Raw genomic sequence first — 144,179 nt, 5'->3', positions numbered from 1 at the left:
TTGCTAGATCCAATCCCATCCTGACTTTATCCCATTACAGTATAATGTCCAACTTGACAGTGTCTTTGCTAAATCCAATCCCATCCTGACTTTATCCTGTTACAGTATGTCCATGCTTTTAACTTGACAATATCTTTGCTAAATCCAATCCCATCCTGACTTTATCCCATTACAGTATAATGTCCAACTTGACAGTGTCTTTGCTAAATCCAATTATCCCATCCTGACTTTATCCCATTACAGTATGTCCAATTTGACAGTGTCTTTGCTAAATCCAATCCCATCCTGACTTTATCCCATTACAGTATAATGTCCAACTTGACAGTGTCTTTGCTAAATCCAATCCCATCCTGACTTTGTCCCATTACAGTATGTCCAACTTGACAGTGTCTTTGCTAAATCCAATCCCATCCTGACTTTATCCTGTTACAGTATGTCCATGCTTTTAACTTGACAGTGTCTTTGCTAAATCCAATCCCATCCTGACTTTATCCCATTACAGTATGTCCAACCTGACAGTGTCTTTGCTAAATCCATTCCTATCCTGACTTTATCCCATTACAGTATGTCCAACCTGACAGTGTCTTTGCTAAATCCATTCCTATCCTGACTTTATCCCATTACAGTATGTCCAACCTGACAGTGTCTTTGCTAAATCCAATCGCATCCTGACTTTATCCCATTACAGTATAATGTCCAACTTGACAGTGTCTTTGCTAAATCCAATCCCATCCTGCCTTTATCCCGTTACAGTATGTCCATGCTTTTAACTTGACAATGTCTTTGCTAAATCCAATCCCGTCCTGACTTTATCCCATTACAGTATGTCCAACTTGACAGTGTCTTTGCTAAATCCAATCCTATCCTGACTTTATCGCATTACAGTATAATGTCCAACTTGACAGTGTCTTTGCTAAATCCAATCCCATCCTGACTTTATCCCATTACAGTATGTCCATGCTTTTAACTTGACAATGTCCTTGCTAAATCCAATCCCATCCTGACTTTATCCCATTACAGTATAATGTCCAACTTGACAGTGTCTTTACTAAATCCAATCCTATCCTGACTTTATCCCATTACAGTATGTCCAAATTGACAGTGTCTTTGCTAAATCCAATCCTATCCTGACTTTATCCCATTACAGTATAATGTCCAACTTGACAGTGTCTTTGCTAAATCTAATCCTATCCTGACTTTATCCCAGTACAGTATGTCCATGCTTTTAACTTGACAATGTCCTTGCTAAATCCAATCCCATCCTGACTTTATCCCATTACAGTATAATGTCCAACTTGACAGTGACTTTGCTAAATCCAATCCTATCCTGACTTTATCCCATTACAGTATGTCCAACTTGACAGTGTCTTTGCTAAATCCAATCCCTACCTGACTTTATCCCATTACAGTATGTCCAACTTGACAGTGTCTTTGCTAAATCCAATCCCATCCTGACTTTATCCCATTACAGTATAATGTCCAACTTGACAGTGTCTTTGCTAAATCCAATCCTATCCTGACTTTATCCCGTTACAGTATGTCCATGCTTTTAACTTCACAATGTCTTTGCTAAATCCAATCCCATCCTGACTTTGTCCCATTACAGTATGTCCAACTTGACTGTCTTTGCTAAATCCAATCCCATCCTGACTTTATCCTGTTACAGTATGTCCATGCTTTTAACTTGACAGTGTCTTTGCTAAATCCAATCCCATCCTGACTTTATCCCATTATAGTATGTCCAACTTGTCAGTGTCTTTGCTAAATCCAATCCTATCCTAACTTTATCCCATTACAGTATGTCCAACTTGACAGAGTCTTTGCTAGATCCAATCCTATCCTGACTTTATCCCATTACAGTATAATGTCCAACTTGACAGTGTCTTTGCTAAATCCAATCCCATCCTGACTTTATCCCATTACAGTATGTCCATGCTTTTAACTTGACAATGTCCTTGCTAAATCCAATCCCATCCTGACTTTATCCCATTACAGTATAATGTCCAACTTGACAATGTCTTTACTAAATCCAATCCTATCCTGACTTTATCCCATTACAGTATGTCCAAATTGACAGTGTCTTTGCTAAATCCAATCCTATCCTGACTTTATCCCATTACAGTATAATGTCCAACTTGACAGTGTCTTTGCTAAATCTAATCCTATCCTGACTTTATCCCAATACAGTATGTCCATGCTTTTAACTTGACAATGTCCTTGCTAAATCCAATCCCATCCTGACTTTATCCCATTACAGTATAATGTCCAACTTGACAGTGACTTTGCTAAATCTAATCCTATCCTGACTTTATCCCGTTACAGTATGTCCATGCTTTTAACTTCACAATGTCTTTGCTAAATCCAATCCCATCCTGACTTTGTCCCATTACAGTATGTCCAACTTGACAGTGTCTTTGCTAAATCCAATCCCATCCTGACTTTATCCTGTTACAGTATGTCCATGCTTTTAACTTGACAGTGTCTTTGCTAAATCCAATCCCATCCTGACTTTATCCCATTATAGTATGTCCAACTTGTCAGTGTCTTTGCTAAATCCAATCCTATCCTAACTTTATCCCATTACAGTATGTCCAACTTGACAGAGTCTTTGCTAGATCCAATCCTATCCTGACTTTATCCCATTACAGTATAATGTCCAACTTGACAGTGTCTTTGCTAAATCCAATCCTATCCTGACTTTATCCCATTACAGTATGTCCAACTTGACAGAGTCTTTGCTAAATCCAATCCTATCCTGACTTTATCCCATTATAGTATGTCCAACTTGACAGAGTCTTTGCTAAATCCAGTCCCATCCTGACTTTATCCTGTTACAGTATGTCCATGCTTCTAACTTGACAGTGTCTTTGCTAAATCCAATCCCATCCTGGCTTTATCCCATTACAGTATAATGTCCAACTTGACAGTGTCTTTGCTAAATCCAATTATCCCATCCTGACTTTATCCCATTATAGTATGTCCAACTTGATAGTGTCTTTGCTAAATCCAATCCCATCCTGACTTTATCCCATTACAGTATAATGTCCAACCTGACAGTGTCTTTGCTAAATCAATCCCATCCTGACTTGATCCCATTACAGTATAATGTCCAACTTGACAGTGTCTTTGCTAAATCCAATCCGATCCTGACTTTATCCCATTACAGTATGTCCAACCTGACATTGTCTTTGCTAAATCCAATCCCATCCTGACTTTATCCTGTTACAGTATGTCCATGCTTTTAACTTGACAGTGTCTTTGCTAAATCCAATCCTATCCTGACTTTATCCCATTACAGTATAATGTCCAACTTGACAGTGTCTTTGCTAAATCCAATCCTATCCTGACTTTATCCCATTACAGTATAATGTCCAACTTGACAGTGTCTTTGCTAGATCCAATCCCATCCTGACTTTATCCCATTACAGTATAATGTCCAACTTGACAGTGTCTTTGCTAAATCCAATCCCATCCTGACTTTATCCTGTTACAGTATGTCCATGCTTTTAACTTGACAATATCTTTGCTAAATCCAATCCCATCCTGACTTTATCCCATTACAGTATAATGTCCAACTTGACAGTGTCTTTGCTAAATCCAATTATCCCATCCTGACTTTATCCCATTACAGTATGTCCAATTTGACAGTGTCTTTGCTAAATCCAATCCCATCCTGACTTTATCCCATTACAGTATAATGTCCAACTTGACAGTGTCTTTGCTAAATCCAATCCCATCCTGACTTTGTCCCATTACAGTATGTCCAACTTGACAGTGTCTTTGCTAAATCCAATCCCATCCTGACTTTATCCTGTTACAGTATGTCCATGCTTTTAACTTGACAGTGTCTTTGCTAAATCCAATCCCATCCTGACTTTATCCCATTATAGTATGTCCAACTTGTCAGTGTCTTTGCTAAATCCAATCCTATCCTAACTTTATCCCATTACAGTATGTCCAACTTGACAGAGTCTTTGCTAGATCCAATCCTATCCTGACTTTATCCCATTACAGTATAATGTCCAACTTGACAGTGTCTTTGCTAAATCCAATCCTATCCTGACTTTATCCCATTACAGTATGTCCAACTTGACAGAGTCTTTGCTAAATCCAATCCTATCCTGACTTTATCCCATTATAGTATGTCCAACTTGACAGAGTCTTTGCTAAATCCAGTCCCATCCTGACTTTATCCTGTTACAGTATGTCCATGCTTCTAACTTGACAGTGTCTTTGCTAAATCCAATCCCATCCTGGCTTTATCCCATTACAGTATAATGTCCAACTTGACAGTGTCTTTGCTAAATCCAATTATCCCATCCTGACTTTATCCCATTATAGTATGTCCAACTTGATAGTGTCTTTGCTAAATCCAATCCCATCCTGACTTTATCCCATTACAGTATAATGTCCAACCTGACATTGTCTTTTCTAAATCCAATCCCATCCTGACTTTATCCTGTTACAGTATGTCCATGCTTTTAACTTGACAGTGTCTTTGCTAAATCCAATCCTATCCTGACTTTATCCCATTACAGTATAATGTCCAACTTGACAGTGTCTTTGCTAAATCCAATCCTATCCTGACTTTATCCCATTACAGTATAATGTCCAACTTGACAGTGTCTTTGCTAGATCCAATCCCATCCTGACTTTATCCCATTACAGTATAATGTCCAACTTGACAGTGTCTTTGCTAAATCCAATCCCATCCTGACTTTATCCCATTACAGTATGTCCATGCTTTTAACTTGACAGTGTTTTTGCTAAATCCATGCCCATCCTGACTTTATCCCATTACAGTATGTCCAACTTGACAGAGTCTTTGCTAAATCCAATCCCATCCTGACTTTATCCTGTTACAGTATGTCCATGCTTTTAACTTGACAATGTCTTTGCTAAATCCAATCCCATCCTGACTTTATCCCATTACAGTATAATGTCCAACTTGACAGTGTCTTTGCTAAATCCAATTATCCCATCCTGACTTTATCCCATTACAGTATGTCCAATTTGACAGTGTCTTTGCTAAATCCAATCCCATCCTGACTTTATCCCATTACAGTATAATGTCCAACTTGACAGTGTCTTTGCTAAATCCAATCCCATCCTGACTTTATCCCATTACAGTATAATGTCCAACTTGACAGTGTCTTTGCTAAATCCAATCCCATCCTGACTTTATCCCGTTACAGTATGTCCATGCTTTTAACTTGACAGTGTCTTTGCTAAATACATGCCCATCCTGACTTTATCCCATTACAGTATAATGTCCAACTTGACAGTGTCTTTGCTAAATCCAATCCCATCCTGACTTTATCCCATTACACTATGTCCAACTTAACAGTGTCTTTGCTAAATCCAATCCTATCCTGACTTTATCCCATTACAGTATAATGTCCAACTTGACAGTGTCTTTGCTAAATCCAATCCTATCCTGACTTTATCCCATTACAGTATGTCCATGCTTTTAACTTGACAGTGTCTTTGCTAAATCCAATCCCATCCTGACTTTATCCCATCACAGTATGTCCATGAAATTGCTTTTAACTTGACAGTGTCTTTACTATATCCAATCCCTACCTGACTTTATCCCATTATAGTGTGTACATGAGCTTACCTGTACCAAAAGTTTTTTTTAAAACTTATATAATGCAAGACCTGGACCTCTTACATATATATATATATATATATATTGTACCTGAGATTTTCATTGTTACATACAAACCCTGCATATGAGTAAGAATAAATTATTGCATGTAATAATTGAAGGGTATTTGTTTGCAGGTTCTCATGTTATCAAATATCAAACATTGCAATATTCAAAAAAGTGCAGTGTTCTTTTCAGGTTTTTATACATGTATGGCATTTGACTCAAAAAATCCCCCCAAAACTTGTGGTAAGCAACAATTATGTTTGTGTGACAATTCAAATCTCCAGTTAATTGCATCCTGGGCAGTGCAGTACATGGTCTTTTTATTGGATACATGCAGTTAGTCTGATTAAAACAACATATATGCAGGGACAATAACTGATAGCTAAAAAGGTGAATGATCACTTTTGGTTGCTGATGAGGAGGCACGAAATATTGGCTACAAAAAGTGGCTATTAACCTATTTTGTTTTGCTTGGGTTAGTTCTTTCTTTCCTAATCAAATAGTGTCTTTGATGATCAGAAACACATTGGAAATAATAAACAAGTTTTTTTTATAATAAGAAACTGAAATATACAGAATGGTTTTTAATGGAAGAGTTTTGAGTCTTCTACATTGTAAATTTTACTATAATAATAATAATAATAATGATATATTTTTTAAAACACATACGCCAGCTAAGATATAATCTATTGTTGTCAGGCTGAGTTGCCATGGATACATGTAAATTTCCCTATTCCTTTATCTGTTCCATATCTACCATTGGAGATTCTCAATCCAGTCTTTTGGCATAGTTGTAGAAGTTTTTCTCCATAGTGATTTATCTCCCTTATGTCCTGATTAGCCCGATCACACATTGCTTCATCTTCTGTATAATTAAAGTCTTGAAGTAGGTCAATAATACAATCATATTTGATAAAATCTACCTCTGTACTAGTAAAGGCATTAAATCACCTGTAATTACTATTTGATAGTCAGAATATTTCATTGTTAGGGGAGTTAACTCATTTTCTACCACTGCATATATTTTCTTCTGAATGAACAGTGGAGTATTCAGGTGACAAAACCAAAAGTTAAGTTGTACTTAAGTATGTTAGCCTTAGATGAAACAACTAACCAAATAATATTTCTTGAGGCACTTTTTTTCTCTAGATATATTAAAATGCTTGAAGAGGGGCTCATGAACGAAAACCTAGATCTCCCTGAATTTCTTTTAGCTGATTTTGATTTTATTCTTATGATATCAAAGTTTTTGTAACCATTAATATGAAACTGATTGATAGTTTCTGTCAATGTTTCAACAAAGCCTAGTATATCAAATTTTTCAGCATATTTAATAAAATCAGACCTCTTCTCTAGAATGTTTCTCATTTAAGCCAGATATATTCCATACCAAACAACCCAACACAGAAGTAGAACTGCTCTCCTCGCACACATTTTACAGCTGGCCTCAGCCAGAGTCCTATCTTTTGTCTACAAGAACATCATCATTCTAAACTCATCAAATACATATGTGTAGCCATCCATTATCAAATACATACTTGTAACCATCTATTATTAGCATTATTTCAAACCTCATAAAATACATACGTGTAACCATCTATTATTAGCATAATTTCTAACCTCATCAAATACATACGTGTAACCATCTATTATCAGCATCATTTCTAACCTCGTCAAATATATGCATGTAACCATCTTTTATTAGCTTGTCATATTTGTAGAAAGCTATTTTTCTTTGTTCTATGCCATTTTCCAATGTCAGAGGTTGGCACAAGCTTTTCACACTCTGAACGGAAAATCTTCAGCTACACATATGTTAACTGACCTTCTAGCTGCGGCTGTATCTTCATTATTCAGATGTGGTCCTCATGGCTGCTTCATGGGTTTCTTTCCTTGTTTGTCAATAACATTTCAACACTTTCCCTTTGTCATTATAATTTGAAAATTTTACAATGACGGGTCTTAGTTTTTTTTAAATCTCAACTGATGGGCTCTTTCAGTGTCTATCCTCTCTGAATCTAAACCCAGTGCATCCCTCATATACACTTTAATCAATTTTTGTTGTATCCTCCCAGTTCTCTTCACGGATTTCAGTAACACCACAAAACACTAGATTCTTTTGAGGGGAATACACCTCTTGTTGCTCAAGCTTTTATTCTTTGGCCTGCAATCAATAGTTTCAAATTCAATATATTTCTGCATCAGATTCTCAATCTTCTTGCATAAGGCCATATTTTGGTTTGTCAGCAATTCATTTTTATTTTTCAGCTCATCTAGGGAACATCTAGTAGTTATAAATCTTTCATTAGTTTCCTTACTTCATTCCTTATCTCTAGCATTAAATTTCTCAAGCTTGAATCCATTTTTTCTGCTGACTTTATACAAATATCATCATTTATATCTTCCCTTTCCTTTTCTGTCATACTATTTGCTGAGGCCTGGGAGTTCTGCTGCATTAGTACAGAAACACTAGTCCGAATTGGACTTGTCAGATTAGGTTCAGAGTTACCCATCCATGTAAATAATGTTTTGTGACCTCGGTAAGATGATGTGGTCTACCGTATTATTGAGAGGGCTAATTATGTCATTTGTGACCCTTGTACATGTGTTCTGCCTCCTTGACTGGTATTTGGGGGTCTCCCTCTAGGCCCAGTACCTGGATTAGTCTCCACTCCATGCACAAAAACAGGAAAATCAATACACATCTCACTGCCAGAGATAAACCACTGATCTCCATTTTTATGGTTGAATTAGATTTCAGAGATCTGGTTGGGTGGATGAAACATCCAATCCTGCACCTCCACTACTCCAAACCAATACCCATCTTAAAATTAAACAAATGGCAAACAGTATACTTCATCTATGTGTAGTGTGAACTGAAGTCACTTCTGCATGGGTTTTTACATGTATCTGACCTTCTTTGTTCACACTTTCCTTCTAAATAGAGTCACTTTTTCAAACAGCCATCTTATTGTCTGTACATATATGATACGATAAAGTTGTTAATATCGCACCTATGAAAACTCACCCATGTGTTATCTGTAAAAATATCATAAAATTTGGGAATTCTTGTGAGAACAATCATCGTGACAGTCACCTCATATGTACTGGAAGTCCAATCCAATGGAATATGAATTCAATTATTGAATGTTTACAATAACCATTAAATATAAATAAAATGGTTTAGTTACATATAGACTGAAATATTGCATATAAATAGTGAATGTTATTGAATATATAAAAAAATATTTAATGTATAAAATATATCTTATGAAACACCAAATGAATTTCATTGGATCTGAGTATATTTGGTTGACCTTGACAATATATGACACCATACCACAGGTCAAAACCTATATGTGCACATGTACAAACCAGTAATTCTTGTCCTAAGAGACCATACCTTTATTTGGCCTTCATGCATGAAAATTATTGTTAGATTTCCTTCAATCTTTTAATTTGCTCACATGAGCATTAGCAAATAGCTGAACCTTTCCTTGTGACCATATGTGAAATAAGCCAACTCTCAGTTGCAACCATGTTCGTTAGTTATGCATCTGTTCAGCAAAAGGCAGAATACATCCCTTTAAATTAGACTACCCACTAATTCATAGCATTTTATCAGTCCAGTTTGTATGAGTTTTTAAACACATACATAGGCAACTTTTATATAAAGTCAGAATTGCTTACCATAATAAAAAATATTAGCTCACTGGAGCTAAGCAGCAGAGAGGGCGAACAGACCATAAAATTCCGACAAACAAATAAAACAAACAAAATAAAATCATCTCGTAGAAAGGTCCAGATTTTCACAAATAAACGTTTCCTTGAGATGATTTTATTTTTTGTTGAAACCAACCCCATCAATAAAACCTTAGTTCGAAAAGGTAGCTGAAAAATAAAGTACTCTACGTGTTTATTTATTTTTTGTTTAATTTTTTGACGACCAACGTTGGTAGGCGCCCTCTCTGCTGCTATTAATTAAAAGATTGTTTTATCAAAATAATGATACATCCAGAATCTCATACTGCAAAAATAGCACGAGAAAGACTAGAAGCAATTAAAAAATTTCTTCCCGTGCGAGATTCATTTAGAAAAAATCTACAAGCGAAGCAAGAAGCACGAGTTGAATATGAAGAGGACACTAAAAAACTGTTTAAGCCCGTCACTGCAGCTACTGAGAAAGTTACAACAGTCATCAAAGAAGATCTCCTTCCGGTATCAAAACAAACAGCAGAACAAACCGAAAAAATAGCAAGAAGAACTAAACAGACAAAAAAGATTTTACGAGATCTTCCACCTGGCATAGCCAGGGAAATAGCTGCGGCTCAACCTCCACCTGTCGGCGAAGTACTTGAAAGTATCGGAAAACTTTATACTGAAGTCACCGGCGCGAAGAAAGAACATACACCTGAACCCTGGCCAATAAAGGAAAATATAAAATTAATTACAAATTTTAAGGAACGGTTTGTCGAAGATATTAGAAATACTAAAAGAGAAAAATTACCCGAAACAATATTAGATTATATATCTAACAAATCTGCTGTTTTAAACCCCCCTTATGAAAAAACAAAAAATGATAATTTTATTAGATGGATATATCGCATACATGCAAATAAAGGACAAGCTAGAGAGGATGATTCGAAATATAAAGCTCTTTATAAAGAAGTAAACACACTTTATAGAGAGAGACAGAGAGAGGAACAAGAACAACTCTCCCAGTATCAACTTCCTCCACCTCTGCAACGAACAGAACAAAAACAATCTTATTCACCGCTGATGTCGAAAATTAAAGAAATGTTTGGAGCGACATCACCTAAAAAATCAGAAAAAGAAAAAGAAGTATGGGGGATTAGTCTGGGAGATGATTTTGTTTGTCCTGATAACATCATTAATGATGTGTCACAGCAGCAGAGAGACTGGGCCCACCAACTTTTTCGTCCAACAGGACCATCTATCAAAAACATTTCTGATAGAAGGTCTTATTTCGCAAAATAAACCCTTCTAGCCAGAAACTATGATGACTAAATCCTCTTTTCTGGCTAACGGGGTTATTTCGACAGCGATAACTCGCTATAAAAAATAGTTTCTTCACGGGGGGGGGGGTACGACGGCGACGTTGGTGGCGTAGTCTCTCTGCTGCTAATCATTTTAGGATTTCTGTTGTGAATTAAAAATTTAAGTTAACAATAATGGCCAACATCGGAGAAGCACATTCCGCTAGACTAGCTCGAGAACGACTTGAAGCAATCAAAAAATTTATTCCTGTCAGAGATAGTGTCAGAGAAAAATTACAAGTAAGACAGCAAGTAAAGGAAGGTTTCGCAGAGGCCGCGGAGGAATTATTCAAACCTGTAACAGCAGCTAGCAAAGCGGTTACAACGGCTATCGTAGGAAAACCTGATCCTGCTGGTCCTGAACAATCACAGAAAAGTTTGCTTCAGGCGATAGAAGAACTTAAACAAGCTCAACCTAAACCAATTAAGGGATTTTATTACAAAACAGACTTTATTGAAGATTTTGTGGATAAAATAAAAAAAATTCCAATTAATACCAGAGAGGATGCAATCGCTTTTGGTACTGAGGTTACTCGTGCTTATCACTCAAGAGAAAAATTTCTAAAAAATGCCGAACAACAGGTGAAAAAACAACAATTTCTTGATGGAGTGTATAAAATAAAAAGGGGTATCGAACGGTTAGATACAAGTGAGCAATTTTATCGAGAGTATATGTCAGGATCGGATCGATTTGATATCCAAACGAGACAGGATAAACGGCATAAAAAGGGTGCTAAAAAATCAGCAATTACAGCGCCATTAATCATAGAACCGGAAGAAGAACAGCGATCACAAGAGCAAAAGCAAACTCCAAGACAGAAACATCAACCGCCACCTGAACAACAACCGAAACCTAAACAAAAACGTGGAAGATCTAAAAAAGAGAAACTAGTTCCATCTTTCTCTGCTTTAAAAATAGAAGAGGTTCCGGAAGAAAGGGGGGATGTACTTGAAGATCTAGGGATGATATCTTTTGAAGGATCCGAAAAAAACGGAGATGGTCTAAAAACAGGAAGCGGTTTTATTGCTTGTCCTAATAATATCGTCGATGATGTATCTCTGTTAGAAGTGCTCATCGGAGGAAAACGTGCCGGAAATAACTCACCAGAAATAATTAATGAAGCGGCTGATATCTGTCAACGACTATTTCAGCGTGATATCATGGATATCGGCATCTACCGTGAACTTGTTAATGAACTCGCAGATGGTTATTACAGCGACTAGTTAGAGAAAACAACAATTAAATAAAATGATCATACATGACTCTCATCATATGACCCGACGAGAGAGAGTGGTAAATTCGCGATATCCTGTTTACAGTGCATATTATGGAGATGGACTTGGAAATGTTATTCAAGGATTGTTTACAAGAATAGCTCCAAAGGCGGGACCAATTGCAAAACAATTATCGTCAAAAGCTATTGATGTTATCAAAGACAAAGCTTCTGGTGTAATCGGTGATGCTGCCGGCAAAGTGTTCACGGCGATCAAGGACAGACTAGCACGATTAATACGCAGAAAGCCTCCGCCGGTAAAATTACCAAGCACTGCGGATATGCCTGCGAATGTTAGCAAAATAATAAATGAAACTGCGAATCAAAAACTAGCGTCGCTGATACCTTCCAAAGAAATAGAAAAAAATATAGCTTCAAGTTTAGTAGCGGGAAGTGGTCTTCGTTTTAGATAATAATGTATTACAATAAGATGTTTCAGCGCATATCCAACGCAGCACTTGATATGGTTAAACCAGTCAGAAAGGATGAATCCTTGCGCGATTATCAATTTTATTCTTATGATGCAAAAACACCTAACATGAAGGGGAGAACTGAGTTTCAAATTCATGACACAAGTAGATATTTTCTGCCTTGTGAGGCTTTTATTGAAGTCACAGGTAGAATCTTAAAGGGGGACGGTACTGGATACGGAATAGGCGATAGTGTTGGTTTTGTTAATAATGGTGTGATGGCGTTATTTAGCAAAGCCACATACTCGATTGATGGAAAAGATATTGAGTCGTGTTTGGATAATGTTGATGTTGCCACGACAATACTTGGTCTTGCAAGATATTCTGATGATTACACAAGATCAGCTGGTCCAACAATGATGTTTGTAAAGGACACATCTGATCATCCCGAAAATAGAAATGTAACGATGAACGCGGCCGGGAATGCAGTTGAAGCCATGAATGAAAATTTCAACTTGGGTTTTGCCGCGCGTCGAGCAATGCTGAGCGGCGACGAAGAGTTTTCCTGTGCAATTCCGTTATCTCATATTTTTGGATTTTGCAGAAATGTCCGAAAGGTTATATTTGGTGCCAAACACACAGTAACGCTTGTCAGAAAAAACTCTGATAATGATGCAATATGGCGAGCTGGGGGAGTTGATCCTGGTCAAGTAGAGTTAAGAAAACTATCTCTGTGGATGCCAACAATGACTCCATCAATCGCTGAAGAACAAAAATTACTTTCTTTTATGGATCAAGGTGGAAAATCGTTGTTATCATGGTTAGCAATGACAATAGATAGTACTTCAATCAACGCTCCTGGACTGTTTACGTGGCAGTTGGGATCACAGCACGGAGTATCAGCAGCGCGACATATATTTATCGCGTTTCAGGCAAATTCTAGAATAAATAACCAGGAAGCAAGTCCAATGATATTTGACACATTTGGAGTTTCTGAAGTTTCATTGAGAATAAACGGACATCAAGAACCCGCTGAGGATATCAGTCTAAATTTTGAAAGAAATGATGTTACACGGGCATATTATCAATTGATGTCTTATGATGGGCGTGATCAAAACGTTGACACTGGGCTGCAGATATCTCAGCGTGATTTTACAACGTTGTATCCGATCTATTACTTTTCGTTGGAACATTTGGATTTGTTCAGAAAATCTGTCGTCGATATAGTTATTCGGGCTCGCCTGGCTCGAGTACCAGCTGCGGCACCACCACTTCCTGGAGGTGCTAGAGCAATCGCGGTCATACTTTCCGATAAAGCAATGTTACTTGAAGGTGCTGGAGGCCGAATGAGAGTCATTGATGCACCAGTGGAAAACCTGTAGGTTTTCCAAAAGCGCAATTAGATTAACATCATATTAAATAAAATGTCATACAGTCATGTTAATGTCACACTGACTCCTGGTCAGGCGAAGAAATTACAATCGAAGAACGCGAGCACATGTGGGACATCAATAACACTAAAACACGATCAGCTAGCGGGTGGCCCAAACAAGCTGTCGCTGACTAAAACTCAGCTAAAACATTTCAATAGCGCGAAGCAATCAACGACTGGAGTTCGACTTGATCTCTCTCCGGCCGCGGTCAAAGATATGGTTAAAACCGGCAGTATATTTCCTCTTCTCGCCGCGATACCAGCACTGATAGCTGCTGCTGCTCCCGCAGTCGCAAAAGCAGCCTCGTTAGGAGCTGTTGGAACCGCAGCTGGAATGGCACTAAAGAAAGCCACCGGGAAAGGATTCAAAAAAAAGGGATCCGGTCTAAGACTTCCAGGAACTCCGGTGTCATGGTACCCAAAAAGGTTTTGAAAACACTTCCAGCATTGAAGCTTCCAGCTTCTAATTTTGATTTACTTAATGCTGCTAAACAATTACGCATAAAATCCTTCAGAGGTGTATTTATGCGAGATTAATTACCAGCAACACCGAATAATCCAGAAACAGGAATTATTAATCTCGACAACAAGGAAAGCCCTGGAACTCACTGGGTTGCTTACGCGATCGATCCACGCGAATTATCTATTTCGATTCGTACGGGCTAGCACCGCCAGTTGAATTTCTCAGGTACGTCCAAAGATTTTCAATTCCAGTTTGGCAGTCAACGTTACCAACACAAACACTAACCGATCCTCCGATATGTGGTCAGCAGGTATTGAATATTCTTGATGCGATCTCGAGATCAGCGATTCCTCCTCACAAAGTCGTGCACGAATACACGTTGAAAAATCATCAATGATTTCCAAATTTAAACAACCCCATAACAGATAATGGTTGATATTTACGGAAGATCAAGCAGATCCAAGGAGCGCCGCGAAGACGTCGATTTATCGAAGTATGCGACCAAAGATGAAATTGATGATCTTTTAAATCTGACCGGGATAGACCCAGATGAGGTTGTTATTTTTCAGGACAGGCACGGTAAGCTAAGAACCAGTAACATTAAGTGGAATGACATAATTCGCAGGGTTATTGGAGCTGTCACGGACAACATCGTTGTATTCACTGACAGCGGCAGAATCAGAGATTCGTCGATATCAATTGCGATGCTGCGAGATGATGCACAAAAAGTCGCCCGGGAACGTGTAGCGAAGACCGGTGATACAATGACAGGCGAACTCAGCATGAACGGCAACAAAATAACCGTTCTAAAAAATCCGGAAGGTCCCGAAGATGCCGCAAACAAACAATACGTAGACACCGTTGATGGTAAACTAGCCACGTTGCGGGCAGAGTATGATGTTCACGTGACTGCGTTTACAAGATTTCGAAGAAACTTCGCAAAAACTGGTGATACCGTGGATAAGTTCTTTGGGGTTCCCCCAGTCGTCGATGTGAAACTCGCCGATGTAAAGACCGACATTGACACGATCAAACAAACACAGCAAAACATCGTAGCGGGAATTCCTGAGATCGTAAACAAAACCAATCTGATTAAAGTCCCCGTTACAGTTACCCCCGGGCATATCACCAACATCGTATTCACGGTATCATCGGGATTCGCAACATGGTCCCGACAAAATAGCACTATCAAATACACAGCAACAGCCACTGGCGTGTACAGGTTGTCTGTGTTTTCCGCCGCTAAATTTGAAATCTTCACAACATATCCCTGGAAACATTCCACCGATAAGTATTCCGGGGTTGTAACTGTAATACTAAACAGCGGAACCGAAGAAATATTTATACTTGAAGCCGCAGACGAAAAATTAACCGCAACATCTTACTGGTGGTGTTTGGAATTCTTCGCAGAAACACCTCAATTGGTTACCGCGTAATTGAATAATGAAATCAGCATCAACGACGACATTGAAATCCGAAGGATTTCCAGACGCTCAGCAATACCGATATGATCAGGTACGCGAATGGCAATCAACGTTGAAAAACACCATTGACAGATGCGCAACAAAAATAAAAAAATACAAACGCCGCGTAACTGTGCTGGACATAACAGTGTATTCGGTATCCGCGGTAGCTGCATCCACGGGTGTGCTATTGTCTGCGCTGACACCAGTAACTGCTGCAATCGCTATCACAATCACAATTTCTGCCTCAACGACGATTGCAGGAGTTGCCAACATCATCGCCAAAAAAATATCTTCGTGCGCGATAACAAAATTACACGATTACATGTTAATGGCTAACGCGGCCCAACAGCGCCTACTCGAAATTGTCCTCGTTGATATCATCCAGCGTAGACGACAACAACATATCATATTCCGAATTCACGTTGATGTCTGGCATATACCGCGACTACGAACGCGCGGTGAATACTGAAACCGCAAACGGTTTTCATTTGAAAACCAACAATAACAATAGCGATGGAGACACTTCAGCATCGAGCGCTGCTCGACATAGCAGCAAATACAACTCCGGTAAGGACCACAATGATATCAGTGTCCTCGACGTAACCTGAATTCAGCATTAATTTTCCAACTGCAATTCCAGTCACCGAAATAGCACTGACACAATTACGAGTATATCACAGTTGGCCCAATATCAGGTCGACATCATTTCACGGACAGTTGCCGAATAACTCATTTGTTTTTTCGTATCAGAATAACGCTGATGGAACCCCAGATTGGAACGTCATTGCGTTACCCACTGGGAGTTATCAGATAGAAGAAATCAACAAAGAAATACAGCGTCAAATAAAACGTGTCACCGGAAAAGAAGCAAAAATATCAATCACTGCACACGAGCCAACGCTGTCCACGATCATCGAAATCTCAACACCGGGTTACGCCGTTGATATCTATAACAGTTCAATCAGAACAGTATTAGGATGGCCTCGAAATCCACCACCGGCACCACCGATACCACCCGTTGCACACGAAAAATCCGATTATATCACTGACGCGAAGTCATATCACGGAATTACATCTGGTTATAGGCCGCGTCTGGATGATATAAAAGGTGCAACGGTGGATAGGTGGATCCCGCCTCTTAGTGACGGCGGCGATACTGTGTGGACTTTTACTCGTGCAACATATTCAACGGGGTTGGGAGGATTAGGATTTCGTGTTTATCTAAGCGAAATTACTGAATTTTTTAAAACTATTAATGTGGAGCATCGTACGCAACTAGCGCATCTACGGCAACGCTTCCAAGAACATCTTTCTGATGTAACAGGTTCACGTGGAGAAATTATTAAGCAAATCGAAATATTAAATCAGATTGCCGCAGATATGGAATATATTAACCAACGAATGATTCAGGTAGTAACCGACAGTAGCTCCATCATTAAACAACAATTTTTGGATAAGTACTCGCTGACCGAAGCTGAACTGCCGAATTTTAAATTACCAGGATATGTTTCCCCGGTCATCTTGCGAAAATTCGTCACTGATATCGTCGATGAGCACTTCGATGACATACTTGCACAACACAAACGAATACTACCAGAACCCGTTATTTTAGCACACAATAATTCCACAGCGAGCGATGGCCGGCATATTTCTCCGGGCATCGTAGCAATCACTGATGTCGTCGCGGTCAATCTTGTATGTGATGTCATCGATGGCAGTTACAACATAGACACGACAACATCGAATCAAGCCCAGCAAGGGTTTATACTGTATTCATTTACTCCTAGAGAGCCACCTGGATTTTTGATTGTGCAAGAGCCAATCAATCCGGTATCGTTGCGGTGTCATAATCCGACGCTGACAAGGATGAATTTTAAAGTCACTGACCAGCAACATAGACTGTTGGACCTGCGTGGGGAGACTGTTAGTATTAATCTGCTGGTAAAGTCTTAAGGACTTTCATCGTGAAACGATTTCCATCGTAAAAATACAAAGTATTTTTCAAGGACTTTCAATTAGCGATATCATATCATAATAATGTCCAAAAAATCTTCGAATTACCAACAGTATGATGATGATGATGAAAATCTCTCTGACAGTGAAACACAAAGTGTTTCTGACGCTAGCGTGGAAACACAAAGTGTTTGTGAATCACAGCGTGATTCTGACAGTGATTTTGTTGTCAGTGATGAAGATGATGAAACTCAAAGTGTTTCCACTGACAGTGATTTCGCTGACAACGACGACGACGACGATGATAGCACTGTGGGAAACGCTAACGACATCACCATCAGCGACAGCACTGTCATAATAAATTATATTAAATGAATGCGAAAATAATAGTATGTATCAACACGTGAAATGTTCCATCGTTGACAAGCGCGCGCTTGAAGAATTCATCCGAAAAATATTTACCGGAAATCACCCCCCGGGCGTTGTTAAATTAATCATCGATAAGTACGGCAATGATGACTTTTTACTGACAGATTTTCAGCTGAAGCAACTCCGCGAAAACAATATCACGATGATTACTTGTGATGCAGACCAAATCCTCAATGTTGCTCACTCGTGCATTTCACGGGATCATCTCGATAAGATACTTCAGTGAAAATTCTTTAAAAATATTTTTTTACCACTGACCATTTTCCCGATTTCATAACGGTATTTGCTAGTAAAAATCAACGAAATCGTCCATTTCACTGGTTTCATAAGGGTATTTGCTAGTAAAAATCAAAGAAATTGTCCATTTTCCTCGATTTGATAGAGGTTTTGCTATGAAAACCAACGAAATCGGATAGTTGCATAATTTACACAGTAAAAAAAATATTACTTTTTTTACTTTCGATTTCATTTCTAGGTACCCGATTTCACTTCCAGGTAAAATGCAATCAAGGTGAGGTATTTACTTCCTCGTGAATGACTTCGTCATCCGTGACAAAGCTATCATTGCTTTCTAAATTCTCTGGATTTTCACCCTTGACTTCATCAGCAGACATACAATGCTTTAATTTCCGGACCCGATTGTTAATTATCTTTTTAGTTTCATACTCGGCTGCCAGTGCCAGCCTGATCCTTTCGATTGCACGAGACAGTGGAACAAATTCATTTATTTGTGTCTCCGCTACGCTGGCCAGCGATTTATACAAATTATTTTGGATCATCTTTATGAATCGATATTGAGCAGGAAGAATATAACGCCCTGCGCGTTTAGCTTCGTATAATGATTCAAAATCTGACAGAATAGTTTCAACATTTAGTAATATTTTAAATCCTTGTTTTTCTAATTTTTGAATAGCATCAATCACATTATTGATATTTTCTTGATTCATATTTATATATATTTTTAAATATTTAAAATAAAAAAACATCACATCTCCTTTGAATCTCTAGCTTATCATATGATAGGCTACCAAACTCAGGAGGGAGCGGAAACACTACCCCCGATTGAGCTCCTAAACTGCCAAATAACAGTCTAGAAAGCCCAGAGGGTGTGTTTGCGAAACGACGAGACATTCCCCATTTGTGAACCTCCTAGCTTACCATTTGATATGCTAGCAAGGCTCCTTTTTTGATCTCTCCGCGGAAACACTCGAAGGCTCATATGGGGATAACACATAACACATAACTTAATTCTAACTTATCCTAAGGACGGCACAAACATATAGTAGAAGCTATTTACAGCAGCAGTTGTATTTACAGCAGTAGTATTTTACAATTGTATATATAACTTATCTTAAGACGGTACAAACATATAACTTAATTCTAACTTATCCTAAGACGGCACAAACATATATAACTTATCCTATGCGGGGTTATAATTCTACATCCAACAAGTTGCACACGTACCCCTGAAATCAACCCTGTTTCCGGGTAAAAGGTTACCCCGAAACGGGGCGATAACGGAGAAAGTTGTGCAACTTCGTTGGGTTTCGAAACCCCAACATAGTATTAGGACGATATTGTATATAAACCGACTGATACCCGAAAGTTCAGAAATAGCTCAGCGTGATTTGTTTAAAACGTATTTTCTTAAATATGATCATGTGGAAACCACAGATGAGCCATAAACCCGAACAAGTGTAATAAAATAGCGATATTGTCTGTGAAAAAAAAAGATGAATACACGTTTACCTGATAAAATCCGGAAGATAAAATCATTCTTGCGCTGTCACCTTGATAGCGTCAAGGGGAAAAACAAGGGAAGTTATTTACTTCCTTGTGCAGAAAATCGTCTGCTCGCACCTGTAATACTGCGCTCGATAAATTTACCTATTGCACAAGGGGAGGGGACTAATTGCATGAGATATGCCTAACGGAGTTATCTCCGTTAGGAAAATCATCGTGATACCGAAATATAATTTTCTGATCATTATACTTTTTTGCCAACGCGGATTTATGTATTTTTTCTGCGACTTTTCGTACTGAGGGTGCACAAATACCGAAATACTTGCCAGCTGAGGTCATTGAACGAAATATTATTTCTTCTTTTGTATTTAAGTTTATGGATACAACTGCCCTAGACTCTCTCTTGCCCCCCAGTATTACCAGCCTTGCAATTATCGCTCTGCGTCACAGCTCTCAAATTGGATAAATTATTATTAAGTTTATCTCCATCAATATAATCAATTACAAGACCTTTTTTGATCTCTCCGCGGAAACACTCGAACACAAACTTGTGATTAAGATAACGTTTCTTTCCAGCAGTGAACATTAAATAACCAGCATTATTAACAACACCAACTGTTTTTTTCAACCTGCTATTTCTAATTATTCCCTGTCGTGATGCTTCATAATTTTTAATGGTTGGATGTGAGACAAATTCTTGGCTCATTTATATAATAATGTATTTGTCTAATTTATAATTTGTCTGAAAACCTAGTTATATAATCACTTTCGGATTTTAGCGCGTCTCCGTTATTTTGTTTATTGTAATATCGCTTGAGTTCACGGTATCGTTTCCCCCCGCACCCCGCACATAATTGTGTTTTACCTCTGATACCAATGCCACATCGCAGGCAGCGAATAGGTCCTGTACTTCCTTGTTTGATGCTCTGTATATGTTCACCGCAGAATTCCTTCCTACAGGGCTTACCACAGACTGTTACAGATCCAACTTTTAACCATCTGCAGTTGTTCATTGTATATATAATATTTTCTTATTTAAATATTTGTCTTAAATATAACATGGAGGAGTTTTCGAGGTTATCCGCAGTTGGCGGCGGGAGATTCGATCTTGACAGGCTAAACCCGGATCCACGACGACGGCATCTAACTGATCTGTTCGATATTATCAACGAGGGTAAAAAAGAATTCCGCGACGACGGCGCATCTCATGTATGGTCGACATTTAAAATTATCCGCGACGAGGACATCATCGACGCTACAATGACTGATGCCCGAGCAAAAACAATTATTGATTATATTAATTTTCATCAACGCGACAAGAAATATTTTTTCAGAATAAAATTTATTGTCAACGTTGAAGACGATACGTGGATTATCCGTGACAAACTCGACCCTGTTCTTGCTAACGGAAAGACCGCTCTGTTAAGCAGCAATTGTAAATCAGGAATGCTGACCGGGATTGATATACCATATTACGCTCGAGCGTATCCTGTAACCTCAGTCATTTATGGAATATATAATGTAAAAAAAACAAAAATTGATAAACTCGCTCCGATGCGAATGACTGCGTCATTTACTTCGACGGTGTTAAATTGTGTAGCCGAGCGAGTAATGGAACATTTTAAAAACACAAAACGAGGAAACGGTTTAACCGACCTGCGACGTAAAAAAATAACATCATGGGGTGAATCGGTTAAGAATACCGGGGCAACAATAAATGATGTTGCTGCGCTATCAAGTAAATTAAAATACTCAATAGCAGTAAAAACACTAACCGGGGAAATATTATACAGTTCGAAGCATTATAAAAAGTCAGGAACACCGATTGAAATTATTGATCATAATTCGCACGCGTGGACTGATGCGGTTACAATATTTCCACGAGACCGTATTGTCAAGTTTTATCGCGGAAACATATACGAGGTTATTTACGCGCTGAGTAAAACCGACCCTGTGTCGGTGTGGTTATTTAGGAACTCCGAAGATTCCGAGTATGATCAGTTTGTGAGACCCAACGGAGAATTATACAGAACAGAATCGTTGCACCAACAAATGAAAAAACTCGCAAAAATGTATATGAGAGATGCTAGCGATGAGCAGTTATTGGTTAATTGTTTTACAGTTCCAAGTGTTGCCGCTCACGCCGCCAGAGAAAGAAATTCGTGGAGACCAACCCGAAGTCAGTTTCTTTCAGATATACAGTTAAGTTGTGTCGAGTATGGTCATGGCGGGTTGTGGAATACCCGATATGACTACCGGGATATGATTTCCGTAGATATGATTGCCTGCTACCCAGGAAGCTTTCTCGGGAACGGCGAGTGCCGCGAATACTTTGCGCGGTTTGGACACCCCACGAACTCGATGACACGAGTCGCCGTAAACGGCAGTTTACCCGACGCTGACCTGACAGGATTTGCTCGTGTGACTTCGTTTTTGAATTCGCCACGGGACTTCATCCGTGCTGTTATGTTTGGTTTGGCAGACACTTCGTCGAAAAGCGCTGGGTACCCATGGTGTTGCTGCGATACATGATTGACAGCGGCATACTGGTATCGTTGACTGTCAGTGAAGCAATCATATGTTATCGACCGCAGACATCAGTTTGGTTACCAACACCGGAGCGTGTTACCCTCGAAGAAGTTATCGAAGAATGGACACAAGCACGTCCAGAAACTCCTATTGATGCTATCCGCGAAGGAGCTCCTGAAATTCTCAAGATTAGGCTCAAAAACAGTGAAATCACAGCGAAAGATCTTGGACGAAGAATAATCGGTAAATTTACTCAGGGTGCAGCATTTGATCATAAAATGCATCACTCGCGGTTGATTATCGATGAAGCTGAATTGGATTTTATAATCGCCGACGCGGTTGCCAGAGACATATTTTGTAACAGGGAGGATGTGTTCTTGTCCGACGGGAAAAAGTTGGGCACAATTGTAAGTTATATCGACGGAGAATCGCCTCAATACACACATTTGAGATCTTCAATGCTGGCTTATGTTTCTATAAATTTGTTATCGATGGTAAATCGATTTCCTGGTAACGTAGTCAGAGTTGCCACGGATTCATTTTACATCGACAAGAAACATTCAGAATCACTGACCAATATAATGAAATTCTGCGGCGGAGATGAATGGGGTTCGTGGAGAATAAAAGCCGAGATGTTACACGAGTATTGTGAATCCGCTGATGTTACAACAGAGGATAATTATTATAAATCAACCATGCCAGAAATATCTTCCGCACCGTCTGTGGATGATCCAATCACCAGACATAAAACTGTTTATTTGAACGGGCCGGGAGGGCTGGTAAAACAACTCGAGCGATTGAATTATTTCGGAATTCAGATATGATTGTGCTAACACCTACACACAGACTTGCCAGAGAGATGAAACAGCGAGGAGTCAATTCTTGTACTTATCACAGCTTTTTCAAATACAGCGGCGGTACGTGGACGCCAGATCGAATGGGCACAAAATATATCAATGATATAATAATTTGGGATGAGATATGTACGGTACCGCTGGAAACGTTAAAAACATTTCTTGATTGGCTGTTAACGAAAAATACCGCAGTGATTATGTGCGGCGATCACGGTCAACCACCTCCGTTTGTCGGCGCATCTCCGCATGATTTTCTGAGGAATTTTGTTGATTATCACGAATAAGTGTCTGATGATTACCGAGCACTTGATGCAACGCTGAAAGAATTTAAAACACTAATCAGGCTACAACCGAATAAAATTCAATGTGAAATTATGCGCGAGATGATTCCTGAAACTTCGATGAGTGACTTTTTACGCGTGTGGAAACCAAACGATTTGATAGTGGCAAGTAGAAAGATAGTCAGAGACACACTTCAACAACAGCTATTTCGGTTACAAAAAATAAAGTTTCCAATGCTGCCAACGCCGTTATGTTATAGACCAACTGATACGCGGTTACAAAATATAGATGTTGATATTCCAGGAAAGACAGAGAAACAGAATTTAGTATTGAATGATATTGTGCTAGTTGACATCGATGCTGTTGAGGATGCACTGGCGATGAATAAATCCCCGTGGACACTAGGATACGCAATGACCATTCATTGTTCTCAAGGACTGACTATTTCAGATACAACTGTCTGGATCATTGATGATCGAATCGAATGGTCAAACTTAGTCTACTTGGCGGTGTCCAGAGTCAGAAGAATATCTCAGCTGCGAAGAATTGTCTTGGAAAATCCTTCGGATTTTAAATCAAACGCTGATAAAAACAATGAAAACAACAGCATCACCGATGGTGATGTAATAAGAAAAAAACTCGCCGGTTACAAACAGAGTGACAAAAAAAATAATCGCGATTTTGATGTTGATGTTGACTTCGTCGTTGCGCTGAAACAACAGAATAATCACTGCGCGAGCTGTAATTGTATAATGCTATGGCAGTATTCGAATAAAAATTCAAGACAATTTACCGTAGACAGAAAAGATAACAGTCGCGGTCATACACGTGATAATGTCATGTTGACCTGTCTTGAGTGTAATCGACGTCGGGGTGCCAGCGCTAGTTAAGTCACTTCAGTGATTTTGGCGGCAATTGTGTGTCCTCGGGAATTACCTGAAGTTGTTCACGGGTGAATCCGCGTTGAGGAGCAGTTGAATCCAACCTGTAGATTGCTGGTCTGCCAGTGGATCTTGTCACGGTGGATATGCTATGTGTGGTAACACTCCAAATGGGATCAGTCGCTCTTCGTTTACCACCTTCAAGTTCGCCTGGTTCATATAAATATCTTACAGTAACATTACCCAGTATCGGCTGCGCTGAAGAATCACGTCGTACGGGTATATTTTTTTGAAAAACACCTTGTGTTTTTGTGATCGCGATGGAAGGTTTCATGTTGGTTGTTCGAGTTATTTCATTATTTAGTGCAGTTATCACGCTTGGTAATCTTGCAACCCATTCGCGCGATCTCGTATCCTGAATGAATTCCCTCGCGTATTGATATCCAAATAACCGCTCAGCAAGTGTTCTATTGAATCGCTCAACAATTGCCTGATCACGATGAATTTCAGTGTGTCCTCGTCGTATGGTGACGTTATGTTGTTTCATCAACAATGATACTGCACCTTGAAATTCTTTGCCAGGATCAACTTGTAATAAATTTGGCCATCGCAGAGGTCCTCGCCGATAAATTCTTTCAAACGCAGAAGCAACCTCAGATGCTGTTTTAGTCGTTAACGGTTCCGCATCTTTGTATCTACTGGCAACATCAACTATGGTTAACGCGTACCTATATGTGCGTCTTCGGATAGTATCATGTGGCAGAAATAATATATCAGCTTGATGAACCTCATTTGGCACACTAACATCGAAATGCGCGAAGTGAATTTGTTTGGGGCGCGGTAGATAAATTTGCCATATTGCCTGTCGGGATAACCAATTTTTGGCAGTAACCGCCGTAACTTTTGCTGATTTCAGCGTTACCTCTCCAATATCCGCTTGGGGAATAATAAATTGACTCCATTATATACCAGTACCTAACGCTAATTTACCTTTCATTGCAGTTTTTATCAACCAGGATGCTAACCTTTCTTTGAAAGATTTATCAGGGATGGCACTTAACGCATGAATTAATTTCACGTCCGCGCGATGGCGCTGTTGCAAATCCTTGCTTCGGTAAGTTACATCATGAGCATGGCACGCTGCATCGATAGCGTTTATCGGGTACTCACCTGGTTTGGGTTGATCCTGAGCATCAAGTCTGATATCAAGTCGGGTTCCTGGACCACAGTAATTATATCCTTGAAGATGTTTTTCTCCTGGGTATTTAGCCCACGGAGCTCCTGGCAGCGCTGTTAACTTGGCTGCGATATCACCTCCGCTTTTTTTTTAATAAATCTAAATTTTTTTGTGCCACATCGTTCACACTTGCCCGTTAGCGCTTGTCGATTATTTTTTGTTGTAATTGTTGTTGTATCCGTAGTTGGGGTACGTGCTCGGCATTTCACACAATATAAATCCATATTATTTTATGATATATCTAATGGAAATCACTGACTTTTCCGCGACAATGCGACGAGAGCCAATCAAGCATAACTCAGTGCTGCCAAATTCTGTTCGAATGATTATCATAGGTCCATCTGGGTCGGGTAAGACACAGTTGTTACTTAATTTAATAATGAAGTGGATGAAGTGGGATAAATTATATTTGATTGCCCCGTCTGTGGACGATCAGCGATGTTATCAAGTGCTAAAAGATTTTAACGAGAGTGCAAAAACAATCAGTGAGACCGACGAAAACGTAGCTGAATTCATAACTGACATAAATGATGCATCCGGCATTGATGACATCAATGGATCAATTAATAATCTAGTAGTGTACGATGATGTCATGCTGGATAAACAAACAAACCCTGCGAGAATATTTTCCCGTGGGCGTCATAAAAACACTGATGTCTTTTATGTGACTCAACGGTATACACAAATTCCAAAAGTGATCAGAGATAATTGTAACGTTCTTGCAGTGTTTAACGGAGTCGACGCACACACGCTGAGAAATATTCATCAGACTTGGTGCAGTGGTGACATGGACATCAATAAATTCAGAAATTTCTTTAGTCATGCTCAACGAAAACCACACGGGTTTGTGACGATAAATTTACATGATCCTCGGACACGATACGAGTTGGGTTAGATACATTTTTTAACTAAAAATCCTAAAATGATTAGCAGCAGAGAGACTACGCCACCAACGTCGCCGTCGTACCCCCCCCCCCCCGTGAAGAAACTATTTTTTATAGCGAGTTATCGCTGTCGAAATAACCCCGTTAGCCAGAAAAGAGGATTTAGTCATCATAGTTTCTGGCTAGAAGGGTTAATTTTGCGAAATAAGACCTTCTATCAGAAATGTTTTTGATAGATGGTCCTGTTGGACGAAAAAGTTGGTGGGCCCAGTCTCTCTGCTGCTGTCACGGTTAGAAGTTCTCATAGGAGGAAAACGTGCCGGAAATAATTCACCAGAAATAATTAATGAAGCATCTGATATTTGTCGGCGATTATTTCAAGGTGGTATCATGGATATCGGCGTTTACCGAGAACTTATCGATGAACTTGTTGATGACTAGTTGTTAGATAAATAGCAAATTAAATAAGATGATCATACATAATAATCATCGTAAACCAGTACAGATCAGAGCGGTAAACTCACGATTACCAATCTACAGAGCTACTTACGGAGATGGACTTGGTGATGTTATTCAGGGATTATTTACAAGGATAGCTCCAAAAGTAGCACCCGTTGCAAAACAATTATCGATGAAAACCATTGATATTGTTCGTGATAAAGCTCCTAGTGCAATTGTCAATGTTGCTGGTAAGGCGTTCTCGGCGATCAAAGAAAGACTAGCACGATTATTGCGACGAAAACAACAACCGGTAAAATTACCAAGTACTGAAGTTATGCCAGCAGATGTCAGTAAAATAATAAATCAGGCTGCAAATCAAAAACTAGCGGCGATATCTGAAGAAGCAGAAAAAAATATAACAGCAAATTTAATAGCAGGAAGCGGTCTTCGTCGACGATGATTTAGATCATCATTTGGAAAAATGGTAATTATAATAAAAATGTTCAAGCGCGAATCAGACCCACCATTTGACATGGAGGCACCTGTTCTTAAGTATGAATCTGTACGTGATTATCAGTTTTATTCTTATGACGCAATACAACCAAATCAGCGGGGGAGAATCGAATTACAGGTTCATGATACAAGTAGATATTTCTTGCCCGCTGAGGCGTTTATTGAAGTAGAAGGTAGACTTGTAACGACTATTGTAGCTAATACGCCATATGCCGCTAATTTGCGTGTTGGTTTTGTCAACAACGGGATTATGGCGTTGTTTGATACATGATTGATGGAAAAAATCTTGAATCAATTCAGAAGGATGTTGATGTTGCCACAACAATAATTGGTCTAGCGAGATATTCTGACGACTTTACAAGATCAGCTGGTCCAACAATGATGTTTGCTAAAGATATTACTAACCACGCTGATCATGTTCAGTATACTAAAATACGGACACCTCGAGATACTGCATCTGATCCACAACCAGTTGATTTTGAACACGCAGACAGACTAGGTGCTGCTTTTGATATTATAGGAAGTTTTAATGCAACTTACAACTTAGGATTTGCAACACGCCGAGCAGCGTTGTTGGGAGATAATAGAAATTTTTCGTGTGCAATTCCATTATCTCACATCTTTGGATTTTGCAGAAATGTTAGAAAGGTCATCTTTGGAGCTAAACACACAATTGTGCTCGTAAGAAAAGGTGATGATAATGATGCAATCTGGCGAGGTGCTGGTGTTGTTGATGGTAAAGTAAATATATCACAACTTTCATTGTGGATGCCAGTAATGACTCCATCAATTACTGAGGAACAAAAATTACTTTCTTTTATGGATCAGGGTGGTAAATCATTACTATCATGGTTAACAGTAACCACAGATGCTATTCAGAGTTCTGTTGTTGGTTTATTTACATGGCATATAGCATATCAGCAAGGTATTTCTGCACCACGACATATTTTTATTGCGCTGCAAGATAATGCTCGGACTAATAATCAAGAACGTTCACATATGATATTTGACAGCCTTGGAGTTAATGAAGTTTCCTTACGGATAAATGGACATCAAGAACCAGCTGAAGATATATTGTTAAATTTTGATCAAAATCATGTAGCGCGTGCATATCATCGTTTAATGTCATTCATGGGACGTGATCAAAATATAGATACTGGTTTGCAAATATCAAAACTAGATTTTACAGGTCTATATCCGATTTATTATTTTTCACTAGAACATCTTGATTTATCCAAACAATCTGTCGTTGATATACACTTTCGAGCTCGCGTTAATGCCCTGCCAGAAATCGCGGCTGGTCCACCAGTTGTTCATGGTCCTTACAGAGCAATCGCGGTCATACTTAGCGATAAAGCCATGTTACTTGAAGGTGGTAGTGGTAGAATGAGAGTCGTTGATGCACCAGTGGAAAATATTTAATCATGTTATTTAGAAAAATATATTTTATATAAAAATGTCGTATGGTCATGTTAATGTTACTCTGACTCCTGGTCAGGTAAAAAAGCTTCAATCAAAAAACGCCAACAAATGCGGAGCTAAAATATCACTAAAACGAGATCAGATTGGTGGTGGTCCAAACAAATTATCGTTGACAAATAATCAGATTAAACATTTCAATAAAGCTCTAGAATCAAAAACCGGAGTTCAATTTCATCTTTCTCCGAGCGCCATCAAAGACATGGTTAAAACCGGTGGTTTATTTCCACTTCTTGCGGCTATTCAAGCGTTAATAGCTGCTGCTGCTCCAGCCGTAGCAAAAGCATCCGCGTTAGGTGCTGTTGGAACATCTGCTGGAATGGCTCTAAAGAAAGCAACTGGAAATGAATACAAAAAAAAGGGATGCGGTCTAAGATTACCCGGATCTCGCTGGGGAAGAGGTCTGAGGCTTCCACGTTAGACTTTCCAGCATCAAATTTTGATTTACTTGATGTTGCTAAACGATTAAAAATAAAGGCCTTTAGAGGTGTTTTTATGCGAGATCAGTTACCAAAACAACCGAATAAACTTGAAACAGGTATTATTAATCTCGACTCGAATTCAGGACCCGGTACTCATTGGGTATCATACGCGGTTGATCCACGTGGAATCGTTTATTTTGATTCATACGGATTAGCTCCACCCGTTGAATTTATCAAGTATGTCGCGCCACTCCACGCAAGAACCTCTGGTTCAAAAGTTTGGTATTCAACGCTACCCACACAAACAATGACAGATCCGCCAATATGCGGCCGTGAGGTAATTAATGTACTTAACGCTATATCAAAATCATCCAAACCGCCACATAAAGTCGTGCATGATTATACAAGTAACCGATTCGTTGCGCGTAAAGCGTTTTAAACAACAGGTCTTATTATAATGGTTGATATTTACGGAAGATCTTCTTCTACCAGTAAGAAAATAAAATCCGACGTTGATCTGTCGAAGTACGCAACTAAAGATGAACTCGCTGATATCATGAGCCTGGCTGGAGTTGATCCAGATGAGGTTGTTATTTTTCAAGATCGATATGGTAAACTAAAAACGAGCAACATCAGATGGAATGATATAGTTCGACGAGTACTCGGTGCAGTTACGGATAATATTCCCGTGTTTACTGACGGCGGCAGAATCAGAGATTCAAGTATATCATTTACAACTATCAGAGATGAAATTGCAAGAAGCGTTGCTAATCGCGTGAAAAACACCGGCGACACAATGACGGGTGAACTCAGCATGAACGGAAATAAAATAGTAGTTTTAAGAGATCCAACATCCGACGAAGACGCAGCAACAAAAAAATACGTCGACAACGTAGATGGTAAATTATCCACGCTGCGGGCTGAGTATGACGTTCACGTAGGTACATTTTCAAGATTTCGCAGAAACCATCAAAAAACCGCTGAAGATTTTTTTGGTTCTCCGCAAACTGTTGTCATAAAACTTTCTGATATCAAAACTAACCTGGACACGATCAAACAAACACAGCAAGACATCGTAGCGGGGATTCCTGATATCGTTAACAAAACCTGTCTGATTAAAATTTCAGCCGGAATAACTCCCGGACATATCACAAACATCGTATACACAGTATCATCGGGATTTGCAACGTGGTCGCAGCAAAATAAAACTATCAAATATACCGCAACAGTCACTGGCGTGTACAGGTTGTCTGTGTTCAGTGCTGCAAAATTTGAAATATTTTAAACGTATCCATGGCGTCATTCAACGGATAGGTTTTCCGGGTTTGTATCTGTTATATTAAATAGCGGAACCGAAGAAATATTTATTTTGGAAGCAGCTGATAAGAAATTAACCGCAACATCTTACTGGTACTGTTTGGAATTTGTAGCTGAAACACCTCAATTGGTTACTACATAAAAATATATGGATGGTGCACAATACAGATACAATCAAGCGCGTGAATGGCAGGCGGCGCTAAAAGATCAAGTCGAACAACATACAGTAAAAGTAAAAAAATATCGACGACGATTAGTTATCGTTGATGTGATTGTTTATTCAGTATCCGCTGTTGTTGCTGGAACTGGTGTTATATTATCAGCGGTGACAATGATGGCACCAGTAGCCGTAACTATTTGTATTTCAGCAGCAACAACTATTGCAGGTGTGCTTAATATCATCGCAAAAAAAAATATGTATTTGCACGAACGAAAAATTATCCGATTACAAAATAAAATTACACACAGCGACGGTAGCATACTCGAAATTATCCTCGTTGTTATCAGCGAGTCTCAGTGATGGAATTATATCTGATTTCGAGTTTTCAATGATGACTAAAATATATCATGAAGGTATCGGTATTAAAGATACAAGTATTAATAATGACAGAATTACTCCAGCAGATCGTGACTAACACAACTCCGCCAAAGATAACGATGATCTCGGTAAGTTCAACTAATCCTGAATTTAGTATTAATTTTCCTACTGCAATTCCAGTAAAAGAAATAGCGTTAGCTCAATTACGGGTATATTACAGCTGGCCAAATATCAGATCAAAATCATTTAATGGTACACCAGCAAATAATTTGCTTGTATTTGCTAACAAGAACAAACCAGATGGTACTCCTGACTGGATAGATGTTGGAATACCCACTGGTAGTTATGAGATTGAAGATATCAATGAGGAATTTCAACGTAGAATAAAATCAATAACCGGAAAAGAAGAAAAAATATAAATTAACGTTCATGAACCGACGCTATCTTCAACGGTTGAGATACATTCTCCCGATTTCTCCGTTGATATTTATCAATCCACGATAAGATCCGTACTAGGTTGGCCTGAAATATCACCACCACAGATAACACCGATACCACCTGAACCAACTCGGGCTGATTTTATTACACATGAAAGAAAATTTATGACAGTTCCTGAATATCGAGGTAAATATCCGTGGAGCCAGAGGACCGGCGGTATTTCCATTTTTATAAGTGCTCCTGATGGTGAAAACCTTCCTAAAATAATAAGTAATGTACGTACTGTTGATGGAGGTGTTAGAGTATATCCACTCGTTGATGAAGAATTTATTAAATCATATTCTGATCCTGTTAATTTTGAACTTAAACAGTCAATCAACAAACTACGAAATTTATTTTCTGATAGCTACAGCGATGATGTGAAACAACAAATCATTGAGACGATAAAACATCTAAATCAGGTCATATCAGATCTTGTATACGTTAATAAAACTATCATTGTGAATATGATTTACCACGGTGATGAAACTATTGATAATTATAAAGCTAAACCATGGTTTCTCAATCATTACAAAATAACTGAACAACAATTACCAACATTTGTAATACCGGGGATTAATGCTGGAGAACTAGTAAAATTATTAAACGATCTTATCAACGAAAACTTCCCTAAAATACTCGATGCGTGGAAAAAACTAGCACCACCTCCAATTGTTCTCAGATATAATAATGATCCACATGGCGGCGGCAGACACGTATCTCCCGGAGTCGTTAATATAACCAGCACGATCGTGGTCAATCTGGTTTGTGACGTAGTCGATGGCAGCTATCAAATAGATCTCGGAAGATCAAATCAGGCTCAACAAGGATATATTTTATATACATTTACACCACAAGTTTCCCCTGGAAGTTTAATCGTGCAAGAACCAACTAATCCTGTGTATTTGCGGTGTCACAATAATATGTTAACACGAATAAATTTTAAGCTCACAGACCACCTTAATCGCTTAATTGACATACGTGGAGAAGAGCTTGTGATAAATCTGTATGTGAAATCTTAATTAATCAAGTAAATATTGTATAATGTACCAGCACGTGAGGGTTTTTACACATGACAAAGAAGTACTTGAAAACGCCATCAGAACAGCGTTTTCACAAAACATGGAGCAATTTAACGTTAATTTAGTTATTGATGAATACGGAAGTGAGGATTTCTTATTAACACAAGAACAGTTAGATGAGCTCCGTCAAAAACATATTATCGAGATCATTTGCAACAGAGATCAGATTCTAAATTATGCACACTCCTGTATTAAAGTCGATCAACTTAAAAAAATAATATTCCAGAGTAAATAAAATAAGGAGTGGATCAGAAATATTATTTATTTTATTTTATTTTATTTTATCAGAAACATTTTATTTTATTTTATTTTATTTTATCAGAAATATTTTATTTTATTTTATCAGAAATATTTTATTTTATTTTTTTTTTTTATCAGAAATATTTTATTTTATTTTATTTTATTTTATCAGAAATATTTTATTTTATCAGAAATATTTTATTTTTTCTGAATTTCAGTGAAAAATCAACAAATTTCGTGTTTTTTGAGGGGTATTTTACCCATCTTGGGTAATTTTGTCCATTAGATCGTCGGGTAAAGTTGCCTGATTCTCTAATTGATTTTAATTGAATAAAATATCAAAACCAGTAAAAACCAGTAAATCAGTAAAAAATTACATATTTTTTTTAGATAATTTTACTGATATTTGAGTTAATTTTACTGATATTTGAGCTAATTTTACTGATTTTTTGTAATTTTTACTGGTTTTTACTGGTTTTGGTATTTTATTCCATTAAAATCAATTAGAGAATCAGGTAACTTTACCCGACGATCTCATAGGTAATTCACTGAAATTCAGAAAGTAAAATAAAATATTCAGAATAAATAAATCTGAGTACCAACTAACCCATCAAAATTACAAAATTGATTGATTTACATGATTCTGAGTATAAACTAACCCATCAGAGTTATAAATTTAATTGGTTTGTATGATTCTGAGTACCAACTAACCCATCAAAATTACAAAATTGATTGATCTGTATGATTCTGAGTACCAACTAACCCATCAAAATTACAAAATTGATTGATCTGTATGATTCTGAGTACCAACTAACCCATCAATCTCAGAATAAATATATAATAATTCAGAATAAATAATAATAATTCAGAAAAAATATAATAATTCTGAGTATCAACTAACCCATCAGAGTTATAAATTTGATCATTTTACATAAATCTGAGTACCAACTAACCCATCAATTTCAGAAATAAATAATAATTCAGAATAAATAATAATAATTCAGAAAAAATATAATAATTCTGAGTACCAACTAACCCATCAAAATTGCAAATTTGATCATTTTACATAAATCTGAGTACCAACTAACCCATCAATTTCAGAAAAAATAAAATATTTCAGAATAAATAAAATATTTCAGAATAAATATAATCTCAGAATAAATAAAATATTTCAGAATAAATATAATCTCAGAAAAAATAAAATATTTCAGAATAAATATAATCTCAGAATAAATAAAATATTTCAGAATAAATAAAATCTCAGAATAAATATAATATTTCAGAATAAATATAATCTCAGAATAAATAAATAATATTTCAGACAGGGTTGCTTTGGTCGTTACCTGCTGACATAATTTTTCTTAAGTATCTTATGCGGGTACTGATTGTTTTATTCGTTTCGTACTCGCTGGATAATCCCGATCTGACCTTTTCTACTGCGACAGAAAGAGGAACAAATTTATTTACTTGATCATCGCTCACCATGGCTAGTGATTGAAACATAGCTGCCTGAATCCGCTTTATGAACTTATATTGAGATGATAGAACGTACTTATTTTCATTCTTAAGCTCTTCTAACGTTTCAAAATCAGATATTATTTTTTCAGGATTTAGTTCATCAGATATATTAATTCCGTTTTCTTCTAGTTTTTTAATAGCAGAAATAATGTCTTTGATATTTTCATGGTTCATTATATAATATATAAATCTTTAAAATAAAAAAAATTATCCCATAGCGAGTTCGTTGGGACGGCACAACACGTATTTACAGCCTCATTAAACTCGCAGATTGCCACCGCATTCTACTAAGTTTAGAGGATACACAGAACATAATATATATTTACAACCCAGAACTCGTAGAATGCCACGGCATTCTATCAAGTTCAACGGGTATACGAAACACTACCGCCTGTGAGAGCCCCTAACCCGTCAAACAACGGTCTAGAGGCCCAAGAGGGTAAAGATAATCCTCATTAAACTCGTAGATTGCCACCGCATTCTACTAAGTTTAGAGGACACACAGAACATATATTTACAACCCAGAACTCGTAGCTTGCCACCGCATTCTACCAAAGTTCAACGGGCACAAGAAATCCCATAACTCCTAGTCTGCCACCGCATCCTAGCAAGTTCAGGGATACATATAAAGACAGTACAACCTCATAACTCCTAGTCTGCCACCGCGCACTAGCAAGTTTAGAGGCAAAACACAACATTAAACCTCATAACTCCTAGTCTGCCACCGCAGCCTAGCAAGTTTAGAGGCGGTCCCATAACTCCTAGTCTGCCACCGCACACTAGCAAGTTTAGGGGCAAAACATAGCATATGAGGCCAGTATATATAGTGGAGAAACCTGGAAAAACCCATGATTGGGGGATTTTTCTTGGGTTTTCCCCTGCAACGGATCTACTATTACACAATGGACACGGTCAAGGGGAAGTAACTCAGTTACATGGATATGCTCAACGGAGTTATCCCCCCTTCAGGTAAGTAGTCTGCTCGTATACTATAGACCCAAATATTAAATAATGTGGTGATGATAGTTAACAATATTGGAAGGTGATTTTCTGCTTATATTTTTTTGAGAAAGTAGATCTGGTTATATTTTCTGTGATAAATTGTACCAAACGCGGATTAATATTAAAGTATTTCGCAGCCGCGTTCATAGACTGAAATGTAATTTCCTCACCGGTTTCATTGTTTGTAGACTTTACTACCCTCTTTCCGATTGTTTTACATCTTCCAGTATTACCACGTGCAGAGTTCTCGCTTTGTGTGACAACTCGAAGGTTGGATAAACTATTGTTCTGAGGATCCCCGTCAATATGATCGATGACAAGACCGTCTTTGATCAACCCCTTGTGACATTCGAATACGAAACGATGACATAGATAAGGTTTCTTTCCTCCAGCGTTGAACCTTAGGTAGCCAGTATTAGAAACATTACCAACCGGTCTCTTCAACCTGCAGTGTCTGATGACACCATTAATGTTTAATTCATAGTTTGTTATTGTGGGATGTGGGACAAATATATTTTGCTCCATTTATACAATAATATTATTTGTTTAAATCATTGTTTGTCTGAAATCTTGATATATAATCCTCCACAGACTTTATAGCGTTTTCACCATTATTTTTTTTTTTGTCATAATATCTTTTAAGTTCTCTGAACCGTTTTCCACCGCACTTTCCACATAATTCTGTTTTGCCTCGCACCCCAATACCACATCTCAGACACGGTATTGGTCCTAGACTTCCTCATCGTATGCCCTGTAAGTGCATCCAACAAAATTCACCTCTACAGGATTTATTGCATCGATTTACTGAACCGATCATCAACCATCTGCATTGAGACATTGTATATATAATATTTTTTATTTAAATATTTGTTTTAATTATATGAACGAGTTTGAGAAATTATCCCAAACTAGGCCTGTTAAATATAAATTCAACCTCGACAGATTATCTTCTGACTTACCAGTACGAGATTTGGTTGATCCGAAAAATAAAAGTTTGATCTCGAAAACTCACGATGCCAAAACAGAATTTTACACGGATGGTGCATCTCATACATGGTCAACGTTCAAGATTATTCGCAATACTGTCAAGGACGCCACAATGAATGACAAGCGAGCGGCAACTATCATTAACTACATCGCTGAATACGAGGGCAATCAAAAATATTTCTTCAGAGTAAAATTTATTGTATTAACAGAAACAGGTAGTTGGATTATCCGTGACAAATATGATCCTGTCCTTGGTAATAATAAAATTGCCATATTAAGTAAAAATTCCAGACCGGGTCTGTTGACGGGTATTGACAAACCGTATTATGAGCGAGCGTATCCCGTAACAGCAGTTATTTATGGAATCTATGAGATAAATAAAAAAAACCAACGTTGATAAACTGGCACCCATGAAATTTTCAAAAATAAATTGTGTAGCCGAACGAGTAATAGAACACATTACAAACGCGATGCGTGGAAACGGATTAACTGATTTAAGACGTAAAAAAATAAACTCGTGGGCTGATTCAGTTAAGGATACCGGTGCTACAATAAAAGATGTTGCTGAGTTAGGAAAAATATTAAAATTTCCAATAGCAGTATCAACAATAACGGGAGAAGTACTGTACGAATCTAAATATAAATCGAAAGGAGCTTCAATAAATATTATTGATCATAACGCGCATGCATGGACCAGCGCAGTAACAATATTTCCGCGTGATCGAACTGTTAGATTTTACCCCTCAGATAGTATGTTTGATTTTATTAACGAAATAAGTAAAAACGATCCTGTATCGGTATTTATAAGTGATGAGGAAGGTGAATTTGATCAGTTTGTCAGACCAAATGGTGAAATATATCGAGCAGAATTTCTCCATGACGAGATGAAAAATCTTGCGGAGAAGTTTTTAGAGTGCAAACACGCGGAAAATACTGACAAATTACTAACTAATTGCTTTACCGTTCCATCTGTTGCGGCTCATTTTGCCAGAGAAAGAAATTCATGGAAACCAACACGATTTGATTTACTTGAAGATGTACGCGCAAGTTGCGTCGAATACGGACACGGTGGACTATGGAATACCAAATATAATTACAATGATGTTATTTCGGTTGATATGGTTGCATGTTATCCAGGAAGTTTTCTAGGATACGGAGATTATTCTGTGTACTTTAAGAGATTTGGTCACCCTACAAACGAGATGACGCGAGTGGCAATTAATGGACCATTACCTGATTTTGATCTGACTGGATTTGCTTGTGTTGAATCATTCGAGTTTAATGAAAATCTTCACAAGATTTGTTATGTTTGGTTTGGCAGACATTTTTGTGAAAAACGTTGGGTGCCTATAGTTTTATTACGATATATGCTAGATTGTGCGATACTGACATCGTTGGTGGTCAGTGAAGCAATTATATCATATCATGCACAGACCGAAGTTTGGTTGCCCATGCCAGATTCTATCAATCTCGATGAAGTTATTAGCGAGTTTAAGGAAAAATGTCCTGATGTTTCCGAAGATGATATTATCAAAGAAGCTCCTAAAATTCTCGAGATTAAACTTAAAACCGCAAAAGATCTCGGTAGAAAAATTATAGGTAAATTTACTCAGGGTGGTGCATATGATCATAAAAGACATCACGCATGGTTAATTTTAGATGATGCCGAGTACGATTTTATAATTGCTGATACAACAGCGAGAAATATATTTGTAAATCGAGAAAGTGTTTATTTATCCGACGGAACAAAATTAGGTACGATCGTTAGTTACATAAATGACGTCTCCCCACAGTATACTCATCTAAGATCTTCTATGTTGGCTTATGTTTCTATAAATTTATTATCGATGATTAATAGATTTCCTGAGACCGCAGTCAGAGTCGCAACAGATTCGTTTTATATTTCAAGTAAATATTTAGAATCTGTTATGAAATTCACAAGTAATGATGAACGATGGGGTTCGTTGAGAATAAAAAAAGAAATATTACACAATTATACAGAATCAGCAGATGTTCCAATGAGAGATTTTTATCGTAAGGGTAATAAAATATCAGAAATGTCGAAAGCGCCGCCGGTGAGTGATCCAATAACTAGATATAAGACAGTATATCTCAATGGACCTGGTGGATGCGGCAAAACGACTCGAGCAATTAATGTTTTTAGAAATTCAGATATGATCGTGCTGACACCCACACATAGACTTGCACGCGAGATGAAACAACGGCAAGTACAATCGTGCACGTATCATAGTTTCTTTCGATGGCGCGGGGATACATGGACTCCTGAACGAATGGGAGAAAAATACATACCTAAAATAATTATTTGGGACGAGATATGTACGGTGTCATTGGATACATTAAAAATGTTTCTTGATTGGTTGTTGACGAAAAATACCGCTATAATAATGTGTGGCGATCATGGTCAACCGCCGCCTTTTGTTGGACCATCTCCACATGATTGGTTAAAAATTTCGTCGATTATTACGAAGAAATAGATGATGATCATAGAGCTCTCGATGCAAATTTAAAGGAATTAAAAAAATTAATCAGATTACAATCAAACAAAATTCAGTGTGAAATAATACGCGGAGTAATCTCAGAGACCTCAATGAACGATTTTTTAAATTTATGGAGACCCAACGATTTGATAGTAGCAAGCAGAAAAATAATCAGAGACGCTTTACAACAGCAGTTATTTCAACTACATAAAGAAAAATATTCAGAATTACCCGTACCGTTGTGTTATAGACCATCAGATACACGAAAACAGAATATTAATGTTGATATTCCAGGACAGACTGAGAATCAAAATCTCGTATTAAATGATATTGTCGCCGTTGATATCAGTGTGGTCGAAGATGCATTACACGCTGACAAATCTCCATGGGTGTTGGGATACGCTATGACGATCCACTCGTCTCAGGGATTAACTATTTCTGATACACGAGTTTGGATTGTGGACGATCGCATCGAGTGGTCAAATTTAGTCTATTTAGCGGTATCGAGGGTCAGAAATATATCAGTTACGTAGAATCATAATTCCTGAAATCGTTGATAAATTTAACATCATCGATGATGATATAATAAGAAAAAAATTAATCGGATACAAACAATCTGATAAAAAAAATAAACGTGACTTTGATCTTGATGTTGAATTTATTATTGAGTTAAAACAGCAGCAGAATAATCATTCCACAAGTTGCAATTGTATAATGTTATGGCGGTATTCGAGTAATGATTCAAGACAATTTACCGTAGACAGAAAAGATAATAGTCGCGGTCATACACGAGAAAATACCATGTTGACCTGTCTTGAGTGTAATCGACGTCGGGGTGCTGGCACCCTTGGCGCTAGTTAAGTGATCGCGGTGGTAGTTGTGTATCCTCGGGGATTATTTGTAGTTGTTCACGTGTAAATACACGTTGAGGAGCAGCCGAATCTAATCTGTAGATTGCAGGTCTACCTGAGGATCTTGTCACGGTGGATATTTTGTGTGTGGTAACACTCCAAATAGGATCAGTCGCTCTTTTTTTTACCACCTTCAAGTTCACCCGGTTCATATAAATATCTGACTGTAACATCACCCAATATTTTTTGTTTTACAACATCTTTTCGTTGTGTTGGTATATTTTTTTTGTAATTGCATTAATGGGTTTCATGTTGGTTGTTCGTGTAATCTCATTATTTAATGCAGCTATCACGCTTGATAATCTTGCATACCCATTCGCGAGATCTTTTATCTTGAATAAATTCCTTCGCGTATTGATATCCAAATAACCGCTCAGCGAGTGTTCGATTAAATCGCTCAACAATTGCCTGATCACGGTGAATTGCAGTATGACCTCGTCGTATTTTGGTATTATGTTGTTTCATCAACGATGATACTGGACCAAGAAATTCCTTACCAGGATCAACCTGTAATAATTGTGGCTATCGTAATGGTCCTCGTTGATAAATTCGTTCAAACGCATCGGCTACTTCAGATGATGTTTTCGTTGATAGAGGTTCTGCTTCTTTATACCTACTTGCAACATCAACTACGGTTAACGCGTACTTGTACGTTTTTCTGCGTACAGTATCATGCGGTAAAAACAGAATATCTGCTTGATGAACTTCATTAGGAACACTGACATCGAAATAAGCGTACTGAATTCGTTTCGGTGGTGGTAGGTAAATTTGCCATATTGCTTGTTTAGATAGCCACGCTTTAACAGTAGAATGTTTAACCGCTGCTGCATCAGCAAGTTTACCAATTGCTGCTTTGCCTCTCCAGTATCCTCTTGGTGAATAATAAATTAATTCCATTATATATTACCAGACCCTAATACGAGTTTACTTTTCATCGTGGATCTTGCTAACCAATTAGCTAATTTTTCTTTGATATTTTTATTTTTTATAGAATCTAGCGCGTGAATTAATTTCACATCCGCAATATGTCTATCTTGTAGATTTTTACTTTTATAAGCTACATCATGAGCGTGACAAGCTCGATCAATAGCGTTTACTGGTTCCTCGCCTGGTTTTGGGTGATCTTGATTATCGAGCCTGATATCAAGTCTGGTACGAGAACCGCAATAATTATATCCTGGTAGATGTTTTTCTCCGCTGTATTTAGCCCATGGAGTACCTGGAAACTTTGACATCAAATTAGCAATATCACCACCGCGCCTATTAGGTAAAAACGAAAATTTCTTCCTACCGCATACAGAACATTTTCCACCATACGCTATTTTTTTTATTTTTTGTTGTAACTGTAGCTAAATCCGTAGTTGGAGTTTTAACTCTACAGCGTAAGCAATATAAACTCATGTTATAATATATATGGATATAATTGATTTCTCAGCGACAAGAAAACGAGAACCTGTTAAGCATCATCCTGCGCTACCGAATTCCATCAGAATGATTATCATAGGACCATCTGGATCGGGTAAGACGCAGTTATTACTTAATCTGATAATGAGATGGTTGAAATGGGATAAATTATATTTAGTAGCACCATCCGCTGATGATCAACGATGTTATGATGTACTTAAAGATTTCAATGAAAACGCGCGATTACTGGATGAAGGTAATGATGTTATAGAGTTTATAACAGATATTGATGAAGCACCGTCCGTAGATGTTTTAGACGGATTTATTAATAATTTAGTTGTATACGACGATGTGATGCTAGATAAACAATCAAATCCAGCCAGAATATTTTCTCGCGGCAGACATAAAAATACAGATGTGATCTATGTTACTCAACGATATACACAAATTCCGAAGGTGATTAGAGACAACTGCAATATTTTAGTTGTGTTTAATGGTGTAGACACACACACGCTGCGAAATATTCATCAAACTTGGTGTGGTGGTGACATGGATATAATTAAATTCAGAAATTTCTTCTCACGAGCGCAAGCTACTCCGTATGGATTTATAACAATAAATTTACATGATCCAAGAACAAGATATCGTGTGGGTCTTGATAAAATCTTTTAACGTTTCTGATTTTTAAAATTAATAGCAGCAGAGAGGGCACCTACCAATGTTGGTCGTCCTGTAAATAAACAAAAAATAAATAAACACGTAGAGTACTTTATTTTTCAGCTACCTTTTCTAACTAGGGTTTTATTGATGGGGTTGGTTTCAACAAAAATAAAATCATCTCAAGGAAACGTTTATTTGTGAAAATCTGGACCTTTCTACGAGATGATTTTATTTTGTTTGTTTTATTTGTTTGTCGGAATTTTATGGTCTGTTCGCCCTCTCTGCTGCTAGCTATTTCACCAGCTCTAAACAATAAAATGAGAATTTAATTACAATCATAATGTTTGATTGTTTTGGGCTTTCTTGGGTTATTTTGCTTATTTTTATATTAAAACTGCATACTCCTCCACAATTTTTAATTTATATTTAATAATCGATGCAGGAAAATCATTTTACATGAAAAGTCTCTATTCTCTTTAGTTGCATGCAGGGTTAAATGCATATGCATAATGGCTGGCAGGTACACACTTAAGATATTCCCATCCCTCAATGTATAATTTCTGATTAAAAATTCAATGCAGAGAAGTCAAGTTACATGAATATGATACATACCATATTCTTCTCATGACTGTTCCGTGTTTTATCCTGGTCTGAGTAAATGTTCGGTGTAACTTTTATAATCACTGGCGAAGTTTATATTAGTCTCAGCAATATCAATAGAGGGTAATAGCCCATATATTCCGATTAAACCAGCGGTGGAGCGATATTCAGCGGGAAAATAAGCAATATCCCGCAGAATTAATGTCAAAATGACTGTAGACGCAGAAAAAAAGCTTGAAAATGAGAAAATATTTAAAGATGTTACTTACTACATCGTGGGAGATATTAGTAACGAGGTTATTAAAGAGTGTATAGTTGTAGATGTTCAATTGTTACCTAACTGTTCTGTTGCTACCTTAGACTCAGAACTGTCTAATCTTTATTTACATTATATTGGTAGCGATTTTATGGAGAGGGTTATTAAGAGGATGGTATATTTAGGGTATTATACTCCCTGAGGTCCGTATTATAAGTCAGTTGTCGAATCCAAGAGAGAAGTCATTCAGAGTTGTTGGAGTCCGTGTGATGCTTCATTTGGTATCACTGAACAAGAGATTTGCCAGAGGAACATACCACCGTGTCGGCCTATTCTGCGCGTCGTGTAATTCTGCGCAATGATACGTTATTTCTGTAAACATTGGATCACGTGTTGGTTATGATCAAAAATCCAATTTGTAACAAGAAAGAACGACCGTTCTTTAATTAAGGAAAGTGATATTCATAAAGTGATCAAAAATATCCCACGTTTTTATTCCAAATGCATATGAAAAATGTGATTTCTAAGTGTCAGCATGAAGACCCACTCCATGACCTTCTTGAACTTGTAACCCAGAAAATCTGTTTAATATTTATCTTTAGAATCATACAAATAAATACATTGTTTAAAGATGGAAATGTTTACCTTACAACAGTACTGCATCTTAATCCAAGTTTATAAATTTGCAAGAAGTTGACCCACGCCTACTTTATTATCTGCTATCCAACTTGTCAAGTTGCCACTTGAACAGATTTCTAAAGAAATTCACGTGTGTATATTCTGTTTCTAAATTCTTTATTTTGTTCTCCATAAACAAGACATTGTAAACACATTACATCCTGTTCATTGTTGTTTCTCTACAACATAATTTGCTTATTTTTATAAAATGTTGAACTTTTACTAAATGTTTTTACAAGATCAGTTTAGTTTGCTTAGTATGACATGCTGTTTAGTGGCATTGTTATGTTGAATTTTTTTAAACGAGCAATAAACCTGACCTAGTTCCTGAGCTGAAATGCTGAAAGAAAAATTTCAAAGTAATGCATATCATTTTCATAGCCCAGTGCATAAATATTACATCTTGTCAAAGCTATGCGCAGAATAGGCTGACATATCTTGAGTCATAAAAACACAGGTGGTATCCTGTGTGTCCAGAATTATTATTTTGACCAAAATGTTCTGCCAACAATTGCTGTTTTTCAAATCAGGTCTCGCTAGGATTTTAAAACTAGGAGTCCAGTACTCCCATTTTGGTAAAAATAGGAGTCCCACCATCAAAAGTTGCAGTCCTTTCTTTACAGAATCAACACAGACATGAGTGCATCTATTTTTAGATGGAGAGGTTTACATAATGTAATCACTCACTTTAATATAGCTTCATTACAACAGTCCATTGACAGGATTGCAAATTTATGGTCTATTTATTTGTCTACATCCTTGTAGTAGTTTTAGGCAATGGTTAAATAGTATCTGATTTGCTGTTTTTTTTCCTGCATTTTCACAAATACGTGTCAAGTCGGAAAACAGCTTAGACCTTAAAGCGCATCTCGCAAATTCCACAACATAGCATTGTCCCATACATTTCTAAACTACATAATTTGCATTTTAAAGTTAAATCTTTAATAAAACAATACCTTGGCTTTGCTTTCAATGATTTGTATATTTTTCTGAAAATATTTGCCCGATGATTTATGAAAACAGACAATCGAATAAACTGGTACATCCCAGACTTAGCGAAGTCCACCATTATTTCCCATTAGGCCTGCAGGTTCACTTACAGTTTCAAGCTAATTTTATGATGAAATAGTGTACAAGAGGCAGTTAATATATATCCAGATCACCGATTCTGATCTTAAAACACATGTTTGTATGTTTTATCATCAAAGGATATCATGCAGGAAATTGATAGTTGCTACCTTACTCGGAAAAGGGTTAATGGTCAGTCAACTATCAAAACATATGCTTGTGAATGGGCAAGAGTGAGTTTGTCAACGTAATTGATATCAAAACTAGGCCTAGCTACTGATGGATTGATGAATGCATTTTGCTACAACACTAGAACTAACTGGGCTAAGGCGAGGGGCTCTTGTTCGTCCATCAGAGTGATACTGAATTTTGTCAATCCAAGTAAGGATTTATTCCAAACACTAAGCTAGGTGTCACACGCTTTCTTATATTTAGCTACTGTCCTATCTGAACTATCAATTCTAGCAGCTTTAGTACTCTTCTAAATGTCATTACAATCTTCATAAGTTTGCCGTTTAACCCCAAAATACTTATCCAAATTTACGAATGGCATTTTGTCTAAGTCTCAACATGTCTTGATTCTCATGCGCTACCTATTCCAATACATTCGGAAATGAACACAATAACGAAAGCTAAAGTTGTTTATTTGATGTACTTTTATAAATGACCACATGTACATCTCTGGGTCTTTCTGATTCTGAATTCAATCACTGTAAATATCAGTACATTTTCCAACCCAGCTGCCAGTCAGAGCCTTTGAACTTGCCAACCAGCTATTGCATCATGTTCTTTTTAATGTAATCTTATAATGGCAACATGTATGTACATCAAAGGGTCTTTCAGTCACTGAATTCTGTCATTGTAAATATCAGCACAGCTAATTGAACAACACATTTTCCCACAAAGCAAGTGGCTGAAGCAGGACTGGCAAGTCTTTGAATTTTGCTGCACACCTATTACATGTATATGGCGGACTCACGCCTCAGTGATTTTCTGTGTCCCAGATCAAAAATTGGCGTCCAAATATGTGTAATTAAGCGTTTCCAAGATCTCTGCAAATGGTAAGCATTTTCGTTAATTGGTCTAATTCGGTATGTGTTTTTCGCCAGTGTTGGTGACGGAAACCTTGGATGTGCAGAAAAGTCTATCAGCAGTGAATATATAATGTTTTTTGATATAAATTAGTTGCATTTGCTTTTGTTGCTTGTTTTTGTAAATGAATACTTTGTACTTGGACAATTGTGGTTTAGTTTTTTTGTTTTATTCAGTTTTTTCATTCACCCTGAAATTAAACAATTTATGTGCCTCAAGCTGCTTTCTTTTCGAATTGATCCTGATCTGCAAGCACATGGCATTTATGCTGTTTGCTGATTAGACTATCATTAATATGGCTTTCTCCAGTACTTGTGGGATATTGGCAATTTGCTGAGGTCACATAATGGAGTAGGGAAGCTGCAAATTGTAATCCATGGTTTCTGTTCAGTGCTTGCATAGCAGAATGTGTGCATTTGAACATGGGAAGTGAACAGAATACCATATGATTGACAATACTAGGAAATACTTCAGACTGTTGTTGCCAACATAGTTTGAAAGGGTATCCTTTGTCATATTTATATCTGTAATTTATGCAAATGATGGTGTGAGAGCTCTATATCCAGAGGCAGAAATTCTCAGTTTGTGAGGATGTCCTTAAATGTTTGGATATATTTTTGAAGACTGATTGTGCTTGTGAAAAAATTCAAGATAAAGGCAGAGGAACATTATGCACGTTAACCATATACGTTGACACTACGTTAACCATATACGTTGACACTACGTTAACCATATATGTTGATACTACAGTTTTCTCCGTGGGACCATGAAGTGTACTGGTAATCACCAAATCATGCACTATAAAAAAAATCCTGTACAAATGTGTTTTTTTCACATAAAACTAACTATATACTATATAATACAAGGAATGAAAGTGATGGATATAAACAGTCATAGCACACTTCTGTTTGAGCCACTTTCTCTCCTCAGAAATGAAAAATTGTGAGCACTGATGAGTGTTGAGACATTCATTAACAATTATTAAATACCTGCACAGATTAATGTGCACACAATGTTCTGCTTTTTTTGTGGTAGACCTATTTGAGATATTTAAATTATAAATGTAGTCAGCAGTCATGATACGCAAGTCCCAGCTTATTTTTGAAATTTCCACTCCAGAATAATGATGCATGTGTTCCTCTTGTAGAATATATCTCTTGTTTCTGTTTCCAGAATGTGAAAAAAATTTGGACTGTGTAAGAGTTGTTTAGCCATCACTCACTCTGTCGAAATGATGCTGACCAGAGCAAGATACGGCTCATTGAAAATGCCTTAATAATATGAAACTGCACTCGACACTCATTTCTATTAGAGTTCTCAGTAGATTTCACCTAAGTCATTTGACCCTTGATCCCATAATCTCAAGAGTCAAAATGAAAATCTAAAACATCTGAACTGAGATTTCAGCTGTCATTAGTTTGTAAAAGTCATGAACACATAGCTGAGGTAGTGTTTTATTTGTTTAGCACACTAATATTTAAGATCTCTTGTCTCATGAGAAACGCAGTATTTTGCAAGAAAGAAATGAGCAGACTGAGACGAACACGATCATTATTGACTTTTGTACATGTCTTTCTCTCAAATTATATATGGCTGTGTATATTTGCTATATTATATATAACTATGTTCTTTATTATATTTTTAACTTCACATATTCTTTTTTTCAACTCTTCAAATGATTTTAAATGTAAAAATATATCCATACAACTATACAAGTAATATGTGAATCAGATATTAAAATTCTGTATCATAACCAATTGAGTCTGATCATCATGCACCAAATAACATGAACCAAACATAGCCAGTTTTATCATATATAGGCATTACAGTTGGTGAGCTTGTTTTTAAACATTTCTTGATGGTAGATAATTGCATAAATGTATACTAGAGGGTCTTCAGTTGACTCATTTCAAGATCCATACATCCTGATGTAGAGGGAGAGAGAGAAAGAATAGAAGAAAAATGAAATAGGTGTAAATATGGAAATCTGGGTTTGAACAATATATGTAAATGCTGATATATTTCTTAAATGGGGAAAAAGTTAGTTGACGTGAGTTACTTGAGAAATGATTCAACTTTTATTGTGATGTGTAAATATCCCAGACAAATATGACATTACAACGCATGCCACAAAGTTAAGATGGAATAACTGTTGAAGGAAGTAAGATCTCACTGTATTTCCCGGTGACCCTCATTTGCACTTCAGAGGCCCCCAAATTTTTAACTTGACCCCCATTTTTGGTACCAAAGTTTGTTTTTTATTCAGTCTGACCCCCAGTTTTGACACCAAGGTGATTTTTGACTCTCAGTCTTGCACCCCTGGGGGATACACTGTCTCATTTTTTATAGCACTGTTATTACATTGCGTACTGTGTTATTTTCCTTTGTCCCTCCAAAATGTGGAGAGTGGGTGTTGCTACACTTAATAGGTGGATGGCCATATCATTGTTTTTTTATTAAAAGACTTGAAGTCATCTTGAAAATGTAGCTTCTCATAACAGCATAGGGTTCTTAACAGATTATGTCTGGTTGGTCCTAAATGAAAATGGTGCCGATCTTTAATCCAATTCGAGTTCTAATATCTGTAAATATTGGGACAGTGAGATTAAAATTTGTATGGGACAATCAAGGAATGATTTCCTGTTTACCTGCTGGGAGATGTCCCCCAAAACCCCCTGCTTACTTTGGCAACTCACCCTCCAATTTTATATCTAATGTAAGGCCTGTAAATGAAATAGTGATCTTGGACCCAATATAAGACGGCCATTCACCATTGCAGTCCTGATATGCTGTCATTTCAGCCCATGATGAACCTACTAGCCTTTGAAAGTTCTGTTATCTTGAGCTGAGACGCATCAGCTCAATTCGCAAATATCTTTCAGTTGATGCCACTAAAACACTTGTGTGTTCATTAGTACTTTCAAGACTGGACTATTGTAACTCAATTCTGTCTGGTTCCTCTCAATATCGACTCCAGAAACTTCAAAAAGTTCAAAACACAGCTGCTCGGATTATACTTAGAGTACCACGATCAGAGTACACCTCCCCGCTGTTCTGTACCCTACACAGGCTATCCATTCGATCCAGAATCAAACACAAAATTTGTTCTCTGTGCTACGTTTCACTGTCAGACTCTAGTCCAACATACCTATCTGATCTCACCCATGTGTACACACCAGCAAGATACTTATGCTCCTCTTCTGACAATTGTATACTCATTATTCCCACTATGAAAACAAAGTCATATGGACAGTGTTCTTTTGCATACCAAGGCCCAGCAATGTGGAATGAATTGCCCACTGAACTTAGACACAAAGACACAGTGATCACATTCAAGAGGGCTCTCAAAACTCACCTATTTCGACTGCAAGAACAAACTTAAAGACCTAATAATGTTTCCTACCTGAAATATTTCTCATGTTTTTTATGTTTTAATGTTTTTTTAATTTCATGGTGTTTGTTTTTGTAATAATATTGTTATATGTTTTTTATCTTATAGGTGTTGTCTAATGTTGTAAAGCGCTTAGAGCTTCTTAAGATTAGACGCTATACAAAGTCCTCATTATGATTATTATTATTATTATTGAAAAAACATCCTGTCATCTAATTTCAATCTTTTCTTACTGCTTCATGGGTATGTAATGAAGATAATTTGGGGTAATGAGCCACTTATTATGTCTTGCTTGCCAGTGTACAACTTTTGATGCTGGTTCACTCATTGCACTGACCTATTAATATTGTCACATAATCAGATTGCATTGTTGGTGTATGCTGGTTCACTCATTGCACTGACCTATTAACATTGTCACATAATCAGATTGCATTGTTGGTGTATGCTGGTTCACTCATTGCACTGACCTATTAACATTGTCACATGATCAGATTGTAATGTTGGTGTATGCTGGTTCACTCATTGCACTGACCTATTAATATTGTCACATGATCAGATTGCTATGTTGGTGTATGCTTGTTCACTCATTGCACTGACCTATTAACATTGTCACATGATCAGATTGAAATGTTGGTGTATGCTGGTTGGTTATGTTTCATTCATTTCCACTACCAGTTGGAGTGGCACTAATTATTGTATAAGTTAATAAAATCTTTACTGCTTATTCAGTTAAGTAGAAACACCACCATAAAAAAGTAATACAATTAAAATTACCCCAGCACCCAAATAGCCCCATGGTGCTCTGCAGAGGTTTTGGAATGGAGTCTGATAGGCATTTTAAGAGTTATCCCCATTTTTATTACAAATTAGTGTTCATGGGTCTGTCACTCTTGTGTCAGGTTAATATCTGTACTTACTAAATGAAAAATGTAATCCCTGTATTACAATAAGGAAACATTTTAATTTTGGAAGATACAAGCTAACTGTATGCTATTTAACTCTTATGGCAAAAAACTTGATTAGTTTTCTCTCTCCCCAGGTGATAGAGATGCTGAACAAAGGTGGGGCTAAGCGTGATACATATCTGAGTGAGATGGTCAGTCATGTGATTGCAGATGACATAACACATGATGAATATCAGGAAGCTCGTGAGCTGTTTGAACTACCAGTTGTCATGGTAATTTTTACAGAAATATACACCTGCCTTATGATTAGTTAACAAGGTGGACTTTTCATTTTAACTTGGGTCACATCTTAAATGACTTTTTTGCTTTTGTTTTGCTACAGAATTCTGTGAATACATTTAGCTCGTCTTTAAAAATTCTTTCTTAAAAATGTAATTTCTGCTAATTTATTTCAAAATGCAGAGTTATTGATAAGAATTTAAATTTACTTCCTGGTTTGGAAAAATTTATCTTTTTAGTTTGATGAGGTATTGTATGAGCACTGCAAATAACAAACTTACAATATCCAACTTTTGTCTTAATCATTATGATCTTAGTCATGCCTTTTTATAATGGATTAAGCAACTTAGTGACTGAGACTAATTGAAAGTGCATTCGATTACATGGTTTTCTTTGAGGGCTGTTCCATTAGAACATACATGGGACCTGGGGACAGCACTTATAAATATACATGCCAGGGTGGTTTGGATTCAAAATTGCTTCTGTCCCAGGTTGTTTATTCAATAAAATCACTTCTATTGGTGGTTGAAATAACTTGTTTGGTAGGTCTGCCTAAAAGTGCAAGCGAAACGTAATAAAAAAACTTCCACTTTAGATATCTGGTCATCAGAATCATATTTTATGTTATGCACACCGTATTTATTCCCACAAGAGTAGGCCTATTTCCTTCGAACAGACAAAAGAGTATAAAACATCATTGGTCAGCTATAAATAGGTCAAGGAAAGCCTTCTACTTGACCCTGCATTTGTAGTTTTACTAATCACAAACAAAGTGAAAATCTATGTCTTTCTTTTACTAATCGTTAGGAAAACTAGCAGATTTTTTAATAAATCTCTTTATAAAATTAAAGTATACATTCTGTGGCCATGTTAATTATAGTCTTGTGAGACTTTGTTTACATCATTTGGATCTGATACACTCAGCGAAAGAACTGAATGTAGCTGTATTGTGACTGTAATGGCAGTGAAACATTTTCAGCCGTTGAAGAAGTCGGTATTTGGTTGAGAAAGCAAAGCATTGAGAAATAATTGACAGCCTTAGAGGTAAGTTCTGTTATTTTTTCAGCAAGCTAATCAGAGAGTGTTAAAAGACCAGTGAAATTCCATTTATTCAATCATTTTTAATGTTGTTGTCATACTCATTTCTCTTGGTCAAAAGCCATTGTAAAATGTACTTGTCTTCGTACGATTAACCCAAGATGACAGACATGCACAAAATCAGCGAGGGGCAGATCTCGCATTTGTTATCTTGTGTTGATTGATTTAAGGGGCAGAATCAAATGCTTGTGTGTAATGGAGTCTCCGTTGGAGAATTTAAATCCAACATGTAATCAGACCAAGTCCAGTTCCAGTAGATAATTCGGATGTTTTGGAATACAGCTTCACAAAATTTGACAATTTAGTGGTTATCAGAGGAAAAATCTGATTGATGGCACTTTAAAGTTGGAATGGAAGAAGTGCAGAGCATAACACCATTGGCATTACTGTTGTACATTTGTATGAAATATTTTATGTGATACTTTAAATGAACTAGTTTCATGGATTCAGTTGCATTTTGTTTAATTACTGTGACAGTTTAAAAGATATCTCAGAACTATTGTAATAAATGGCAATGTATGAAAAGGAAGTGAAAGTTATAGAACAAAAATCAGAAAATTATTTTGAAGCCAGTGAGTTGGTGAGTAATAGATCATTATTCACCCAATCTTCTAGTTCTTTCTGCACAGAAATTATACTGTCCATACCAAATTAAAATGTAACTTTTGGTAATCTAAGTCAGAATGTGTTGTGTGGGTTTTTCATTGATACTTCAGATTCTTAATAGGTAACAGTTTTTATTTTCATTGGTGGTAGTCATATCCATGCAAGTATTTATTGACAGTGTGGTCAGTTGTGGCTTATTTATAAGCAGATGAGTATTACAACTTTCTGCTTAGTATTCAGTCGTCTCATTTTCTCCAAAACATTTAAGCATATTAATACCATAGTTGAAAGTTGAATTAAATATTGTTGACTATATGTTTGGATTTTGTTATGTGTATGTCAAGATGCTAAACATTTGGACAGTATACCATTTTTTGGTATGTTTATTATCTCCAGACTATACATAGGATATAACATAATTGCTGCTTTACATTCCATGCCTATATTTTTTTATTCACTTGAATAATTTTCATAAAGAATGCACTATTGGTCATTTTTGAGTTCATGTGTTAGTTTCAATGTGAATCTTATGTTGGCTTTGGATTAAACTGTCCATTTTGTATGACACATTGAGGGTGTGTGTGTGAAGTTTGAATATGTATGGGTGGGGATAAGACCAAGTAGTACATACAAACCTGATAACAAAAACTTTATTACAGTTACAATAAAACTTGTTTGCCATAGCCAACAACAAACAACTGATAGTATTTGCATACTTTCCAATTTGTTTGTAGCCCCTTACCAATTTTAAAAATGAAAAGCATAAAGAAAAGAAGTTATAAATAAGTGCAGTTCATCATTTTCAATTGGCCAATGAGAGGGCAGTCAACCATTCAGTGTACTGCAGTTGCATATTAAGCGGGTCTGATCATGGCCGTACAGGTTGTGCAAAAAGGGAGAGAATTGTCTTCCCTTGTAGTTTTTTTTTATAGTACATATATAACTGATAAGTTAATTGTAAGCAACTAGATTGGCCCCTGTGCCCTTTTCTGGTTGCCAGGATGGATGATGCATGGCAGTCAGAACTGTGTCATCTGCATCCAGTATTTGCAACATACAATTTTAATATTTTTAAAAATAATGGACAAATAAAAATGTAACATCAAAATGTAGGAAATTAGTGAGATTATCAAACACAGTGAATGATCAAATCTATTGCTTGAAAACAGGGACTTGATCATGCAAATATAGAGACCATGTTACTAAAGAAACTCCTGTTTGATTCGAAATGCAAACCAATTGATGTCTTTAAAGGGGGGTACTAAGCAAATGTATATGTTTGCACGGGGGGGTGGGTGTAGAAAAAGTACACCCTGCAACTTGGAGGATGGGTGGGTAAAAAATGCATATTTTCAAATGTACTAAATGGACAGCCCCTATCCTCACCTGGAATAATAACTCATATTAGCTTATTAGGTCAGCAGTGATGATGAGACAAAATAGTTTTAGTCATTTGTTTTTTTTTTTATATTAATGTTTAGATTGGAATGGCTGCATGAAATTTTAATTATTTGTTTACAAAATTATTATACAGTTTATTTTATTTAAGATAGTACAAAATGTTACTGTCAGAAACTGAATTGGAATTTTGCACCTTTCTTAACCATAGAAATTTGATAATGGGTAATCCCTTGCAGTATTTATTTAATCACTAGACATTTCCTCACACCAAGCTGTTATATCTCTGGCACACACACACACACACACTTGAGCTTAAAAGTACTTTACCCCCCACCCAATCAATGCCAACATGGGCAAGGCACTTTATTATAATCACTGCCCTGATACCAAATCATTAAATAGCCAAATAGTTTTAGCACTCAGCAGTGAAATAGAAGAAATGGTCTTATCTTAGATTCCTAGAAATTTTTTTGGTAACTAGAGTGTGCTTCCCCTTGAAAGGCTCTTTTTTTTAAAGCTTCAAAATATAGTTGCTCCTTCTATCATAGCCTAGGGGCCATTTGATTGCTTTTTTTTCTTCAGACAAATACTAGAAAGTGTCAGTATTGTTATATCAAGCAACATTGTGGTGGACCAATTGGCGACTTTACTACAAATCAACATTGTGGTGGACCAGTTGGTGACTTTACTACAAATCAACATTGTGGTGGACCAATTGGTGACTTTACTACAAACCAACATTGTGGTGGACCAGTTGGTGACTTTACTACAAACCAACATTGTGGTGGACCAATTGGTGACTTTACTACAAACCAACATTGTGGTGGACCAATTGGTGACTTTGCTACAAACCAACAATGTGGTGGACCAATTGGCAACTTTACTACAAACCAACATTGTGGTGGACCAGTTGGTGACTTTACTACAAACCAACATTGTGGTGGACAAGTTGGTGACTTTACTACAAACCAATATTGTGGTGGACCAATTGGTGACTTTACTACAAACCAACATTGTGGTGGACCAATTGGTGACTTTGCTACAAACCAATATTGTGGTGGACCAATTGGTGACTTTACTACAAACCAACATTGTGGTGGACCAATTGGTGACTTTACTACAAACCAACATTGTGGTGGACCAATTGGCGACTTTACTACAAACCAACTTCTATTCATGTTGATAAATAAGATAAAAAAGCTGAACTTTAGGTTACTGAGGAAGAAACTGCCATTAGTGATGCTCTTTAAAAAAAAGCCACCAAATAGAGTTCAGTACTTCATGCAGAATGGGGTAATCCAGAAAATTGCTGACAGGTACAAAGTCAGACAGAAGTTGGTCATTTAGGTGATGTTACTAAATTGTTCAAAATATCCAAAAATTTCTTTTGAAGGATTTCCTGTTAAAAATTTACAATAAAAATTGGTATGTGTATGCATTTCAACAAAAGTCTGTATGGTATTTCTCTGATTGCTCTACCAATCTGATTGGTGAGAGGATTCATGTTTAATATACAAAGGTGTTGACAGTTTCCTTCAACAGCAGGTAGTTTTAAAAGCCATTGTCATGAAGAGTGTGTTATTTTTCATATTTTTCAGTATCTTGTTCACTTGTGCTGAAATGTGGAGTCGTATTTTGGTATCACAGCATGAAACATAGTTACAGCACTAGCAACCATTACAGAGCACTGACTGATTATATTCAGAATTTAAGTATGGGTGTCTTAGGGGCTATCTCATAAATTTTTAATAGTGCTTATCAGTTCTTTTCTTATTTTACAGGCATCTACCTCTGTGAAAGGGGTTTCCTGAAAAGATCTTACTTTCAATTTAGAAATGATGAATCCTTTAAAATTGTCAAGATAAAAAATGTTGAAAGGAAAAAAGGTTTACTGATTCTATTGTTATTTCTGTTATCTTTGTTTCAGCAGTTCAAATTACCAGAGTACATGTTCAGAGATAAAATTATGCTATATATAGATGCCGTTTATTGATGTTTATGGAATTTGAGATTGAGCATTTGTCATTGTTGTACATATTAATATCAAACACGTAACTGAAGTACCAACATGTCAATTATCCAGAGCATTCAGTTTTCGAAATCACATTTGCTGTCATGAGCCTGTTGCTATGATCTAGGGACATGTACTTGTATTTGTGATCTGTAAGATGGCAAATGAGGATTTAGATACAAGGGTTAGGGTCAACACTGCTTGTGTTAGCCTCGTTTAAGATGGAGTTGCCATGAACAACAAAGTTTGTTGGTTAACTTTACTGGGTCTCAAATTGCAAATGGTCATTCATATTCTTGACAAACTTGAATTTTTTAAGTGAAGTTTTGACAATTTTATTGTCTCTATTCTGTTATAGATTGGAACACGACATTTTAACAATGATGTAAGAAATCATTTTGGTAATATATTTTGAAATAAAGATGTTAAATTGAATGCTGTTTTGAAGTATTGTTTAGACCACTTCCCGGCTATAAATAATAAGGTATACAGAGCCATGCATAATTTAGTAGAATAGATCAGTATATGGTGACCTTGTCTATCACATTTTTCATCTCCTACAAAAAGGAATACAGATAGGTTTCAAAGGCAAATACTAAACATAGACAAACAAATAAAACGGAAAAACGGTTATTTTGCAAAACTTTACATGGCTGTTTCTACAGGAATTTAACCTTTTAACTTTATTATGGTTTGACTAGTTTATTTCAGCTTGTTGCTGTTACTGGAGAATATAGATGTATTGACCTAGAAAATGAGCATCAACGACATCTGTTATTTTATGTAAATTTATGTAAGCGCAGATTGTATCCCGGATATTTCATTGTTAAAATAGTCATAGGCTATTAAGCAAATTTAGAGAATTATTTAAAAGAAAATGTGTCAGCTGCAGAAGATAATTTTATTTGTGCATGGTTGTCTTTTTCAAGTCTTCTTGGTTTAAACAGACATGATTGTATACAGAATTATTTGAAGACAATCACAATGACGACTTACTGGCTTTACTCATGGATCAGTAATAAGTAACATTTCCGATAATGTATATTTTGGCATAACACTTCAGGAACCTGGTGAAATTGTTAAATTTCAGAAGCCAAGCCACAATCGTATTAGATTCAAATTTGTAATCGAACTCTTCCCCAAAATGATAGTAAACGTTTTACACACTATTTCTCGTACTTTTAAAAAAAGAAGTATTTTTCCGGGTACGAGAAAAATACAGATACATGTATTTAAAATTTCAAGGAATCACTCTATGATCATATAAACTTTGAATTCATACGCGATCTCTTCCAATTAATGATAATACATTTTTATACACTATTTCATGTACTTTGAACAAGTAATATTTTTATGTGAGAATGAATATACGAAAATTTCGGGAGCCACGCCATGACCGTGTTATATCAGAATTCACATTATAGCGGGGTTGCACTGTGTGTGTGTGTGTGTGTGTGTGTGTGTATATATATATATATATATATATATATATATATATATATATATATATATATATATATATTATTCCTAAAGGGCTTTGCTATAATTTTCTTTTGTTACCAGGTTTAATATTTTTATCACCTGACATGTCGAAGCCAGGTAAACAGTGGCAGTTTTAAGTACCAAAGGCATGATCAACACCTTATTCATAAATATTAATTTTGAAATATCTGGTTGCAGTTAAAGCATGAAAAGAAAAATTGTTTTGTATGAATAATTGAGTACAGCTAGATTGACACCTGACTTTCTTTATGAACTTTTGCATGTCATTCAGAAACATGAAAACAAGTCTCGGGTTAATTAAAAAAAAAAAAAACATGACTATCAACAGTTTTGATCCAGGGAAGACACTTTTAAAGTGGGGTACTCACCCATAGATGCAATTTAGAATTTTTTTATTATTTTAATATGAACTCTGAAATCAAACTAACCTGTCATATATTTTTTAAAAACTGCCTTCCATGGATAGCATGCATGTTTAAATGGAGCAGCCCTTAATGAACAGAAATGTTTCCACACAAAAGTGATTTTTATGATTCACCAGCTGGTACATGTACATGTGTGTATATATATATATATATATATATATATATATATATATATATATATATATGTGTGTGTGTGTGTGTGTGTTTTCATTCCCTTATTTGAATAATGCCCTTTATTTGTCAGTATACATATCTGCATTTAACACTGTTTTTAAGTAATATTTTATTTTCATGTCGCTGAGTTGTATGTGTGTTATAAATATGTATGCATGTAAAAAGTATCATATTCATATTCAGTGTATTTTGGACACATGACTTGAGAGCACTGTCCAAGCTATACATTGTAATGAATTTTAACTGATATTGCAAGTTAGTAAAAATGCTGAGGGCTGTTCCATTAAAACACACATGGGACCTGGGGTAGGCACTTTTAAAGTGGGGTACTTACCAATATATGCAGTTTAGAATTTTCTTGTCATTTTAATATTAACTCTGAAATGAAACTACCCAGGCATATATATTTTAAAAACTGCCTTCCCTGGGTACCATGTATGTTTAAATGGAACAGCCTTGAATTGACTACCCTTAAACAAGAATTATTTTGTACTAATTTATGAAAGTACACTATAAAATGGCAGTTGAAAAAAATTTGTAAGCTTGTTTGAAACAGACCATGTAACATGTAGATGAGAGCAAATACACACAAGCCTTCATACCATTTTGTTTGTCTAAATTTATTTGTTGCAGATAAAACATTACCATTACTAAATACTCGTTAAGACAATGAAACATTAAAGTTGGTATATGAATGAAATAAAACCTTTCTAACCACCAACATGAGTACATCTATTTTCAGAAAGGGGCTTTCTTAATGTAACCTCTCACAATAGTTACAGACCTGCCAACTCTTACAATTTTGCTGTAAGGGAGAAACCTGTTGACTTTAGTGTCTAAAGGTTGATGGTCAATGGTACTGTCTGAAACAAGAAACTGGTTTCTGCACAAAAATTTAAGTTATTGTCCATGTAGCTTCACGAGAGTGGATTGATGTCTTGCCGATTGGATAAGAAAGATTTTGGGGACAAAAGGTCGAGGTGACTGCTTGAAAGAAGAAAATGGTTTTTGCTAACAACATTACTTCCTGACCACATACTTAATTTTCACTATTTTATGGCCATAGCTTGACTTAATTTGCACTTTCTCATTTCTACTCAGAAACTTATGTCATACTTTCTGCACAATAACATATGGACTTGATGGATTAAAAAAAGAATAAAATCAATGCAAGGTCTGCATTAAGAAAACCCAGGTTAAGTTTGATTTTCACTGTTTTCTGGCAAAATCTTGTAGCATTGTGGCCAGTTTGATTTTGAAACTGCCCATCAATTCTGCTCTTCAACATTTGAAGGAATGCACAGATTGAAAACAAATATGCTATATTATAAAGATTTATGTCAAGTTTTATTTTTATTTAGCTTATATTAGTGGGATGTGAGACACAGCTGTAATTTTTTCTCTAACAGTTTAAACTTTTGTTATTGTTTTGATGGAAATTATGGACCATTTGCCATTCACTTGCATTGTATTAGCAAGGTATTGATGTTATGTGAACAGACTTTCCCCTGTGCATAAAGACAAATAGTATTTCAGCTCTACTTGACATCTGGGAAAACAATCCAAGTCTTTTTTTTCAACATTCAGAATTATATAGATGGTTCAGATCAACAAATTTAGAAGTAAAGCTTCTCTATGCCAAATAATGTTTAAAGCTTCTTTATGCCAAATAATGTTTAAAGCTTCTCCATGCCAAATAATGTTTAAAGCTTCTCTATGCCAAATAATGTTTAAAGCTTCTCCATGCCAAATAATGTTTAAAGCTTCTCTATGCCAAATAATGTTTAAAGCTTCTCCATGCCAAATAATGTTTAAAGCTTCTCTGTGCCAAATAATGTTTAAAGCTTCTCTATGCCAAATAATGTTTAAAGCTTCTCTATGCCAAATAATGTTTAAAGCTTCTCCATGCCAAATAATGTTTAAAGCTTCTCTATGCCAAATAATGTTTAAAGCTTCTCCATGCCAAATAATGTTTAAAGCTTCTCTATGCCAAATAATGTTTAAAGCTTCTCTATGCCAAATAATGTTTAAAGCTTCTCTGTGCCAAATAATGTTTAAAGCTTCTCTATGCCAAATAATGTTTAAAGCTTCTCCATGCCAGATAATGTTTAAAGCTTCTCCATGCCAAATAATGTTTAAGCTTCTTTATGCCAAATAATGTTTAAAGCTTCTCTATGCCAAATAATGTTTAAAGCTTCTCCATGCCAAATAATGTTTAAAGCTTCTCTATGCCAATAATGTTTAAAGCTTCTTTATGCCAAATAATGTTTAAAGCTTCTCTATGCCAAATAATGTTTAAAGCTTCTCTATGCCAAATAATGTTTAAACCACCAGATTTTTGGGCAGTTTGACAGGTTTCCTCTTGCAAGGAGTGTAATAAGTACATGATTGGGTCACTTTGGCCTAAATTATTTGTGAAGGGTACCATTGTACAAAAGGGGAATTTTATATTTTATCTCTACATGTCTCTAAAGTTGAGCCTTAATATTAGACAAATTGATATACCTGGGTTTTTTTTAAATTTGTTGTTTGAGTTGATTTTGTTTCTTTCTCTTTTCAGAGTGAATGGGTCATTCTTTCAACAAAATGTAGAAAGGCCTTGCCGTATCCTTTTAAAAAACATAGTCACATTTTAGGATAACATGAAATCGTAATTGGAATTCGTCATATCCTCAGGATTATGATAGAGGAGTGTTAAGAGTACATTTTTATGGCCTTAATAGTGCCGGCAGGATGACCACTATATGCGGAGCTGTTTATCTCTATGATTCAGTGCCATTTCTATGGTGGAAGTGTCTTAGAAATATGAACTGTATTTGAAGGTATGGTTTTGGAGGCTGAATATTTTATTTTCCATATATGTTGCATGTGTGAGTTCTATTAATTTATTAGGTTTAATCAGCCACTGAAACACTTGATAATGCTGTATTGGACCGGGTTCAGGCATCTGTATAATTTTGGGAAAGGCACTTTACTCTGATTGCCTGAACGCTAAATAGTTAGAAGTATTGCTGTGCCATTAAGCATCATCATAGAAAATTTGCATTGAGGTTTAATTTATTTGGGGTTATTTTTTTTTTCATTTTCCAAATGCTTTCAGTGGCTTCACCATCATTGGCAATAGTCATTACAAAGCTAAAATAATTCATTCTGCAACATCTATGTCCCTTTTATCTTGGTCAAGGAATTGTAATAGAATATGGATTCTGTTCATTCTCTGCATGGATAGGTGTAAAGCAAAATTGATTCATTTCAAGACACTTGCCTCTCTTACACTGAGGTCGAGATAACAATTGCGCTATGGTTGGGTTAAAGTTTTTCACTTGCGTATCTGATCTACTTTATATATTCCGTTTATGCCATAGATGAATCACTAAAAAGAAAGACTTAATTTTGCAACATGATTGCTCCACCCTTTTTACTTTGGTGGAAATGTGATACATTTTACAGCAATGCTTTAATCATTATCTCAACATTTAGGTCCATGTCTGGCTTTTACAAAAAAAAACATGAATTCCCACCAACCACCCTGATATGACCAAGGAGTCTTAACTGAGAATCCAGTTAAGTTTTAGTACCCTGTTTCTACCTGCCATAACTGCACATGTAAGAGTTTAACCCATATTCACTAGCCAAGGTTCTGATAACTCTATCTACACCTTGGCATATCGAACAGCTATATCGGTGTTTTGTCCTATTAACATCTGTTGGATTTCATGTGTTGCCTCCCTTAGTATGTAATTCCAATTAATCAGTGTATTGTACATCAGCCGAAAATGGTGGTGGTAATTGACCTAAAAAGGATACTTTGTTACTTTAACAGAAAATATAATTATGTACAAGAGGGAAGCCATTACAGGTCAATTTGGGTGAAAGGTATTTGTGCAAACACGAAACTGGCACTGGAAAAGTGCTTATTTATTAGTCCATTCAAGTTGTGTGCTCAGCTTGTCTTAATCACATGGGAACAGTGTTCAAATTTGAACAACTTAATTTTGATGGGATGCAGTGGCTTGCTGTCGCATCCAATGAAATTCACAGACCCGAAGCGCAGAAATATCTACTTTATATGCCAAGGTGTAGATAGAGTTACTGGAATCTTGGTTAGCGAAGATGGAGTTTAACCAAGAAATATTTGACAGTATTAACGTGATGTGCATTTTTTTATATTTAACCATTAGATCCCTGCAGATGGTTACAATGTGTGCAACTGTTGTACCAAGTTAGGCAAAATTCTGCAAAGCATTTTGAAGGCTATAGAATTGTATACAACCTAAGGGTATCACAATGTATCTGACACAAGCTTGAATGATCATTGAATAAAATTTTTGTAAAATTGGTTAACGTTTACAAGGTAAAAAAAATACTTGGGTTTCATGTACATTTAGATAAAATCTTAAGACAGAATGTTTCATGTATTATGCATCTCTTTCTCTAGATATATTCTTCCTTATCTCTTATCAGAAAGGAGTTATTTGCCCCTGAGGGTAGACTTTTCTCTGGAGTGGTGGCTTGTCCATCCCAGGTAAGGATACCTAAGGACACACCCACACAAAAAGTGTGTACAAATTAATTCCTTGTTAGATAAGCAGTTGATTAATAAATGAACTTTGTTGTAACAAGAAATTGCATAAGGAATATTATTGGCTGAACCATGAGAAATATGGTGGTCTTCATTTGAGGACACCCTTTCTCGAAATGGATTCATTCTTTTTTATCTACATTTTGAGACACTTGACAGTTCACTGCATTATCGATGCAGTTGTAATGATGCTGAGCTGAACTAACTATAACAAGTTTTAATGAACTGCCTGTCCTCAAGAATCTTCAACATGGTGGACAAATGTTTGCATCTGCTTTTTGAACTGCATTTCAAAGATTAACAAGTACGCATTACTTACCCTTTAAACCAAGTGATGAAGTTTATGGGTATAAAATACGCATAAGGCATAAAGGATCTAAGGTGAATTGACCATGTATCTGTGTTGTCCACGGCTATCTTCATATAATTCAGTAGGAAAGCTGTTTTTCAGAGAAAGAAAATTTGCATGCAGTTTGCTACTTTCCTCAACTTTCTAAATTTTCCATCTAGTGCCATTCACTGACAGAATGTACAGTAGGAATGTTGCCAGCCTAACTCAAGCTTTGAACCCAAATTATGAACCCTATGCTAGGTTAAGTGCCAGAATTTATGAAGTAGTTGCCAAAATTTGCCCAAGAATTTGTCCTTATTGTATCAGAAAAAGATTGCTGCATGGAATGTTACATTCCAAATCTTGCTGTCCGTTAGCTGTAATCTTGACTCACCGTCTACCAAATGTTTTCTTTAATAATTCTCTGAAACCTTTTAGAACTAATTAACATCTAAGAACTTAAATCTTTTGTATTAATAGTGCAATTTTGAAAGTTGGCAGGGAATTTGCATCTTAAAATATGACAACAGGTTAAACTTTACAAATGTTTAATTTCTAAATTTGCATTTTTGATTGAAATGAATCTCCATGTAACTGATTGCATTAGGCAACGTTGGCGAGCTCTAGTGCCAACAAAACCCATGGCATCATGTGAAAATTATCTATTGAAGCTTTAGGTTATTTCTTTCTTTCTAGTTGGAAGAAGATGACTGGAAACGGCTGTGGGGGATGATTGTCATGAATGGTGGACAGTGTCACTCTAAGCTTGACAAAACCTGCACACATCTCATCATTTCAGTAACGCAGGGGGTATGTCCCAAGACTACATAGCCTTAATGAAATGGATTTAGTTAGATGAAATTTTTATTTAAAAAAGTAGATAATATATATAATATTGCTCCATATTTCCTTAATTTTGCCTGAAATTTCAGAACACAGAGTCTTAAATCAGTATTACATGAAATCAGTCTTTATTGAGGTTGAAAGTACAGGTCTCCTACCATCATCATTTTTACAAAGCATGAACATATATGCCGTATCACTGATGTAGTCACATTTTTAGTATCATGGTCTTATTAAAGCCTTCAAATATTAAAGCCAGTTTTATTGCCATTTCTAAAAAAGTGTTGTCCATTTATTTTACTTTTAATAATAATTAACTATAGGAACTTAACAGATGGCCTGTTTTTCATCATCTGTCTCTTAGCAAACTTTTGTCATCAATACTCCTCTTAAACTACTTGGAAGATTGCCATGAAACTACACACAGACATAACTACTTTACACACAGACATAACTACTTAGACGATTGCCATGAAACTTTACACACAGATATTCATCCCAAGGTCTAATTGGTCCTAAGTGAAAAAGGTGCTTGGATATCCAATATGGCCACCACATCAGCCATCTTGAAGTTCATGTTATTTCAGCTTCTCATGGATGGATGGTCTTACCAGCATGTGGTTTTCATAACAAGACTTCTAATGGGGTCTGGTTGTTGGTTGTAACTGAAAATGGTACTGATCTGTCTAATAAGGCTTCCAAAGCAGCCATCTTAACAGTCTTGTAATCACTACTAATCCTGAATGGAAAGTCTTATCAACATGGGGTTTTCACCAGAAGACTTTTTATGATGTCAAGTTTATCCTAAATGAAACTGGTTCAGGTTGGACAACCAATATGGCCATAGTCACAACCATCACTACTCCAGAATAGATGTTAATATCAACATGGGGTTTTCACTACAAGACTTTTTATGAATAAAAATGGTGTAAATCTGACATAAAAAATGTCGGCTGTCTTGAAAACCTTGTTCCTACTTCACCTAAACAGAAAGTATAATCTGTATGATTACAGTTGAGGTCATTACATGTGAGTTTAATATTGTGATTTTCTGTTGATAAATAAAGCAGTGGACTTTATCATCTCTATAATTAACATACGAGATGGAGGCTTTAATAGATACTAAGGTATGTTTCGTGACCTTGCATCAGTCAGAATATGCAGCTAGTATAGAAGATGCGGGGGAATCATATTTACCTCCACCATTAGCCAAAATGAAAACAGCAAAATAATTTTATTTCTTTTTAAAATACAAAAAGCCAATCTAGTTCTTATATTTTGCTTACCCTGCTGATGATACAATATAATATTCAAATTAATATTCCTACATGCACCGCAGACCATTTCGGTGGCCTAGTGGTTAGAGCATCCACCTCAGATGCAGGAGGTTGCAAGTTCGAACCCCCAGCTAAGTCATCCTTGAGACTTATAAAAATGTTACTAACAGCTGCGTTGCTAGGCACTCATTATTAAGAGGTTAGTGTTAGGACTGGTGGGCCTGGTGTCAGGATAGTGGGACATAGTGTGACTGAGTGGGACAAACACTGCAAAAACATCTCTGAATCATCATGAAATTCCAGCCAATCAAAGTATATTGACTGTTGGCTTAGAAACCCAGATTTTAGAACTTTTATGAAATTTTTCCGAATTTGCTTTATCTAAATGTACTTTTTTTAGTCACTTATTGAGTTTGGGAAGAATTCACCTTGTGGACTGACCATTTTATTTTCAGGGGCAGACAAAAGAACAATAAAATATCCTGGTTAAAAAGAAAATCCCAGCCCTTACCCCCATACAAAACAGCTGAAACAGATAAAGTTGCTCAAATTATATTGAGTTGTGATTGTATAGCTGATTAGCTAAACAATATATTTTAATATATTAACTAGCTAAGTTGACATTTTTGACCTGTAAAAACTGTAAGGCTGATTAAAGCAGTTAATTTTTTGACTTTGTGCATTCAACAGAGTAGCTGTCAACAGCAAGAAAATCCATTAGCGTTAGTACTTGCACTCCAGGATCTGTTCTTGCACGTGTCCATTTATGATATTGGAAGAGGTCTGTCACATAACTAATGAATTGTGTTAACAGCTATTGATGAGTGATAATCTGTTTATAAAACTTGCTAAATATGGGAGGAAAATATGTTTTACCCTTAGGTACATATTTATAAAGACTTCATACTGTGTTCATTTGGAATTTGTGGAAGATAGAAATAAGTATTGATTTTTGCCATCAGCTGTGGTAATTGATTAAGTTTTGTGTCACATTTTTACCAGTTAGCTGGTGTGGTGTGAGATCGGGTAGAATATATTATTGGCGGGATGCAGGTGAAACTTCTGCTTCCAAGAAACACTTGTTTTGTTTTTTTTTCTTTGTCAGCAAAGATTTTATTTGAAAAATATGTTCCTTTGTTTGCTGTTTTCTCCATCGTCTCCTTCTCCTCCTTGTTTCTCATCTGTATGCATTCTTTATATATTCATGCTAACACATTAAATCATTGGCTTTCATTTCAGTTAAAGTATGAAGTAGCTCTGAAGCACAAAGACAAAATAAAGATTGTTACTCCAGACTGGGTTTCAGATTCAATTGAAAAACGAGAAAAGCAGGATGAGGCTATCTATCATCCCAGACTGGTTTTTATTCCAAAACCTCCATCACCACCTAAACCTGAACTTGAGTCCATGGAGGTAAGTTTGTATTGATTGCAAAAATTTCATTTGTGAAGTAGTCACATGATTTTTGTCTGATAAGCATTTTATGTTGTCCATTTCAATGCCTGTTTGTCTGTTACCAATTTAATTTCTGCATAGTAGCTTGAGTTGTCCACCATCTACAGTTTTTAAAGTTTGTGTATGGCTTGTACTTGGGGTATGAAGGAACCTTATTGATGTTGAGGACAGGTCATGGTCACTGACTGAAAAACAAAAAAAATGGTTTCTTCTTCAGATGTGTTACTCAGTCATCATATATTAGGAGTATCAACAATACCTCACAAATCCGGCCCTCCGTTTACCTTGTCTTCAGCAACAGAAGTGCTTAAAGTTGTCAGCCCACTTAGATGTCAGATAAGAGTGATCTCCCTTTGGGAAGAGGGACTGGCAGCAATTCCTGTCCATATGCTAGTTACTACTTCTGCTTCTACTAGTTGCTTCTTCTGGTTCTACTAGAAAGCATGCTCTCTTTTGAAACCTATCAAAATCAAATCATGCCTTTACATCATTTGAGCAATTCTTTGGAGTTTTTGCACAATAGGGAAGCATACTATAGATATTTGAATTTCTTTCGAAACCTCTATCATATATGAAGAATTCACACAATATTTATCCATCTTTATTCATATCAGTGCCATTTGCGTTACATGTCCTAAGCTGTATAGGACTTCAGTTCATCTCATTACTTGACCTGGTATTTGAATTCTGTCAAGTAATGGTCCATTATTGCATGCCATAAGGTCATTCACGTAATTATTTTTACATAGTTGTGTTTTCACTAGCTTCCTCTTCATAGTAAGTTAATATGATGCTTTACTTTTTTCACATCTATATGCCTTAGTTTTGCCCTCCATAATTAATAGGGGGCAAGTACTTTTAACTGGATGAAGATAACTTTGATAGGTATCTCAGTTGCATGTGTTGCAGTTTGGCTCATACGTGGAATATATGCACACAATGATCAGAAAATGCATGGGTAAATATCTTGGCCTTCAAGATTAATAATCAGGCAAGCAAGAGAGTGAAGAACCAAACCAATAAAGATGTAGACTCCACAGTATCGCCACTGCCAATGAATCAGTTAACACCTTCCTGTTAGCAGAGCACTGGAAGGTGGAAATCTTACTGGTATAGCAGACTTGCCAACTCTTATGATTTTGCCGTAAGTCTAATGAAAGTTACTCTTAAAATATAAACTTACGGCATACTAGCAAAAACGACAGGAAAATGGTCATTGCCAAAAAATCTGGATAATTGGTTCAGCTGTATTTTATTTAGATCCAGGTTTCATCTTAGAATAAGTGAAATTGTTCAGGGAACCAGAATAACTTTACAGAGCACCCAAGACACTTTAAACTGCACCTGTTTGTTCAGGTGAAGTGTCTGCATCATAAAACTGTTGATTGTAGAATTTTTTTAAATGACGTCCAGAAAGCGATGCATTTTTAAGACGAAAGGGAAAATGAGCTTCTAGAAAAGTGTTAATAATCAACACAGAAGAATAAAAAGGAGTATTCGGATTCTTGTGAATTAAATCTGGAAAGGACACAATTCCGTTTTTATTGGACATTATATGCCGTGGTGGGGATTTCCAAGAATTATGTCAAGTTGAGAGATAGCAAGAAGCCATTGATCTGCATAGGGTTTGGAACTAGAGTTTGTGCAACTGTACTAGTGCCAAATAAAGTCAACGCGTACTTTACAAACTTTTCAGTTGAACATACTGTTTATCGTTGATGCGTTGAACTTTTGATTACGTTGTTCAGCTTTACAATAGCAGTTATTGATATTTTGTTACACCTTACTGAAAACTGGTCAATCTTACTGAAAAAATCAACTACCTAATTGAGACAGACTCATCAGGTTTGGCAGGTCTGGTTTAGAAGAAAATCAAGCAAACCAAATCATCGCTGACTTTACATAGTACTAGCATTGCCATAGTGTCTACAATTAGGACAGGTTATCTTAGCTGTACCTGTAGAGCCAGTTCTGTTTTGATAAAGTGGACCATCATGGATCAGTGGTGAATATCCTAGTAAATCCTGGTACAGATTACGCAGATCTTTCCAGGCAGATTTTGGCATCAGATGGTCACTGGCTACAAACAACACCAGCTCTGACAAAGCATTGACCTATGTTTCTGTGCCACCCAGGACTGGGTACACTGATCTATTTTTCTTATGTACCAAGTCCCTCTTTTATAACTTAGTTCCCAACAACTAGAATTGCTAGTTATCAGTTCCGACTCAGACTTCATGTCTTCCTGATACCAGCATTAGAGAATGAACCATCGAGTCCTAGACTCCTGTAAGTATTCTGGACTATTGTCAGACATTACTGGCACCAGCTCCATGATAGCTTTGTGCCATTTATGATGATGCTTCAACCCGAGATGCCCAGAACTACTCCCAGACCACTGACAATTCACCTCGTAAGCATGTATTGACATCAGCAAATGTTGCTATCAAAATAATTTCATCTTGTGAACAGAGTAGAACTTTAAAAATTAATATGTACAATGGTATACTTCAAAACAATTAACTATTTATAATTTTATTATGTATATTTTATTTATTTCTAATACAGACTAAGCAAAAGTCAGTTATTTTAATAAAGATAGGACTGTACTAAATAAGACAAGATCTTTTGGAGTGAATTTCCTTGTACATATGTTCTCAAGCCAGTTTAAAATTGATTTTCTTGATTTACTAAAATCAAACATATAGGTTATTACTATATGAACTTGAAATACAAATATAAATATTGTCTTCTGCAGTATTATTTATGCAGCTTGGTAATTTTACATTTTTCAGAACAATTAAAATCATTTTTAATAAACATCACTAAAACTGACATTTATTTCTTTGCCATATACTGAATATTTGTTAGAGGTAAGCAGGTCGTCATGTCATGTGCAGAGATGCTCCTAGTATCTGGGATCATATGATTCACACAAATTTGGTATGCATTTGTACACTTGGAAAGTGTTGGTGCAAGAGAACTGCAAATTAGTTCAAAGTATCACGTATAAAAATGTACTCTACACGGCAGTATACAAATTGTATTTGTTATAAATTGAACAAATAAGAATCTAAAAATAAATTCAAATGTAAAGATTTTTTTGCTACCATAACAGACCTGCCAACTCTTAAGATTTTGCTTTAAGTCTTACGAAAAGTACCTTAAAATACAGACTTACAGCATACAAGCAAAAACTACGGAAAACTGATAGTTGCAAAAAATCTGGATAATTGGTTTATCCGTGTTTGATTTGGATCTGGGTTTCATATTAGAATTAGTAAAATTAGTCAGGGAACCAGACGAAGTTTACTGCAGCGCCCCAGACACTTTAAACTGCACCTATTTGTTCATGAAAGCGTCTGGATGATCAAATTGTTGATTTTATAATTTTTTTAAATGACCTTCAGAAAGCGATACATGTTTAAGACAAAAGGGAAAATAAGCTTCTAAAAAAATGTTAATAATCAACACAGAAGAATGAAAAGGAGTATTCAGATTCTTGTGAATAAAAGCAGGAAAGGACACAATTACGTTTATTGGACATCACATGCCAATTTGAGTATGTCTCGAGGCAGGAGATATGATTGCCATCATCATGTGAAATGGGAAAAGAATTTCCAAGAATTACGTCAAGTTAGAGATAGCAACAAGCCATTGAGTTGCATAGTGTTTGGAAATAAAGTTTGTGCATCTGTTCTAGTGGTAAATAAAGTCTACGCATCCTTTACAAACTTTTCAGTTGAACATAATGTTTATCGTCGCTGCATCAAACTTTTAATTATGTTTTCCATCTTTACAATAGCAGTTAATGATGTTTTGTTACACCTTACTGAAAACTGGTCAGTCTTACGGAGAAAGATATACTTCCATTCCGAAGTCTGCAGATATAAAAGTTAATGCAAAAGGATACATGGAATCACACTAATTATTTATAACTGTAATGTGTGCACTGGAGGGGCTCTCAAATTAATTTCCATTCTTTCCATATGTGCTTGCACAAACTGTTCAGCCATTGTGGGACGTAAAATTACTGATTATTTTCAGTGTCAAATTAGTGGTGGCAGGAATGAGGAAAGTGCATAGGAGAATGAAGAAAATAGTAGGGTTTCTTGCAAAATGGAGGACAATATTTCAACTGTAATGTCATATGCCAGGTTGGATGTACTGCCAAAAAAGAAACCAAAATGCGCAGCAAAATTTCAGAATTCTTGGTTGCCAGAGTACAATTGATTATAAACTCCAAGTTAGTAGTTATGTTCTTTGCAAAAGTGGGAAAAGTAATCCTTTTCCATCAGAAATGGGCAGTTTGAATTTTAGGATGTCAGCTCTTCTGTGACATGCCACGTCACTTGATCATATGCTGGGAATAACAGCTAATATACTCAAGTCTGACATTGAAGCTGTTGCCGCCAATGTGTTAGAGAAAGAGTGTGAAAAACCAAGTACATTTGTATATGTGATGAAGATGTCGTGTTTTGCTGCCTTTTAAAGCATTCACATTTCAAAGCACCCTTCTCTGTTGAAATGGTAGTAAGTAAACATGTATGGTGTACTTTCAATTCTCAATAACAGACATAAAGAATTATTTCCCAACTTGTCGAAAGTAGCAAAGCTTGCTATGCATATCCCCTTTCAGACAGCAGACTGTGAAAGTGGATTCTCAGAACAGAACAATATTTATACACAGCTTAAGAACAGATTAAACTCAGAAACAATGAACACATTGATACTTATACAACTGTAGGGGACATGAATTGAAGATTTTGACTTCGATTGAGTCCTAACAGAGTGGAACAGGAAGAAAGATATGAATATTTAAGTGTTTGGTAAATATTTAACTATGTCCCCCCACCTTATTTTGGTGACAATGGGGAAATTCTCCCATTATGATGAAAATCCTGGGAGCACCTCTGATTCACATGATCCAGTAGGCAGAGCATTCTCTTTTCTTGTAAAAGGTCAGTTGGCAAGTCATTGGTATGTGGATAATTGAGGATCACTGATTGGATGTTGGCCTTTGGAGGTCAAGTCCATAGTGAATGCGTTTAAACTGTGGTAGATGTTGTCTGGAAAGGGCCTTCTCTTCCTTTCCAACAACTCCAATGTGTCAGATTATATCAAAAGGCAAGGGAGAACCAACTCCCAAGACCTCTGCAGTTTGTTTCAGGATTTTCGCAGGTTGTGTCATCATCGAGTCTACATCCAAGTCTGCCACATCTCAGACAGGCTAAATGTCCTTGTAGACTCAACGTCAACTGAATCATCTAATTCCAGACACGATTTTTCTCCATTTTTAAAGCTGAATTCTGCTTTTCTTCTGACCTGAATCAGATTTTTCTTGATATAGTCCATATTTAAATCATCTCCAATCCAGTTTTTTACAAACGGTCTTTCCAATCTCATTCCGCAACGACCCTGGTAAATTGTTAGTTTCATATATTAGTACACACATATATTAGTACACAACTCTGGTAAAGAGTATTCTGATTGATTTAAGTTCATCCAGTGAATCTTCATGTAATGGAAACTGATGGCAATGGAAAGAAGAAATGCTTGCAAAATTTTGGCATCTCGAGTTGTTGAGAGAGACCATGGCACAAAAAGTTTAGATAAAGGTTTAAAAGACATATGGAAATGGGAATGGCTGGAGTGAAAAGTTGACAGAAATTTAGTTGGTCAGCTTATAAGAAAACTGAACGCTTTTGTGACCTCTGCAAGAAAGATCTGATTTACGGTAGCCGTGGTTGGAAGAGTTTGGAACAGTACCTACAAAAGAAGCTGCATATGGAAATATTGAAACTCAGATAGCATCTGGAAAAAGTGCAGTTAATTGCTATAAGAAGAAAGATTTCTTGCTTGAGAGAACAGATGTGGCCCTCAGTCAGAATATGCACACTGCATGTTGCCAATACAAGCACCAGCTTCCAAGGAAAAAGGCTCTCATTGAGAAGGAAAAGAAGCGATTGCACATTGAGCCCAAAAAGGAAGGTTAAAGAAATCTTTGCCAAAGCCGCAAAAAAGAGCTCGACTGGCATATCAGCAGGTTGTGTCCATAGGAGAAAAAGACAAGTGAATGTATGGGATTATTTGTATATAGTTGATGTACTTGGTTGTTTATTTTACAGATTTGTTATGAAAAAGAGAAGTATAATATATTTACTGCAAACATTGACAAATTATTAAAACTTGATTAAGATGTGAACACTGACATGCACATGAAATAACTTCAGCATCAGTAGTATTGGAGAACAATTCATGTGACTAAATATGGTGAAATTATTGAAGTCAAGTTGAACATTTTTGGTAAGTTTATTAGTTTTTCAAATGATTATTTTGGTTTATTTTACGATCATAAGTTGCACCAGGAGCTGTTTTTTGTGAGTGTAAATGCGTTTCTGGCTGGGTGCCTTTGGCCCACTGGTCCACCGGATCGAGGGCGAGGACCCCCCCCCCTTACAATTTGTTTAGCTTTTTCTTATATGGAAGATCAAAATCTGTAATTCAAACCAAGGAGCCTATTCCTCTGCTCCTGCTGAGGTCAACCATTCATGGATCTGTTTGCAGAAGAAATGGAAAGCTACATAAATTTATCCCTCCAGTCCCAGATCTAAAAGCCTGGGCAGTTGTGACTCTTTCTATGAACTGAAATGGTTTACTTTTTTGCAAACACGTTCCCTCCAATCCATCTAGTCACGAAGGTGTTAGAAAAATCAAGGAATTCAGTGTGCTATCTGGGTCTGATTTGCCTCCTCAAGTGGACCAAATGAAATTAGCTATCAAACTTAGAAGAAACAATGCAGATGTTTCATCCAAACCAGGATTTTTGAACCTGCACACATGGCTGGTGTCAATCAAACCCTGAGGGATGTATGATTCATAAAAGAAAGCCTACTACTTTGACAACATACAAAGAGAAGTGGAGAATTTTACCTCAATGGTGTGGGCAGAAACATCACTCCATTAAAAGCCTCAGCACCACATATAGCACACTTTCTTCTTTGGTTCTATGAAGCAAAGAAGTTAGCCTCTCTAACAGTAAAAGGCCACTGTTCCATGTTTTCCGACATGTCAATAAGGAAAGGAGGAGATCTCTCAAACACTAAGGTTGGCCTTAATTATCTCTACTAAAGGATTTGGCCCTGTGCCAAAAATTGAATCTACTGTGAGTTCTGACACTGCTGAATTAAGCACCTTTGGAAACTATGTTTAACCTATTGTACAAATCTTGCTTCTTATTTCTAACAACAGCAGACACAGTCAGTGATACACTCTGACCTGTCTCAGTTCTGTAGTGATGTTTTCAGTTTCACTCATGGACAGCTCTGCTTCTTGGTGAATGTCTTTTGCTGTGAATCCTCATTCCTTGTTGTACCCTTCATTTCAAGAGCATTCACGGACCCCATAGGAGTTTGGAAGTGGTACCTGAAACAAACTAAGCTGGTATGGAGATGAAGACTTCAAGCTGTACAATACTGGGTGCGATAGATTATTAGCTCTGAATGCAAAGAACTCACCCCGGACCAGATCATTTTCTTCTGCATGTTGGCCTACAGAGTTAGGACTAGTTGCCACTGACACAGATTCAAGCATAACTGTTCCCTAATTGACAATATTCCAGCTATGGGATGGAAGTCAAGACAACTTTTTCTATCTTGTATTTACCAGACCTTTTTTGACCCAAAGGGCTCAGTTTGATCTGGGGACTTTATAGGATACTTATTGGATCATTCCGCAACTTCACAAAAGTGCAACCACTTCACTTCGTCTAATTTGCAGGAATAGAAATTTACAATGTTCAGGCATATTTATATGTGAACTCTAGCATTTCTCAGAAGATTTGAAGCTTCTTTATATACATTAGCTGCCTTCTCCATGGTAACTCCATCCACCTCTTATCAAATAACATATTATCATCAGGTAAAGTATTTGAAAAAGTAACTTGGGGTGGGGGGGTTTACAATACTTGCATGATTACAATATGGACACACCCTCCAAGCCTCCTTGCAGTCACATTAAAAACTATTATATGTGCACATCTACTCTGGTGGTAACTAACGTATGGACATGATTTGGAACCATGCCTTCTACCCAAGGAGAAATCACTCTTGTCTGACTTTCACTTAAGTGGTCAGATGAACTTTAGCTTGGAAAGGCGGGGTTTGCAAGGTTGTGTTTATATTCAGGTAACTATTATCGAAGAAACATTTTACTCCAAATATTTTCTGCACAATGCTTATGTTCTCCACATCTGCAGCCGGCAGATTTTGTGGCTGGCTCACACTTGAGATGAAGAACTATCAATTTAGGTGTCAAAAGTCAAGGTCACTGGCTGAATGAAGATGACAGGTTTCCTTAACAGTAACATTAGTTGTACATCAAATAAATGAACCAAACTTTATGTATAGTTTGCACTTGGAGTAAGTTTGGGTGTCAAAACCTCAAGGTAACTCACTGAAAGAAGGTAGTTTCTCTGCATGCCATGCATTCCCTGATCACATTAACATTAAGGAAATAAATAAAAACAAGGTGTCTTTCCTGGTCATATATCATATAGGCAGAGAAGAAACTCTACCCATTACCTCATATTACTGCCACTAGGTAGTTACACATCAACCATGTGTTTACCAGTTTTGCCTTTCCCTCAGGACAATTAACATCATGGCTCTTAGAATGCAAGGACATCTACAGGGTTTGTATAGTATTGTGTATTAATGTTCTTGTGACAGCTTGAAATAATTTGTTTATTTATCATTATTTGAATGAATTTGTTAGCAGATTTGGACTTTGTTATTCTGACCTTGTGCTTGAACATAGCATTATTCATGCTTATTGTTGTTCATTCATCCACACTGCCTATAAATTTTGCTTAAGAAGCAGTTGTTGTTAAATGTGGACTTTTTTATGGTTGTTTTCCAATATTTTTGTGTTTTCTTGTCATTTTATTTGGAACATTGATGACAAAATGCACAAAGTGCAAGAAATTTTAAGCCATTATGGATATGAATGATGTATGTCTCTTACACAAAGTGTTGTTTGACTTTCACCTGCAGTATATGTATGAATGATATGTCTTACACAAAGTGTTATTTGACTTTCACCAGCAATATATATATGAATATGTCTTACACAAAGTGTTATTTGACTTCACCAGCAGTGTATGTATGAATGATATATGTCTCTTACACAAAGTGTTATTTGACTTTCACCAGCAATATATATATGAATATGTCTTACACAAAGTGTTATTTGACTTTCACCAGCAATATATATATGAATATGTCTTACACAAAGTGTTATTTGACTTTCACCTGCAGTATATGTGCAGTTTGGTAAGAGGGATTTGGTTCAGAGTTTGGCGATAAAGTTTTAATAGCAAATAGAGAATGATAAATCTCAGTCAATGGATTGTGTATGATTCCTGCTGTGACCGTTACTTGAAATGATGGAACAAAGAGTTTTGGAGATGCCAGTCCCACATTCTACACAGATGCTGCTGCAGTCATAGTGTGTGTGTGTGTATGTGTGTTTGAAAAATAGATGACTTTGAAGATAGATGCTACTTTGGGTACATGAAATATTGACAATAACAGCTATAGTACAAACACTGGAAATCCTTGGGTTTAGTTTTTGTTAGCTGTACAGTGTTTATGATATGAGGAGTGTGGAAGGACTCTGGCTTCAGCAAGGTCCTAAGTCCTGTGTACATTGGTTTAATAGTACAGCTCTCTTATTATAATGTGGTTGTTGGAGTCCATAGCTGCCAACAACATTATGTGCTGAACTTCATTATGCTAAACTGCAGTATAGCAGGGATTTAAAAACTTTATTAAATAATGCTGTTTTAAAAAAGAAATGAAGATATAACACAAAGATTCATAGTGTTTCTTTCACCACTTACTGTGGTACATTGGTATGGTTTTGGTCATTATATTCATAGTGTTACCATGTTGCACCCGGAATTGCTTTGTAATGAGAGTTACAGCTGTTGTGAACTATGATAACTAGATTTAAGATTCATTTATGTTACTTTGACCTATTTTTTGTGATTCAGTGACCAAGTCAACTTTTTCTGTTAAGTTTCTTAGATTTGCTTTATAGTCAAAAACTAAAAAAGTCATGTGCATGCATCCTGAGGAGTAATACACTACTTTTATGTAAAAACAATGGTCATTATAAGCTGGAACTACTAACTTCTCATTATGATTATAAATGCAAATCATTACACACTGAAGCTGGTTAGACATGAGTATAATATTGGGCAAACTGTATTGCATCATTGGCTACATAAACATACTGTATGTAGCATCATTGGTTCATTGGCTACATAAACAGTCTGTGTAGCATCATTGGCTACATAAACAGAGTGGGTGTTGCATCATTGGCTACATAAACAGTCTGTGTGTAGCATCATTGGCTACATAAACAGAGTGGGTGTAGCATCATTGGCTACATAAACAGACTGTAGCATCATTGGCTACATAAACAGAGTGGGTGTAGCATCATTGGCTACATAAACAGACTGTGTGTAGCATCATTGGCTACATAAACAGAGTGGGTGTAGCATCAATGGCTACATAAACAGACTGTGTGTAGCATCATTGGCTACATAAACAGACTGTGTTTAACATTGGCTACATAAACAGACTGTGTGTAGCATCATTGGCTACATAAACAGACTGTGTGTAGCATCATTGGCTAAATAAACAGTACATTAATTTGGACCTGTTACGTGTAAAGGTAAATGTCAGAGTGGATTAGAGGGTTTGGTGAGACATAGCTTCCAGAAGAACTTACATTCACGGGTTTGAGGTCAAATGGTGGAGGTCTGACATGTCCTTTTTTCCTGTTATTCCCTTATTAAAAAACTTAGCAAGCTCCACAATAAGAAAACAACTTCCATTCTCAAAGACCCATGTGGCTGCATGTATGAAATTTATGTGTGAACATTTGCTAAATTTTCAAAGATAAGTGAGATATTAGCTCCTTCTTGTTGATCAATGTAGGTCAGCTCTCCTGCCACAATAGAGATGCAGCATTTACAGCTGCCCTCCTCCATGACTGAACGCCGTCCCTCTACCGATTCCAACAAGAGTGGCGGCTCACGTCCCGATACCCCCAGTGCCAAGGAGGCTCTGGCTCGCATGGTAACCAACAGGATTCATGTTCAGGTAATTGACCTATCTACAATTGACGATGAATTTCTACCTTCATTCAGCTGGACCATGCATAGGGCAGTATATATTTTGAATAGCCTAAGTTCTGGCTGATACCTGGTGGACAAGTACTACAGCAGTTTATACCTTAGCAGGTGTAAATTATCTAAATGAACAGTTGGATATATCATGCTTTAAAGCAATAAATTTTGTCGTCTCTCTTAATTGGCACAAGGCTTAATTATCTCGTTACTCTTAATTGGCCACAGAGGAATTGGGAGTAGTATGCCTGATTCGGTACTGAAAAGGTGCATGTTTGAATGGTACCATTGGATCAGCTTGGGTTGGCTACTGTGGTGTGTCCTTTGCAAGACATTTTATTCCAGTCGCCTTAGCACTAAATAACCTACTTGTGTTGCTGTGCCATAAACACCAGATCTGATCCTTAATTGGTGCCAAGTTGCATGATGTCGTTTGGATAGCCCAATGCAAGCAACTAGACTAATGTCTCTGTCGGACAATTACCATACCACACAAGTTTAATTTTTCTGACTTGAAGCAGTAAATTCTCTCATCACTCATAATTATTGTACACATAAACAGTGTAAACATTAGCATAAAACCCTGTTTAAGAATACCAGCAATGTTGAACAGCAAGGAAGAGTATTGTATTACCTCACATTGTTACAGACATGATGTGCTGAACATCTTCATTGTCGCTTACAGCACCAATATGATATGACTACTTTGCCATTTGCTTGTTCCGGGAGATTTATTTTTAAATGTAAATGGTAACCATTCAATGTGTGGATTATCCATATAGTATGTGTTTGACAAATATGAAAGTGGTCCTGACAAGCCACTTGTCCCAACGTGTCCAACAGTATAAACAAATATTGTATAGCCCTGATTCAGTGAAAAACTCCCAATGTGTCCAACAGTATAAACAAATATTGCATAGCCCTAATTCAGTGAAAAACTGTCCCAACGTGTCCAACAGTATAAACAAATATTGTATAGCCCTGATTCAGTGAAAAACAGGATAAGCTAACCACAAATCTATTTTTTGACTACTGCTTTTTAGTGATGTGTTCACCACATATTTTTATTCACGTCAGTTGGTTTTATATAAATAAATTGCTGATGGAAATTTGCTACCTTAGACCTGGGTCTTGATGGTCTCTACAGAAATATGTCACTGGCTTCAAATATTTTTAAAAAATGTTCTTGTTTAAATTTATTGAAAAATGGAACAATTTTCAAGCCATTAAATTAGCTGAAAACATACTATCTTGAGTGTATTTTGGTTTAAAAGATAATCTTAAAAAAGTTAAATGATAGGTCCCTAAGTCTTATTTTTAGCTGGAATGTGTATTAAATGCTTCAGAGAAAGATATTTTATTTTCATTTAATTTTAATTCCCAATCCTAAAGGCTTGTATGTGTAGATAAATTGGTTTTCATTTGTACAACATTGCTTCTTTGGGGTGCATGCACAGACCACCCCCCCCCCCCATGCACACACACACAGACACCTTGGGACTAAGGCTGCAACATTTAAATGTGTAAATGGTTTAGTTTGATGTACTACTTGTACAAGTTGACAGAATCAATAATCATGTAAAACAACATATGTGATTGTAAGTTATGCAGGAATTAACAATTAATTAGTATATTTCCACACCCTGGTTTAAGAGGATTTTTTCTGTTGATTCTTTTAAAGTATGGATGATGTTCACATTAATATTGGTATCACTAGTAAAAAGCCAAAGTTGACAAAAATTGGCACATAAAACAGCATTACTCATCAGGTTGATTTATTTAAAAATTCGGATTAAAATTTGTGTAAACTGCATTGTGTACCTTTGTATAATATCTTCATTAACAGAACAATTAAGGAAAAAAATATTTTTTAACAAAACCTCATTTTATGTTTTGTAAGTCACTGCGTAGTTCTTAGTCATTGTAGAGCCTACAAAAAGTACCTATCCCGACAATACATTTGGTTGCATTATTGATCTTCATCCAGTATTATATTTATCAGTAAAAAATACCCTGACGATCGTAAGGGGTTTTTCCCCCTAAATTATCAAAATATATTCAGGTTAAACATGTTTTTCAAACTGAATCCTGTTATAACGAAAGAGAAGAGATGAACAGCAAATGAAACAATCTCAAGTTGAGTAAGATATGACATGCACATTGCCTTTCATAGCTGTAAACTTAACATTCAGATTCAAATTGTTTTGGTTTAGTTGCATTCTTTGTGTTATCATGTACCATGTACATCTTAAAGAATTTTGGTAAATATTGCAGACTTACCTTTGACATCAAAAAAACTTTCTGATTCTGATTAAAGACAACCAACACTGTCAGGAAGGTTGGCAAAACTAATTGTTAAGTTACTGAACAGGCATTTCACATAAAAGTGATTGTTATTATTCCCCAGCGTTTACATGCACATGTATGTTGACATATTCTGTGGATAGTAAATCTTTCTGAGCTGTCTTTGTCTTAATGATGACTCGTATTTATATAAGTGTGGTTTGAAGATTTAATTACCATTTCACACGAGTTCAGATACATTTTTTGGATGGTAATCATACTAGTAAAAACTTTACTACATGTATGCACAGTATGGTTAGCATGTATGTCAATACGGACATGTTCATAAATGTTTTAAAAATAAAGAATTCGGATATAATGCATCTTAGTTTTAATCTTATATAAATCCCAGTCCCCTGTGAACCATTATGATTAATTTATCATGACTGGATGATGTGTTGTGTAGTATAGTCACACACCCTGCCATAGTCACACCTACAAGGTTATAGCAAGGGGAAATGTAATTTTGTATCTTTGTCCACAGCATAACCACATAAGATATTTATGGATTAGGTTTAGGAGTACCCCTACTTAGGGTGAAGGACATAGCAAGGAAAAATTTACTCGGGTTGTCTGGATAATAGCTTTTCAGCCATTTAGATATTTTAATTAAAAGTTTAACCGGTTATATCTCATGACCACAGTCCTGTGCCATAGCCATGTCACCTTAATGGAGGTAAAGGTCCTGGCAAAGGAAAAATATAAACCAGTAACTTCTATTCATGTATGGTTATAGCTTTTGAATTGGTGAATATATTTTAATGAAAGTTTACCTGTTAAATGTCATAACTTGGCAGTGTCTTCTATATTCATTCGTACCAAAACCACAGGTAATAATATTTAGTTGTTTTGTTTTTAACCCCAACATATGTTTTCCTCGAACTTTACACAGGTCAACCCGCAAAGTTCAAGATTATTAGTAAGGAAAAGCTAGCAAGATGGACAAATGTGCTGTTTGCAGCAAGTTTTTGTTGTTGTTGCTTCAGGACATGTGTTTTAGGGTAAATAGTGTTACCCTTGTATATGTATATGTTGGTCTGCCTTTGTTTTGCATTGAAGTCACTAGTTAAGCTCAGTCGTGGGGGAATTTGTGTTCTATCTACACATTTCTTGTTGGGTTTTTTTTAAATCTTTTTTTTTCCATGATTCTAGAAGGGACCAAACAGTCACTCTCCTAAGTCTCCAGTAACACCCCAGTTCCCTGGAATTCCTCCAAACTTGCAGCAGATGTCACCTGTGCCTCAGGGGATTGGGCCAGGTTTTCCAGCACAGGAGCCTCCCAAACCTATTCAGGGGCAACAGCCATCAACCTCAGGGCGGTCCACCCTCAGGAACATCACCAATACTGAACCTGCTCATCCTAAGTCATCATCTTATACAAAACCTGGTTCTAACAAGAAGGTAAGTTGGAGCTAGACTCTTCACTTATTATACCACCATGACTGAATGTTAAAGTGAGGGTCAATATTCAAACTTAAACCACACAAGTAATAATGTGGATCTCAGACTCGAATTTGTAGCATTTGGTACACAGTTTGTGTATAGCAATTCAGTTTGTGTGAATATTTTATCAGTAATTTCAGTTCAAGTGATAAAACTATGTTCTTTTGCCAAACAATAATCTACTTTGTAAACCAGAAAATGCTGATGATTTATGTTTTGCATAAAATCCAATATTCCAGCTTTATTTAGTTTTGGAAGTGGGTTGGTTGATTCAGCATGATAGTGTTGCACATGGTCCTTTGAGTGTCTGTGTCTGATGATCCAACAATATCTATATAAATTCAGAGGAAACTAGGCTGAACATATCCAGGGTCTGTAGGGGACTTTGAAAAGCCTTGAAAAATGAATTGTTCCTTCAAGGCCATGAAGGGGCCCCGAGTGGCCGAGTGGTCTAAAGCGCTCTTCGTTATGGATCACTGCCATCTCACCTCTGTCTGCGGCGGTTCGAGTCTCGGATTCAGCCAATGTGGGTATGTGAGAAAGCTTGCCAGTAGCTTCTCGTGGGTCGGTGGTTCTTTCCGGGGTTTTCCCAGGTTCTTCCTCCACCATTAATACTGGCTGCCATGTATAGCCTATCGTGTGCTGAAAAATGGCGTTAAACCCCACAACAACAACAACAACAAGAAGGCCATGAAAACACCTTGAAAATGCAAAAATATTGTCTAGGTACCATCAAAAGCCTTGATTTTCTTGAAACCAAAAGGAATTAATAAATAGTTGTAGTTTTACAGAATTGAATTTTTAAAAATGGGAAGAAAATAACACAGTAACAACAAAACAATTTTTCCACAACTGGCTACTGCATAGTTGTTTTATTTTGAACTTCCGATTGTATGAAGCCCAGAAGTAGCAGTGGTTTAAATTTGAATCATTCGCTTCAACATAGCTTGCTCCAGATTCCAACTTAGGTGGCTAGATGAAGAAAAATATAAAGTTTGGATTATGCAATCTTTCTTGGAGAGCTGTGCAAAATGCAAATTATGCCAGAAAGATATTGATTTGCATGCAATGGGAGCGAGTGCTCCATGGTCACATGCAGCTATAAGAAGAAAAACAAGCTCTTGTAGTGGTACTTAATACAGGCAAAACAAGAAGCCTTCAGCAAGAAATCATTTTTGAAAGAGGTATGTCTGTGAACACAGAAATTCAAGTTTTAAAATAAACACTGTATATAGTCTTAATTATGAAATTAGTTCAATCCGGTTCTGTTTTGGGATTGAGTGGAAATAGGACAGACGATAATTGCAATGAACACAATAAATCTAAAATCATAGAATACAGCTGAGCTGAGAGAAATATTAATATATCTAATATGAAATAGTTTAAAATATCCATTTGCTGCTTTTAAATAAGCAGTAATATAAAAATATCTTTGCTTCTTTTATGGGGATGAGCTAAGAAGAAAGGAAGGTACTGAAAAAGACAATGACTACTGCTGCTGATGACTATGCAGAGGAAAATTTCCTTTATCATGATATCAAGATAATTTGAGGAAAAGTGAAACGGACAAAATCACTGAACTTGGAGCTCTTGAAATAACAGCTTGATGACAAGCTACAAGAACTGAAAAATTCACTCTAAAATATTTTGGACTTTGTAGCTAGTGTAGTGTAGACAGTGTAAAATGATTTTTGTTCAGTGACTACGTTATTCTAATGCCCAGACGTAGGATGTTTAGTATTAATGGGAAAGATATCAATGATCACACTATTGACTTCATGTTTTTGTTTTTTTTAAAAACAAATTAGCAAGAAATGTTCCTCGTATGGAGTAATGATATGTATTAACTTGTGTTTGCATAGTTTCATTTATGTATCCTTTAAAGTTAATGTAGTAATGCACCTTGAAAAACATGATTTTGAACCTTGAAAAAGGCCTTGAAAATGTTGAATTGAAATATGCTACTAACCGTGTATATCATTTACTTCATGAATAAACTTTGTCATGTGAGTCTTAGTCATTTCTGATTTTTCAAACATATTTCTGTATAAATTCTCATTCTTTGTTCAGTTCCCTGATTTGTTCAGTCCAGTTTGTCATTTTATTTTAGTTATAGAAGCTTTGTACATTGAATTTGATTGTAATGTAAGATTACTTCTTTCATATTGCAGATGAACCAGTTACTTGGTATACAGGGGCAGGCGCCAAGACAACCCCCACCCCCTTACAACAGTCCTCAGATAGGAAGCACATTTCCTCCAGCCCCACAACAGCCTGAGACTCCAGCCACACCTGTCTACTGTGGACATGATTTATCAGACAATGGTAAGTGTACATTTGTCATAAGATTCTAGCATTTCAGGCACAAAGATTTGGTTTGGTTAGGAGTGTCATCAAATTGGTTTCAGCTCTGAATGGGAAATGTTAGGTGTCACTTTTTTTAGCAGCACTGTCATTAAGATTTTATATTAACATTTTGAAGTGTTAGATATCTTCTGCATCAAACTACCTGCTTTTTTAAAAATTTGAATGGTTGCTTTGACAGCTTTATCCTTGAAAAGTCATTGAATTCATTGAAAATCTCTGTATTTTTCCCAAAAAGTCATTGTTTTTATCTTGGGAAATGCAAAACAAACAAAACGTAGTTAACTTTTTATTTGCCAGCCATAATGCAGAGCATAATATTTTGTGTATATCTATTACCAATTTTGTTTCTGCTCGAAGAAAGAAATGGTTTCCTCACAATAACCCAGACTTAGTTCTGCTTCGGCTGAAGCTTGTGGATGACCATACCTGCCATATTTCCAGACAGTGTTTGTGTGGTTTTAGATTCAAACAGGGGGTGGGTGGTGTGTGTGTGGCAGTGTGGTTTTAGACTCAAACAGGGGGTGGGTGTTGTGTGTGTGGCAGTGTGGTTTTAGACTCCAACAGGGGGTGGGCGGTGTGTGTGTGGCAGTGTGTGTGTGGCAATGTGTGTGTGGCAGTGTGGTTTTAGACTCAGATGGGGTGGGCGGTGTGTGTGTGGCAGTGTGGTTTTAGACTCAAATGGGGTGGGCAGTGTGTGTGGCAGTGTGTGTGTGGCGGTGTGTGTGTGGCAGTGCACATTATCCAAAAAGGCCCACTGAGAATAAGCTTTTATACAAGCTTATAGAAAATGACTGGAAATTAAAACCTTTTAAACCTAATCTGTTTTTCTTAAAGCATTTAATACAGATGCAAACAAAAAATAATTGGTTGACTTACCATAGTCAAAAATATCACTACACACATACACATATGAGCAAACACTCATATGATCACAAGCAGACTGATATTAAATAATGCAAAATAAATTCGCCCGGTTTTTTATCCTTAAAATATATTGGATGGCAAATTATATGGTTAATTATATGCAGTCTTTGCTGCTGCCACTAGTTTATTGGGAGAAGGGTTCCGAAGGTAATGCATGTGTCATTAGTGTTCATCTTTAGACAGTACTGTTGTTCAAACTTTTCTGCTAGATTCCTTGAGTGAATCCTGATCAGACCTGAGTAGTTCTCACTGTCTAAATCATTAGCATTGTTAGAACTGTATTTTCTGCACTATGATATGCTGGCCTGAATAGAAAAAAATAAAATATATATATTACATTTTCGGACTGACCATTTCATTGGGGGTGGGGCATCATTTTCAAGCTTTATGGGGGCCTTACTTGTAATACAGCAGTAGGAAATACATCTGTCCTGTACAATTGTTAATGCATTCTCTTCATACAGTACAAATCAGTTGTGTAAACACATCTGTCCTGTACAATTGTTAATGCATTCTCTTCATACAGTACAAATCAGTTGTGTAAACACATCTGTCCTGTACAATTGTTAATGCATTCTCTTCATACAGTACAAATCAGTTGTGTAAACACATCTGTCCTGTACAATTGTTAATGCATTCTCTTCATACAGTACAAATCAGCTGTGTAAACACATCTGTCCTGTACAATTGTTAATGCATTCTCTTCATACAGTACAAATCAGCTGTGTAAACACATCTGTCCTGTACAATTGTTAATGCATTCTCTTCATACAGTACAAATCAGCTGTGTAAACACATCTGTCCTGTACAAGTGTTAATGCATTCTCTTCATAGAGTACAAATCAGCTGTGTAAACAAAAGCATATGCTTACTGGTTTACAGTCAGTCAATGTCATAGCAAAACCATCTTGGAAGAAATCAATTAATTGTTTGTATTTTAACAAGATTAAGATCACAAATAATAATAATAACAAAAACTTATCTGACTGTTCATTTGAGTGTGTCAGATATGTTCTGGCTTGTCCCTGTGTTACATACAGATGGTGCTGCTGTCAACATATGGATGAACCACATCAGTATGGTGTTTGCACATGCTCCCCCTTGATGTGATTTGCAAAGTCAAACTCCATCTACCATGAGTTTTGAAATTTAGTTTTGCCTAGCTTGGTTCACTGATGGCTCATTGTTTTCTGAATCACAGCTGCATTTGGACATTTTGCCTTCAAAAATGAATTGCACTTGAACACTATTCTGATTACAGAGATAATCGTATTTTGCATTTTACGTATGGAGTAAAGATCAATTTCAAAGAAATGTTGCTGGTGTTCACAAACTTGCCAGTAATCTTTCATAAAAATGGCTTGAACGTCTCATTCAGGGCAGTGATGTGTAATAACTTTGGTTCATTAACATGCATCTCTTTGATGTGTCTAACTTCAAATGAATTATGTTGTGAACTTTATGTATGCAGCTTAGTCCGCTAGGCTCCCCCACAGCAGTCTTCAAAAACTTAACACAGCACCATATCTGTTGTCAGCCAGTTAAGTAATATGTGAAATGGTGGTTGTTTGTACCCGACCACCTTGCCTTTTAATTGCCTCGATGAAAATCTTTGGTAGTCACTCAGACATCCTGATAATATAGGCTGCCTATCTCATCTTTGATTTTATCAACAGAGTGTGGATGCTTGGAATGCCTGCATTTGTGAGAATATTAGTGTCTGGGACTTTGTCCTGCTCTTGTAAAAACTGTTCTGCCTCTTGATATGTCATCTGTACAGCATCCAGGTTTCACATACGTACAGCAGGGATGGCAGCAAATTGGCTTTGTAGACCTTCAGTTTTTGCAGACTGATGCCTCCTTGCTTCCACACTTTGGCATGTAGTCTGCCATAGACCACACCTGCTTTGGCAATTATGGTGATGGTTTCATCATTAATGTGGACTACACTTGAAGGTGAACTTGTCCATTACCTGGATGGTTTGGCCATTTACTGTGATAATAGGCTGTGTGTAAGGCTTCCCTGATGCAGGTTGGTGCATCACCACCATCCTCCTGATTCTAATTGTGAGACTGAAATTGTCACAAGTGGAAGACAAATGGTCCATACTCTGTTGCATGTCAAACACAGATTTGGCATTCAGGGAACAGTGGTCAGGAGAAAGTAGATTATGTATAGTCACTTACTTTAACTTCATCTGTTGTGTGCCTGAGCTTGCCATAAGACCAGTATCTGATGTTGATCCCATTTCAGATACTGAAGTGGCTTGGGGCAAACTTGCAGCGTTACTTGACTCCACTGATAACTGAAAATGGTTCAGATGACTAAATGTCATTTATGATGTGAGCAAGCATGCCATCATGCCAAACCTTTATGATAAATTTATTTTGGCAATCCAATTTTTCCATGATCCTCCAAAAGCCCCCACAACTGACTTGTATCAGAGGTTTTAGTCCGGTCAACATGTACAGGCTGGAGTTCTGTTCTTGGCATCTTTCTTAACAATATTACATGTCTGGAGATTTTATTGTAACTTTCAAGAGCTTCCTGTAACACTAGCATCAGTGATGTAATAGAACTGGAACTGAAACTAAAGAACAATACTACTGTATTCGTATCATTTGTACCCTGGTATGCTACATTATTGTAATATTGCTCACAAGCAAGACTGTTGCCCACTGAACATCTGTTTCAACTACTAAGATAGAAGATAAGGGTGAACTCAAGAAAATAGTCACATTCAGACAAAAGGAGAGACACAGAGTGATACTAGCAAGCTGATAATATTATCCATTATTAGTGGGTATATGATATGGCATCAGTTACCTTTACACAACTAGCATATATGTTCCTCTATCATAATGATTGCACTGGTGGAACTTTTCCCCAGCTGACTGGTTTTTGTATGTTTGGATAGAACATGCAAAAAAAAACTGGCTTTTTTCTTATCTTTAATTTAAATCTTTTAATTTTCAAAAGCAGTAGTTTGCGATGATCAATGTGGTCATTAAAATGGTATATTTTTTCCTACCACTGTTAGAATCACATGCATGGTATTACATAATACACCCCCCCCCCCCATTTTCTAGTGGAACACCATGCACCATGAAATTTGGTACTTCATCAAGGTATGATAATGTGCTTATTGAGTGTCACAGTACTTTTGTAAATTATATTAGAATTAATGTCCTTTCTGTCATGCGGCTAAATACAGTGTAAGAAAGAATCATATGAATGCAGCTTGCACTTTTTATGGATCGATGTGATACTTGTTAATATTACAGTCTTCTAAAGATGCAGTTATTGAGAAAGTTTGTGACCTTGTACTCTATTTCCATTTTGACTTGTACTTGAATGCAATGCATGAACACAGCTACTTTATCAGTTTTCAGTGGGTTGCTGTTTTATTTGAACTATATTATAGTCATCATCATCGTATACAAATGGGGTCCAATCATTGACTGACTTTGCTTTTGGAAGAGTTATGCTTTTGTTTAGATTCATCTCCTTTATGGTGGTATTGGTGAGAGGTGAGTGAGGTAGGGGTATAAGCAATTTACTTTCCATTCTTATACAATTTTCTGATACTTACAGGCATGAAACATGAGTGGAGGACACTGGTCATCACTGGAAAAGAGAGGTCAAACTTTAGTAATTAAATATGTGTCTTTGGCGCTGTCTCTCTTTTTGACTGTCTGCTTTGTTCATGAGACGTTCCATTCTGAAAAACTTGTTGTTTTAAGAGGGGTATCTTTTATAACTGCTTGTGTTGAATATTTCCCTTGTGTTACAAATTGAAAGAATTTTAAATCAGTACTAACCTGATTAAATTTGCTCTCTTTTTTAAAGTTCCTCCTGACATTTGTCTCCTTGGCTGTGTATTCTACATCACTGACTACCAGAAAATTGTTGGGCCAGAACAAATAGCTATCTGGAAACAGGTAAGCTGAGGCCTTCTATTTTCCCTCATTTGGTATTTTTATTGGGTGTTTGTGAATGTAGCCTATGCCCAGCATATTAACGTTTTAAAATAGACATAATATGAAATACCAAGCTTCAGATTGTTTTCTTTCAACCCAATATTGTCATGCATTTGATGAATCATATCAAATGATTCAGAATAAGACATTTATGCAAACCCCTCATTTTGATAAATAGACTTGCCAGTTATAATTTCCATCCACAGCTGCATTGTCAACAAGTTTAAAGAGTTTTAAATTGATGAAAACATATTTCTTGCAAGAGCATAAAAGTGATAAATTCCATACTTTGCAACAGCACAAAAATAATGATTAAATTCAGGTTGAGACCAGTGCATCCTGATGTTAAAAGCTTGATTCTTTGTCAGTTAAGAGCTCATGATCACACATATATTTTGCATTTAAGTATATGAACATCTAAAAAGTGCCATGAGTAATGCCAAGTCATTTAAAATGCCTCACGGAATACCAGTTACAATTGGATTATTGGCTGAATGACATCACACAATCTGCAGAACACTTTTAGTAATTCTAAAACTCAGAAATAACACACAAAATACAAACTTAAGTGTAATTGATTTAAAATCCATTGATGTCTGAAACAAACACATTTATTCACAAAACCCCACTAATCTAAATAAAATAAGCTCTGTTTATTCCTACTTGAAGTATTTCATGGTTTCATGTGTTTTGAGACCTGATCATTCTTTGTTGTTTTGCAAAGTCTGTGATATTTCACAGCTGCATAATAAAGTAATGTTTAATTAGAGTCATACTGACTGTAAAAACACATTCTGATGATGTCCAAATCAGCTACAGTTGTTTTGATGTAAAGTTTTCAGCTGATCTTGAAAATTATATATCAATTATTTTTCTTAAAATTTTCATCATTTTGGTTATGGGATCCATAGCGTTACTTCATTATATCCAGAATTGTATTATAGTGAAGTGCATTATAATGGGGGATCTGTATCACTACTGTGGCAATAAAAAATTTCTCCCAGTAATATTTTTCAATATCACACCAATATATACACATATACATATCCACACACTAAAACTCCTCAAAACTGAAACCTCAATATGCTGGTATTCCCTGAGGAGCTAAATATTTTTTGGTCCCAAAATTTTCATTCCTTATCGTTTTTTTCCCCAGTAAATCCATAACATCAGCATTCATTTAAGATTCTGAAATATATTTTACCTGCTAGCAAGCATGCAAAGTATTTAAAAGAGTCTTTATTAGTTGACACATTTTATTCTTTACTCTCTGTATGATGAAAATAATTTCTAGGTATCTGCATACGTAGCAGTGCATTTTTTGTAAATTCAGGTGATAGAGCAATATGGCGGGCAAGTTGATCAATCGTACTCCAACAGAGTGACTCACCTCTTGTGTGCCAATCAGCACAGCGACGTCTTCCAGTTGGTAAAGTATTCTCTAAAAATCATGAACACTTTGGACAGTAGAGTACAATCACTGAGTCTTCATTATCCTATTGCCTTGGATCAGACATGGGAGTATTGCAAGTCAATCAGTTACTACATCTCTTCCTCAAATCACTGTATGGGAAATTCAGAAATTTTGCATTTTGTCAGGCCTTCTAGCTATCACCATATTTTATATTTAGTTTTGTTTAGTATGGTGCTTTATGGCACAGCAACACAAATAGGTTATTTATTGCTGAGGCAATTGGAGTAAAGTGCCTTGCCCTAGGACACACCAAGGTAGCTGACCCAGCCAGTTTTATTTAATATGATCATTATATTTGTTGTCCCCCTTTTTTCTCTCTTCCAATTTTACTATAATGTCTATGTATTTTAGTGGCAGTACAAAACTTATTTGTTCTTATAATATTTTTTAATAGAAAAAAAGAAGACAATGAACAAAACATGACTGAATAAGCTACCTTTATTATTTAAATTATTTATGTTTAATCTTATGCAGAATACGCTGATTGTCTGTATTACAGCAAATTTCAGCTTAAATGATATCTGATACTTTTGGATGTTATACAGATAGACTTATAGATGCATCTTATACCCTAGGATTCTTCAGATTCTTTACAGCGAGGTGAAATTACATGTACAACTAAGAAATTAAATATATATTCAGAATTGGTATGAAAAACCTGAATTCCTGAAAAAAGATATTTACTTCTCTTAAGAGTTGAACATTTTAAAAAATGCATCCCATTCCCCAAAGGAGTGTAAATTCCAAATGTGTCTGTCACTTTGAAGCTGTGTTGAAATATAAAATGAGGAAGCAAGGGTGTGACAAAACCTGATTATTAATTACTGAAAATAGACATTCACATGAAAATACTTCTGCTATCATTTGAAATAGTTGATAACTAAGGTAGGATTAAACCAGGATGACTACTCTGGACATAATATCTGAATAAGGCAGAAACTTAATTATGTCATTAGGGAAGTGGAGACTATCTGCATATTTGTGCTTCATTTGAGCATTTAGCACAGGTACAAGTACAGACTTATCTAGGGTACAGTAGCATCTATTCGTTAAAAAGCTTTTATTACAATAACGATTTTTTAAAATATGTTTTCCTGGGATGTATTATGTTAATATGAAGTCTGGCTGCTATCAATTTGGTTTCTGTACAATAACTAAGGAAGAACTCTTTCAATTTTGGGCTATAAAGCTCCAAGGTCAGCATCATCACTGTGACTGAAAGACAGAAAAATGGTTTTAATAACTTATGCCTGGATAACTCATGAACCCACTTCTGAGGTTGGCCCAGGATAAATTTTTTTGTCTTGTTGCAATCATTTAAAAGTTGACCTGCATTGTATTGTAACATTATTAATTAGTCTTCTGTAACAAGTCAAGCAAAGGAGGTAGAATAAAAAAGTTAGAAGTCATGCAAATCCTACATGTGTAACTAGTAGTCACAGTAGTGTGTTAGGTCAACTCCTTTTAGTTGACTAACCGAACACAGAGAACACTATATATATATATATATATATATAAAATTTAAGTAACATTCACAGATGTAATCAATGAAATCAAAGTAAGCAAGAGAAATTCATACCAGGTGCATTAAAATTTTGGTTTCACAGATATGGTTCTGGATGGAGAAGCCATTTTCTAAGTTTAATTGTAATTCTCGAATTGGCACTTACTGGTTTGCTCAAGGATGAGCAGAAATATCCCTATAATTTTGCACAGAAACTAGAGCATCAATATTCTACTAATATACCATTTTTTAATTAAGTTTTACATTTTAAATTTTGATTACATTGTTTCTCTAAATAAATGTCACTATTTTAAATAAAGCATCTGGTTTTATTATGAATCTACAATTACACTAGAATGTATCCACATCCACAAGAAATAAGCTGTGACAAAATACACGTAGTTTTAGCTGGTACACATAATTCATGTTATAACCACTTTGGGTAAGCTATTAGGCATTCTTTCAGGGATTGAATATATTGACAATGAAGGTAATTTATGCAGAAAAGTGAAGATCTGTTGATAGTTATTCCCAACACAATTATTAAATAAGTATTCAACCACTTAACACTCCCTCACCGTCAATGTATTTCCCTTAATTTTTCACGGGTCCCTCAGTAACTTGCACCTCGCTTGTGCCATGATCTCTAGTTTGTGGACCCTTGTTGTGTGAGTTATTGAGGGAGAGCTGTAACAAGAGTATCTACAATTCTTAAACATTGAAGTAAGGAAGAATTCTATTGATTTTGTAGTCAACTATGTCACTTGTCCACCTGAGATCCTATGTGAAATGCATGGAACATGGTATCCATGTTTCTCTCTGTCCATCACACTTTCAGTTCAACTGTATACCTTTAAAGCAATTTGAGTTCAGACTTTTGTTATTCATCATAGCTTAAGAAATGAAACTTGTTATATATCATAATTAGAATGTGTGCTACATTGTGAGGTTGTGGGTAGGTAGCGCTTTCAGATCATGGTTGGGGGTGGGTAGCGCATTCAGATCATGGTTGGGGTGGATAATTAAAGCTAATTCAAGTTCTTCCTCATAGTTTCTTTTTTATTCTTTAGCTTTCAAAATATTTGAGATTAAGGAATGTGACCTTTTTTTTTACATCATTAGAAAGTGTGTCACAAATACATTGCTGTCCAATCTTCCAGGTCTAGGTCACGACCCAGTATTTTAAGTCATTTCTCATGTATCTTATAGAGTCTCTTCTTCAGTATAATGTTCATGGGTCATTAAGTTTTTCATAATGCATGATATGGCCAATAATTTTGGTAAAAGTGCCATTAAAATAAAAATAAAAACACAAATAAAAACCATTTTCACGTACAGTAATTTAAATTTTAGCATAATTTTCCCATTTTGTGTTCTAACTGAGCTCTTTGAAATAAATTTATGAAATTTGGTACTCATGTATTTTCAGTAGAAAATACTTTGCATTCCACATTTGGAGTCAGGGTCCTGGGTGGTCTAATGATCACAGGAACTCACCTTTACAAGGTCTTTACACATGTCACCATTTTATGTCCTGGATGCTATTCATTTTCAAAACCATGGATTACTTTGGCACTTAATAAATATTTCTTATTATAATTCAGCTGTCTTAGGAGAGTTACAAGCTGCCAGGTGGATTGATTGATACTGTAGTGGGGAGTGTTTATTAAGAAAAATTTTCAAACTATGGAGTTTGCAGCAATTAAAATTCCAGTTGCTAATAAAATAAATTTGACACACCACTTACAGTTTGGGTGAATGATGTAGGATGATTAATTATATCATGAGTTTGTGTTTTCCTAGGCTTTGAAGGATACAATTTGGGTGAATGATGTAGGATGATTAATTATATCATGAGTCTGTGTTTTCATAGGCTTTGAAGGATACACTTTGGGTGAATGATGTAGGATGATTAATTATATCATGAGTCTGTGTTTTCCATGGCTTTGAAGGATAAAATTTGGGTGAATGATGTAGGATGATTAATTATATCATGAGTCTTTGTTTTCCTAGGCTTTGAAGGATCAGAGACGAGTGGTGACAGCTTTTTGGTTGAATGACGTGCTGCTAAGGAAGAAAATGTTGCCACCATGGCAGTCCCTACACCTACCACTTATTTATGGAGAAGAAAAGCCATGTAGTAATCAGGTAGGCTTTACTATTTCAGACATGTATAACAATACTAAAATCTAAAGTATAACTGTGTATCCACCCTCAGAAAACTGCTCCAATGTTGGCAGAGTAATCTCCCTTTAGTCATTGTACTTGAGCGATTATCTTTGTTACCATTTATGCAATTATTTTTCTTTTATTTATTGTGTATGGAGTATTTCTTGGGATTTGTGATGGATAGTCATGAATCACTAATATTTATGTGGACATGTTATGGATAATCATGAGTCAGTATTTCTCAAGATACATCATAGATAACCATTAGTATTTCTGGGGTCTTGATAATCTTAAGTCAACAGTACTTCTGGGGACATGTTATTGATAATCATTAGTATTTCTGAGGACATGTTATGGATAATCATCAGTCAGTGATATTTCTGGGGGACATGTTATGGATAATTAGTATTTCTGGGGACATGTTATGGATAATCATCAGTCAGTGGTATTTCTAGGGGACATGTTACAGATAATTAGTCAGTATTTCTGGGAACGTGTTATGGATAATTAGTTTGTATTTCTGGGGTCTTGTTTTGGATAATCATTAGTTAATAGTATTTCTGGGACATGTTAAGGATAATTAGTAAATAATATTTATGGGGACCTGTTAGAGAAAATCAGTAGTATTTCTGGGGACATGTTATGAATAATCATTAGTCAATAGTATTTCTTGGACATGTTATCAATAATAATTAATAATAAAAAAATAACTGATAGCTATCAAAGAAAAACAAGATTTTTTTCACAGCTTTGGGCTTTTGAAAATGATATTTGGTGTACACAGTTCTTTTTTCCCTAATCTTTGTGCCATACAGCAGTGTTTGGTAAATGATACTTACCAGAACATGGTCAGCAGAACAATTAAATTGAAACATTGAAGCAGAGTAGTCATTTGAATGATCTGCGGTTTAGGACCACTTTTAAAAACACTTTGTTGTGGAATTTTTGTAATTTAATTATAGTTAATATGTCAAAAGCAGCATATCTTCAGTGCAGCAATAGTAACTTGTATATGTCATGTAGATCACAGATTTAAATATTAGAAATATATTTTAACTGCTAAATCACAGACATGCACAGGAAAAGATCAATCACGGGTAGCAATTACTGTGGTGGGCTGGTCTGAGACCACAACCCAGAAAATGTCCCAAGTGCACACAAGTTTAACATGGACACATGTGCCACCACAGAGCAGGGTTGAAAATAGGCTAATCTAAAATCAATTCACCATACAAAAGAGCCAGTTTTTAAGGTGAATTATTGATGACTAAATGTCTGTAGGTAAGCTATTTTAGAAAGACCATGCTTATTTACCTGTTATCTTTGTAAATGATGCTATTCATTTGTGTACACAATCGACAGAATATTGTTTGGTGTTTTTTGATATATTAAATATCATGGCTTTATTAACCAGGCATGTGGCCCTGCTTGTGATCATTTGATGACGACAACAGACAAATCTGTATTCTATCAGTCAGATTCACTCAATGACATACCTTGAAGTTTTAGATCAGGGGTCTCAAACTCAAACCACTCTGAGGGCCGCATGAAGGCATTTTCAATGGCACAAGGGCCGCACCACCTTTGTTATCTCTTGTGACACCTTGCGATGCCCATCATTTTGGGGGCCACATGTGGCTGGCAGGTCATGTGTTTGAGACCCCTGTTTTAGATTATATATGGAAATTAAAAACATTGAGATTGCTAAGGATGAATGTTATTTGTCTATGGCACAAAAATTGGAGTCATTAACACAAACCACATTAGTTAGAGAAAGACATAAGATAAAACAGATATTACTCCATGCCTTCTTCAGGCCTGGTTTTTGAACTTTGAACATTATGAATTATACATAGTATTTAAACACTGTGAGGTATCATTCATAATTTCAATGGTCTTATAGTAAAGTTATAAAATTATCTCATTCCACAAATGTTTCTGGTGATGAGGACTGTATTTCTATGTGGAGCAACTGTATTTATTCATGTGACAGATTTATTTCAATGACGAGATGTGAGTTTTGGAAGTTAACATATATTGTTTAGGTAATTTTTCATTAAATACATGTATCTGAACTTTTTTTACAGCTGTCTTAATTGTGTGGACTCTTACACAAACAGACACTGATGTTCTCAATTATGTTCTCTTTGTCACATAAGCACTTAGAAAAAGACTTTTCACACAATAAAAACCTCAATAAACTGAAAACTTTGTAAAAACCCCAAAGGGGTGGGGGAGCAAGGGTTATCAGTTTTATGGGGTTTCACTGATATTTGTGCTTGAGAACTTGGTTTTGAACCTTGTTTCAGGTTATCAGTGTAACAAACTTTGAGAATGATGAGAGAACTCGAGTGAAACAGATGATCCATGCAATTGGTGCCAGATATACAGGTTATATGACGCGCTCTAATACAGCTCTAGTCTGCAAGAAGTGAGTATCAAAGTACTGAAACTGAAACAAAGAACGCCTTATATACAGGTAGAAAAGGCAGTTGTTGAATAAGCCTTGTCTATAAGTTATGCTTGCACACACACACACACACACACACACACACATAAGGCTCCCCATCATTTAATGTTACAGTATATAGTAGCTTATAAATCAAGTCCAACTGCAAACAACATAGACCCCAATCTGCCATCACATAATGCAGTGGCAGATCAAGGTCTGTGTTCTACTCATTAGTCCTGAGAAACTGCATAGACCCAGATCTGCTGCTCGTTAAGCAATGACGGATCTTGGTCTGTGCAAGATTACAATTGGACTCAACTTGTAATGGACTCAACTTGTAAGCGATTATATCTGATGGTCTTGTCCATCAGTCATTTCATTCAAATCATTCTGTTCAGTTTTACATTTAGATTTCTGTAAAGGGGCATTCATATATCATGAACACATTTCTAATTCTTTCTACCACTCTGTCTTTCTGTCTCTTTGCCAGATTTACAACCTCTACACTTGTCGTGATTTTTGATTGAAGGATATTTCACAGGAACTTTCAGTTTATCATATTGTCTGGCATTATTAGTATATGGTTTGTTAGTGACCCAGTATGGAATGATGGTCAGGAGGAAACATTGGTGAGGCTCTTGCATCAAGCCTAAATAAATAACACGCATGAATCGGGCTTACCCCACCAATGACCTTAATGGCCTCTTTTGCACATTAAATGTATTTCCTATCATTTTCTGTGGAAGTATTGCTGCAAAACATCGAGTTTTTCATGTCTAAATTGTTATAAGTAGAGAAATTTAAAAAAAAAACGATAATAATATTGATTTAACATTTTGCCACCTTGACTTTGTCCTCTTCACTCACTAACTTTTCTTAAGACTGTTCTATCTGCAATTGCTTGTAACCAGTCTGCAGTCCATATTTCTGATTTGATTTCAATAAAACTTGGAATGTGTATTTATATCATGACAAATTCAGACAAGTTTCAGTGAGAGCCTTGCATATTAGTGGCGTGAGTTTGGTTAACCTTGTTACCACTGTGGAAGCATACAAGCCAGCCATTATGCTTTTGGCATAATCATTACTTTTTTTTCACCAAATCATTTTTTACGCTTGCCTGTATATGGATTATGCATTTGGGGTGGGGTTCATTAAACAAATATATCAAGTAAGAAAAAGTTATTTTTGTCATTTTTATTATCATCTCTTTAATTTCACTCACATAAATTTGAGAATAGTCTTATAAAGATGACTGTTGCGCAAGAATAATGTAAGAGTAACTGTATATTACCCATTTCCAGGAAAACAGACAGGTTTATTCAGATATGACCTTTGCCTCACAGATTTGTTATATTGATCAGCTAGTTAGTGGACCAGTCAATGCTTTTAAAGAAAATGGTTCTAGTTGTTGCTTTACAGGGTGAGTCGTGGATGTTAACACATTAACCCCTGGAGCTTTTTGTCATTTTCGCCTGAAAATCGAGTAGGAAACACATTTTGAAAGCTATTTCTGAATAGACTCGAAAACACCAAAATCTTTCAATAACATACTGCATAGTTGTATTAGAAACATAGTTTTTCATTGGCTATTTGACTCGCACATGAGCCAAAGGGTAAAAGTTGGAGTTCTTATTTTTTATTTTTTTTTTTTTTTTTTTTTTTGTTGCGAAACAGAGCCATTATTTTGGTATGGAGACCACTCTTTATTCCAAATGCCCATCTTATCCTACTTTTTGCAAAGTCTCATCTGTCTGTTTGCAGTTCATACCGGTTTGCCTTAGATCTGAGACCAAAAAGTCTAAAATCTGGACAAAAAATCGGATTCTGACCACGGGCAAATGTTGGGTTAAAAAAAAGTCAGGTCCAACAAATGAGGGTTTTTTATCTGTATTTTGTAGTGCAACTAGATATTCCAGATTATTTGGTATCATTGTAGAGCTACATCTGTCTACCTTTCTATAATACCACACACTTTAGTGTATCATGCATGACCATGATGCCACAGAGCTCGGCAGTAGGCTACTACCTCCTGCCATGTTAAGTCATTGCTAGGGGTTAATGTGTTAAATGATGGAAAATGCTAGTGCAGATGTATGTTTTTAAGCCTCAAAACATATGAGGAAAAATAAAAGGACAAATCAAGACCACTTTACAAACTTTATTAGAAGAATAAGAGTAAAATAATAAAGCACTCTGAGCACATGATCATGCTCATTGCAGAATTCCAGTTCACATTCATTCAGTGAAAGTTGAACATGTAGGCTAGTTAACAAATGAGCGCTGAATATGAATAATTTTTCAGTATATTTTGTATTTGTATTCTGGTTCTAATCCATATGGTTTTTGCCCTTTATGACAAGAATTTTGTCTAGTAGCAGAACCAGGTTAGTACATGATGTAAGTTTAGAATGTAATAGATTATACTTTTTACTCCCAAATTATGCTTTTTTGTCACTTAAGATGGCAATAAATATGCTTATACCTCTCAGGGAGTTGGCATATATTTGGAAGCCATACTTTTTATCTGATTCTGACCAAACTTGAAGGATAGGCTTACATAATCAAAATCTTCTATGGATAAGATCCATGCACATTAATGAGATAATCTTGCATCTGATGTGGGCTCTGTAATAAGTAAGATCCACACATATTAATGAGGTAATCTTGCATCTGATGTGGGCTCCTTAATAAATAAGATCCACACATATTAATGAGATAATCTTGCATTTGATGTGGGCTCTGTAATAAGTAAGATCCACACATATTAATGAGATAATCTTGCATCTGATGTGGGCTCCGTAATAAGTAAGATCCACACATATTAATGAGATAATCTTGCATCTAATGTGGGCTCTGTAATAAGTAAGATCCACACATATTAATGAGATAATCTTGCATCTGATGTGGGCTCCGTAATAAGTAAGATCCACACATATTAATGAGATAATCTTGCATCTGATGTGGGCTCTGTAATAAGTAAGATCCACACATATTAATGAGATAATCTTGCATCTGATGTGGACTCCGTAATAAGTAAGATCCACACATATTAATGAGATAATCTTGCATCTCATGTGGGCTCTGTAATAAGTAAAATCCACACATATTAATGAGATAATCTTGCATCTGATGTGGGCTCCGTAATAAGTAAGATCCACACATATTAATGAGATAATCTTGCATCTGATGTGGGCTCCGTAATAAGTAAGATCCATACATATTAATGAGATAATCTTGCATCTGACGTGGGCTCCGTAATAAGTAAGATCCACGCCTATTAATGAGATAATCTTGCATCTGATGTGGGCTCCGTAATAAGTAAGATCCACACATGTTAATGAGATAATTTTGCATCTGATGGACTAATCATCTTACCATTCTGGAGACCATGTTTCCTATTCAGTTTTGGTCGAATCTTAATACAGTGTGACCCTGCTATAACATGGTAGTTGGGAGCCATAAAACCCGACCGTGTTATATACCGAACCGTGTTATATGCAACTAAGTCAGTTAGCTGAAGAAAATGTACCCCCAAAAAAATTTCATGGGGTGTGGGTAATAAATGCGGGTGGTAAAATATGTGCTTCGTTAGCACAGTTACCAACTTAAATTAATGCATATTAAATGAGAAATATACCTGTAGTGAAAATAGAGAAGGCATAATATAAGAGTTTACTTTATTTAGAGAACCATGAATTGGTACATATATGTGAATCCTGTTTATCTATAAATGTTTAATGTATAGCATTAATAGAATATCAACACCGTGTACTCACCTGCGAACCTCATCATATACATTGAATCCACAATACAAGTGATTCCATCGAAAATATGCACACACACAGCTTTTAAATATTCATTAATCTTTTAACAGGTCATATTGGTCTGAATTCTGTGGAAAAACATAGCACAATCACATAATGAATGACGAAGCACATTTACTTTAAAGTACGTTCCAAGTCGGTTAAAGTTAGTTTGCGTTTTAAGCCGCCGTTGGTAGTGTTCGTAAGCATAAACATTTTCCGTACAAAAAGGAAACTTTCACAACACAGTTAACGTGTTCCAGTCACGTTGGAAAATGCAAAAATCCATTAGATTCCAGCACTTTTATTTAAGTTTGGTACTGACTTCCTTTGAAGAAAAGTTCTTTGCTGTTATTGACAGATTGTAGTCAGCTTTCTTTGATGAAGGCTGCATGCGCTATTGAAGTCACTGCTAAAGGACAGCTTTGGAGAACCAAATGAATGCCCATTTCTTATTGTGGTGGCAACATCAAATAATTGTATTGCATGATTGAGACTTATTTTTCCATTGTTTGAGTACGTTTTCATAACAGCCGGTGCTTCAAAGGTAATATGTTTCCTTTGAAATTTCAGCAAACTATTTTATCTGGGTACATTTTTAAAAAGGAATTGGCCGTCGTTTAGACTATTCTAGTTGCTGTCCCTCCATGCCTACTGAATAAACCAATAAGTAAGATGTATTTTAAAAAGAAAATTTTACATTTATGGTAGCAGCGTGATGCTGCTTTCCATGCATGCGTCTGAAAATTAACAAAGGGTCAACAAACGATAGAGACGCAGGTGTTCTGTTGACAAGGATTATTACAGAAAACGTGAGTGTTCTGAAGGATTTAATTCTGAGTGAAAAGAAGAGGAATTTTACTTACCATCCATATACAAATGTCAGTCATTGTAAATATATTAATTACTAGCGAGCAGCTGAAAATCTGATGAAAGATAGATTATGAGACAATGCCTCGTCCGGTTGATCTCCGTTACCAGAAATGTCAACAACAAAAAAGCGGATATATTTCACAACATAACTCATGCTATATGTCAGGATAAGCGGATTATGATATAACAATGCACTGTTTAGATGGTTTGTCAGTATGGACAAAGAATTTGTTTATGTAACAATAGATAAATTTCAGTGCATTTTATATCCAGTATGCGGCTTCCTTTCATGGGGCCTCTGAATTTCTGCACTCCAAACCAATGGTTGTATATAAAAGTTTAAACAGCCAACAAATAAAAAAGCCACATGGTATGTTTTGCAGCCAATAAGGAAAAAACAATCCAAGTTTGCGACATTGGCGAAGACCTACACGATCCCAGAATAAACTTTTTATGCGTTATTTCTTCTTCTTACTTTTAAGAAGAAAAGAAAAAATACTTTTTCGTGTACGAGAAAAATACATTCATACGCGATCTCTTCCCCAAAATGATAAGCAACTTTTTACAGTTTTTTTTCCATATTTTGTAAGATTTTTTTGTGCACATGAAAAATACATGCATATGAAATTTCGGGAGCCATGCCACGACCGCATTATATCCGAATTCGCGTTATAATGGAGTACGCTATAGCGGGGTCATGCTGTATATATTTGTGTCATTAAGATTGTGGACAATAATGAGCAGGATCCATTCGTACTAATTAAGTGGTCTTGCAGTCTGATTGGCTGAGCTTGTTGTTATCAAGAAGCCATATTTCTGATCTAGTTTCAATTCAACATGAAATTTGGGCTCATATTATTAAGATCTTGGTTGGGTTTGGTAATGAAGAAAATCCACATATTAATGAGATAATCAGATTGGCTGACTTTGTTACTACTCTGGAGGTCATATGTCTGATCTGATTATGATCAAAACACTTTAATAATTGTGTCATCAAGATCTCGGTCAACTGAAATACTTATGTCATCAAGATCTCAAAACAATGGAATAATTACTTATGTCATCAAGATCTCAAAACAATGGAATAATTACTTATGTCATCATGATCTCGAAGAACTGAACACTTACTTATGTCATCAAGATCTCAGACAGCTATAATACTTATGTCATCAGTATCTTGTTTGACTGTAATACATACACGTGTTATCAAGATCATCTGGAATAATTGTGTCATCAACATCTTCGACAACTGTAATACATACTTGTGTCATCAACATCTTCGACAACCGGATTACTTACATCATTAATATCTATCTCAATCAGCTTGAATACTTGTGTCATTATGATCTCAGTCAGCTGGAATACTTGTTTCATCAAGGTCCCAAGCAACTAGAATACTTACTTACAAGTTCAGTAATGTAATTGAACCACACCTACTAATGAGTGAATTTGCATCAGATTGAGTTTGTTACCACTCTGGAGGCCATATTTGATCGAAACTTGGAATAAACACATGTCATCAAGATGTTAACAAATTCCTGTATTGCTGTCTGAAACATAGACAAGTCCGCCAACTATTAAAAAAGGAGACACTGAAACATCAAGTTTGCCACTGTGTTGAAAGTAATGATGTTCAGCCAAAACACAAAACTAAAATTGATTGATATTGATCTTAGTTGAACTATATGGGAATTTTAGCCTTTATTATTACCACTCTTAGTGAACATGTACATTATGATGGTTATGTGCCTTGTATAATTAAACGTGCGTACCTTTTTAAAAATATTACCTCAGTTTGTAGGATTGCTTATATCACTGAAAATGAGAAACTCATGAGTGTGTGATTCAACGTAAATGAAACAGCTATTAAGGACTAGCCAAAATGTTATCTGGAAGAATGCAATTTGGTTGAAACGATCAATAAAGCAAAACCTGCATCAAATATGCTTAGGAATAAATAAGGATTTAAGTGACGCTATGCATGTTTTGCACTGTGTAAGTACTGTACATTATAGTTCAGCCTGATTACCCGGGTAAACTCAACCGGCCAGCGAATTATGAAGTCTGTATTTACCTTTATTTAATTTTGTGTTGGAGAAATCAGAAAATATGCATATGCAAAATAATAACAAAATCAATCATAGTACTTTATAACAGTTTAAAGTGTCTGGTCACCGAAAATGAATTTTTTTTACAGCATGTCCTAGGACACTGAAGAAAGAAAAAAAATTGTGTCCCAAAAATTACAACCATTACAGTAGTCAACAAAAAGACTTATAAACTGTCAAGTTTAGACATTGTCCCGCAGATAAGCTGATCCCCCTTCTTGCAGGACTTTATTCTTTCCTAAATTATTCGGCTTATACATGAGTTTATACGGTATGTATGTATGTGTGTGTGTGTGTGTGTGTGTGTGTGTGTGTGTGTGTGTGTATATATATATATACACACACCACTCCCTCGATAACTCGCGCACATCGGGGTCCAGAAACATCGACCGCACTATAAGTGAGGCACGAGTTATCGAGGGACTTAAAAAATAAGCCCAAAACCAAAGAAGTGATTGATGACATAACGGAGAAATAAAGGGGGGGGGTAGGCAGATTATACTGTTGAATACTCACTTTATAATCGTTCTGAAATTAACTGTTAATAAATATCTCTTCATGACGGTGTACTTTATTATTTCCACATAGGACAACATTGATTTCCGGATAAATTACAGTATATTGAGGCGATCATCGAAAACATTATTCCACGTGGTTTCCGTTCGCTTTACATGTGTACCACTTCACACAGTGTACTACGTCACTAATTTTTATGTTGAATTGGATACATTCTAGTTTTATTGTTTGATCCAAATTAGACGTTTTTTTTTATATACAAAAGATCGACTCTTTTCAAGAAACAGTGTTGATCGAACGATAGATAGATAAATAGATTTGAATGTGATAGAAGTAAAATGGAAAACAAAAAAAAAACAAGGGTTAATCAGTACTAACATATTTAATTGGTCTACAAATTTAAAACAACGTAAATTAGAACAAGTTAATACTTGCCGTTTGTGCCACGCTTGACAAATATCAATTCACTTTTTGAAAAAATCAGTTATTTTGTGTGTGTGTGTGTTACTCCTTGGTTTCTCTGCCGCCGAGCAAAATCTCTCAGATTTGTCAACTGCACAAGCTTTACGTAGTCACATTTTTGGTCTCCAGCCACCTTATGCCAATATCAAAATATTTGATTGCTTCCTGTGCAGAGGGGTGGGGGGTGCAACATCTGCATCTGCATCACTTTCAACACTTATGTTACTCCAGTTAGAATCGTCTTCTGCTGCAAATTTGTTCGTTATAGAAATAATTATAGTTTCATCTGACGTATTCGGTTGTGGGGCAATCATTGTCAGCACAAATCCACTCCTCCATATCATCAAGAGAAACGCCCATCTCAGGACCATGAGTCTGTACGAATTTCTCCCAAACAGCCTCGGCATTAATGACATCAGTTTCACTGAAACATTCTAAGTCACTATCATCATCGTTGTCTCTGTTACTGTTTTGCTTTACGTCAAAGGCAGCTCCAAGACCCTTAATCCAGCACCCGAGGTCTCTTGTAATCGATTTTTTTTTAAATGCAACAAACACTTCCCCAAGTTGTTGATCAAAACAAAGCCGGCATGTACATATAATTAGGTTCTCACAGAAGTACTCATGGGTTTCAATGTGACGGTCGATTGACTCTTTTCATGTTTTCAATGAACAGAATATGTTGTGATTATAATGTTTACACTGAAACGGAATTAAAGGATTAGAATGTGACTTTCACACAGGAAGACGTTTAATTGGTGTTTATTTCATTCTCTGTTGCCACCTGTTAGCATTTACCAGAAGTTTTCATTGATCGCTATTTCACCAGACTGTTTATTTACAGTTTACTGACAACTATTTATCATAAAAACTTACATAATATATGATATCTTTAAACAGGTCTTGCTAGGATTTTAAAACTGGGTCTTTCTGCCTCTGAATTCAATCACTAAATATCAGTACATTTTCTCACTCGGCCACTAGTCAAAGCCTTTCAACTAGCCACCTAGCTGTTGCATCATGTTCTTTTTTTTTTTTTTTTTAATGTACTCTTATAAAATGGCAACAGTACATCAAAGAGTCTTTCATTCACTGAATTCTGTCATTGTAAATATCAGCACAGTTAACTGTTCAACACATTTTCCCACAAAGCAGGTGGCTGAAACAGGACTGGCAAATCTTTTAATTTTCCTGCACACCTATTACATGCATACGGAAGACTCCCGCCTCAGTGACTTTCTGCGTCCCAGATCAAAAATTGGCATCCAAATACGCGTAATTAAGCGTTTTCGAGACCTCTGAAATGAATTCTTCTTTAGAACTTGCAAATTTCAAAATATGGATTATATTTTTATGGGCATTAATCACCATTTTCGATGATAAAACGAGCAATGTATCAAGGTTTAATTTATCAGTTCTTATTGTAATTTTTTCATAATCAGCATATTTTAAAGATATTTTAAATACATTTCTCTGGAAAATTTCGGGAGCCAAGATGGACACCGCATTATAAGCGGGATCGCGAGTTATCCGGGCGCGAGTTATCGAGGGAGCGGTGTATATATATATTTGCACTTTTCATTCAGTGACAGAATGTGATGATTCATAGGTTGTGAACGTTGTTCATCCAATGATTAGGCCTGTTTATTTCCAAATACACCACTCCCTCAATAAATCATGCCCGGATAATTTGGCGATCCCGCTTATAACGTGGTATCCAGCGTGGCTCCCAATTTTTTTCCAAAGAAAATATATTTTAAATATCTTTAAAATATGCTGAATGTTAAAAAATTACAATAATAATTGGTAAATTAAACCTTGATACATTGCTTGTTTTATCATCGAAAATGATGATTAATACCCATAAAGATAGAATCCATATTGTGAAATTTGCAAGTTCTAAATAAGATATCATATATTATGTAAATTTTTTTTATGATAAATAGTTGTCAATACACTGTAAATAAACAGTCTGGTGAAATATCAATCAATGAAAACTTCTGGTAAACGCTAACAGGTGGCAACAGAGAATGAAATAAACACCAGTTAAATGCCTTGCGATGTGAAAGTCACGTTCTAATCCTTTAATTCCGTTTCAGTGTAAACATTATAATCACAAGATATTCTGTTCTACGAAAACATGAAAAGAGTCACTCGACTGTCACATCAAAACCCGTGAGTACTTTTGTAAGAACCTAATTACCTGTCAGCCTTATTTTGATCAACAACTTGGGGAAGTTGTTGTTGTTGTTGTAGGGTTTAACGCCATTTTCCAGCACAAGATAGGCTATACATGGCGGCCAGTATTAATGGTGGAGGAAGAACCCGGGAAAACCACGGAAAGAACCACCGACCCACGAGAAGCTACTGGCGAGCTTTCTCACATGCCAACATAGGCCGAACCCACGACTCGAACCCACGCAGACAGAGGTGAGATGGCAGTGATCTGTAACGGTGAGCACTTTAGACCACTCAGCCACTCGGGGCCCCACTTGGGGAAGTGTTTGTTGTATTAAAAAATCAATTAAAAGAGACCTGTGTTGTTTTATCACTTTGAATGTTTTTTGTATCAAATCAAGCAAGGGAGGTACAAAGAAAAAATGAAACAGCATGCAAATCTGAGCACAAGTTCTTGTGGTCACTGCCATTATCAAAATTCATTTTATTTGACCAATCGAAAATGGTTTCACATTTTTATGTACTTAGCATCATTAAAGTAAATATTACAAATAAATAATGTGTCTTAATCATTTGTAAATGTGATCATGGAAAGTAAAGGAATAAAGCGAAAGGCGTACTCAGTGACTGAAAAGCTGTGCATCGTAGTGTTCATAATGGTGAAGCAGGGGCCAAAGTTTGCAATGATCTAAAAATTGCTGAGTCGACACTTCAGGGTTGGCTTAATGATGAGCAGAAACTTAGGGATTACTTATATGATGGTGATTCAGATGACAGGATCAAAAGAAAATGAGCACGGACTGCACAAGATACCAAATTAGATGATGCTGTGTACACATGGTTCACACAGCAACGTGAACAAGGTGTTCCCATCTCTGGAACAATTCTCAAGGCCCAAGCAGAGAAAATGACAAAAATTATGGACAGTGAATCTCAAAGGATGGCTTTGGAGATTCCAGCACCGACATGGAATTAAACAAAATTCGTTGTCAGGAGATACGCTCAGCAAATCAGGAAGCCACATGTAATTATCCAAACCAGCTCAGAGAGACAATCATCTGTGAACAATACACAGAAGACCAGTCTTTTAATATTGCCATATGGTGGCTGGAGACCCAAAATGTGGACTATGTAAAGATCAAATCTGCGGGATTTTGCTCGGCAGCAGAGCAATCAAAGAGTAAAACAAAAAATATTCACAGATTTTTTCAATATGTGAAGTTATATTTGTCAAGTGTGTCACAAACGGCAAGTATTATTGTGTTCAAATTTGCATTGTTTTAAATTTGTAGACCCATTAAATTCATGTTGGTAATGATTAACCCTTGTGATTTTTTTTTTCATTTTCTACCACAATCAAATCTATCATTCGTTTGTTAGATCGACAATGTTTCTTAAAAGAGTGTCGATTTTTTGTATTAAAAAGACCCATCTAAGTTGGATCAAACAATAAAACTAGAATGTACCCAATTCAACACACAAATGAGTGACGTAGTACACAATGTGTGAAGTGGTACACGTGTTAAGTGAAACGGAAACCATGTGGAATAATGTTTTTGATGATCTCCCCAATATACTGTAATTTATCCTGAAATTAATGTTGCTCTATGAGGAAAAAATAAACAAAGTACATTGTTATGAAGAGATTTATTCACAGTTAATCTCAGCTTGATTATAAATTGAGTATTCAACACTATAACCTGCCAACCCACCCCTACCCCCTTTGTTTGCCGTTACATTGATCCCTTTATTGGTTTTGGCTTTTTTTTTATAGGTCCCTCGATAACTCACGCCTTACTTATAGTGCGGTTGATGTTTTTGGACCCTGATGTGCACAAGTTATTGAGGGAGAGGTGTACCTATAATTAATGCTGGGTTAAAAATTCATGACATTTAATTTTCATCATACAGTTTTTAAATTCTGTCCCTGGGGTTCCTGGGAGGTGGGATCAAACGTGATATGTACAGAAATTTCCATTACATTTGAGTCTTTCAGATATTTTTTTTATATCAAACTTTATATTAGCATAGGCCTGTCAGTTTTCTTATGTCATTTGATGGTGTAGACATGAAAAGATTTATTTAAGGCTTCACATAATGGCATGTCCATCTATCATTTCCGCACAATAACTCAGGTTGGCCACTGTCTATAGTTTCTGACTTTTGAGGTGGCTTGCACATAGAATAAGGAAGAACCCTGTTGATTTCAGGATCAAAAGCTCAAAGGTGAAAGCCTTTGTGACTGGAAGATGAAACATTGTTTCTGCCCAATAACTCAAGTTATCTATCATCTACAGCTATCACACTTGGATGACTTATGGTAAGGAAGAATCCTATTGGTTTCAAGGTAACTGATTGATGGGGAAAAATGGTTTCAGACACAGGAAGTTCACTTATCCATGATCTTTGGTTACCAAACATTGTGACTGGCATGTACTTAGAGTAGAAACCTATTGATTTGGGGATCAAATGGTTGGAGGTCAGGGTCACCATGAATGAAAGATTAAAAATGGTTTTTACACAATAACATTGGATATGCTTCATTTACCTAAACTTTATGGATGGCTTGCATTTGTGGTTTATAAAACATGATGGGTATATATTCATTATAGAGGGTACTGCTTAGCACAGGCTAAAGGAGGTCACAGTTATATTTTTTTCATACTCCAATGAGTTTGTTGGGTATTTGGAATATGCCTCTGTGAAACAGACAAGACGTGCCTCTGTGACACAGGCAAGACAAAACATTCTGCTGAATTCTTGTTTCATATTTCCTTATATTTCCAGACCAGAGGGAGTGAAGTATCAGAAAGCCAAGGAATGGAGGATTGCAGTTGTGAATGTTCAGTGGTTGTCAGATCTGGTCCTCGGCTACACTGATGCCCTCCGCTTGCCAGTAAACAGAAGATACCTTCAGGTTGGACATGGTGATGAATTTCAGATGGATTTAGCTAAAGTTTCTCATCTTATGTGTAAGTAGTGGGTACTCGGGTATCCATTTGTTCATAATTACCCATTTAACACAATTAGTCAAAAGGTACCCATTCATTTTTTTAAAAAATGTTTCCAAGTTCAGATCAAAGATTTTATCTGGCAACATCAGGAGCTAGCAAGACACAGAATAAAGAGTTCCATTCGAGGCTCATGTCGTGTGACTATTGACTGCTGCTCATTTGTCTATTGTAGACCTCAATCTACTGATCTTCTTTTTCGATATGTGTGACCATTTGGTTATGTACATCAAACAGTTTCCTGGTTTTCTATTCATAGTAACTACATATCCAAGAAAACAGACATGTTTCTTGAATTTGAAACCATGTGTCACAGATTCATTATAGTTTGATACATACTTAAGTAGTATACCAGTCTATACTGAAAAGACTTGGCAGCAAACATTAAGTGAATCGGGCTTTATCAGTGTGACTCATGGATGTTATATCACTGAAAAATGTTAGAGGAGAGGAATTTTGTTTGCGTATGTAACATGTTGCATCAGGAAAAGTACAAATCATAGCACTTGACGAATTTAAAAGAGGAATTCGACAGTGATGTAATACAAAATTCAGACTTTGTGAACTTTACTTTATGAACTTTCAGCAAAAGTTTAACAAGTAGACTAGTTAAAGTGTATGTTTTGTATAAATAAATTTATCATTTTGTGTCTGTATTCTCATACTGATCCAAATAGAATTAGTTGATGCGTGACAAGAATTTTAGCTAACTGCAGATCCAGGTAAGTAGCTAAAATAAATGTATGTTTTTTTATAAAGTTTTCTGTAATTATTACATGTAATATATATAGATTACTCTTTATATTTTGATCACGCTTGTTTGCCACATATATTAGTAATAATTATGCTTATACCTCTCATTGGGTTGGCATGTATGAACTTACTTTCCCTTTGATCAGGTACCTGGGTAACTGATCATTTGGATCAATTGGTACCCAGTTGACTTTTTGTAAATCTTTTGACAGCTTTAGTAAGTAGGGTAATATCTATAGAATCGGGTTAAGTCTTCTCAAGCCATTCAGGTGTGCCTAAGGACAGGCCTAGTATTCTCAAAACATTTACGCAGAAGTACACACACAAAATTCGGAGAGCCAGTATTGTGAAATTCTGCTCTAATTCTTGCAGCGTAAACCTGTCTCCTTCTTTTTATGCATCCACCACAGTGTTGCACCTTTAGTGCACGATCATGAGTTTGGTACAAATTTTATTCCTGTGTCTCTTAAAACAAAAATTCAGTGTGCATCTTATGCATGCATTTTCATGAGGAAAAAAAGAATAAATTTGCCTTTTATTTTCCTTTTATGCTTATCTGGCCATGTCTTTGGAGGTGACAGCATTGCCCAAAGGCAATAAAAACTTTCAGGCGGCAATTCATTTCCATTTTAAAACAACATATTGCAATTGAAATGTTCATGGTTTGTTGTAATCTTCTGAGTTTCAGTTGTGTAAAAAAAAATTGATGTTGAAATAATGAGAAAAGGGACTATTATGGCATGACAAACTTTCAGAAATACACACTTTGGAATTTAATCTACAAATTATTAATTTGAGATGAAAAATAATTAAGAAAACGTGGGAGTTAATAAATGCTGTTAGATAATTAGTGATCATTACATTTAAATAAAAACAACTTATTGAACAGAAAATTTCATAGCATGGCTCTTTCTAAAAACACCATATATTGAAGCATGGAGCATTTTTATGCATTACCTTGATAAAACAATTATAATAATAATGTAAATGTTCCAGGAAAAGATTATAGTGAGTGTAGCTTGCATAGTTAAGGTGGCATTAAAGCAAATAGGAGAGTCTAGTTTTTTGTATTCACACTACTATTGCATTAAATGATGTTGTATCTAATATGTTTCTTCATCCTTTTGAAATTTTGGAGGACTTAGTGTCCCCAGCACCTTAGATTTTAGGTGGACATTGCAAAATGAACATGGCAGGTACATATGGCATTAGGCTTGTCAATCTTTCCTTTGCATGGAAAATGAAATTCTTGTGTGTGCAGTTACTTCCATGGTCCAAGTTAAAACTGCAGGCATTATTGCTTTGAGCTTTTATCATCATGCTTTGACAGTTTTTCTAGGTATTTATGCTACTTGATGGTGTTAACATGTTCTGTAGATGATGATTCTTGTGTGTGCAACTAACATAACACCTATTGAGGAAATTCTCAAAAACTTGTCAGACATATGGTTTTGTTTTTCATTCTCTGATTTGTTTCTCCAATGACTTATGCCACTTTTGTATGTGGAACATTATCTCTTTCCAATGTGCATCGAATAGCTCTGTCTATTTAAAATAACACTTGACATTTCAACAATCAATGAAATACCTGCAAATTTTGTTTTCAGTAGTATGTAACTTTGTAATGAAAAATTTACGAAATCATTGTTTTAATTGTCTGTAACTATTGCTTGTGATACTGTTCATGATGACACATCTGTTTGTTGTGACAGTGTGAAGTTTTTATGATGTAATAAGAACTACAAGCTTGATGGAAGTTTTAAGTGGCCATTATATACATCCAGGTTTTTTTTTTCCTTCTATCGTGCAGTAGAAAAGGCATAATGCAACAGAAAAGGTGTTCTGATTTCCACTCTTTGGTGCTCATTGCATATACTATTTATCACATAGTTGGTGTACTTTATTTACTGTGTGCAATTTAATATTTTTGATATATCAGAATATTAATATGTCACATTATTGAATCTGATTTCTCCTTTTCAGTCAGATATATTACCTGATTACATTAGGACAACTTTCTCTGCTACCCGAATCCAGCCCTGCTGGAGAGACAGATTTAGTCTTTCTGTCTATATATTATACAGACAAAGGGAAGCATCTCTTACAGGTTACCGTTATACCTGGATGTACCAGTTTTTACTTTTGCTGTTGGGACCCCAAGTGGCTGAGTGGTCTAAAGCGCTCTCCATTATGGATCACTGCCATCTCACCTCTGTCTGTGTAGGTTCGAGTCTCAGATTCGGCCAGTGTGGGTATGTGAGAAAGCTTGCCAGTAGCTTCTCGAGGGTTGGTGGTTCTTTCCGGGGTTTTCCCGGGTTCTTCCTCCACCATTAATACTGGCCGCCATGTATAGCCTATCGTGTGCTGAAAAATGGCATTAAACCCTACAACAACAACAACTTCTGCTGTTATGCAGAGGCCTGAGGGAAGTTTAAAATGACCATTATTTACATCTAAGTTTTTTATTCTGTTGTGCAACAGAAAAGGTGTTCTGGCGTCAATGTCATAAGTGGGTTCTTAATATGTAGAGACTGAGCTTTGGCTGTCAGTAACACCTTAATCATGCAGTCTATGAAATCAATTAAAGGCTGCAATTGAACATATGTCAATTGTGTGGCAAGATCATAGGGAGCTCATATAACCACCCTCTGTTGCTTTGCACTGAGCAGGTATCAAAATTGCGACTCGATCGAAGGGTTGTCACTTGGGAAAATAAAGAGAGTGCTGCCTTTACAAGCTGAAAGAGATTAAGGTCAAAGATTCAGAACTGATTTGGTACTGAACAAGTACATGTACTAAATTCACAGCTCAATCAAAAGAATTGTCAGCTCAAAAAACAAGTGAGTGCTGCCTTTACATGCCAAGGGCTTATTAGGTCATATGCACTGGCAGAAAAGTTGGGATAAATAAATAAAAAATTAACTTATAGAAAAGGAAAATTCAACTTTAATCAAAACTTTTATTGCATCAGATACAGTATTTACATAGCAAAGCACAAAATTAATACCAGTACTGGTTGTTAGGACTTCCATGAAAATGGAAGAAATACACTTACCTCTAAACCCCACAGTAAACAACATTAACAGACACTTTATTGTAGATAGTATTTAATTTAAATCCAAACAACTGTAGATACAAGTATTGTGTAATGAATACTGTCATAATATGGATAAACACTGCATATCATATACGCATTTCTGAATGGGAATAGTAGCATAAAAACATAAAATTCTTTTAATTCAATATTTTTTGTGTACTGCAAACATCTCAAGTTGTCAAGACAACCCTATTCTGCATGAATCAAATTTTCAGCAAAAAGGTCAGCATATGAGTGAGTACATAAAGTATCTTAAAAAGATTATGTTGCCAATTTGCAGAAGAGTAAGCTGAAGAAAAAAACAACAACACTGTAATACAGTTATCTCCAGATTAACTTGCTAGATCATAAGTAAAGATGCCAATGGGTACCTCCCATTATTAATAATCTGGGTAATAAAAGGAACAACCGGGTTCCCATTAACAAAAGTATTCCATGTTCAGATTGAGACACAGAAAAACGTTTATGGCTCAAGGCTCATATCATGTGCATATTTATTCATCATCACATGGGACCATATGGCTGCTTACAATTTACTTGTCATACAGTACAAGGGAGGACACTTCTCTCTTTTCTTGCACAACCTTTTTAAGAATCAACACTGATATTTAAGGCTAGACCATCATAACTTTGTGCCTGTCCATAGTTTGTGCGCCATTTTTCTCACAACTTAAATGTGCTTGTTTTGAGATCCTGATGATATTAACTAGGTCAGTACCTTTTGGCAACAGCGACAATAAATACTGATTAAGAAATTTTCAACAAAATAAAATTTAAGTATGTACTACAATTTAAATAAAAGAAAGTACAATATAAATGTCCAGTGTAATGCCATTTTTGTGGCCCTGGGGCAAGTATTAGCTCAATTTTGTGGCCCTGGGGCAAGTATTAGAAAGTCAGGGCCGCTGTTCAAATGTTTGTTTACTGGACTCTTATTAGTGAGAAACCCAACAGATATTTTGTCACTGCAAAGGCAACACAAAAACTTGGTTACCATTACATACACTTCTTATATCATGTTGGGAAAATGTGAACAAAATGGACAACTATACAGAATGAAATTTTTCACTGAAATATTTTGATATATGGAAATGTTTGTTATTTAATGACACACAAAAAAAATCTAATAAAAATTTACCACATGTGTACATTTTTGCATTTTACTTCAAACATTTCCAAGAAAACAGATGGAATTCTTGAATGTGAAACCACTTGTCATAGATTTATTCTATTTTGATACTACATATGCAGATATCATAAAAATGGGCTATACTGACGTGACTGTTGGATGTTATATGACTGAAAAAATGTTAGAGGAGAGGTTTTTTATTCAACTTATAAACATGTTGACATGGACCATTGTTAAGGGATGAACCATGGCAGGTCAAGGATACTACAACTGTCATCATTTGTGGACTTTACAACTATTTGCGAAAGTTACTGTAGATATGTAGACTAGTTAAAGTGAGTAATGCATAAATAATTTATCCATTTCCATTACTCTCGTATTAACTACTAATCCACATGGATTTAGCTGATTTGTGAAAAAAAATGTAACTGCAGATCCAGATAAGAAAGAAAATACATGTACATTAAATAAAATAAATATGTACTTTTTTCATAATTTTCTGTAATTATGGCATGTAATATATAGATGACTCTTTTTATGCTCAGATTACGCTTTTTGCCACATATATTAGTAATAAATTACGCTTATACGTCTCTTGGGAGTTGGCATGTGTGAACCTAAAATTTCTCTTTGATTGGGTACCTGGGTAACTGATCGTTAGAATTGACAGGTACCTGGTAGAAATTGAGTTATTTCTGAGAAACAATGTTATTTTAACAAAATATTCATATCTTCTTTTAGATGCATGGAAAACACCACTGAAAATTACCAAAGATGCATGGAAGGTAATTTTATTCAAGACCTTATAATTACCCTGTACTTAGGATAATTACCCTATAATTAGGATAATCCATGTTTGAATATTGAAAGTATGGTATAAAACAAAATGCAGCTCTTTAACCTTTACATATGAAAATGTGTATGAATTTATTGCCTGATCATTGACCTGTGGTGTTTATTATTTTGCATTACTCAGTATTTCTTAAATGAACTTTTTGTGGACTGCTTAAGTGGAATCCTCAGTTTCAGCCAAATTTGGTATAAAACATTTTGGCATGAAGAGATTTTAAGTGTGTACAATTATGCCAATACACCATCAAATACCTGTACTAAAAGTTGAACACCTTTAAACAGCTTCTTAAAATAGGCTGTACAGAATTTTACCAGATTTGACAAACCATTATGGCGAAAAGGCATTTCAGATTTACAAAAATTATGTCAGTCTGCCATCATATTTGATCACCATTACAAGAAATACAAAAGCAAATTACTCTCAAAAAGTGCTCAGCTGAATTTGACACAAATCACCCAAACTTAAGGGTTTTCAGGTTTGTACAAATGGTGCAAATCAAAAATTGTAAAAAATTGTTATCATCACTAGCATTTTTTTTTTTAATTTCAAAAACTTATTACTCTATGGAATTTTACCAAAATTTGACAGTAAGCATCACTACCATGAATGCATTTCATATTTACATAAAAGGTTCCTATCCATGATCAAACATGGCAGCCTTACAAAAAGAAAAATATTTAAATGACTTTTTCTGAAAAGAACTGCTCAACAGAATTTGACCAACCATTATGCTTTTTTGTAACCATTATACTTTTTTCACCTAATTACATCTTACACTTGCCTGTGTATGGATTATGCTTTTTTGATACATTTTAAAAAATAAAAGCAATAAAATGTATTTGTTATTTTAATTATCATTTCTTTAATCCCACACATCATTTAAATTTGAGAATATTTTTAAAAAATGAAGACTGCTGTGTAAGAATAGCACAAGAGTACATTTGTCCATCATAGACCTAGACCTACATACACTTTCCATATTTGCTGTTTATAGCAGCTGTATATGACACATTTCCAAGAAAACATAGGTTTCTTCACTTTGAAAACTTGTATCAAATTAATTATATTTTGATATTTTATTTAGGTAGTGGACCAGTCTATACCTTAAACAAACAGCTCCAAATGTTAAGTGAAACAGGCTTTATCACTGTAACTAATGGATGTAATATGATTGAAAAATGTTAGAGGAGAGAATCTTTTTGAAAACTTAAGAACATGTCGAATCAGGAAAAGGAGAAATCAGTAGCAGAGTACAAATTTCAATGAATATGAATAATGTAACACAGCTCTCTGACTGAGCACATTGTCATGCGCATTGCTGAATTTGGACTTCACGATCATTCAGTGAAAGTTACACATGTAGAATAGTTAAAGTGAGTGTTGGATGCAATTAATTTGTCAGTAGTTTTGTGTTTGTGCTCTGGTACTAATCCACATGGATTTTGCCCCTTTATGACAAGATTTTTTATTCAGATTACACTTTTTTGCCACTTATGTTAATAATAATTATGATTATACCTCTGTAGGGATTGGCTTATATGCAACTTTGACAGAAAGCATCCTACTCCTTTCAGTATTGGACAAAGATGCTGCTGCTGTGGTATCAATTATGGATGAAGATGCAAAAATAGAATAACCTTGAAACAGTTGTTTTCATAACATGTAATAACACTGGAATAAATTTCTACAGGAAGCATCCTAGTGACTCATATTTCTTGACCATGTGTCATGCTTTTGAGTTGAGTAATGCCAGGCTCCTCATTTTGGACTCTTGTTTTCACTTCTTATCATTGGATCCTTACCACCTGTATTTGAAATTTTTCAGAGGTACATGCCCAATCTAAAGTCCCGCCCACCTCCTCTAGGGAAAGACTATCATCCTTCAGCAGCCAAGAGACCAAGGTGAGTTGGAGATCCTTATTGGAAAGATGTGTAAATTGTGCCCCACCATGATTATGGAATGAATATATATTGTTACCCTTGTCTATTATGTCGGTATGTCTGGTGAAGTTTTGTGTTTAGGGCTCTGTGACAGGGCATCTTTGCTACATGAGCATATCCAGAGCTCCAACTGAAGCAAAAGAGTATAAATTACACACATTTGACAGAGACAATGCCAGATATGTTTTCTCACTGTGCATATTTTTGATGCAGAAATCAAACTAAGGTAATTGGCCAAACATGTTGGCAACAGGATTTTCAGATCATTTCAAACTGCTAATTGTCACATGGATATTTGTTACTTACCATGTTCAGTTTACTGATATCCCTCTTGGTGAGTACTGATCTCTTATGGTGAGTATTGAACAAATACCTAGTGATAACATCCAGAAACAAACACCTAGTGATAACATCCAGAAACAAACACCAAGTGATAACATCCAAAAACAGACACCTTGTGATACCATCCAGAAACAAACACCTAGTGATAACATCCAGAAACAAACACCTAGTGATAGCATCCAGAAACAAACACCCAGTTATAACATCCAGAAACAAACACCTTGTGATAACATCCAGAAACAAACACCCAAAGCAACAATAAGTAATTTATGACTATATTGTTAATATTTTCTTCATCCCCACATTGGACTCGAATAGTTAGTATCAATTATGAGCACTGACACCTAAAAATCTGAATGTGACTCCTGGGTTTGACAGCATAAAGGTCAGTTGACTTTCTCGTGTTAACTGTAAGCTAATGACATTCTTGTGAACATTGTTTTGGTGAGTTGTTGGATCTTTGAAAGTCACATGTCTTTTTACATTGGTTGCTCTATTCAGCTTATAGTTTGGGATAATATTACTTTTTGTCCAGGGGCCCCGAGTGGCCGAGTGGTCTAAAGCGCTCTTCGTTACGGATCACTGCCATCTCACCTCTGTCTGCGGCGGTTCGAGTCTAAGATTCAGCCAATGTGGGCATGTGAGAAAGCCTGCCAGTAGCTTCTCGTGGGTCGGTGGTTCTTTCCGGGGTTTTCCGGGTTCTTCCTCCACCATTAATACTGGCCGCCATGTATAGCCTATCGTGCTGAAAAATGCCGTTAAACCCCACAACAACAACAACAACAACTTTTTGTCCAATGTTTGAACCCTGTTACGAGTTCCTGTCTAACCTGCAAAAACAGAAAGATGTTAATGTGCTTGACGTCACAGCTGTCAGAACCCATTTTTCTTCAAATATGTTACCTAATCATAATATCTTAGAAGAATGACGACTGCCTCATAAATTCAGCCCTTCCAAGTCAATGTTTAGCTTTAAAAAACAAATGCTACAAGTTTGTCTATTCATATAAGTGGGAGTCAGACAATAATGATCTCCCCTTCGATGGATGGAGTGATCTTCTCCATACTAAAGTTGATACCTCCACTCAACGTGGAAAGATTGCTCTTGAAGAGTCCCCCCACAAAAACCTATCAAGTGGTATCTTTAACATAGAGGGCATGTTTGAGGAGTTTTCTCAAGCAAGGGAAGTATACTCCATTTACATTTCTACCAATTTCTTGCTCTTTTCTATCCAAGACAAAGTTGCTAACTATATTAGAACCTGAGTTTGATGTGCAGTATACATGTTGGTGCCATTTTGATATGCCTGCCCTGGTCACAAATATGTTCATTCAGATGAAGAATGCTTGAGTTATAAAATTTCTGTCACTGACTAATATTACTTACCAGATAGGTCATTCATGTAATTTCATAGGCATTTGATTTGTTCATTATTATCCACTTCACAGTAACGGATGATTTAAGCAGAACCATTAGGACCAATTTCTGCTAGTACATTTGATTTGGACTAACATTGTTATTTGAGGCAGATCAACAGAGGTCAATACCAGCTCTGACATACTTTCAGCTGTTAAAGGGAGGGACTGGTTCATTGATAGAATATTAGGGGATATGAACTTAGACTGGGAAGGAAGGAAACTATGGCCCAGTTCAGACTCAACTTATCTCTGTCATCTGAACGTTCATGGTCATGTGCCCCAAATGGCTGAGTGGTCTAAGGCCTTCATGTTGATGTGCCCCAAATGGCTGAGTGGTCTTAGGCCTTCATGGTGATGTGCCCCAAATGGCTGAGTGGTCTAAGGCCTTCATGGTGATGTGCCCCAAATGGCTGAGTGGTCTAAGGCTATCATGGTGATGTGCCCCATGGCTGAGTGGATTAAGGCCTTTACAGATCACATGCTCATCTCACCAATGTTGTTATGTTAATTACCCTGCCATTAGTTTTCCCTGGGTCAGTGGTTCTTCCAGAGATCCTTCTGGGTTCGTCCTCCACCTAACGTACTATCCACAATGTATAGCCTATCATGTGCTGATAAAAGGCATTAGACACCATTTTTCATAGTTAGCAACGAATCAAGCCTACCCACATGCCTGGTTACATTGTCAAGCCTACCCACATGCCAGGTTACACTGCTCTAACATCATGCATCCTATCCTGGCATAAGAACATGGCACTCACCGAGAAAAGCCTAGCCAGTATGGTGCCACAACTGACGTGTCAGTCTATGGCTTGTATCCATGGTATCCAGTTGCTATTACAGACTTAGCTCAGTTTATAGGCATGAAATCAGTTCATATAGATCCAATCAAGCCTGTTACTTTTACAGATAAATCTCATGTACTTCAAAGAAGAAACCACTTTTTCGAGTGAAATATGTTCCTTTGGTTATACTTAATCATAATGTGGACAACTCTCATGTCCTCCAAGCACTTCCATCCAACTGACAGAGATTGCATGACACTCCAATAGTAATTGATGTATGGACAGGATTTACTGCCAATCCTGTATCCAAGGTGATATCACTCTTGTCTGTTTCCCTCCCCCACTGGATCGCTCTGGTGGCCTAGGGATAGAGCATCCACCTCGGATGTGGGAGGTCAAAAGTCTGAAACCCAAGTGAGTCATACCAAAGATGTATAAAAATGGTATTTGCGGCTGCCTCACTTGGCTTTCAGTATTACGAGGTTTGTGCTAGGGCTGGTTGGCCTGGTGTCAGGACGATGTGAATGGGTGGGACATGATGCCCCAGTGCTACTGAATAACATGAGAGGGCTGGATTTGCACCTTAATGAATATACTCATTAGATGTTGTGATTGGGTACATATTGTCAAAGAAACATATTATTAAAAAATTGTGTTGTCAGTACACACTTTTAACCCACATATCTCAGCCATCATTGTCACATCGTGTATTACATGAAATAGGCCATTTTAGAGTTTCAGGGTTTCATCATTTTCACTCAAATGGTCAAAGAGAATCTAATAGGAAAGCCGATAATTTTTGTCCAGGTTGATAAAGGTCCTTGAAAGTACTTGAGAAAATTAATATGTTACCATGAAAATGCTTTAAAGTACTTGAATTTTTAAAAGATTGCTTGCAAAACTTTTAAACAGTTGCAGTAATGTTAATTATTTGTATTTATTACAATACGATAAACCCAAATTCTAAATTAGATATGTTTATTGGTGCAGTGAAGGAAACAAACTTGATCCACTCCCATACTCTAATCCCATACTCAGACTTGTTCTGGATAATATTTTTCTTGCACAAAGATATTGCTTTATTTACTGTTTTAAAGATAACACCATAATAGCTTCGAAATTTAATTGAAGACATGAAATTGATAACAAAATGTTATGAAAACATACATGCAGTGAAAAACAAAAAGGCATGCTGACCAAAATGAGCCCAGCACCTGGTCAGGTAGAGCAGCCCGAAATTGCCTAAAGGTTGAATACAGATCACTGACCCTTTATAGATAATCTGTTTTGGAAATATTGTTTTTAATCTTGTGAATGATGGGAATGGGATATGAACAGATAAGTCTTTGTCTTGAATCTGCATAGTAGAAATACAATCAAGATGTCAATGCATATAAAACTGCACCACACTACTACTGAGAGACCTTGTCCTGATGAAAAGACCATCAAAAGTCTATATTTGTATCGATAACACTGGTCAGCAGTGAAATCATTACTGACTTGAAAAGGCCCTAATCTGTAGTATTTTGGTGTGCCGAACACGAATATAACCGTGAAAAATTTGTATTGGCTCTCGTTTTGAAGATATTCATATACCTCATTTTCTATGTTTCACTGTGTAAATTTCTCCAGTAGGACTGCAGCAACATCCGGAATAATGATGTAACATTGCATAATACCATCATGCTCACATCATCCACAGTTGATTGCATCATTTTCTGATGCAATGCAATACTAATGCCATGCGGCTGCTGAAGTAAGTTGACGTCAGCAGTGTACTATACATGTGTAGGCCTATTATACTAATGCCAGGCGGCTGCTGAAGCTGACGTAAGCAGTGTACTATATAAAGCCCAATCAGATAAGTTCAGCATTTAAAATATTTTAGACGTTGTGCGAGACAGTTCAAGCTACTGTTACATAAAACTTATTATTTTATCCATTTACGTACAATAAAGAACAGTAATGCCTCGAAAGTGTGTTAATACCGCGGACAATTTTTGCTATATTTGTGGGGAAGTGACATTTGCCAACCAGAAGAAAAGTATCAATTCTCAAGTGAAGAAGGCATATCATCTTTACTTCGGATGCAAGGTTGGTGACCAAGACAAGCCTTGGGCTCCGCATATATGCTGTGCTACATGTACAACACAGCTTTCACAGTGGTTGAATTGCAAAAGGTCATCAATGCCGTTTGCAGTCCCAATGGTGTGGAGAGAGCCAAGCAACCACCTAAATGACTGTTACTTCTGCTTGGTTCCTCCTCTTTCCGGCGGAATAACGAAGCGAAAGAAGTCGAGAATAGTCTACCCAAACATTCCGTCTGCATTGAGACCAGTTCCACATGGTGAGGGACTTCCTATTCCAGAACCTCCAGCAGAATATTCTCTTGATTCATCTGACGAAGACAAAGGTGAGTCGACCTGTTCTTCTCCTGGTCCATCAGCATGCAGTGATCCAGATTTTCACTGTGGTGCATCATCAACCCCACACAGAATAACACAGGAAGAACTAAATGACCTGATTCGTGATTTGGACTTATCAAAGAACAAGGCAGAATTGCTAGGATCAAGACTCCAACAATGGAATCTTCTAGAAGAAGATGTCACAATTACTGCATATCGAAAGCGCCACCAGCAATTGGAGCCTTTCTTCAGAAAGGAAAGTAATCTGATATTCTGTTCCGATATTGAGGGCCTCATGAATGCTTTAAAAATCACTCATGACCCACAAGAATGGAGACTATTTGTGGACTCTTCGAAACTGAGTCTCAAGGCTGTGCTTTTGCACAATGGAAACATTCTTCCATCTATTCCAGTAGCGTATGCTGTCCACATGAAAGAGACATACGATAACTTAAGGCAGCTACTGAATTCCATTGAGTATAACAAGTACAGCTGGCACCTCTGTGGTGATTTGAAGGTAGTTGCCCTTTTAATGGGACTGCAGCAAGGATGTACAAAATACATGTGTTTCTTATGCGAGTGGGATAGCCGAGCAAGGGAAATGCACTACATGAGGAAGGAATGGACTCACAGGCAGAATGTAGCCATTGGAGAGAAGAATATCCAACACCCAGCTCTGGTTGAGGCTCAGAAAATCTTGCTACCATCCCTTCACATCAAACTAGGTTTGATGAAGAACTTCGTGAAAGCCATTGACCGGACTTTGCCAGCATTCCGATACCTGCATGAAAAATTCCCTCGACTCAGCGAAGCAAAGATTAAAGAGGGAGTTTTTGTGGGTCCTCATATTCGAGAGCTTTTCAAAGATGACCGGTTCAACAACTTGCTGGAAGGTGACGCGAAACAAGCATGGAATGCTTTTCGCCTAGTTTCTACAAACTTCCTCGGAAATGTTAGGGCAGAAAACTATAAGGAACTAGTAGAAGACATGTTGATGAAGTATAAGAAACTTGGCTGCAATATGTCTCTAAAGATTCACTTCCTTCATTCCCATTTGGATTTCTTTCCTAGCAACTGTGGTATTGTTAGTGATGAACACGGCGAACGTTTTCATCAAGATATCGCAACAATGGAACAAAGATACCAGGGAAAATGGTCCACTACAATGCTGGCTGACTACTGCTGGACACTCCTCAGAGATGCTCCCGAACAGCTGTACAAGAGACAGGCGAAGAAATCTAAGATGTAGTCAATGACTTGATTTTTTATAGGTAGGCTATTACAGTTGACCTTTTACTATTGGAATGCATTTCGTTATGTAAACATTAATTTCTTGCAGATTACAAAAAAACTAGAGCCAATTTTGCAATTTGACTGTCATATTCGTGTTCAGCACATAAAAATTGATAAGAATTGACTAATTTTATTTCAGTAACATGACTTTTGTAAAAATTTGTTGTCCAGTGATTGACGGATGTGAATCATTTCTATTCACTGGAAAGGTGTATTGTTTAACCCTTTATTAAGACTGTATTTTGTGTTAAGGTTGTTGCAGTTAATAAAGCGGACATAAATCATAGTATGGCACAAGGTTATGCATTAAATTCCATGTTCCATAGGAGACGCCTGCAATGCAAATTAGGACAAGTTCTCCCTTTTCTTTTTCAGACTGGATGAAATTAAAGAGAACAAAGGATCAGGTCCTCATGTTCTTTTCACAGGATTCCCTCGTGGACTTACCAAGCAGTTACAGTTGGTATGACTACAGGCTGCTTCTTTTGTATTGAATCAGTTAATCAGTTTACTACTTGTCAGTACACAAATTATTGATGATGATAAATTCCTCAGCTCTGACCCTCCACAAAGATGATGGATGAAGAACATTTAACTGTTCCATATGTCATGTATATACATGAAATAAAAGTTTGTTGAGTGAAATGAGAATACAAACTCACCTTTTTATATGCTTGACTAACCAAAAGACTCTGGTTGTGCAGAAATATATTACAGACAATCATTGTGATCAATAATTTGAATACCATCTAGATGGCTTGTACTCGTAGTAATCAATAAACTTACTGAAATACACTCAAAAAACTTTTCCACAATTTTATTTTTCTTGTTGCTTTTCTCTAAATTGGGTCAGAGTTCTATAAAAGTTTGTTTGTTCAGAATTACATTAAATAAAATGTACAAAAGGTGAATAATGAAGATATATTCCCATTAAAAATACATAACCTTAAATTGTTAAAAGAATTTTTTAAAATTGTAATTGTGTAAGAGTTCATATACATTAAATCAATATTTTAGTTGAACATCTATCAAAGTACTACTGCACTTATTGCATGACAGAATGAGAACATGGAAGAGCTTCATTACAGGTGACATTCTCTATTTGCCAATCAACTTACATGCTTTCATTTTAATGCCATTTATAATGAATAAATAACATTCAACTTGTTGTCACTGTGCTGGTCTTTATGCGATTGCTGGTGCCATGTGCTACTCAGGTGCACCTCAGGTATGTGCATTTATGTTACTTTTGATTTACACTTTAACCTCTGGAAGACATAGCGTAAATCAAGCATCACCTGTATAAGCAATATTTATTTACACTCACTTTAAAGTGAACTGCTTTTATTCATAGATAGTGACTTCACTGGGTGGGACAGTGGTGGAAAATCCCAGAAACTGCAGTCATCTTGTAGCCCCAGGCATTTCTCGCACCATGAAGTTCTTTGTGGCCATTAATGTATGTCAGTACATAATGGATAAACAATGGCTGGAAAACAGCATGCAGCAAAACAGATTTATAGGTGAGAGGGAATATTTACCTCACATAAAAGTAATTATGAAGCAAAGCTAGAATAATTTACGGCAGACTGAGATAGGTTGAAAATTCTTCTTACACTAGCCCAGATTTTTTTTGTGGAATAGGAAGAAAAAAGTACATGTTAATTGTCACTTGTATGATGCTTTTCATTGTCAACCTACTTTTAAATCTTTAGTTAAAGTTTTGCATTTGCATATATTACTTAAACCCCTTGATAAATTCTCATCATGCTTGGCATGAAACAATCTGAAACTGAGATATTTTATCCTGTGACACGTTCCATCACCAATTTTGTCTTGGGATTTTCCTTGTACTGTGGATAAATAAATATAAAACTAAGACATTTCATTCAGTGACATGCTTGCTGTACCTATTGACCTTGGATACATACATGTCACATCAGTGCTTTAATTGTAGTCTTGACATCCAGGCCGTGATATTGTGATATTTCATGAAAGTACCCATTCCTAGTGATTGTTTTTGATTTTCAAGCCCTTAAAAGACATGTAACTTTTCTTAGTATTGTGGTGGTGGTGGTTGTCAATATAAGTGCATTCTGCTGAAGTTATTTCTCCTTGTCTTTTAACCCTTTATCTCGTAGAGAGTATGACTTTCTAGTCAGTTGATACACATGTACCAAAGTTACACAGTGCAGTGTGCTATAAATAGAACACCTGTTATCTGTTTGACACCATGTACATAGTCCTGCCTGTTAACTGTTAAGCAGTATAGTACATGTTACATTTAACATCAATTTTATCCCTTTTACATTACTGGTAGACATCTATTATGTATGGAAAGATTTAAGAGTAAAATCTGATCGTTTTAGCTCTGTAATTATTTTTGATGGAATAATTTTTTATGTGCTTTAAAATCTTGAAAGAACTTGTTCATTGTCAGGCCAGTGAAGCCATGTGACCATCTGTTGCTACCATTTCTCATACTCGAAATTTACAAGTTTTTTTATCTATGTCTACTGACTAAATCATCTGAATTTGATAATTTATAAAACTAATTGTTGCCTACATCAAATATCAGAGCCTTTACCTAAGTTATTTAAGCTTTCATAGTTGTGATTCTAATCGTGAAAACTCAAAAAAGTACTGAACCACAGCCTCCATTTTGGAGAGTGGAGAGTACAACCCTGTTACTTTAAATAGCAGATTACAACTATATCTTAAACAGTGACCACGTGATGTGACTTAATGGTCAATCACATCAATTAATGTAGTATCTAATGGGGGGTTTTCCACAAAGGTGGCACTAAGAAAACCAGCCCAAAATGGCTGATGTTTATAGCAGACGTCGAAAGGCATTTCCATAAGAATAGTGTAGAAGAGTCAAAACGTGTTTCCATGCAAATCGGATAGAGGCGTCCAAAGGTGCTTCCATGAGAATGGAGTAGAGGCATCCAAAGGTACTTACATGAGGTAATGGGTTAAACATTTCCTCCTCTTCCCCATTTCGCCTCACCTCACCCCAATCATTTTCTTTCTCCTAAGAGCATATTTAAAGTAGAAGTGCATATCAACACAGTTCAAAATCTTTAAATTGTTATTATCCTTGCTGTACCAGATGCTAAAGTTTTATATTTATATAGAAAAAAGTTGGTCATCCTAACCAATTCATTGCTCATCAAGAGAAGTGGATGCTTGGCATGTTTTAATCTGGTATTTGTAATTCTTTCCCTTTTTTTTTTACAGATGAAACGAATTACTTACTAAGAGATCCAAAATCAGAAGCAGATATTAATTGTTCCATGGTCCGGTCACTTGCAAAAGCCAGACAGCATCCACTTTTCCAGGTCAGGATTCCAGTTTGGGATAAATTTTATTGTCTTGGCTAGGAGGGGTTCATTGTATAACAGATTGTAACAGCTTATGCTGTGTACTCTTAGCAGTGAGATGGTGGTTTGAGTTGGTATATAAGGTACCAGAAATGGTATTACCTGCAGGAAACCAGTGACCTGGGCATCAATTTGTTATAACATGTGCCAACTCTAAAGTCAAACCTGAGCTTCAACTGTATGAAGTATGTTATTATTGCATCATGAAGGCCACTTTTTTCTTGCTTCATCGAGACTGCTCATTTGTATAACAATATGCAAGGTATATAATTTTTATTTAAAAAAAGCTTTATATATGATTATTCTACTATAACTTTTTCTGAAAAGTACTACATTGTTGATATATGTGTGTTTTAGTAAGATGCAAGAATAGTGCAGTAACAAATAAAATTTATTGTCCCATGTGTAAATATGTTGAGACATGGGTATCACTTTTCTGACAGTGGTGACAACATGGCTGATGTTTTTGCAAGTCCGATGGGGAAGGGATATGACCATGTGATTTATTATTCTAATGTTGCTGAGGCAACTGGCTACTGTTTGCACCCTGTGCACCCTCATGTGGAGAGTGTCCATCCCAATTACTTTAAACTGTTAACTTGCTGCTTCCAGTTGTATAGAATGCTCTAGGGATGAAAATGATGTCTCCGAAATGATTATGATAGGCTTAAGATTAACGTTATTCTGAATTTTGTTTCTCATCCAACTGCTTCCAGTACTGTACATTTTACAGACTAACTACAGTGGAATTGGCAAAATAAAGTATATGTAACTTGAATATATAAAGTTTAGAAATGACTTAAGGGGAAATAAGGACACAAAAAAAAGTAATGTCTGAATAATAACAGCCAAAATCACTGAGCTTACCAATACCACAGAAATGACATCACTTGTTGAGTGATGTTAAAACTAAATTGCTACTGATGAAATTGGCTCAACCACATAGAAATATGACATGTAAAACAAGTTAGTGGTAGAGATAAGATATCACATGTAAAACAAGTTAGTGGTAGAGATAAGATATCACATGTAAAACAAGTTAGTGGTAGAGGTAAGATATCACATGTAAAACAGGTTAGTAGTAGAGATAGGATAGTCACCATTTTCTTCTTCTGTTCTAATGATAAGGATTGTAGACGAAAAAGCCGACATGTAAGTAAATTATGTTTAATATCAATACTACCAGTTGATGTTGCATAGTCCTGTTATTCTGGAATGGAACCACCATCATACTTATAATAAGAGTTCATCCTCCAATAGATGAACTTCCAAAGAGAATCCAGAATATAACACAGACCCAGCCTGCTGCCAAGTCACTTTTTGTAAGGACGAGTCCTTGCTGAAATAACAAAGCTATGCAACACATGCAAGTCAGTGTTATATCCTTAAAATTCTTTTTAACCCCCACCCCCCCAAGAACTTTGTTTCTCAGAGAATACTTATTTGATGACATTAATGTTAAATTCACCCACACATCCCTGCAAATGCAAGCATTCTAGACATGTTGTCGGGATAAAACCGGAGGTTATAAAGGGAAGCATGATGTTGGAAAAGATGGATTTTAATTGTATTTAGGAGGACAGGATTTAAGAAGTAACAGAGTTTATTTTCCCAATGTTAATGTGATTATCTGTGTATTCTCAGAGAAACGTAATTTATTAACAAATTTACTTTTACCAAGCACATCGTCTTTGAACTAAAGAGCACATATGAGAGTTTAAGAAAATCTTGGATATGTGACTTGAGTAATTTCTTTTGCTGGTTTATAACATTGGTTTTGTCACTCTATCACAGCATACAATTTCCTTAAGTGACAGGAGATTCAAATCTATATGCAATTATTATTGTTATTATTACAGGGTTTGACATTTTACTTCACTCCTGGAGTAACACCCCCTCCTTGCGATCTGAGAATAATAGTGGAGAGTGCAGGGGGTACTGTAGCCCGAAAAAGAAGATTAGGTGTCAAAACCATAGCATCACAGAAAGATGAAAAGGTAACTTTTTGTCGTTGTTTTTTTAAAAATAATCTTCTTAAGCATCTAACAAGGAGATATAAATAGAAATCTTGATATTTGTGTAATAAATTCACCATACCAAATACTACATTAAATAAAACTGAAAAGTAGTTGTTTTATCATGGAATATTTTCTACACACTACTTGTATTCCATGGGTCATCTGTATCATCCGCAGGCTGGGAAAGGAGCATGCAACATTATACATGCCAACCATTATGCTTTTGGCATAATCATTATGTTTTTTTTCCACCAAATTATGTTTTATGCTTGACTATTTATGGATTATGCTTTTTTGGTAAATTAAAAAAGTTAGATAAAATTGAAGCAATTAAAAGTTGTATTTGTCATTTTTATTATCATTTCTTTAATTCCACTCATAAATTAGAGAATATTCTTAAAAATGTGACTGCTGCGTAAGAAGAACATACTTTCCTTATTTGCTATTAATAGCAATTGTATATGACCCATTTCCAAGAAAACATAGGTTTCTTCAAACGTGAACTTTACCTAACAGATTCATTTCATCCATAAGCTAGTTAGTGAAACAGTCTATACTTTTAAAGAAAATGGTGCCAGGTGTTAAGTGAAACGCTTTATGGTGTGAATTGTGGATGTTATGTGATGGAAAATGTTAGAGCAAATGGATATTTTCAAACTTCAAAACATGTCAGATGAGATAAAAGGACAAATCAAAACTGCTTTAGAAACTTTAAAAGAAGAATATGAGAGTAATGTTAAATAGCATTCTGAGTAACTGCCCATGATCATTGAGTGCTGAATATAAATTTTTCAATATATTTTGTATTTGTATTCTGGTTCTAATCCATGTGGATTTTTTCCATTGTGACAAGAAATTTGACCAGCTGCAGAACCAGGTTAGTAGTAAAAAAATATATCTTTTTTAAACGTGCTGTAATTCTGGCATGTAATATATAGATTAAATTTCTTATACGCAGATTATGCTTTTTGCCACTTATTATAGCAATAATTATGCTTGTACCCCTTGCGGGGTTGGCATGTATGCAAGATAAAACAGAGATTGGAGAAGCATATTCAGATAAATTTAGACAAGTGTGTACTCTTTGGAAAATCCCTTACAAAATCAGTGCCTTATTTATCTCATCTGACTAGAAGGCCAGGTGAGATTACAGTGCAATCCTCCACCCAGTATGTGTCATTCATGAACAGTTTCCATTTCCAGATTTTCAGCCAAATTGGGCTGGGAGCATCTTTAGCATGAAGGTCTTTTGACTTTTTATAAATGATGCCAATCTGTCATCAAAGGTGGTGGGAGTGAAAACAAATGGGGAGTTTTAAATCATTTCTTGAAAACTGCTTAAGAAAATTTTACTGAATTTGACAGAAAGTATCAACGTTGTTAAATATTGCCATTATTACCAAGAATAGAAAAAGTTTTAAGTGTTTTTTAAAATGGTGGTCAAGAGATGTTGACCATATTTCACCAAAATGCATCCTGGCATACGTCCTGTCTAAAATGATACTGATTGGCCATCCAAAATGACTGTCATTACTAAGATAGGAAGGTCTTTAAATGCCAGAAAACATATTAATCCAGATGTTTTAACTGTTTGTTTTGTTTGTTTAGTAAGGTTTGGTCAATCAGGTGTGCCTCTTGTTACAAAGACGTGGCTACAGTGATGCCTTATTCTCATTGCATTGTCCAAAATGAATGATAAATTCATTTAATAGCAACATATATGCTCAGACTGTTGCTCCTATTGGTATGGAGTTTATACTCTTTTTGCCTAGTTTTTTTTACCTTAATTAGACCTTTTTATTTCAAGCATCTGTGTGATTTTTGTAAGTTCATTAAATCCATGTGAAACCTGCTAGTGTGATGTGATGATGAACTAGTGAAAGATAAAGTTTAGCAATGGAATTGATCATGACTCAGAATAACAGATGAGATGGTCTTAACCGAGATGAAAGTATGCCTTTATAATTGTGACCTCGCCACTGCCAATTCTTGGTAACTATGTACAGGTGGACAAAATTAAGGATTTGACATGAGGAAACTACTAACAGATGTCAGTCAGGGTAAATGGGTAATTTGTAGTAAGTAGCATAATTTTATGGTAATTATACATTCTTGGTATTTTACATATTTCATTGAATTTGAATTAATGGTTTATTTTAATATCATTTGCAGGGAAATCCAACATATCTGGTCATTACTTGTGCAGAAGACATCCAGCTGTGTAAGGATCTCGTACTAAATAAAATTGGTAAGTGTCTTTGTGCAGAAGACATCCAGCTGTGTAAGGAACTCGTATTAAATAAAATTGGTAAGTGTCTTTGTGCAGAAGACATCCAGCTGTGTATGGATCTCATATTAAATAAAATTGGTAAGTGTCTTTGTGCAGAAGACATCTAGCTGTGTATGGATCTCGTATTAAATAAAAGTGGTAAGTGTCTTTGTGCAGAAGAGATCCAGCTGTGTAAGGATCTCGTATTAAATACATTTGGTAAGTGTCTTTGTACAGAAGACATCCAGCTGTGTATGGATCTCGTATTAAATAAAAGTGGTAAGTGTCTTTTTACAGAAGACATCCAGCTGTGTAAGGATGTCGTCTTAAATAAAAGTGGTATTTGTCTTTGTGCAGAAGACAACCAGCTGTGTATGGATCTCGTATTAAATAAATTCGGTATGGATCTCGTATTAAATAAATTCGGTAAGTGTCTTTGTGCAGAAGACATCTAGCCGTGTATGGATCTCGTATTAAATAAAATTGGTATGTTTCTTTGTGCAGAAGACATCCAGCTGTGTATGGATCTCGTATTAAATAAAATTGGTTAGTGTCTTTGTGCAGAAGACATACAGCTGTATATGGATCTCTTATTAAATAAATTTGGTAAGTGTCTTTGTGCAGAAGACATCCAGCTGTGTAAGGATCTCCTATTAAATAAAATTGGTAAGTGTCTTTGTGCAGAAGACATCCAGCTGTGTATGGATCTCGTACTAAATAAATTCGGTAAGTATCTTTGTGCAGAAGACATCCAGCTGTGTAAGGATCTCGTATTAAATAAATTCGGTAAGTGTTTTTGTGCAGAAGACATCCAGCTGTGTAAGGATCTCGTACTAAATAAAATTGGTAAGTGTCTTTGTGCAGAAGACATCCAGCTGTGTAAGAATCTCATATTAAATAAATTCGGTAAGTGTCTATGTGCAGAAGACATCCAGCTGTGTAAGGATCTCCTACTAAATAAAATTGGTAGGTGTCTTTGTGCAGAAGACATCTAGCTGTGTAAGGATCTCGTATTAAATAAATTCGGTAAGTGTCTTTGTGCAGAAGACATCCAGCTGTGTATGGATCTCGTATTAAATAAAATTGGTAAGTGTCTTTGTGCAGAAGACATCCAGCTGTGTATGGATCTCGTATTAAATAAATTCGGTAAGTGTCTTTGTGCAGAAGACATCCAGCTGTATAAGGATCTTGCATTAAATAAAATTGGTAAGTGTCTTTGTGCAGCAGACACAAAGCTGTGTAAGGATCTCGTATTAAATAAAATTGGTAAGTGTCTTTGTGCAGAAGACACCCAGCTCTGTAAGGATCTCGTATTAAATAAAACTGGTAAGTGTCTTTGTGCAGAAGACATTCAGCTGTGTATGGATCATGTATTAAATAAAATTGGTAAGTGTCTTTGTGCAGAAGACACCCAGCTGTGTATGGATCTCGTATTAAATAAAACTGGTAAGTGTCTTTGTGCAGAAGACACCCAGCTGTGTAAGGATCTCGTATTAAATAAAATTGGTAAGTGTCTTTGTGCAGAAGTCACCCAGCTGTGTAAGGATCTCATATTAAATAAAACTGGTAAGTGTCTTTGTGCAGAAGACACCCAGCTGTGTAAAATAAAATTGGTAAGTGTCTTTGTGCAGAAGACATCCAGCTGTGTAAGGATCTCATATTAAATAAAACTGGTAAGTGTCTTTGTGCAGAAGACATCCAGCTGTGTATGGCTCTCATATTAAATAAAATTAGTAAGTGTCTTTGTGCAGAAGACACCCAGCTGTGTAAAATAAAATTGGTAAGTGTCTTTGTGCAGAAGACACCCAGCTGTGTAAGGATCTCGTATTAAATAAAACTGGTAAGTGTCTTTGTGCAGAAGACATCCAGCTGTGTATGGATCTCATATTAAACAAAATTGGTAAGTGTCTTTGTGCAGAAGACATCCAGCTGTGTATGGATCTTGTATTAAATAAAATTGGTAAGTGTCTTTGTGCAGAAGACATCCAGCTGTGTATGGATCTTGTATTAAATAAAATTGGTAAGCGTCTTGGTGCATAAGACATCTAGCTATGTATGGATCTTGTATTAAATAAAACAAATGTACATTATTATTTTTTTACATTTTAATTTATCTTTGACATTGTATAATATGTGTTTGTGCAGTTTTTCAAAGTAAGTAACGCTTCATATAATGACACAATATTGCTCACTTTATATATAAATTGTTGGGATCAGATTGAGAAAGATTCTGTTTAATAATCTCTTTGCCTCTTGTTTTAATTTGATGCTGTTTCCATGGATTTTATTCATTTATTATAATAATTTAACTTTTAAGACACTTTCACGGATGTTATAAAATACTCCTTAATTATAAATGTAACAAAATATTAAATCCCACTTTTAGATTGATTTACTATTTGATTGAATGTCATAAGAAGATGCAAAGTGACTTGTGACTATCATTAGATGTAGGTAAAATCCTTTTGCATGCAACTTACACTTGTTCCTGATTTTAGTCCTGTTTACACTTGTCCCTGATTTTTGTCCTGTTCAGTAGGCCTTAAAAGTGTTCATTGTCGTAGGTGAGGCCACTGTCATTCGTAAGCAGGGATTTTCAGTTTCAGTACAAAATGGCATGTCCAAAAAGTTAGGCAGCTCACCAGGTGCATTTGGTAAAATGCTTTGAATAAGTAGATAATTAAATTGTCTCCTTCCTCATTTTGCAAAAGTATCTTTGTAAAAAGCGCATGGTTATGGCAACTCTGTGTGTGTGTGATTTGGATTTTTAACATAGCTTTAAAAAAAATTTTCAGTCATATCGCTACGATGTCTGTAGTGTGGCAGTTTATAGTGATGTCTAGCACTGGGGCATCATGCCGCAGACATGTAGCATGATGTCCCACCCAGTCACATTATCCTGACACCAGACTGACCAGTCTAACACTAACCTCTTAATGCTGAGTGCCAAGTGAGGCAGCTGTTAGTACCATTTTTGTAAGTCTTTGGTATGACTCACCCTGGGATCGAACCCACGACCTCTTGCATCCAAGGTGAACGCTCTAACCACTAGGCCTTGGAGTGGTTATGGCAACTGAACAAGAAGTCAGACACCTCACATGATCAGGTTCAACTTTGCTAATATTCAGTTTTGTTATGCTCACGCCAAATCTGATATGCATGATGTTAACATGCACAATCATTTTCAAGGGGAGGAAGTAATTAAATTTAGGGAGCTTCACACAGTAATATGTGTCTTGGAAACCACACTGTTTGTACTTTGTAAAAAACAAAAGTTTATAATTTAATTAAGGCAAGATCACCTAAAGATAGGGTATATTTTATGTTAACAACATGTTAGCTTGAGCTAAGCTTAAAACTTAAGTCTATCAGAAAATGTGACCATGATGAATTTTATTCCCATATATAGGAACAAAGGATATTAAACCACAACAAGTTGTATTTGTAACTTTACATAAATGTGAAAAACTACATGGATTTTGGCACTTATTCAGACTTAACAAATTTTGCTATAAAATGAAATCTACCGAGGTATGTTGTGGGGGTGGGGGGGATTAGGCAGTCTTTTGCATTCTCTCTCTCTCTCACACTTTTCTGGAACAACCCTGAATGGTGAGTTCATTAATACATGTTTCGTTTTCGTACAATTTTCCTTCTAGTCTTAAATGCTGTTGCAAAAATATTTTAAAAACTTTGTATACATTTTTTTCGTTTTATTTGGTTGCCAGCTATTTACAATCCAGAGTTGATTCTGACTGGAGTTTTGAGACAGGAGTTGGACTTTACACAGTTCCAGCTAGAAATTCAGTGACAAAAACCATGATGAGAAAAAACTGGTCTGTGCTAATTCTAAGATGGCTCATTCAGGACGGATTTCAGGGAGTTGTGTGATAGGATAGGCCAAACCATAAAAACAGCATCCTAGTGTTTCAGTAGAAGCAAGGTACTGGGGGGAAAAAAGGCCACTGGATAGGAGGTTAACCTTCAACATATGCTGCATCACATGACATAACCAAAATAAAAGATATCGGCCAGAAATTGGACACACATGCGAAACATTATTTGTACTATGACTGAGCACTCAATGCTCAGCAAGAATAATTCATATGATAGACGTGTTACTAAGAGGAATATAATTTTGTTTACAGCACTGAAGTCTGTAATCTTATTTTGAAATGAATACAGCCAGAAGGTTCTCATGAATTTTCAAACATTGACCAACTCATTACCCAAAAGCTGCATTATTTCTGCTGTATCTGGACAGAAAGTTGCACCAAAGCAAGTACTTCATTGGGAAAAGTATTTGGTTTTGCAGACTTTGCTGATGAGAAAAGCTAAATACTATATACTAAGAATAGGTAAAACATTTAAACATACACGTATAGTTCAAGCTATAATATTCATGACCTTGAGTGTAGCAAACATTAAAAATTTGATGTTTAAGATTGCTTTTGGAGGGCAGGGTGGAAAACTCTCTGAAATGGTTAATTAAATCTACTGTGCTTTGTTCTTTACTCAGAATGTGGCTGAAAAGAGGGGAAAAATTGCCAGTGTGCATATCACATAGATTATCTGATTGGCAGGACTTACTACCTGGATTGAATGACTTCATGTTTGCACTGTAAAGACCACATGGAGCAACCTTTGCCTAATCTATCAAGCCAGAAAAAAAAGTTTTTTGTGTAAAGCAGATTAATTTGCCCAGGGGTGGGGAGAAAAAACAACAAAATTTCTGCACAACAAAAGTAGTATGCAGCTTAAAATCTTTATCCTGAATGTATATGGATTAAGGTAAATTAAACCTATTCAAGCAAAGAAATAAATTGTTAACTGAACATAAATTTGGAATCTTTTTTTGAATTTATGCTTTTCTTTTGTATACACCTGGCATATTTTATCACTTGATTCCATTACATGATTCTTACAAATGAAATTTACAATGGCTACTATTGTGACACATTTAAGTTTTTTTCACAAAAAAAGGCAGAGGATGCTCCAGTTAAACAGAGACCCATACCTGCCAGCTCTTATGATTTTGCAATAAGTCTTACGAAAATTATCCTTAAAATACGGACTTATGGCATACTAGCAAAACCTATAGAAAAATGATCGTTGCCAAAAAATTCGGATAATTGGCTCATCCATGTTTTATTTCAATCTGGGTTTCATCTTAGATATAGTAAAATTAGTCAGGGAACCAGACTAACTTTACAGCAGCACCCCAGATGCTTGAAACTGCATCTATTATGTATTATTTAGATTCTTGTGAATAAAAGCTGGAAGGGACACGATTATGTTTATTGGACATCACATGCCAATTTGAGTATGACACATGGTGGGAAATATGATTGCCTTTGTCATGTGAAATGGAAAAAGAATTTCCAGGAATTACTTCAAGTTGAGAGACAGCAACAAGACAATGAGGTGCATAGGGTTTGGAACTAAAATTTGTGCACTGTACTAGTGGTAAATAAAGTCTACGCGTACTTTTACAAACTTTTCAGTTGAACATAATGTTTATCGTCGATATGTCGAACTTTTAATTACATTTTCCAGCTTTACAATAGCAGTTATTGATATTTTGTTACACTTTATTGAAAACTGGTCAATCTTACAGAAAAAAATAAACTGCCTTACTGAGACGGACTCGTCAGGGTTGGCAGGTATGGAGACCAAATTATCCCATCATTGAAAGGACAAAACTGCTTTCCCAACCAAGAGCTAAATTATTTCCCCTTACATACGAAACTCTTGCAGTTCTTTAATAAAATGAGTTAATTTTCACTAAATTAATTTCTGTTGATTTGGAAAGTTATCCTCAGTTATCAAATGCTGATTCCTTGATAGCACATTGCAAGAGTTGAAGAGTCTAAAAATATATTACCAATAAGGTGATGGTCAGAAAACTGTTTTGGGATAATTTTCTTGTTATTAAGTTTAGTTTGGTTGGACATAAGCACCCCAGTGTCATCAGGTATGTACATTACTCTCATACTTTAAATTGGTTAATGTCAGAGCTTGTTCTGCAAAAAAATCCCAAATATATATGAAGTTGTTATCATCTTATCTCAAACTTGCATTACAAACCTGATAATTAATAAATGCATGAATGATGGAATAAGCACATAATTGGAAGGAAAAAGATGTTACCATTTCTTTTTTTGTGTAACTTTTTGTTCAGTCTGTTAAATTTGATACATTGCATTAAAACTATTTTGCATCTGTTAAACTGTTCTTATTGATGTTTAGAATTCACTTTAAAATTTGTGTCATGTTTAAAGGTTAGTTTATAAGTTAATCCTTTCTTTCTTTGCTTCTTTATTTATTAATTTATTTTCAGTTCTGTTTAAATGAGATCTTAAATTTTTTAAAATTTAAACATCAGAAATACCTTTTTTTTTTCTTTCTCTGATCATGATTAATAGAATATGATTGGTAAGTTTTTATCTTTGCTAATTAATGGTTGTCTCTTGGGGAGATTCCTTTCGTTTTTGGTTAGCTATGTAGAAATAAAGTTTGCAGCAACATTTTCCTATCTCAGTGTCATGTTTTTTTAATGTGATATTTTTCTGATAGGTCTTTTATATTTTGTAAAATCACATTCAAGAAAATCTTAAATTTACTTTTGTATTAAAAAAATCAAATTAGCGGAATAGATTTTGAAAATTACTTCTAAACTTATCAAAATTTTATGTTGATAATATGCGAATGTAGATCTGCATTAATCATTTTTATTAATGTTATTTAATGGCATTAATACAGTTGTTGTGTTAAATGATGATACTCAAATGTTCAACGGGTCAAAATTAAGTAGTGTAGTTATAGTAGAAATTGTTTTCATGTATTTGAGCATTGATAAAGACACTGACCTATTTGTGCTAACTTCCCCTCATATTGACTAGGTCATCAGGATATGAAGTGAGTTACCAAACTGCAAACAGTTTAGCTACAAAAATTGAAGTTCATTGTGATAATCATTTCTGATGCTTGAATGATTTGAGGAAATTTTTTTTAAAGAAAAGATAATTCAAGTTATTTTCTTATTTCAACATTTCCATGTTTTCTAACCAAGAGTCTGTTTATCCATAATCCACAGGTAATTTAATACTAACTAGTGATGACTTTAAGATTTCTATTGTTTTTCCACCCCAGCTCTATTCTATATATGACCTCATTTTGTCCATCATGATGTGTCCATAATTACCATCATTTCAGTTCAGTAACATTTGAAGGATTTTATTGATTGAAACCAAATGTTGTTTCTGACATCTTGATAAAAATACATATTGCAAGATCTGTTTTCACCTATACTTGTGTTGATTTGGCTAAGTTATATCCCTTGTACAACGAAGCAGCTTGCATCATGAATTTCATTTCCACTCAAACTTTTGAAGGCTTGAAATTAACATACTAAGCAGCTTTATATTAAATGTCGGTTTCAATTTTGATTTTTTTTTTCTTCAGTACATCAATATTTGATTTAGTTATGGTCCTTATTGGACATAGCCCTTTCCCACTACATCATAAATTCGTTTTTCATTCAGTAACTCTTGAAGGATGAAACCAAACTTTTTGTAAAGGTATGTTTTGAAAAGATCATATTTGGTTTTTAAATACTGAAAATCAGACTTTGATAAAGTTAAAGCCCCTGTTTGATTTTAAAATGTTTCATTGTAACATGAACTCGCTTAGGATATTTCATGAATTGAAACCAGATTGATTATGTAACTTTGTATTGACAAAACTTAGGTGAGCTTGGAGTTTCAAAGAAGTCACAAAAATTGATTCTTAACAAATATTGCAAAATTGGCAGGGATATCCATGTCATGTTGGACATATTTCTGGCTAACTCCTTACAATATGAGGAACTGGCATTTGCTTGCATCACACTTCAACATAGAGGCGTTTGTAGTGGTTTCAAGAGTCGGGCAATATGCCAGTGGTGTTCAGAAGCAAAAAGTGTCAATAAAAGCTAATTAATTTTGTGGAATTTTAGTAACAAGGACATGTTTTTATCGATTCACAGTGACAGGTTTTACATTGTGTCTGTTGTGTGGTCTGATTTTATCAGAATGCATGAACATTTCATTTTTCATCAAATTCAGATATTTGTCATCAATATCATCGTCATCAGTGTGATTATTTTATGTAAAAGAGTAAAAGAGAATGCTTTTATACCAAATATTCATTTAATTTTCATATTGCAAATAAATGATAAAGAACAAGGCTTGTTTTTCTTCATATTATACCATGTGAATATATATTCTAATTAAATCTACCAGGTTTTGGGCATTGTTTGTGGTCAAAGCTATTTTCAGATGCAAGAGCATGTTTAACAATGCCCTGATTAGCATTGCTTATGAATGTGGAAACATGTGCCTCGAGTAGAGTTGTGCAGTTATGAAGTTTGGTTATGTTACTGGAAGAAATTCTTGTTCAGTTTAAGCAGGGCAAGACAATGTTGTTGCTAGTTTCACTCTTTGATACTGTTGGAAAGAACAGCTAACTTCATTGTTTCAAGTTTGTTGAGGTGGATTGTACTTAATGTGAAACTTGTCCAGATTTCCAAAACCTATGGGAACCATGGTTCCAATTTTCTTATGCTACCTAATAATCAAGATTAAATTGCTGTGATGATCATACGTTTGTTATGTATCCATCAGTTTTTGATAAATCTCAAAATTTAAAGAAAGAAATAAAATTGCTTAATATTTCAACCTTCTGAGATGAACTTCTTAACTCGTAAGCCATATCTTATTTGTCTGTACAACTGATTTGTGTATGAATAGGAGTTTTATGAATGAAATGTGTATAACAAAAGGACTGAAGATGTTAATTGATACTGGTTGGGTTACTAAAGAGATCAGTCAGCATAAAACAAAAAGTATTACTTTGATTCTCTCAGCATGGTATGATCTGCTTTGGTGCTTTAAGTTGTCGATGTGGATTAGTATCTTTACTAAGGGCTATTCCATTTAAACATACCCCTGGAGGGGGGGAAGGCACATTCAAAAATGGGCGACCACCAATAGAAGTGAATTTTTTCTACCACCGCCAGTCATAGCAGTGAATTTTGGACACCCATGCCCATGCATCTTTTGATATGACGTGGCTCAGAAGTGATTATTGTTTATTGATGACCATGCATGGAAGTTTTTTTTATTTTGCCATCTGTGGGGTAGTGGTATGTTTAAATGGAATAGCCCTAAGTATGATCAAAAGTAATTTGTACAGGATCATCTCCCATTGCCAAAATACAAATGTCCAAACAACCTATCACTTGAAATTCAATCATGGATGGAAACTGGAATTTCAGTAGTTGCAATCAAGTTCAAGGGGCCATGAATATGTATTTTTGTTCTTCCTGTAAACCTGATTTTAAAATAATGTGGCAAGAATGACAACATGCTTCATACAGAACTCCATCTCGTAAAAACATTAACCACAACAACAAATGTGTCATCACTGAAATCTATGTATGAAGAATCAAATGTGGATAAAGTTACATTGATAGAGACGCAATTTGACAACTTAATATCTGAACATAATGTCCCATTTCTGGCAGCAGATCAATATTTAGGTCCAGTCAAAACAATGTTCCTGGACTCGGAAATCGCACGAAAGTTCTCATGCAAATGGACAAAAACTACTTGCATAGTGACTATTTTATTGTTCACAAATCATAATATTATTTGTATAACATTAATAATGAGTAATCACCGGCAGAACAGGACCAGTGACCATGATTTTTAAACCTGACAGACCCTGATTTAATCCTTTGTAAACAAATGTAAACCAGACTAAAGTAGCAGCAGAGAGGGTGAACAGACCACTCGCTGGAAGGTCCATTTATGAAAAATAAAGCTTCCTAAGAAAATTGAAAATAAAAGGTCAATAACGTCAAACTGAAGCCTCCAACTAAAAGCGAGAGTTTCTCTAATTGGGTTAGTTTTTGGTTGTTGTTACTTTATCTTTGTCATTCGTGTTTTTTGAAATTTTAATGCGTGTTTTTGTTTACCTTTCGGACAATCATTTGTGGTCGCACTCTCTCTGCTGCTATAAATGTGTGAGTAATTAAATCATTATTATATCAATCTCTCAACCAAATATTTTATTAAGACCTATACGATATTGTGATCGAGGATCATGTAAATTTATTGTTATAAATCTGTGTGGAGCAGATTGTGCTTTTGAAAAGAAATTTTTGAACTTAATCATGTCCATATCCCCACTACACCAAGTCTGATGAATATTTCGCAGAGTATGTGTATCGACTCCATCAAACATAACTAAAATATTACAGTTATCTCTGACCACTTTAGGTATTTCTGTATATCGCTGAGTAACAAATCACATCAGTATTTTTATGTCTGCCTCAAGAAAATATTCTAGCTGGATTTTATTGTTTGTCCAGAATTATATCATATACCAGGAGATTATTTATAAATCCATCAAGGTCATCTACAGATGGGGCTTCATCAATATCTGTGATAAAATCAATATCATTACTGTCCTCATCCACAATTTTGCATTTTCATTAAAATCTTTAAGTACATCGTAGCATATCTGATTATCAACTGACGGAGCTTCTAAATACAACTTATCCCATTTGGGCCATCTCATTATCAGGTTTAGTAATAACTGCATCTTACCAGACCCAGATGGACCTATGATAATTGTTCTGATCGAATTTGGTAGCATTGGATGATGTTTGACTGGCTCTTGCTTTCGTGTTGCTGAGAAATCAATGGCATACATGTTATACAAATATAATAAATAACATGGATTTATATTGTGTTCGATATAGAACATCCACCAACACAAGTGGATTAACATTAATAATAACAAAAAATAAAAAGTTTGCACTTAGAGGTAAATGTGTAAAATGTGGGACCAAAATATATATTTCTAATAATAAAATAAGTGGTGATATCACTATTTTATTAGAAAGTTTACCAGGATCTCCATGGGCTAAATACCCAGGAGAAAAACATCATCCAGGATATAATTATTGTGGTCCTGGAACCCGTCTTGACGAGCAAGATCAACCAAGACCTGGAGAGCATCCAATAAATTCCATAAAAATTAAATCTTTCAGAGAATCATTATCTGATTAGTTGATAAGATCTGCAATGAAAGGTAAGCTAGAATTAGGAGCTGGTAATTAATCAACTGATTATTAAAATAATGAAATCAATTTATTATAGCCCAAGAGGATATTGGAGGGGTAGAGCAGCAATTAGTAAACTTGCTGATGCAGCAAATGGTACACATTCTGTTGTTGCAAATTGGTCAGCACGACAGGCAATATGGCAAATTAACTACCACCACATACAAAAATTTTGCATGCACATTTCGATGTCAGCACTCATAATGAAGTTCATAAAGAAGATATTTTATTTTTACCACACAATGCAATTAAAATTGGTAGAGGTCACCACGCACTTACAAATATACGTTAACTGTCTTTGATGTTGCAAGTATATATAAGGAAACAGAGCCGTTATCAACTAAAACAGCAACTGAAGTTGTATCTGCTTTTGAACGAATTTATCAGCGAGGACCCTTGCAATGGCCACAGTTAATACAGGTTGATCCAGGCAAGGAATTTCTTGGTGCAGTATCATCTCTGATGAAAAAAGTCAAAATCAGACTTGGACATACTGCAATTCATTGTGATCAAGCAATTGTTGAACAATTTAATTGAACACTTGCTGAGAGGTTGTTTGGATATCAATATGCAATGGAAATAGTTAAGAAAGATATGAGATCTTGCGAATGGGTTGCATGTTTACCAAGTGTGATAGCTGCGTTAAATAATGAAATTACTCATTCGATTTCTATGAAACCCATCAATGAAATTACAAAAAACACATACCAATACAACGACATGACTCCTTTTCAAAACAGCTAGTACTAGGTAATGTGTCAGATAATTTATATGAACCTGGTGAACTTGAAGGTGGTAAAAAGAACGTGATCCTATTTGGAGTATTACAACACATAAAATTCTAGCGTGGTAAGATCTACAGGTAGACCTGCAATCTACAGACTAGATTCAACTGCTCCTCAACGTGGATTTGTACGCGAGCAATTACAGGTAATTCCTGAAGACACAATTATCACAGCATTCACTTTTGTAAACTGATACCTCAACGTCGATTACATTCAAGACAGGCCGGCATCACATTTTCGAGTGTGTCACCAAGACTACTATTAATTATATCTACGGTAAATTGTCTTGGATTATTTTTTGAACACTGTCACAACATTACTTTGTTACAGCTCGTACAATGATTATTTTGCTGTTGTTTTAGTGTCCTGATAAATTCAACATCGAGATCAAAGTGGCACTTTTTGTAACACTCTTTATATCTAATTTTTTCTTGCTATATCATCGCCATTGCCAGTAATTGTTTCCTGAATTTGATTATTGTTTTATATGAAGTCTATGACAATTCTCCGCAGCTGAGATACTCTTCTGACTCGAGACACTGCTAGATAAACTAAATTTGACCATTGGATACGATCACCGACGAACCAGACATTTGTATCAGAGATGGTTAATCCTTGTGATGAATGAATTGCCAATGCGTATCTAAGCGTCCTTGGAGTTTTGTCCATAGATAACGTGCTCTCAATAACGCTCACAGGAACTAAAACAATATTTAATACAAGATTTTGTTTCTCTGACGATCCTGGTATAACAACGTCGATATTCTGTCGTCGCGTATCTGCTGTTCGATAACACAATGGTACGGGTAGATTTTTTAAAAATTCTTTATGTAACATAAATAATTGTTTTTGAAGTGTATCACATACTATCTTTCTACTTGCAGCTATCAAATCTCTCCATAAATTCCAAAATTTGTTAATAGGAGTTTCTGAAATTATTTCACTCATTATATCACATTGAATTTTTTATCTCTTAATTCTGGATCAAGTGCTCTATGATCATCAGTTATTTCTTCATAATAATCCACAAATTTTTTCAGCCATTTATGTGGAGACAATCCAACAAATGGTGGTGGTTGACCATGGTCTCCAAACATTACAGCAATATTTTTTGTCAATAACCAATCAAAAAATAATTTTAACTTTCCTAATGAAGCGGTGCATATATCATCCCAAACAGTAATCATTGAAATATATTTCTCGCCCATTCGTTCGAGAGTCCATTTATCTCTCTTCATCGAAAGAATTTATGATAAGTGCATGATTTAATATTTCTTTCTTTCATTTATCATGCGAGTCAATGTGTAGCTGTTAACAGGACTATATCAAAATTCTGAAATAATTCGATCACACGAGTTGTTTGACTACAACATCCACGCCCATTGAGAAAACCTTTTATGTCTAGCTACAAGATCGAATAAAGATTGTTCAGATGATAATTTTGATATTTGATTTTTTTGGGTAAGAAATATCTTTGATTTCAACGTCAGCGGATTCAGAATAATACAGAATATTTTCTGGTTTTATTTTCCATTCACCCCATGATGCATAAGTGCCGATATGTAGTTCAAGCAATTCTGTATTTTTTGTTATTGATATAAAATAATTCCGTAGCGACTCTGACAGCAAACTCAGAAATTATATTTATCATCGATAATAGCTTAATCAAAACGTACGCAAGCATTGAAAATATTAAATCAGTAAACTGTGGT

At 35.9% G+C, this 144,179-nt stretch overlaps 1 protein-coding gene across 2 annotated transcripts; it reads left to right on the top strand.

Moving 5' to 3' along the window:
• The first annotated feature begins 42,791 nt into the window (after positions 1 to 42,791).
• LOC149787651 (PAX-interacting protein 1-like) lies at positions 42,792 to 138,737 on the top strand. Of its 2 annotated transcripts, XM_089973850.1 has the most exons (22): positions 42,792 to 42,935; positions 50,164 to 50,301; positions 60,087 to 60,130; positions 61,991 to 62,051; positions 63,136 to 63,249; positions 65,799 to 65,972; positions 77,021 to 77,185; positions 80,707 to 80,955; positions 83,169 to 83,322; positions 88,139 to 88,230; positions 89,603 to 89,698; positions 93,261 to 93,395; positions 95,726 to 95,847; positions 108,599 to 108,783; positions 114,543 to 114,586; positions 116,480 to 116,556; positions 123,215 to 123,302; positions 124,194 to 124,362; positions 126,083 to 126,183; positions 128,085 to 128,222; positions 130,416 to 130,491; positions 134,241 to 138,737. In XM_089973850.1, the coding sequence occupies exons 1-22, from the start codon at positions 42,849 to 42,851 to the stop codon at positions 134,321 to 134,323; spliced, it is 2,592 nt and encodes an 863-aa protein (XP_089829976.1). In that variant the 5' UTR covers positions 42,792 to 42,848; the 3' UTR covers positions 134,324 to 138,737. The 2 variants fall into 2 exon arrangements, with proteins under 2 accessions (XP_089829976.1, XP_089829977.1); XM_089973851.1 differs by lacking the exon at positions 77,021 to 77,185.
• The last annotated feature ends 5,442 nt before the right edge of the window (positions 138,738 to 144,179 follow it).

This window comes from Sinohyriopsis cumingii, chromosome 11 (assembly GCF_028554795.1).
Source record: "Sinohyriopsis cumingii isolate HCF-2022 chromosome 11, ASM2855479v2, whole genome shotgun sequence".
Taxonomy (NCBI): domain Eukaryota; kingdom Metazoa; phylum Mollusca; class Bivalvia; order Unionida; family Unionidae; genus Sinohyriopsis; species Sinohyriopsis cumingii.
This window is presented reverse-complemented; position numbering and strand designations above follow the sequence as displayed.

Excerpts from the sequence above, each read along its gene's own strand:
- LOC149787651 (XM_089973850.1), top strand. The coding sequence starts at position 42,849 with ATGACTGTAGACGCAGAAAAAAAGCTTGAAAATGAGAAAATATTTAAA. Across the intron at positions 114,587-116,479 it reads TTACCAAAGATGCATGGAAG|AGGTACATGCCCAATCTAAA; the intron begins GTAATTTTATTC and ends GAAATTTTTCAG. Across the intron at positions 126,184-128,084 it reads GACAGCATCCACTTTTCCAG|GGTTTGACATTTTACTTCAC; the intron begins GTCAGGATTCCA and ends TTATTATTACAG.